Source organism: Atheta coriaria, unplaced genomic scaffold, assembly GCF_025399875.1.
Source record: "Atheta coriaria isolate IRGN ID8LTWV9N9 unplaced genomic scaffold, Caltech_Dcor_3.1 hic_scaffold_10_pilon, whole genome shotgun sequence".
Taxonomy (NCBI): Eukaryota; Metazoa; Arthropoda; class Insecta; order Coleoptera; family Staphylinidae; genus Dalotia; species Dalotia coriaria.
Window position 1 is genome coordinate 3,334,580 of NW_027045452.1, and position 115,008 is coordinate 3,449,587.

At 36.6% G+C, this 115,008-nt stretch overlaps 13 protein-coding genes, 4 long non-coding RNA genes, 1 other non-coding gene and 1 pseudogene across 23 annotated transcripts; 15 read left to right on the top strand and 4 right to left on the bottom strand.

Moving 5' to 3' along the window:
• Positions 1 to 15,686: 15,686 nt before the first annotated feature.
• Positions 15,687 to 17,844, bottom strand: Mpi (mannose phosphate isomerase). Of its 2 annotated transcripts, none has more exons than XM_065315010.1 (5): positions 17,532 to 17,844; positions 16,767 to 17,241; positions 16,358 to 16,705; positions 16,086 to 16,288; positions 15,687 to 16,028 (listed from the first exon to the last, which is right to left on the bottom strand). In XM_065315010.1, exons 1-5 carry the CDS (start codon positions 17,718 to 17,720, stop codon positions 15,831 to 15,833), a joined length of 1,413 nt encoding a protein of 470 aa, XP_065171082.1. In that variant the 5' UTR covers positions 17,721 to 17,844; the 3' UTR covers positions 15,687 to 15,830. The 2 variants fall into 2 exon arrangements, with proteins under 2 accessions (XP_065171082.1, XP_065171083.1); XM_065315011.1 differs by lacking the exon at positions 17,532 to 17,844 and adding an exon at positions 17,301 to 17,461.
• Positions 17,845 to 22,220: 4,376 nt separating this feature from the next.
• Positions 22,221 to 22,293, top strand: TRNAN-GUU (transfer RNA asparagine (anticodon GUU)). Its single transcript has one exon. It is a non-coding gene; the product is annotated as a tRNA-Asn (tRNA).
• A 4,125-nt stretch (positions 22,294 to 26,418) lies between these two features.
• LOC135801497 (protein phosphatase 1 regulatory subunit 3B-like) lies at positions 26,419 to 32,551 on the top strand. Its single transcript, XM_065315020.1, has 2 exons — positions 26,419 to 26,799; positions 30,666 to 32,551. Exon 2 carries the CDS (start codon positions 30,672 to 30,674, stop codon positions 31,608 to 31,610), a length of 939 nt encoding a protein of 312 aa, XP_065171092.1. The 5' UTR covers positions 26,419 to 26,799; positions 30,666 to 30,671; the 3' UTR covers positions 31,611 to 32,551.
• A 1,215-nt stretch (positions 32,552 to 33,766) lies between these two features.
• Positions 33,767 to 36,181, top strand: LOC135800775 (serine protease snake-like). The gene is made up of 6 exons (XM_065314095.1): positions 33,767 to 33,924; positions 33,984 to 34,185; positions 34,241 to 34,494; positions 34,557 to 34,892; positions 35,572 to 35,801; positions 35,866 to 36,181. The coding sequence occupies exons 1-6, from the start codon at positions 33,840 to 33,842 to the stop codon at positions 36,028 to 36,030; spliced, it is 1,272 nt and encodes a 423-aa protein (XP_065170167.1). The 5' UTR covers positions 33,767 to 33,839; the 3' UTR covers positions 36,031 to 36,181.
• Positions 36,182 to 36,621: 440 nt separating this feature from the next.
• On the top strand, positions 36,622 to 40,648 carry LOC135800776 (uncharacterized). Its single transcript, XM_065314096.1, has 13 exons — positions 36,622 to 37,044; positions 37,101 to 37,295; positions 37,460 to 37,554; positions 37,619 to 37,728; positions 37,794 to 38,214; positions 38,265 to 38,434; positions 38,485 to 38,632; positions 38,810 to 39,011; positions 39,078 to 39,269; positions 39,331 to 39,542; positions 39,621 to 39,727; positions 39,786 to 40,206; positions 40,265 to 40,648. The coding sequence occupies exons 1-13, from the start codon at positions 36,948 to 36,950 to the stop codon at positions 40,436 to 40,438; spliced, it is 2,544 nt and encodes an 847-aa protein (XP_065170168.1). The 5' UTR covers positions 36,622 to 36,947; the 3' UTR covers positions 40,439 to 40,648.
• Positions 40,649 to 40,865: 217 nt separating this feature from the next.
• LOC135801493 (serine protease snake-like) lies at positions 40,866 to 43,145 on the top strand. Of its 2 annotated transcripts, XM_065315013.1 has the most exons (7): positions 40,866 to 41,302; positions 41,438 to 41,642; positions 41,701 to 41,904; positions 41,960 to 42,141; positions 42,207 to 42,316; positions 42,375 to 42,795; positions 42,854 to 43,145. In XM_065315013.1, the coding sequence occupies exons 2-7, from the start codon at positions 41,558 to 41,560 to the stop codon at positions 43,028 to 43,030; spliced, it is 1,179 nt and encodes a 392-aa protein (XP_065171085.1). In that variant the 5' UTR covers positions 40,866 to 41,302; positions 41,438 to 41,557; the 3' UTR covers positions 43,031 to 43,145. The 2 variants fall into 2 exon arrangements, with proteins under 2 accessions (XP_065171085.1, XP_065171084.1); XM_065315012.1 differs by having other exon boundaries at positions 40,866 to 41,642.
• Positions 43,146 to 43,584: 439 nt separating this feature from the next.
• Positions 43,585 to 45,390, top strand: LOC135801494 (serine protease snake-like). Of its 2 annotated transcripts, none has more exons than XM_065315016.1 (7): positions 43,585 to 43,725; positions 43,794 to 43,911; positions 43,977 to 44,168; positions 44,233 to 44,402; positions 44,457 to 44,563; positions 44,621 to 45,041; positions 45,102 to 45,390. In XM_065315016.1, the coding sequence occupies exons 2-7, from the start codon at positions 43,842 to 43,844 to the stop codon at positions 45,261 to 45,263; spliced, it is 1,122 nt and encodes a 373-aa protein (XP_065171088.1). In that variant the 5' UTR covers positions 43,585 to 43,725; positions 43,794 to 43,841; the 3' UTR covers positions 45,264 to 45,390. The 2 variants fall into 2 exon arrangements, with proteins under 2 accessions (XP_065171088.1, XP_065171087.1); XM_065315015.1 differs by having other exon boundaries at positions 43,602 to 43,737.
• Positions 45,391 to 45,701: 311 nt separating this feature from the next.
• LOC135801495 (venom protease-like) lies at positions 45,702 to 47,402 on the top strand. The gene is made up of 6 exons (XM_065315017.1): positions 45,702 to 45,860; positions 45,995 to 46,054; positions 46,106 to 46,371; positions 46,427 to 46,533; positions 46,588 to 47,011; positions 47,071 to 47,402. Exons 1-6 carry the CDS (start codon positions 45,791 to 45,793, stop codon positions 47,239 to 47,241), a joined length of 1,098 nt encoding a protein of 365 aa, XP_065171089.1. The 5' UTR covers positions 45,702 to 45,790; the 3' UTR covers positions 47,242 to 47,402.
• Positions 47,403 to 47,942: 540 nt separating this feature from the next.
• Positions 47,943 to 48,981, top strand: LOC135801500 (serine protease snake-like). The gene is made up of 4 exons (XM_065315022.1): positions 47,943 to 47,997; positions 48,049 to 48,155; positions 48,209 to 48,632; positions 48,688 to 48,981. The coding sequence occupies exons 1-4, from the start codon at positions 47,995 to 47,997 to the stop codon at positions 48,862 to 48,864; spliced, it is 711 nt and encodes a 236-aa protein (XP_065171094.1). The 5' UTR covers positions 47,943 to 47,994; the 3' UTR covers positions 48,865 to 48,981.
• Positions 48,982 to 49,067: 86 nt separating this feature from the next.
• On the top strand, positions 49,068 to 51,620 carry LOC135801496 (serine protease snake-like). 2 transcript variants are annotated; one of them, XM_065315018.1, is made up of 7 exons: positions 49,068 to 49,215; positions 49,275 to 49,334; positions 50,266 to 50,313; positions 50,374 to 50,552; positions 50,608 to 50,714; positions 50,769 to 51,192; positions 51,252 to 51,620. In XM_065315018.1, the coding sequence occupies exons 1-7, from the start codon at positions 49,140 to 49,142 to the stop codon at positions 51,420 to 51,422; spliced, it is 1,065 nt and encodes a 354-aa protein (XP_065171090.1). In that variant the 5' UTR covers positions 49,068 to 49,139; the 3' UTR covers positions 51,423 to 51,620. The 2 variants fall into 2 exon arrangements, with proteins under 2 accessions (XP_065171090.1, XP_065171091.1); XM_065315019.1 differs by lacking the exons at positions 49,068 to 49,215; positions 49,275 to 49,334 and adding an exon at positions 50,021 to 50,197.
• A 200-nt stretch (positions 51,621 to 51,820) lies between these two features.
• On the top strand, positions 51,821 to 52,596 carry LOC135801501 (uncharacterized). Its single transcript, XR_010550374.1, has 4 exons — positions 51,821 to 52,201; positions 52,253 to 52,303; positions 52,404 to 52,516; positions 52,569 to 52,596. It is a non-coding gene; the product is annotated as an uncharacterized lncRNA (long non-coding RNA).
• Positions 52,597 to 54,893: 2,297 nt separating this feature from the next.
• LOC135800976 (uncharacterized) lies at positions 54,894 to 57,015 on the top strand. Its single transcript, XR_010550264.1, has 3 exons — positions 54,894 to 55,118; positions 55,256 to 55,283; positions 56,945 to 57,015. It is a non-coding gene; the product is annotated as an uncharacterized lncRNA (long non-coding RNA).
• A 4,693-nt stretch (positions 57,016 to 61,708) lies between these two features.
• On the top strand, positions 61,709 to 73,541 carry LOC135800777 (protein mono-ADP-ribosyltransferase PARP11-like). The gene is made up of 4 exons (XM_065314097.1): positions 61,709 to 61,718; positions 65,402 to 65,470; positions 72,547 to 72,650; positions 72,727 to 73,541. Exons 1-4 carry the CDS (start codon positions 61,709 to 61,711, stop codon positions 73,444 to 73,446), a joined length of 903 nt encoding a protein of 300 aa, XP_065170169.1. The 3' UTR covers positions 73,447 to 73,541.
• Positions 73,457 to 76,043, bottom strand: LOC135801489 (zinc finger protein interacting with ribonucleoprotein K-like; annotated as a pseudogene).
• Positions 76,044 to 76,251: 208 nt separating this feature from the next.
• On the bottom strand, positions 76,252 to 78,012 carry LOC135801498 (protein obstructor-E-like). The gene is made up of 4 exons (XM_065315021.1): positions 77,870 to 78,012; positions 77,104 to 77,239; positions 76,916 to 77,046; positions 76,252 to 76,860 (listed from the first exon to the last, which is right to left on the bottom strand). Exons 1-4 carry the CDS (start codon positions 77,910 to 77,912, stop codon positions 76,397 to 76,399), a joined length of 774 nt encoding a protein of 257 aa, XP_065171093.1. The 5' UTR covers positions 77,913 to 78,012; the 3' UTR covers positions 76,252 to 76,396.
• Positions 76,716 to 77,723, top strand: LOC135801502 (uncharacterized). The gene is made up of 2 exons (XR_010550375.1): positions 76,716 to 76,857; positions 76,925 to 77,723. It is a non-coding gene; the product is annotated as an uncharacterized lncRNA (long non-coding RNA).
• Positions 78,013 to 79,556: 1,544 nt separating the features above from the next.
• LOC135801490 (beta-1,4-glucuronyltransferase 1-like) lies at positions 79,557 to 86,806 on the bottom strand. The gene is made up of 3 exons (XM_065315009.1): positions 86,030 to 86,806; positions 81,986 to 82,561; positions 79,557 to 81,364 (listed from the first exon to the last, which is right to left on the bottom strand). Exons 1-3 carry the CDS (start codon positions 86,774 to 86,776, stop codon positions 81,167 to 81,169), a joined length of 1,521 nt encoding a protein of 506 aa, XP_065171081.1. The 5' UTR covers positions 86,777 to 86,806; the 3' UTR covers positions 79,557 to 81,166.
• LOC135801503 (uncharacterized) lies at positions 86,622 to 87,800 on the top strand. 2 transcript variants are annotated; one of them, XR_010550376.1, is made up of 3 exons: positions 86,622 to 86,743; positions 86,800 to 87,047; positions 87,488 to 87,800. It is a non-coding gene; the product is annotated as an uncharacterized lncRNA (long non-coding RNA). The 2 variants fall into 2 exon arrangements; XR_010550377.1 differs by having other exon boundaries at positions 87,509 to 87,800.
• A 10,935-nt stretch (positions 87,801 to 98,735) lies between these two features.
• LOC135800778 (homeobox protein Nkx-6.2-like) lies at positions 98,736 to 104,653 on the top strand. The gene is made up of 3 exons (XM_065314098.1): positions 98,736 to 99,606; positions 104,215 to 104,256; positions 104,454 to 104,653. Exons 1-3 carry the CDS (start codon positions 98,973 to 98,975, stop codon positions 104,651 to 104,653), a joined length of 876 nt encoding a protein of 291 aa, XP_065170170.1. The 5' UTR covers positions 98,736 to 98,972.
• Positions 104,654 to 115,008: the final 10,355 nt, after the last annotated feature.

Sequence of the window (115,008 nt, forward strand, 5' to 3'; positions counted from 1 at the left end):
ATATTAGGAAAGCTAAATTTTTTATAGATGTATAAATATAATTCAGAGAGCTATGAAACTGTGTTTTCTTAGTCGCCAGACAGTTTGGTTTGGTTCTATCATCCTGCCAGACACATTGAAAGTGTATAATAGTTGCAAAAGTTATATTGTTTAAAAATTAAAATTTAACACACTATTATACACTTTCAATGCGTCTGGCAGGATGATAGAACCGACCAAACTGTCTGGCGCGATAGAAAACACAGTTTCATAGCTCTCTGCATAATGTGTATCAAATTCAGCTTTCCTAATATAACGAAAGTAAAAAAAGTTAAAAAATATTATAGTTTAGGGGTGTCTGGCTAGGTCCAAGTTATTAAACTCTTTTGTATTGATGGGCCAGGAGGAATTGCCTCTTATTGACATTACAGGCTCAGAAGGTTATGCAGGTCATTGCTAGGCATTCTGACAGAATTGTCAAATTTATGGCAAGCTAAGATTTTATAGCCGGGACGCACGGCGGTGTAATATATATAATTATATTTGCTAAGATTGATCAAATTTTTAAAATTAATCCCAATTTGAAAAATAACATACTAAATACCACTCTGATACTTACACTACAAAATAAAGCCGACCCTACACTCTTGTCGTTGTTCGTCGGGTACGAGGATAAACAAGTTTTTTTATCTCTGTCGCATGTCCGCGCTGGGCTCGTGCTACGGACGTTGGAACATTTCAGTCTGCTCTTATATGCACGCGGCTGCGCGCCTTTCTTTCTGTCATTTCAATCAAATGAATTGCATTACATTTTATCAATTAATATCGTCAGTTAATGACAATAGACGTGTCCAGTGTTTTGATAAAGTTGAATTACGCGTGAAATAAAAACTCATGTGTTTGTGCATTAGTGGTCTGTGGCTATTGGATTTTTTCGATGCTGAGAATTGGGATAAAAAAATATGTTCCTATTGATAAGTCCGAGTAAGTATAATTAACGTTTGTCCATGACAAGATTTTACGGGAGAACTGTGGATCAAAATCGCACTTGCTTCCAAGTCCGTTGTCCGTCGGAATGGACTTGATAAGTGTCCAGCATAGTGCGTGTTGTAGAACAATTGCTATTTCTGTGTCAGTACTTTCCGTAATTATCCGATGTACTAGTAAGTTTGTAAACGCTTTCATACTATAATTATATTTTTATCTTAAATCGCTTGTAACGGCAGTACCGTAGTAACTCAAAATTGATGCGTGCCGTCGGATGCATTTTCAGTCTCACTGCAGATTGTGGGTTATTTCATGTCGATCGTAGGTTTAATTGCACGTATTTTTCGCAGCTCTTTTGATTTCCTAATTCTACAGTCGCGTTAACGGGTTTTAGCAATTTGACAATTAATTTTTAAAAGTAATATATGCGTAAACGACGATTTATATTTACTTTCACGTGTGTGGAGAAGATGCCATCGGCCGGCATATTTCTTCTAGCAATTAAGCAATAGCTTAATTCAAAATGTTGTTGTATTGCTATTACGACACCTTCTATTGCTTTTCAGTCAGAATTTGGAATTTTCTTATTAAATGCAATAATTTTCTGCTTGTATCACCGTATGTATTAGGTACTTTTCCTTTCTCTGAAGTGAAAAACTGACTAAATTAGTTGTGTCTGGGGGTGTTCCTTTTTGTAGGTGCAATTTTTTTCTAGACATATTTTTAATTTTTACCTAATGGAGATTTTTCCAATCCTTCATATAATTTGATTGTTTGAGCTTTTTGCCATTTCTCATGAAATATTTGTATTTTTTTCGGGTTTACGCGCGATTTAGGCGGCTCACTAACTTCAGCGCGGTGTTTAGAGATGCGGAATTAAATTCTCCATTGGGTGGTATTTAGCACCATACAAGGGCAGCGGTCGAAGTGACTCGTATTCAGGGCACCGTACGAGGGTAGCGGTAGAAGTGACTCGTATTCAGGGCACCGTACAAGGGCAGCGGTAGAAGTGACTCGTGTTCAGGGTACCGTACGAAGCTAGCGGTAAAAGTAACTCCCATTCAGGGCGCCGTATGAGGGTAGCGATAGAAGTGACTCGTATTCAGGGAACTGTCAAAAATCGTGGAAATAATTTATCAAGCACCTCCCCCCCTTGCCCATTTTTTTTATGAATTAAAATTTCATCTCATAAATTTCCAATTTAACTAGCTTATTTTAGAGAGAATTGGTCGTAGAAAAATTGAAAAATTGCATTTTTTGCCCTTTCAGTCGCGTTTTTAGACATTTTACACAATTAAATTAAATTATTTTATTTATTTAATTATATCATCTGATAGAGAATTTTTCAATCTTCCGTAATCAACAATTTTCTGGTTGCTATGTTTAAAAATTAAAATTTAACACACTATTATACACTTTCAATGCGTCTGGCAGGATGATAGAACCGACCAAACTGTCTGGCGCGATAGAAAACACAGTTTCATAGCTCTCTGCATAATGTGTATCAAATTCAGCTTTCCTAATATAACGAAAGTAAAAAAAGTTAAAAAATATTATAGTTTAGGGGTGTCTGGCTAGGGTTGGAACCATACCAGGTGACTGGCAATGAGCAGCGCATGTTAGCCAGTCTTGCTCTATAATAAAAACACACGCAAAATGGTCAAAAATGGTGTGTTTTATATTCGGTTTAACATAGTGTATTGATATGTTATTAATATTTTTTATTATATCAATAATAAATATTAGTCAATCTAATATTAGGAGAGTGCTCGTTGAATTATTCAAATTTAGACAAAGTGACCAACATGCTCAATATTGCCAATTTCATAAAATGACTACATTATATAGTTGGATTAAAATGGATTACAGTATCGTTCTGAATTCAGTATTATTTTATTAAACTTGAACATTAATAATACATTTAATTGTGAAAAGTAGTAGCATACCACAAAATTCCAATATAAAATTCAGTTAAGTTAATATCTATACTTAAAATTTAATGCACAGTGTATAGTTCCACCCATGATACCAAAATATAACACAAAAAGTGCTAAACACTTTGCGGCTGATGACAAACACTGAGGCAATATTTATTATGATACGCTAATAATGCAAAATATTTGTGATAATTTTAAATGATAATAATAATTATGTTTTTGATAAGTTTAACAAAGCTACACAATATTTCAAGCAAAAAAATACAAGTTGCAAGGAGCGTGCCAATCAGTAAAAACCAAAACGGCGCTTGAATGATTTCCAGAGTTAGTTTCTTTGGTAGAATTGGTTCCGGGCTGTTGTCTAGGAACATTAAAATATCATGCATTTTATACTGTTTCGTGTAAACTTCCCATTCCCACTTTATAGTTAATCCCGTTTCTTTGCATCTCAAGATAAAATTATTTAATTCGGGAATTAAAGAACCATACGCACTGTTTCGTGCCATGATATGAGTATAACCCCATCGATGTCTATCTTTTAACAGTTGATATTTCATTGTCTTATAGATGAATCCAGACGCATAGGATACTAAAATTAAACTCAGGAGATAAATTATATCGACACTTTACCATTTTGTACATACATCCTGTTCCAGTTACGCACACTTGGTGACTAGCTATTCGATGACGTTTATTGATTTGAATTAGAATAGATTCCTGGTGTATTCCTCTGTTTATATACGCTTCCCACAGCTAATCAAATAAAATCAGTAATTTTTGTGCATATAAATTTGATATACGTATTTACCGTTATTACATCACCACTTTTATCAAAAAAAGATGCAATACTTTCCATATAATCAACTTTAAGTATACCATGTTTTTCAATGTCGTCTTCTGTTTGAATTCCACGCTCATAGCTTGGCTTCACCATCTGAGTAATAACACCAGATGAAAATAACGATGAATATAAAACTATTAATATTAATATCAACATCAGAACAACGCGGCCACGAAGATGGCGAGGCATTTCAGAGGCTGTCAATGGTTGTAAGAAAAACAAACGCAAAACCGACCAAATTGGTGAGTTGTTATTTGATCGATTTAATGCCTTATCCCAGCTTAAGTATACCAATACAAAGAGCGCAGAAAAAAGTATTAATGTCCATAGAGGTATTGCAAAGACTTGTATCAATTGAAGCCAATTATTGGCCAATCTAGAAATTGGATAAGACTTAGAATTTATATATATAACATAAAAATCATGTGTACTTTGGTTTTGGAACAGCGTATACAACTGAAAAAAAGATAGTCGGATATGTTTGTGGAAAATAAACTTGACTTGAGGTTCTCTGAGCTAAATAAAACGCATTCTTTTCTGCCCCCGCTATAAACTCATCTTCTTTTGTATAAGTATAGTTTGACTGAACGGTTAGATAAGCTGCAAAGTAAGATACCACAAATGCGTCAACTGCATGCAAAGCATGTATTTTTCCCCTTTGCGCCAAATATTTAAACTCATAATCTTTGTGTACAAAAAGATTAATACTGGTATTAGGATAATGTTTCCACCTATCATCGAAGAATGCCTCAACACCAACGGTACCCGGTTCATTCGTAAATCTATGTCCTACAATGTTCCAGCGATTTAGTAGAACATGTTTCGTTTTATCAAGGTTCGCGTAACCATAAACGTTGAAGGAATCTGGGTATGGAAGTATGACAATTACGTGGATTCCCAAGTCATCATTTATAATAGAATACGTATCCATGTTGGTGTATTGCAGAATAACAACGATTGCTTTCATATCGGCATTTCTTTGTTGGACCATACAGGTTCTGTATGGATTAAAGTCTGAAAGGAAGAAACTGTACGGATTTACTAGTATGTACTGATGGCAACCATGTTTGCATTGGAAATCATTTAACACTACTGGAAACGATTGTGATAATGGCCAAACTTTGATGGCTTGGGGATGTAAATTGGGTATGTAATAAGCAATGCACAGATCATTCTGGAAATGAACAGAAGCTATTGTACTGATGAGTAAATTTAGAGACAATTCGATACTCTTAGGTAACATTCTCGCCAATGGTTCAGAACTGTTTGAAGATGTTTAGGAAAATTCTGTTTTAATATATTGTATTGGGAACTATGTAATGCAGTCATTTTACCGAATTGGTGACTAAGTATATTGGTCAATTTGTCCAAATGTGAAGAACTCAAGGAGCACGCTTCTGATATTAGATTGGCTAAAGCTAAAGCGAATAACAATCTTAAAGTGGAATGCCTGGCATCAGGTGAAAAACGTTCATCAAAATGCCAAGAACCTAACCTGACCCTATACCTGACCAATGGGTACTTCTCTTATATTCTGTGTAACATATTGTATTGATATGTATTTAATATATCCCTACTAATATTATAAATGCGAAAGTCCTGATGTTTGTTACACTTTCACGCAAAAACTACTTAACCGATCATCATGAAAATTTGTACACATATTCTTAGTGGTCCCCGAATGGTTATAGGCTACTTTTTATTTAATAAAAAAATTATTTTTTTAAATAAAATAAAGAAATTGTTTAGCCAATAATACCTCTGCATCTGGCTATTTGACTACTTTAACGCCATCTAGCATTCCAGCAATGAAGCTCAAACCTAAGTACTATAGTACCATCACACTGTATTATCACACTGTATTACCGACAGCTACGTCAACATCAAATCCAATTGACTACACTATGGAGACTGTACACTATACTTCCATAGACTGTACTTTCAGCCATTTTTACTTCCCGCCATTCTACTTCATTGTTACTTCTTCTGTGACTACAGACGCGTACGGAAGCAACTTCATTATTTTAGATATTCGCGAGCGAAGATGCGGGTTAAGGCTAGTTTTATTATATAAGTTAATCTAATATCAGGAGAGTGCTCTTTGAATTATTCAAATTTAGGCAAATGGACGTATATGTATAATATTATCGATTGTTAAAATGACTACATTTTATAGTAGGATTACAAAATATTGCATTATCGTTCTGATATATATATAATATAGAAATAGAAAATTTCTGAAGTAGAAAATTATTATATTAAGTATCAAGTGCGCTAAAGAGCACTTTATCCACGAGATTGTTTAATGTGTTTAACAAAAAAAATTATTTCAATTCTCAATATATTTTGCATATTATATGATATATAAAACACAATTGGATGTATAATATCATCCCTTGGTTTAATTCAAGTGATTGAAAATTAATCGTTTTATGGTACAACAATATTAAAAAATAAAACATTATTTATTTGATGCATTCAGTGTCATTTTATTAAACTAGAACATTAATAGTACATTTAATTGTGAAAAGTAGCATACCACAATATTCCAAAATAAAATTCAGTTAAGTTAATATCTATACTTAAAATTTAATGCACAGTGTATAGTTCCACCCATGATACCAAAATATAACACAAAAAGTGTCAAACACTTTGCGGCTGATGACAAACAGTGAGGCAATATTTATTATGATACGCTAATAATGCAAATTATTTGTGATAATTTTAAATGATAATAATAATTAAGCTTTTGATACGTTCAACAAAGCAACACAATATTTCAATCAAAAAAATACAAGTTGCAAGAAGCGTGCCAATGCATAAAAACCAAAATGGCGCTTGCAAGATCTCCATGGTTAGTTTCTTAGGTAGAATTGGTTCTGGCTTGTTGTCTAGGAACATTAAAATATCACGCATTTTAAACTGTTTCCTGTACATTATCCATTCCCATTTTATAGTGAATCCTGCCTCTCTGCATCTCAAGATAAAATCATTTAATTCGGGAATTAGAGAAGCATACGCACTGTTTCGTGCCATGATATGAGTATAACCCCATCGAGGTCTATCTTTCAATAGTTGATATTTCATGTTATAATAAAGTTCGTGAGACCCATATGATACTGAAATTAAACAGATAAATTATGTCAACAGTTAACTATTTTATACCTACATCCTGTTCCAGTTACGCACACTTGGTAGCTAGGTATTCGAATACCTTTATTGATTTGATACATGATAGAATCCCCGTCTACACCTCTTTCTACATAAGCTTGTAACTGCTACTCAAATGAAAACCGTAATTTTTATGCATATGAATTAAATATACGAATTTACCTGCAATACATTGCCAGGCTTGTCAAAAAAAGATGCAGTACCATCGAGAAAAGCAACTTTAAGTAAACCATGTTTTTCAATGTCGTCTTCTGTTTGAATTCCACGCTCATAGCTTGGCTTCACCATCTTAGTAATAACACCAGATGAAAATAACGATGAATATAAAACTATTAATATTAATATCAACATCAGAACAACGCGGCCACGAAGATGGCGAGGCATTTCAGAGGCTGTCAATGGTTGTAAGAAAAACAAACGCAAAACCGACCAAATTGGTGAGTTGTTATTTGATCGATTTAATGCCAATTCCCACCGTAAGTATACCAATACAAAGAGCGCAGAAAAAAGTATTAGTGTCCATAGAGGTATTGCAAACACTTGTATCAATTGAAGCCAATTATTGGCCAATCTAGAAATTGGATAAGACTTAGAATTTATATATATAACATAAAAATCATGTGTACTTTGGTTTTGGAACAGCGTATACAATCGAAAAAAAGGTGGCCGGATCTGTTTGTGGAAAAAACACTTGACTTGAGGTTCTGCGAGCTAAAAAAAATGCATTCTTTTCTGCCCCCGCTACAAACTCATTTTCTCTTGTTAGAGTGTATTTCAACCGAAGCTTTCTATAAATTGAAAACACGGACAAAAGATAACCTTCAACTGCATGCAAATTATGCCCTTTTCCTCTGTTCTCCAAATATTTAAAGTTATAATCCTCGTGTACATAAAGATTAATACTGGCATTAGGATACTGTTTCCACCTATCATCGAAGAATGCCTCAACACCAACGGTACCCGGTTCATTCGTAAATCTATTTTCTACCATGTTCCAGCGATTTAGTAGAACATGTTTCGTTTTATCAAGGTTCGCGTAACCATAAATGTGGTAGAAGTCTGGGAATTTTAATATGACAACTTCGTGGATTCCCAAATCATCATCGAAAATAGAATACGTTTCCATGTTGGTGTAATGCAGAATAACAACGATTGCTTTCATATCGGCATTTCTTTGTTGGACCATACAGGTTCTGAATGGATTAAAGTCGGAAAGGAAGAAACTGTACGTATTTACTACTATGTACTGACGGCAACCATGTTGGCACTGAAAATCATTTAACACAACTGGAAATGACTGTGATAAAGGCCAAACTTTGATGGCTAGGGGATGTAAATTCGGTATGTAATACGCAATGCACAGATCATTCTGGAAATGAATTGAAGCTATTGCATTGATGAGTAAGTTTAGAGACAATTCGACACTCTTAGGAAACATTCTCGCCAATGGTTCAGAACTGTTTGAAGTTGTTTAGCAAAACTCTGTTATAATATATCGTATTGGGAACTATGTAATGCAGTCATTTTACCGAATTGGTGACTTTAAATATATTGGTCAATTAGTCCAAATGTGAATAGCTCAAAGAGCACTCTTCTGATATTAGATTGGCTAAAGCAAAAACGAATAACAATCTTAAAGTGGAATGCCTGACAACAGGTGAAAAACATTCATCAAAATACTAAGCACCTAACCTACCCAAACGAAGCCAATATAACATGTAATATCTTCTGTTTCATCAACAAGGCAAACTTCTTCTATATTCTGTTTAGCATATTGTATTGAGATATAATTAATATTTTTTATTGTATAAGCCAATCTAATATCAAGAGAGTGTTCTTTGCATTATTCAAATTTAGACAAATTGACGTACATGCTTAATGTTATCAATTGGTTAAAATGACTACATTTCATAGTAGGATTACATTGAATTACATTATCGTTCTGATATGTAATATATCTATATATATATAAAAGAAAGTCGTGTTGGTTAACTCCTTTATAACTAAAGAACGGCTAATCCAATTTAGCTAAAAATTGGTGGAGAGGTAGCTTAGGGCCAAGAGAAGGTAATAGGATACTTTTTGAAGTGAAAACTCCTTTAGAGAACACTAAACGACACTAAAAGGAAACAAACATACTCGCTTATATGGTTTAGCCTACGGGAGAAAAAAAGCACACAAATATAATGTTTTCTATTATCTCCGTCTGCCCTTTGTGCAATTCATAGCTTCCCCCTAAGCATAGACGTGCGTGAAACGTTACATTTTTAAAGGAAACCGTAACCCAAATCAGTGTAAAAGGAAACAAACATATTCGCTTATATGGTTTAGCCTACGGGAAAAAAAGAGCACACAAATATAATGTTTTCTATTATCTCCGTTTCCTCTTTATGCGATTCGTAGCTTCCCCCTAAGCATAGACGTGTGTATGTGTGTACGTGTTGGTTGAAGGTGCCCGGTTGATGTGTTTGTTTGAATAAGACTTAGTAAGTGTAGGATACTTTTTTTTAATACTTTTTTGAAGTGAAAACTTCTTTGGAAGATACTAAACGAGTTTTCTCCGTCTCTTCTTTGTGCGATGCTTCGTAGCATCCCCACTCAACATGCAGCGACCAAAACGATCAAATCTTATCCGACAAAACCGTAATGCAACTAGGATTCGAAAGATTGCGAATGAAAGGACTGAAGAAAAACAAGAAATTGCACGTGAAAAGCGAGGCGGAACAAAGTTTGCCGGGTCAGCTAGTGTAATATAGAAATTGAAATTTTACGAAGTAGAAAATTATTATAAGTATCAAGTGCGCTAAACGACACTTTAACCACGAGATTGTTTAATGCGTTTTATGAATTATTTTTATTTAACTTTTCATGATATTTTGCATACTGTGTATATATAAAACCCGGTTGGGTGTATAATATCATCCATTGGTATACATTTTTGACACGTAAGTAAACAAAGAATTGCTCGACTCTAAAGTAGATATTGTTTGGAATTTAACTAATTGGCTTAATTCAAGTGATTGAAAATTAATCACTTTATGGTACAACAATGTTAAACAATAAAGCATTATTTATTTGATGCATTCAGTGTCATTTTATTAAACTAGTACATAGATAGTACATTTAATTGTGAAAAGTAGTGGAATACCACAATATTCCAATATAAAATACAATTGAGATAATACCTATACGTTAAATGTGAAATATTGATTGAGCTATGCAGATAAAGATAAAATATTTGAGGATATATATCAATGATTATTTTAAATGGTAACAAGAATTAAGCTTTGGATACGTATAACAAAGCTACACAATATTTCAAGCAAAAAAATACAAGTTGCAAGAAACGTGCCAATGCATAAAAACCAAAATGGCGCTTGTAAGATTTCCATGGTTAGTTTCTTTGGAAGGATTGCTTCCGGGCTGTTGTCTAGAAACATTAAAATTTCATGCATTTTATACTTTGCCATGTACATATCCCATTCCCACTTAATAGTTAATCCCGTTTCTCTGCATCTCAAGATAAAATCATTTAATTCGGGTATTAGAGAGCCATACGCACCGTTTCGTGCCATGATATGAGTATAACCCCATTGAGGTCTGTCTTTCAACAGTTGATATTTCATTTTATAATAAACTAAGGCGGACGCATATGATACTGAAAGTAAAATTAGTTGATAAATTATATCGACAGTTTACGACTTTTTTACATCCTGTTCCAGTTACATGCACTTGGCGACAAGGTCGAATACCTTTCTTGAGTTGATTTGCAACATAATTCATGTATTTTAGTAGTTCTCCATTCCGTGCCTTCAACTAATCAAATTAAAACAGTAATTTTTATGCATATAAATTAAATACACAATTTTACGTCATATAAAGTTCCAGCTTGATCATAAAGAGCTACATCACTTGAGCTAATATTAAGTTTAATTAAACCATGTTTTTCAATGTCGTCTTCTGTTTGAATTCCACGTTCATATCTTGGCTTCACCATCTGGGTAATAACACCAGATGAAAATAACGATGAATATAAAACTATTAATATTAATATCAACATCAGAACAACGCGACCACGAAGATGGCGAGGCATTTCAGTGTCTGTCAATGGTTGTAAGAAAAACAAACGTAAAACCGACCAAATTGGTGAGTTGTTATTTGATCGATTTAATGCCATTTCCCACCGTAAGTAGACAAATTCAAAGAATGCAGAAAAAAGTATTAGTATCCATAGAGGTATTTCGAACACTTGTATCAATTGTAGCCAATTATTGGCCAATCTAGAAATTGGATAAGACTTAGAATTTATATATATATAACATAGAAATCATGTGTACTTTGGTTTTGGAACAGCGTATACAACTGAAAAAAAGGTGGATGGATATGATTGTGGAAAATAAATTTGACTTGAGGACCTGTGGGCCAAATAAAACGCATTCTTTTCTAACCCCGCTTGGATCACATTTTCTTCGGAGAAAAAAATTTTAAACTGAATGTTTAGATAAATTGAAAAGTAATGCACAATAGATGCGTCAACTGATTCCAACTTATACACTCCTTTTCTTTTTGCTATATATCTAAAGGGATAATCCACGCTTACATCAAGATTAATTCTGGCATTTGGATAATGTTTCCACCTATCATCGAAGAATGCCTCGACACCGACGTAACGCGAATCGTTATAGAATTGAGATTCCAAGATGTTCCAGCGACTTAATTGAACATATTTCGTTCTTTCAAAGTTTGCATAACCATAAATGGGGAAGAAATGTGGGTATTTTATTATGACAACTACGTGGATTCCCAAGTCATCATTGAAAATAGTATACAGCTCCATGTTGGTGTAATGCAGAATAATAACGATTGCTTTCATATCGGCATTTCTTTGTTCGATCATACAATTGATGAATGGATTAAAGTCGTCAATCGTGAAGTCGAACGGATCTTCAAGTATGTACTGACGGCAACCATGTGTGCATTGTGTATCATTTAACACCACTGGAAACGATTGTGATAATGGCCAAACTCTGTCGACAATGGGAATTACATTCGGTCTGTAATACGCAATGCACAGATCATTCTGGAAATGAACAGAAGCTATTGTATTGATGAGTAAGTTTAGAGACAATTCGACACTCTTAGGTAACATTCTCGCCTATGGTTCAGAACTGTTTGAAGTTGTTTAACAAAATTCTGTTTTAATATATAGAATTGGGAACTATGTAATGCAGTCATTTTACCGAATTGGTGACTTTAAGTATATTGGTCAATTTGTCCAAATGTGAAGAAGTCAAGGAGCACTCTTCAGATATTAGATTGGCTAAAGCTAAAGCGAGTAACAATCTTAAAGTGCAAAGCCTGGCATCAGGTGAAAAACATTCATCAAAATACTAAGCACCTAACCTACCCAAACGCAGCCAATGTAACATGTAATATCTTCTGTTTCATCAACAATGCAAACTTCTTTTATATTCTGTTTAGCATATTGTATTGAGATATAATTAATATTTTTTATTGTATAAGCCAATCTTATATCCGGGGAGTGTTCTTTGAATTATTCAAATTTAGACAAATTGACGTACATGCTTAATGTTATCAATTGGTTAAAATGACTACATTTCATAGTAGGGTTACAATGAATTACATTATCGTTCTGATATGTAATATATATAATATAGAAATAGAAAATTTAAGAAGTAGAAAATTATTATAAGTATCAAGTGCGCTAAACGACACTTAAACCACGAGATTGTTTAATGCGTTTAATGAATTATTTTTATTTTTATTTTTTTGCGTATATATTTTGCATCTATATATATATAAAAATGAATTGCTGTTCGTTAGTCTCGTTAAAACTCGAGAACGGCGGAACGGATTTATCTAATCTTGGTCTTGAATTATTCGTGGAGGTCTAGGGAAGGTTTGAAAGGTGAGGAAAATTTGAATAATTGCCGGGAAAATCCTCAAAACAGCTCTTTTCTATAGAACAAAATTTAACATTGAGATTCAATCATAGTTATAGTTAAATAGTTGAATTCGAGATGGCGCGCTGAAGTGCATTATTGACAAAACTTTATATAATTAATTTCTTTAAATTAAAATTGCTAATCTTATTGATAGAATTGACTCTTACTACGAGTATGTCTAGAACAAGAGAGTAAAAACGAATTACATTTTTATTAAACACAGCCAGAACGAAGTCGCGGGCAACAGCTAGTACTATATATAAAACACGGTTGGATGTATAATATCATCCATTGTCCTATACATTTTTGACACGTAAGTAAACAAAGAATTGGTAGACTCTAAAGTAGATCATGTTTGGAAGTTAACTAATTGGCTTAATTCCAGTGATTGAAAATTAATCTCTTTGTGGTACAATGATATTAAATAATAATACATTATTTATTTGATGCATTCAGTGTCATTTTATTAAACTAGAACATTAAAAGTACATTTAATTGTGAAAAGTAGGGGCATACTACAATATTCCAATATAAAATTCAGTTAAGTTAATATCTATACTTAAAATTTAATGCACAAATATAACACAAAAAGTGCCAAACACTTTGCGGCTGATGACAAACAGTGAGGCAAATACGCTAATAATGCAAAATATTTGTGATCATTTTAAATGATAATAATAATTAAGCCTTTGATACGTTGAACAAAGCAACACAATATTTCAAGCAAAAAAATACAAGTTGCAAGAAACGTGCCAATGCATAAAAACCAAAATGGCGCTTGTAAGATCTCCATGGTTAGTTTCTTTGGAAGGATTGCTTCCGGGCTGTTGTCCAGAAACATTAAAATTTCATGCATTTTATACTTTGCCGTGTACAAATCCCATTCCCAAATGATAAATAATCCCGCCTCTCTGCATCTCAAGATAAAATTATTTAATTCTGGAATTAAAGAACCATACGCACTGTTTCGTGCCATGATATGAGTAAAACCCGATCCAGTTCTTTCTTTCAACAGTTTATATTTCATTTGATAAACTTGGTCATACGCATATGATACTGAAAGTAAAATTAGTAGATAAATTATATTGACAGTTTACGATTTTGTACATACATCCTGTTCCAGTTACATATACTTGGGGACAAGGTCGAAAACCTTTCCTGATTTTGTTCGCAAGATACTGCTTGTGTTTTTCATATTTTTTATAATTTTCTACTACCTAATCAAATAAAAACAGTAATTTTTGTGCGTATAAATTAGATACACGAATTTACCACAGATAAATTTCCAATTTTATCAAATATGGTTACATCATCTGTGCTATAATTAAGTTTAAGTAAACCATGTTTTTCAATGTCGTCTTCTGTTTGAATTCCACGTTCATATCTTGGCTTCACCATCTGAGTAATAACACCAGATGAAAATAACGATGAATATAAAACTATTAATATTAATATCAACACCAGAATAACACGGCCACGAAGATGGCGGGGCATTTCAGAGGCTGTCAATGGTTGTAAGAAAAACAAACGCAAAACCGACCAAATTGGTGAGTTGTTATTTGATCGATTCAATGCCTTTTCCCAGCTTAAGTATACCAATACAAAGAGCGCAGAAACAAGTATTAGTGTCCATAGAGGTATTGCAAAGACTTGTATCAATTGAAGCCAATTATTGGCCAATCTAAAATTTGGATAAGAATTAGAATTTAGATAATATATATATAATACAGAAATCAGACATACTTTGGTTTCGGAACAGCGTATACAATTGAAAAAAAGATAGTCGGGTATGTTTGTGGAAAATAAACTTGATTTGAGGACCTGTGGGCTATATAAAACGCATTCTTTTCTAACCCCGCTTCGACCACATTTTCTTTTGACAAAGAAAATTTAAACTGAATGTTTAGATAAATTGTAAAGTAATACAAAATATAAGCTTCAGCTGATTTCAATGAATACCCTACTTCCTTTATTTTCAAAAATTTAAAGGGATAATACTCGCTTATATCAAGATTAATACAGGCATTAGGTTCATGTTTCCACCTATCATCGAAGAATGCCTCGACACCAACGGTACCCGGTTCATTCGTAAATCTATTTTCTACCATCTTCCAGCGATTCAGTAGAACATGTTTCGTTTTATCAAGGTTCGCGAAACCATAAACGTTGAAGGAATCTGGGTATGGAAGTATGACAATTACGTGGATTCCCAAGTCACCATTTAAAGCAGAATACAGCTCCATGCTGGTCTTATACAGGAGAACAACGATTACTTTCATATCGGCATTTCTTTGCCGGACCATGCAGGTTCTGAATGGATTAAAGTTGGTCATCATGAACATGAACGGATTTTCTAGTATGTACTGACGGCAACCATGTTGGCATTGAAAATCATTTAACACTACTGGAAACGATTGTGATAATGGCCAAACTTTGATGTCATTGGTTTGAAAAAACGGCTTGTAATATGCAATGCACAGATCATTCTGGAAATGAACAGAAGCTATTGTACTGATGAGTAAATTTAGAGACAATTCGATACTCTTAGGTAACATTCTCGTCAATGGTTCAGAACTGTATGAAGCTGTTTAACAAAACTCTGTTTTAATATATCGAATTGAGAACTATGTAATGCAGTCATTTTACCGAATTGGTGACTTTAAGTATATTGGTCAATTTGTCCAAATGTGAAGAACTCAAGGAGCACTCTTCGGATATTAGATTGGCTAAAGCTAAAACGAATAACAATCTTAAAGTGGAATGCCTGACAACAGATGAAAAACATTCATCAAAATGCTAAGCACCTAACCTGACCCCACACCTGACTTTATTATTATTACCATTATTCATATAATTTAATAAGAAAATATTTATACTCAATAACAACACCATTAATAATTGTCCCATACAAATCTTACACCAAACTCTAAAAATCTAATGTGGTACACGTTAGATGTTCGCCAAGCCAATGTAGCATGTAATATCTTCTGTTACATCCATAATGCGAACTTCTTCATTGGCAGGAATGAATAAGACGGTGCCAGGCGAGCACACAATGGAATCATGTGTGTGTCCATATCCTTTAACGAAAAGCGCAATACTCGCTACTGTCCTTATGACTAAAGTAACCGTTTTTCCCTTAGGTATCTAAACAAATAAATTAAATTAAGCAAATAAGCTATTTATCAATTTCCATTAACTTACTTCTGTTACTGCTACCGCAAAATCATTCACAGGCGGCCTGAAAAGCTTGGTAAATTCATTCTCCTTGATTGGTTGAAACAATTTCGACTTTTGCGGTGCTCCATTGTAGTTCAAGATGGAACAGAGTGTCTCGACATCTTTGAACTTCGGAGTCAAACCAGCACGTATTACATTATCCGATGATGCCATACATTCAATACAATCTATAATTTAAGTATGGTGATATACTTATTAAGAAACAATAGAATAAAAATCAAAATTTCAGTTGGTACCTCCTTCAATATAAGCGTGAATCTCATTTGCGCCCAAAAATATCGCTTGCCCCGGCGACAAATTGATCACATTCAAAAATATTGGTCCAAAGCAACCTACATCATCCGGAAATTGTTGATAAAGCTTAATGATCAATGTGCACAAGTTGGCTTGGACGGCACTCAAATTTTGCGTCGATTTAAGTCTGTGCGCAAATGCAGTGAGTGCTTTGCGAATTTCAAGTTCAGAACTTATCATCAAATTCCTAAAGCACTGAGGAATAATGATGTTTGCAGTTTGTTGGTCCACCAATCCCAGGAATGTCAAGTAAGCATCTTTGCCAATAACATCTTGAATTTCAAATATTTCTAAAAGCAAATTCATACATTACTCTCATAAGTTATTAATTTTTATAAATTAATATGCTACCTTTTAAATTGTTCTGGATTTCCTCAAAAGGTCGAAATCCAATCATGGCTTGAAAATTAGTTAAAGCTATGGCAAGCTCTGGCTTATGATTTGGATCTTTATATAATTCTGGATGTGTTTTGTGCAGTTTTTTGGCACGATCTATATCAGGATGCACCTGTATGCTGAGTGCTTTGCGAACACTGAGGACTTTAAAAAGGAATGGCAATTTTAACCCAAATGTCATGATACTTTTATCACCCAGGTATTTTGGGTAGTTTACCAGCACAGTGCTTAACGCTGTACCAGATGATTTGATATAAGAAGGACAATTTGGGTGGGTGCCCATCCACAATTCAGCATATGGTTTGTTTTCATCAATTGAAACAGTTCCATCATTTTTAATCAATCTGGCAACTTCACTATTGCTGCCAATCTTACCCCATGCATAGTTCATAACACCTACTCGCAGTTCCATTATGGTTGGATACACGTCCTAAAATAAATCAGAATATTTTAATAATGCAAATGAACAATTAAACATCAATGTTTTACCATGATTTATACTGAAATGGTACTACTTTTGTGTGTTCAACTATTTTTAAAAAGTATACATTCACAAATTATATACTACAACCAGATTTGCACTTGAAAGTTGGAAACAGAGGTTACGTTCACTAATGGAAGGTCAATCAGGTCACATAAACGCACGAAATCAAATGAAAAACTACCTAATAATCTAAATAAAGTTCTTCAAATTTTGAATATTAAATTAGTAATACTTGCTTTAGGTGTAATTGGTTTGTACGATTTTCGTCCCGGTGATGAAGATGGTATTTTAATTGGTGGTTTGCGGCTGGAACTTGATGGGATAGACATGAGGAATCGAAATATTTCAACATTAATTTGACGAAAACGAGAACAGTAGATAAGAAAATGCTGAGGTTTTAACTGATGACGTCCAAGTAACACCATACTTTAATAGCCATTTGATCTAAGTTATTATTGAGTGCATTTGCTACAAAAATTTTGAATTTTGGTCACAGCTGCTTAAATTATGCCTAAATTCCAACTAATGTCATTTGATTTGACTTTGACTGATGAAAACCGTTGGCGCTTGAAAGCAGTGACATTGGCGTTGTTATAATTAAGATTTTTTAGTATTTTCTTGTCTCAACGCTGAATTTATGCAACAAAATATCAACGGACCTTAAATATTGTGCTGATGCATCGATAATTCAATATTGTAAGTTGCGTTTTCCTTCGTATTTTACTCATTTGTCATTTTCCAGATGTAACCTTAAGTTGCAAACAAAGTCTTCTAAAATTCTTCTGAAATCATGGAAAAAGGTAATTTTACAAAGAATATACATCATTATCATCGGATATCAAGAAGTAATTGACTCAATATTCATCTCTACTCCAACACAAATGAATGTTGTGTAAAACAAACACGAGGTCGAAGGTTTCCCACATTATGACAAAAAATCGTGTTAATGTAATGTCGTCCGATTGGTATGCATCGGCGCATCGATCACGCTTCGATCACGATCACCATCGCTTAATATCTTAATTAATGCGTGTTGCTCATTATGCTCGTAATCGGCGCGGCGCTTCGAGTCTGTTTTCTCCGCCAAACTGTGTCGCCATCAACACGCGCCGCTCACATTTATTTGGTCTTCAATTTCTTTTTTAGATTTATAACCTCATCGACCATGGTTCACAGATGTTAATTGTACACTATGGAATCTTACCAGCATTTTCACAGATAACGATTAACACAATTAACATTTTTTAAAATATCGCAATGCAGAAATACAACGGCTACAATGCCAACAATTTACAACAACATTAATAATACAAAACGTGAATGTTGTCTGAGGTTCTGGTCAATGAACGATCTCCATAAAGACGTATTGTTAACATGACAATTTATTCCTATGCATGTTACAAAGTTGTCATTAATCAAGATGCAATGCCATCAGTTACATGACACTGTGTTTAGTATGTTTATAATCGCATCAAATCAAATTTGTTTGTTTTGATTTGTTGTAATCGGTAAAAACTGCGGTGTAAAATTTGGAACGTGCTCGGGTCGGCCATTTTGTCGCGTGACATCCACTGGGTCAAGCAAAATTGCGATAGAGGTTGACCTGAAATGTATTTACACGAATTTGTTAAAGTATTCTACAAAAATCTCAAGTATTTCGATTCCAGGGGGTTATAAATTATTACTAACTCATTTGATGGTGCTAAATATAAATTAAATGTTTGAATGGTTGTAATAGTTGCACGCGGATGTCATTTAAAGTAAGTGCCAATAAATGAGGCCTAAAATAAATAGGGAACGAAAAAAATGATGGTTTGAAAACAACTTTTTCGTTTTCTATTTTTAGTTGGCGCCGATTAATGAATATATTAAGATCATGAGATTTTTGCAACGTTTGGAAACTGCTAAAAATGCTATTTGTTAATGTTTAGAAGACCCGTTTAACTTAAGCCGCTTAGAAACCTCGTCGGAATTTCTCCTACACGTAAGAAGCGCACAAATTAGTAGATATAGGCAAATATGCGTAAAACTTGTAAAAGCAAGAAAAAGCGGTAAGTCAAAAAACCGCCGTTCGTTGTCAATGTTTATGCGCCGGTTTTGTCCAAGAGCAAGCTCGTGGTGGTCGCGTGCACGCAAAAAAACGCTTAAGCATTCACCATTCGAATATTTAACAGACTTGGACTCAATTTTAACTTTTGAACCATCATTATTACCAAGTGCAAAATGTACGACACTTAAATCCGACCCTGTTTACTCTTCTACAAGTTGCGGTCGCCGGTGATCGTCGTAAAAGCAAGAAATTATATAAACAGAAACGGCCATTCGCGTACTTGCGGCGTGCATATGACATTTTATGTGCGTTTAAGCAGCCCGAAGGTAAAATATTAATTATGTCGGCTGGTTGCATCTTTTTTGCGTGCAGGCGGACAGAAATGTTTCGTCTCACCAACACGCGCGCGCTTTAATTTATACATGCCGCAACTTATGGAATGGTTTAATTATAAAAAATAAAAGAGATTGCGTCTGCGGTAACGTCAGAGCGATAAACATGTTAACGTGTTTTACATGCAATTATTGGTAATATTTAGCTGCATTAACATCAACAGTAATTAAAACAAATCGTAAATGAAGGAGAGCAGTACGTAAATGATATGTATACGTAAATATATAGTTTATTGAGAGAATAAACTATTATCGAACGTAGGGCACACCATTTTTAATATTAATTAATAATGAGATTAGATCAGGTAATTTGTTAAAATATTTTAATGTAAAATTAGCGAATTTTTTCACTTTCAGCTTTAAAACGCTTTTTTACGGTTTTGAGACATAAAAAGTGGTACTTTAAACACGGGATTGCAAAGCCGTGTTTAAAGTACTTTAGTCACGGGGTGGATAAAAACTCCAGTTTAGCCACTTAATACCTAATATACTGAGGTTAATTCAAGTAAATTATAAAAATATTCAAATTTAAAATAAACAAATTTGCTTTTAAGACATATTACTACTACAAATAAAATAAAATAATAAAAATTCATAAACAATGATTAATAGTTTAATTGGAAGAAGGCATGTACAGTAACTTTAAATTGTATTGGCTGGCAAATATCACAATTACCGAATATCAGCCGCGCGACAAGAAAGAAGAAAACAACATCTTATCGATTTAAAAGACGTATGACTCTGCCCAATTAATAGATCCCGACCAATAATTATTTATTGTGTCGGTGCATCCGCTCGTGCTGATTGCACCCAAGAGTGTTTCCCAATATTTTATTTTATTTTTCGTCAACACACCGATAACTATGATAACAATTCAACTTAATGAGCGCATCTTCAAAAACACCCGTAGTAAACAAATGCATGACATTGAGAATGTCAATAATGATAAGTGCAATATAATGATTCAGATTTTAATATGCATCTTTTTATATTATACACTTACAAAATACTTACTAAAGTATTTATAGTGTCCTAGCTTTATCCCGTGGCTTCGCTCGCGTTGAATCAATCAAATAAATATTAGAAATCAATGAAGTTGCTTCCGTACGCGTCTGTAGTCACAGAAGAAGTAACATTGAAGTAGAATGGCGGGAAGTTTAAAATGGCTGAAAGTATAGTCTATGGAAGTATAGTGTAGTCAATTGGATTTGATGTTGACGTAGCTGTCGGTAATACAGTGTGATAATACAGTGTGATGGTACTATAGTACTTAGGTTTGAGCTTAATTGCTGGAATGCTAGATGGCGTTAAAGTAGTCAAATAGCCAGATGCAGAGGTATTATTGGCTAAAATTTCAATTTCTTTTTATTCTTATTTTAAAAAATAATTTTTTTATTAAAAGTAGCTCATAACCACATTCAAATTCACTAAGAATATATGTGTACAAATTGTCATGATCGGTTAAGTAGTTTTTGCGTAAAAGTGTAACAAACATCAGGACATTTATAATATTAGTAGGGATTAGTTAGAGAAGTGCTTATTGTATCAGTACTAAATACTTAACTGTTCACATCGGTTTAGGAGTTAGTTTTGTACCCTAACAGCGAACTTCGCTCTTCTGATGAGAACGTCAAAACAATTAACGCTGCATGTATTTAAACGTTTAACCGAGTAGTAAACGCGTTGCAAATCGATTGCCATTAGCGTTCATTAATACGGTTTAATGTTCTGCAATAGGACGGAATTATAACTGTAATTATCGTCAATGTGCTAAAGCGAAGCTGGACGTCGATGATTTTTGCACATAACGCCGGTTCTCATGCGGTGAACGTTTAGATTACGTTCAAATCACTTCAAGAAGAAGTTAGAAGTATTTAAACACAGTCAATACAAACAAAATATGCAGAATTTATTATACCCTGTATAAACATTTTGGTTTTTGCTGTGTGAATGCAGCATAAATAATTATTGTGTCTTTGGAGCAAACAGTGGATTGTAAATCATTAAATGCACCGCTGGTGTTTGGAAATGTATGAATGCAAAACGCATTTATAATCAGAATGTTGACTGTGTTCAATATTGAATATAATAACTTTCAAATTCAATCCGTGAATGTGTATGAAGTTGTTCGCTTGTTCGCTTCACCATCACGCTGTATTAATTATTCCTGCTAAGCTTCCCACATGTCCGCGTTTATAGTATACACGCACGGGCATAAATTACAGCGGAAATTAAGATATGCCGTTCGTTCAAAAGCGATGAAAAACGATTCGTGTTTTCTACGCGGATTCGTTTTGCAATTTGCAAATGTCGCTTTCGGTGGTGATGATCGATGTGCATCGCTGTGAGTAATGCTAATGCGTGAAGGAAATTGTGAAAAATAAAAATTTGGAAATTAATTGACAACACATTTAAATTAAAAATAAAATACAGAAAATTATTATTGTTTTAATAATGATTATTTTTATTTAGTGGGATATGAGGCCTCCGTGGCGCAATCGGCAGCGCGTTCGGCTGTTAACCGAAAGGTCGGTGGTTCGATCCCACCCGGGGGCGTCTAATTTTTTTATATTTATAATAATATATAATCTAAAACATTTTATCAACGCGTGCTTGTCACACGATTTATATAATTTGTTCCCTCGCAACAGAAATCAAATTCTAGTCAAAATAGATTTATCTGTATAATACCATTTGCCACAACAACAACTTCTAATTCTATTATTTTCTAAGTTGAATACGTAATCCATGGTAGTAATTTATAAAATATATTTATTAATATAATTTGTGATTTTCTTGGATTTTACAGTTTTGTTGTTTTGTTGTTTTGTCTGATGATGCCCCCAGGGCGAAACATGTAAAACTCGCAAACAAAACTGTAAAATCCAAGAAAATCACAAATTATATTAATAAATATATTTTATAAAATAACTTCTAATTCCTTGTCATATGATTTGTAGCGTAAAATAAGTAAGTCACTTTTGATTTATTTATACACAGCTCTCGAAATGTATTAACCCATCGAGTGGGTTGTAGGTGTGAGTAATAATTCATGCGCTTGCACCTGAAGAATTGATTAAAATTTATTGCAGCGCGAAATATTTTTATCAGCAAAATATCATTAAAATACTTTGCATGGAAATAAGTTAACAGAGTTGCATTTAGTAAATTTTAGTAATTTTGTGTTGTACAGCAAGAACACTTAATATTGATGCGTAGGTTGTGCTTCTGGCTGTTGATGTTGCTCGGAAGAGGTCGAGAAGCGCGTGCGGCGTCGAGCGATGTTGGTGGTAAAGAGGCCGAGTCGCTCAGCATCCCTGCTGAGCACCCTCAGCGCGGTCTGGTCGGCGGTGTTCAGTCGGCTCTGAGACGCGGCCTCTTCCGCTGGGGGTTGTAGGTCGCGGATGTTGTGGGCGTTCCGGACTTCGCCGCGCGCCGGACAAGGGCGACTTCATCTCCGAAGCAGGTCCGTACGTAGAACCCTTCCAATTGGCTTCTTGCGTGGACGGAGGCTTGCCACGACGTTGTTTCTCTAACGAGGCCCAGTTCGTAAGTCCGGGACCTAGGGACCGAGAACTACGAAGGGCCGCTATACGTGGTCGTAAGCTATGGCGCGTGGATGGTGTGGGGAACGCGTCGCTTCACAAGGTCGCCAACTTGAAACGCACTGTCTCGTGCCCTGGTTGTCGATCCGTCGTCCCTCTTTTCTTCGTTCGACCTCTGGGTCGCATCGGCGTACAATTCTACCGGCACATTGTCGCAGGCAGCATCGGATGGCTCAGCGAACTGCAGGAAGCGCGGGGAGTAGCCGGTAATCCCATGCGGTGTTCGGTTATGGTTGTCCACCACTTGAGAAAGAAGCGTTGACCATCTTTGGCTTGGGTGATCAACTACTTCCAGGCGTAGGCCTCGCGCAATCAGGTCGTTCGCCTTCTCGCAGAGGCCATTGGCCTGCGGATGGTAGGGCGACGTGGTGACGTGACGCACTCCGTGAGCTTCCAGGAAACGCCGGAACGCGTTTGCCGTGAAGTTGGTGCCCCTGTCCGAGATCAGTCGTTCCGGGGGGCCTACGGCGGTGAACAGCTGGCTCAGTAACCCTATAACAGTCGCAGTGGTGTTTTTAGGTGTGGGAAATGCCCAAACGTACCTTGAGTGATGATCCACTACCACCTGGATATACTTCGCCTTGGTGCGTGCAGCTGCAGACCCCATGACGATGGTGTCGATCGCCCATATGACCCCTGGACCCGGCGGCGAAGCGATCGGCTGAAGGAGGCCGAGTGGTCGACGGTTAGCAGGCTTCACCAGCTGGCACGCCGTGCACCCACGAACGTACGCCTTGATGTGACCGGCGGCCTGTACCACCAATAGTGCCTAAGAGGCGTTGTGTCCTCAACACGCCAGGATGTCCGTGCTCGTCGTGGTAGTGTCGGAGAACCTCGACGCGGAGTGGTACGAATATTCGAATCAGGCCTCGATGGCGATGAATCAAAAGGCCATCCTGCGTTCGTTGGCAGCCTGGGGGTGGATCGTCCAGCAAGTTTTGCTCGCGTCGCAAGACGTCATCATCGATGAGGAGCGACACCGGCTCTCGTGAGAGAGCGTCAGCTACCTCATTAAGCCGTCCGGGTCGATGATGAATGGTGTAGTGGTACACCGACAAGCGGATCGACCAGCGGTACAGCTTGCTCGAGGGGTTCTTCATGTTGAAGAGCCACTGCAGCGCCGAATGGTCCGAGTAGATGTCCACATGCTTGCCGTGCACGTAGACATGGAAGTGCTCCATCGCACTTAGGACCGCCAGGCACTCGAGCTCGCTATTCGGGGACCACCAAGAATATGTGTACAAATTTTCATGATGATCGGTTAAGTAGTTTTTGCGTGAAAGTGTAACAAACATCTGGACTTTCGCATTTATAATATTAGTAGGGATTTCACAGGTGGCGTCATATTAAACCACGTTTGAAGTGTATGCAACCAATCTTGCATTAGCAAACCATGTTTTTATTATCACGTGATGCTCGCATAAATATTAAAACAAATTCGGTTTCATATGCTACATTAATTAATTGAATGTTTATGTTTCATTTATCTCGCAAAAGAAGCAACACAAAAGTGCCATCAGCTCAATTAAAGTTCATAATTTATACGCGTACATGCGACAAACAGCACGAACTAGTCCAATAAATAATTGATATACTAATGTTGAACCCAATGTTTTGAATTTCGGCAGTCTGCCCACTTGTTTATCACACACAATAATAGCATCTCCAGTTGAGTGAACAAAGTACAACCAAAAAATAATAAAAAACAATTTACAATTCAATATTTTTATTTTGATAAGCAATAACATTTCAATAACTTTCAATTATATTATAATGCATTCCAATTATTTCGAAAGTCAGCTTCAATCAGCTGAAAATATTTTGATACACATGAACTTGAATTATGCAGTAGGTAATTATGAAATATTTTTTGTAAAATAAAAGAACAAAATAACCAGCAATAAAAACGTTAAGAACGCTGTAAACAACGATAAGTCTCGAAAATTACGTTTTAAAATTAAGAGCGTTATTTATTGTCGTCTGCGCTCGGCGCGCATTTGTTTAAGTGGCTTAAATAAATTAATTCGTTACTCTTTACACTTGTTCTCCCGAGATAAGAACACAAACAATTTTTTGCGATGAGCACAATGCTACAAACCATTAAAAATCAAAGCTAAAATACTTCAAACACATCCTGAAACTTGTACACAATAATACATTAAGTATCAAGTGGTTAAACAGTAGTTTTCGTACTTTAGTCACGGCCGTGTTTAAAGTAGTATTTTTGTATCTAAAAACCGTGGAAAAACTCACGCTTTAAAAGTGCAAGTAGAAAAAATAATAAAGAATATTTTATTGTCATATTAAGTGCAGCTTATTTGATGAGACGAGAGATAAAAGTTTAAATAATAACCGTACAATTGACGCCTCCGTAATCACGATTATTTAACCCCGATTGGTGCATAAATATGAAATGATTGCGATGTAGATAAAGTAAATGATGTAAATATTCGTCTACTATTAGTAAGCTGAGTAAATAACACATCAATCCGAAATCGCTTGCATCATATTTACACGTGATTAAAACAAACATAATCAATTTGAAAACAAAGTTGTATTTATGTGCAGAAAATGAAAGTTAGCGAACTTTACCGAAAGTTACGTTTGTGATCTAATGCACAAGTCGAAAATACACGATTTTATGAATTTGTCACGGTGATAATGACGATGTTTACAACATTTTGTGATAAGAACCGTGCACGTAAGCACGTGCTCTACGCGAAAATAATGCGTTGTACATTCGAGTGCTTTTGGCGAGACGTGAGACAGACAATTGTGTCATATTAATACATATTTCACATATAACCCTGACAGGAATTAAAATTTTTACTTTTTTTTATTAAATAATCAAGAAAATACCTGAAAATACTCCAAAATTAATTTTTATTTATTAATACTGAAGAGATCATGTTATGATAACGTGAAGAAAATATTAGAAGTGATTTATTTTGATTGCAGATCAAAAGTATTCTTAAGTCACTTACGCAGCCCGTGCGAGACACATGCGTGGACGACTTACGATCGCGTTTTGCCCCCACCACTACCCGGTTCTGATCGGGGCGGATCACTTGAATGTTCCGGAGGTCCTCGGCGCGACACTCGCACGCAGGTCGTACTCCGAGTCGTGCGCGTCTGCGTGTTAGCGGACATTAAATGAGTTGAAGTCACATTCATTCGATGCGCGAGGTCGTATCAATCGGGCATGTGGACTCACGTGGATCTATCAATTCAATTAAACTTCAGTGCCACACAAACGAAGGACTCATCCATTGAGTAGTACCATGAGAGATTAAATCTGAGCGCAAATAAATATATAAAATAAAATTTAAAAATTTAAAAAAAATCAAGTTTAAAGAAAAGACTCGAATCTAGTCAGGAAAGGCTTCTAAAAATTAATTAAGTGAATAAATTAGTGTTTATTATTAATATTCAACTAAACAAACGTCAATCACAACTGGTAAGCATAATAAATATAAATTTTTTCTTCGTTTATCACAATTATATAGAATATAGAATATTATTATTTATTATTTACACAACGGAGTGCGTTTCTATTTATAACACTCTTCAACACTCTCTATTTGTATCGCTAATTGATGGCTGTCATTAAACCGTTGCAATACAATAATAGCACTGTTAATTGTCATTTGATAAATTTATCTTAAAGCGAATCTAACTGGTTCTTTCATTACGGTCACTTCAATGACACTGCAACTTTTCCTCATTTTGCACCTCTAATGATTATAATTAAAGCATATCTCGTGCATGTGTAAATGAGTTACGAGTTCCAATCGAATCCAAACGATTGTCGGTTGTATCGTACACGTTTTTCGCATTCAAGTCAACGCAGACGCTGGCAGAGAGAGAGTTGTCCGAATGTATTTAATGAACATATATGCACACAAGCCGGCGACTGGTGTGTGACAATGATCAGGCAACCGGCTCATGATATCTCGAAATAAACTGGTCGTTAAGCGCCGTTTATACCATGTAGATTTAATAAATCTGAACAATCTGTGTGTGTGTCTATGCGTATCAAATTAAATTGGTTTATAAATATTTATATAACTTTTAGTGGCGCTAGTCTTTTCGAGATTATTCAACAATGCGACTATTAGACGACACAGAAAGATATTAAACGTACATATTTACCCGATTAAAAACTATACTTGGATGAGTCGATGAGAAAAATTAAACTCATCGTGTTTGCATAAATATAGAGTAGCGATGATACGAGTAGTGTCACATATCGAATGACTAACTTTGCATAGAAATGGTTGAATTATTCAAAAATATTGATGAATAACAGTTTTATAAATTGCTACAAATTATCCAGAACATGCTATGACTAGACTAGATCAACATTAAATTTATAGAGCATCTTACATCAAATGTATTTTCAGCGCTTGTTTATTTTACTAACCGGAATTTTCGCGCAGGAATTCAAAATAGAACTGTTTCTACGAGAAAACACGCATGTGAATATTTATTTGCATATTCCATTTCTAAATTCTCATTGTTTCAACGGAATAAATTATTTATGTGATAAGAATATGAAATATGCGTCAAAATTGCACATAACTCATGATTTATTTATTGCTTTTGACAAAAGCATTAAAATACTGTTTTTGGAGAATCTATATATGTATATAAAAATGAATTGCTGTTCGTTAGTCTCGCTAAAACTCGAGAACGGCTGAACGGATTTATCTTATCTTGGTCTTGAATTATTCGTGGAGGTCTAGGGAAGGTTTAAAAGGTGAGAAAAATTCGAATAATTGCCGGGAAAATCCTCAAAACAGCTCTTTTCTAGAGAATAAAATTTGACATTGAGATTCAATCATAGTTATAGTTAAATAGTTGAATTCGAGATGGCGCGCTAAAGTGCATTATTGACAAAACTTTATATGCATAATTTCTTTAAATTAAAATTGCTAATCTTATTGATAGAATTGACTCTTACTACGAGTATGTCTAGAACAAGAGAGTAAAAACGATATATATATAGATAAATATATTTATCTTTGCCTTGGTTGATTCATTAAAACCCAAATTAGTAGCCGAGGTGATCGAATTTATATCCACACGCATGTCTCTGTACAGTCTGCGTACTTGCAAGACAAGATATCAATAAAAATCCCCGTCGCTGAAGAGAACGATCTTCTTTACGACACGCCGATATGCAAGCGGAGCTTGTTCACCAACGTGTACGTAACGAGCGACAAGCAACAAGCAACGATCCTAAACATGTGCGTGGGCTTATTGAAATGTACTGCATGCCAAACGGGCACACCACGACCATCACACATGATATACGCCAATTGCTCCATCGAACACGCCACGGTTTATATAGATAATGATAAAATTTAATATTTCCTTGTGTGGTGTCTCCTCGCGCCGCATTGCGTTGAGACAATGCGCAAGTCGACAACAATCTGTTTTACTCTACAATGTACATATTGGTTTTTAGTAAATCGTAAACAAGACGCGAAATGCACGCCGAGGTGTTGTGTTACCTCTGCGGTGTAATGAAGCAACATGTATGTGTACCGCATGTGTTGCTAGACGGCGAAATCTCGAGTTGATTCATGGTATTTATAACAAGTCGGAAGATAACGATTTCTAAACCCACGCAACCAGGCGTGTAGTGCAAGTAGGCAGAGCAGAGGAAAATGGGTAGAAACTCGCGGAATTTATTTTATTGATACAAAAACTGATAACGCGGACAGGAAACGAAAGGTTGGCATAGGAATAAACAAAATAGTGATATACTTTCAACCGCTAGATGGCAGTATGTTGACGAATCGTAAAAGTAAGCAAATTTATTTTTTACTAGCTGTTGCCCGCGACTTCGTTCCGGCAGTGTTTAATAAAAATGTAATTCGTTTTTACTCTCTTGTTCTAGACATACTCGTAGTAATAGTCAATTCTATCAATAAGATTAGCAATTTTAATTTAAAGAAATTATGCATATAAAGTTTTGTCAATAATGCACTTCAGCACGCCATCTCGAATTCAACTATTTAACTATAACTATGATTGAATCTCAATGTCAAATTTTATTCTATAGAAAAGAGCTGTTTTGAGGATTTTCCCGGCAATTATTCGAATTTTTCTCACCTTTTAAACCCTCCCTAGACCTCCACGAATAATTCAAGACCAAGATAAGATAAATCCGTTCAGCCGTTCTCGAGTTTTAGCGAGACTAACGAACAGCAATTCATTTATATATATATATATAGATTCATAAAAATTAATTATACGCGGATATAAATTGCAAATAATTAAAAGTAACCAATGTTACCGAAAGTAAACCAATAGGAAGTATGAATATATCGCAGATAACTCTTATTCATCTCCTTCAAAACTCCTCGCATGAGGTTTGTGTTACAAGGATACTTCTAGACGACTTGTTGGCCAACTCTATTACGTATCGTTCGATTGCTCGTTGGCCAAGAACTAAATTCGACGTCTTTACCAACGCACATTACATCCGACTGATCGCTGAGAGTTAATAGTTAATAGACTTATCGTTCTAGTTCTATTTCAAGACTAGAGGTCATGGTGGCGGTTTATTTATTATCAATTGAAATTTACGCAATTGCTGACTAAAAATAATTATGTTTAACCATATTAACCTACGAGAACCTATATAAATTGCAAAGGTGACTTTTAATAAAAATAAAAATAAAACGCATTACAACAAAAAGCAGTTGTTTGAATAAGTTATGAGTAGTCGTCTGCGGTATTGTTTATATACTCATATATTTTTAACTTTATTTTTGTTGAACTTGAAAGCAAGTGGATAAGCAAGATGTCGACATCTTGCAACCTTGAATGCACTGATAAAATAAAAATTATGTTAGTGCTTTTATTTTTTATAATTTTTTATTAATAAATTAATAAAATAAATTGTTTTCTAGTAGAAAAAAAGGTGTGAACGCAATTTTAGATTCTGATCTAAGTTAAAAGTTTAAAATGCAATTCTTATCATTAGTGATAATGTGTATCATCATGTAATAAAACCCAAGCCCCCCAAAACTGGCAAATAATATTATACTGAGGTAATATAGATAAAATCATTGATAGGATAATCTATGCCTATTATTATCAACATTCTACAAATCACAAATCATACAAACAAACATTTTGTAGTGGTCATGATTTTTAGACGACGTTTCAAGTTCAAAGGTACAAATGTTCATTAAACTCAGTTTGTATTTCTAGAAATATTTATTTCTGTTTAAGATACAAGCGCTGACATTAAGTAGTTTGACTCGGCGCCAATAATCTAAATTTAACCGTGTGTTTCTCTCTTTGCAGTTACTAATGTGCTCAATAGTGATGCCCGCGGATTACGAGATGTTGGTCTCGCATAGTCCGCCCATCTTCTCGCACAGTCCACCATCGCACGGCTTCCTGAATCGTTGCGACTCCTACCCGCGAATGACACGTTTCTACAAATCACCCAGCCGTGCTTCCCCGCCGAAAGCGGACACACCTACACGTCCGATATTAATCGTGCGTCCGGAATGTTCCTCTTCAGATGATAGCAATGATGATGACCCTGTTAGCCCCACGCGGCTTAAAAAGAAGGTGGTGTTTGCAGATGATCGCGGTATGTCACTCACACAAGTACGTGTGATGACAGAACCATCAAATGTCCCTCCAGTGTGGAGCTTCCGGTTTCTGAGTCAAGTCACCAAGGGAATTCAAGCTGAACCACTCGCGCATGAAGAACCCTGGGAGCTTACCTTCTCCCAACCTGCTTCGGATTATGTCGCGTTCAGGAAGCGCCTGGATGCTGATAAAGTCACCCTTGAGAATGTCATTGTCAAGGAATCAGAGGAACTTGTTGTGGGAACTGTAAAAGTCTGTAATATTGCGTTTGAGAAGGAAGTTTCTCTTCGTACTACAGATGACGATTGGAAAACACATAAAGATATCCAATGTACCTACATGCCTGGAATGGCTTCCTCGTCAGCTTACGCCCTCTATGATACCTTCTCGTTCAAATTTCCTTTACCCACAGATTCGCGACGCCTTGAATTCTGTGTGCTTTATACTTGCAACAATCAAGAATACTGGGATAATAATTTCGGTGGGAATTACAAAATCGTCAAGAACAAAGTCACCTCACGTCACCTCGCCAGCGAACCACAGATCATCCCTACAAGCAAAACACGTGACATCTTCAACACCAAAGTGGATTCATGGAGTGAGTTCGCCAGCTGGAATCATTTGGATGTGAGCAGTCCGTATTGGTAAACTCGCTGCTCATTGCGGAAACGATTGGACTTTTGATCTGTGATAAAACAAAAAATTTACACGCTGGCGGCGGTGTCATGAGATCCGAGATAATAAAAAAAAATTCGTGATAATTCTTCTGAAACGTGCCAATAATAAATACGCAAGCCGAGGCGAAATTTTATTCTATATCTATGTATGTCAGTTAGTATCTAGAGTTGGTGTACTTATAAGACTGATGTATGAATTTGCAAACAAAAAGATTGATTACGTAAATTTAGTTATTTATCAACATTCATAATACAAGTTATGTTTATCTGCTAGATGAATGTTTGTAGTTTTAAAGCAGAACACGACTAGGGTCGAGAGGACGTATGTGTTCCTGTTTATGATTTTAATGAATTAATTTAAGAGTGTTTTTAATGGTGATGTGCAAATATTACACTGGCGTGCTTCCAGTCATGTTATACAGTTCCTTTTATCAGCTAAATGTTTTTCTTTTTATAAATACGTACACGCATAGCATGCATGTGAGAAAGAAGCAATTGTAGAATATGCTATCGTGTTTTTAATGATACAAATCAGACGAGATTTGAATATTAAATCTTGCAATGAACCGACTGGAACAAGTTGAAGATGAAAGTACAGCGGAGGACTGCTATAAAATAATAAAAATACAGCTTATGTCTTTCTATCTGAAGAGATGAGATTGAGAAAGGCTTGTAAAACGAGATGTTTCGTTGTAGATGCATCTTGCTTCTCGTTGCAGGAGGCTATAAATGATGTACAATTTCAAAAGCTGTAAAATTTAAGTTGTAGATATGTGAAATGTGCCGATAGTCGAGGAAGAAACTAGCAGCTAAGTTTGATTCAAAGACAGCAAGATGACAACTTAATGTTGTCGGGTTTTATTGAATACGTTTCTTCTTGATTTTTTGTTAATAAAGTTTTTAATTATGAAATTTGATGTAATTAAAGCATCAGTTCATTTACGTGTGAACTAATTACATGTCTGTTACTAGGCAGGTACAAATTTTTATCTGGGGTATGCTAATCTTGGCTGGTAAGTACCAAAAACACAGTTCATTTGCATCCAAATGGAGTTTCAATTGTAAAAACAAGTTGAACACTTAATTCAAGTCTAAACTCAAAGATTAAATTCGATAATCAATTCATTTTTTATTGAGAGCTTTATAATTTATTCAGAAATCATTTTATTTCTAATGTTGAATCATCTAAAATATTTTTCTTAAAATTTTAAGCCGCATTCCTACAATTTTCATCTTTCGATGTTGAATATTTGCACATGTTTAGCCTATGCACTTGGCATGTTGCGATAATATTTAGGCATTGCTCACACACAGTCTTTGAACTTTAAACATAGTGCAAAATAATTCGCATGTTTTGCATACCGTTCTTACCTATACAAGTTGTGTACATCAAGTACCCTTACGGATCTTTCAGTTTTCTGGTGTCTACCGAATGATAAAGTGATAATGAGATGCAACATTGATGGATGATGTTATGCTTACATGCAGTCAATCATCTGCAGCTATAAATAGTACGTAATAAACGTGTAGTAGAACATCATGTTCTTATCATGCCACAAAAATATTTTAAAAGCTTAGCTTGAGAGTCACAGACCTCGAAGTTAATCATCGACTGCATACTTCTTGCCTTTTCTTGGCTCTAACTTGTCTGTTGGGTGGTTCTCGTGTCGAATTTGAATGATCACGTGAAAGTCACGTGGAGCAGGTCAAGTCACCGATAGGCCGTTGAAGACGGTTGCTTTTATGTTCTTTCACTTCATTCAAGAATGCTCCCGGCTAGGCACTCGCTGTGCTCACCGATAGGAAAATAGAGATTTGGTTGGTCCCTCTGGAGGTATAAAAAAAGATTTTAAGTCTAGGCGATCACGTGCTTAGAGCGTGATCAACCAGATTCAATCTCTCAAAGAATCTCATGCGGTTTAGTTCAATAGAAAAAAAATGAATTGAAAGCCCTTTAAAATATTCAAAATTAATAATTCCGAACTGCTTCCCAGTAAAAAAAGATATTATCTTATTGTTCTAATAGTTTTATGCGTATGCAAAGCACAATTGTACTATTGTGATTGAAATCGAGCAGTTTATTTCGTGACACGTTCAGGATTTGAATATTTATGAACCGAAGCTATAAATTTCAGCAAAGAATACTCGCGATTCACTTGTAGGTAAGACTTGAATAGTAAAATTTTAATTTTGTGCAAATATGACGTTTAATTCAGTATTAACAGCGTTGATTACTTTCCAAATATTTAAAACCGGCTTTAGTTCTTATGAATTCAGCAAACAAAGTAATAAAACTTTTTTTTTTAATTTTTCTTTAAAAAAAATTAATTTAAATATATTTCAGTTTGTTCCCAATATAAACAGCCCTGTAATAAAAGAATCAACCCATTAATTGTTGGTGGAACAAACGTTGATGCAAAAGAATTCCCTCACATGGCCCTCATTGGTTTTGGAGAAGAAAATGACATACAATACGAATGTGGAGGCGCATTAATCAGCAGCAATTTTGTACTCTCTGCTGCACACTGTGGTGACAGTCGTGAATTGTTCGCAGTTCTCATACAAATCGCCTGTTATGAATTATTATCTATTTTGTTTTAGTGGGCCAGCAACCAAAGTTAAATTCGGTCTAATCCATCGTGATGAGACGAGTGCTCACGTCCAAGTACGAAACATAATCGAGGTGTTCATTCATCCTGAGTATAAACGACCTATTAAGTACCATGACATCGCCTTGTTCAAATTGGATAAGAATGTAGCGTTCAGTGATTTTGTGAGGCCCGCATGTTTGAACACCGAGAAAAATCTCAATGGATTGGTGCCAAGTGCGATTGGTTTCGGCAAAACTAAATTTAGTAAGATTTGGAGTCATTTATGAGATTGATGTATGAATGGAGTAATAATATATTTATTTTAGCTGATGAGAAGGGGAATCCAGAACTAAAAAAAGTTAATCAACCGATTTTAGAAAATTCAGTTTGTCAACCGTTTTACTCTTCGATGCGTGTGAGTACACTGAATCAAGGTGGTTTGATTGATAAGCAAATATGCGCGGGCGTATTAAGTGGTGGTCAGGATACATGCCAAGGTGATTCCGGTGGGCCCTTACAGACTTATCTGAGAGAACCACTGTGTAATTACAATATTATTGGTATTACTTCGTTTGGGAAGTTTTGTGGATATGCTAAATCTCCTGCAATTTATACAAATGTTTATCATTATGTGCCGTGGATTGTTCAAACTGTTTGGAAAAGTTAATTAACTTTTATTGAATGTTATGTATTTGAGCAAAGTTTCAAGTAAAGAAATGATGTAAGAAATAAATTGATTTGGTTGGTGATGATATTCTTCAATTGATGCGCATGTGTATTGAAAGTTGCCTATGTTAAATCATCATAATTGAAATAAATAATAAGAGAAAAATGCAACAAAAATAAAAACAAAAACATAATGTAATTATCTCATTCGCAGAATTATCAACTTCCCATTTCCGATATTTGCGACAATAAAATTCAACCTTGAAAACCGGGACTTTTTATAAACGTCGGGAATTTGTCGTAAAATGATTATTTTTTATTAAAAATTGTTTGATAATTCCTGTTAATCCAAACCCACTACTTTACTATCCTCCAAAGTCTAGAACACTTCACCAAACAAATAATCATTGAATTAGTTAGTCATTAGCGTGATACGTTCGAAACACGACTTCAAATTGTTTTGTTTAACATTACGCTAAAAACAAAAGTATCATTGCTGTTTGACCACTTGTCGCATCAAAACATACACCGTGTGGATCGTCCGGAGGTAGAAGACATCAAAAGATCAGATCATTTACATTCGTGCAAGTGTAAACATGGTTTTACGAGTGTCATTGTACGTTGTCCTCGGTCTCGCTGTGGTCGGCTTCGAGGTTGTTCATTCGCAATCTGCAGGTAATTACTTGTACCGCTTAGTCGTCCACCTCTCCGCCATTGCTTCCGGTTGGGGAAAAACAGAAGACGCTGATGGTAGCGATGATTTACTCAAAGTCACATTGGAGTTCTTTAGCCAAAACGAATGTTTTAAATATTTTCCTGCAAACAGGCGTAAATACAGCGAGGGTATCATAGAAAAATCACAGATTTGTGCTGGATCACGATCTGAATTGAAAGATACATGTCAGGTAACTTTAATTACCATAATAATTAAAATAAACCACAGTTTAATTTTTTCCTAAATAAATTTAGGGAGACTCTGGAGGTCCTCTTCAAATATTCAGCGATGTACCATGCAGTTATTCATTGGTAGGAATCACATCATTCGGCAAGTTTTGCGGTATTGTGAAGGTACCAGCAGTTTACACAAGAGTTTATAATTATCTAGAGTGGATTGAAAAAAATGTTTGGCCGTAAATTTAAATATCAACCAAACAAAATGGAATTTTAATTTTAGTTAATGGTATTTTAATTACCGACAGGTTTAGCGATTATTATTATATGTGACACGTAAAACTAATGTAATTTTTTATACTGTACAATACAATAGACATAAATTATTTAAGCATGTGATGTTTAATTATTAAAAGTAGTACTGACCTACGATATCAAAACAATTTACAACCAGGATGTTTTGATTTTGTGTGTTTTGAATGTAACAGTAGTTGCTTCAGGATACAGGTAACATGCAACTAAAGTTGTTGACCTTGAATAAATTTAAATAAATTTGGTCAAATATTGTGATAATTAAAGGAAAATAATATAAAATTATTTATTGGATGTCAACAACTTTGGTTGAACGTCACAAAGGTGCTTTAAAGTAAAATTTTGTTTTATTTTTAGTAATTTTGTAATTATTATACTTAAGACCTAGTCTACCATAAAATTTACTTTTATTGTTTGGTTCGCGATGCATCATATTTTTACATTTTATTAATTTCCGAACAAAAAGCACGGCGAGCAAAGGAAGTTGATGACTACTCACTCGTTGCTTGGCTAAAGGTGAGCAATGCGAGCAAAGCGGTACACAAAGAAGCAAAAAATTAGTTTATGGCAGTAGGCATGGCTCGTCTATATGCGCAAACTTGCCGGGCGCAAAATAATCATCGATATAACCTGGTGTGAGCCGGCGTTTCGAATTCATTCGTAAAGTTGCCGCTTCTACGTAATATTTGTTTACAAGTGATTCATTTTGTATGTGTATGTGATTCCCAAAAAGTTAGTAATTTTATTCGGAAATTTAAATTCAAATAAATTGACTCAAAGATTAAACTTTCTCCTCATATAAAAACGGTTTAGTGAATTAAATTGACAGTGTAGTTAACAGTTAAATAATGGCAAAGGATTGGTTATTTAGAGTGTGTTTAGTGTTTGTGTTATTTTTGTGCCTTGATTTAGTGATAACACAATTTCCAAATGGAGAAGGAGATGGTATTTATTAAATATTAAATATATATTAAAATTTATTATAAATTTTGTTCTTTTAGTACCAAAATGTAAATTACCCAGTGGAGAATCAGGAGTCTGTACACCTTTAAGACGATGCCCAAGTGGTCTCCAACGTTACCGAGCAGACAAACGCAAAAGTTTGTGTTGGGTGCGCGGATACATTGCTTATATCTGCTGTGATCCAAACGAAGAAAACTCTGAAAAACCCCGTGTGGGAGACAAGAGCAAATCAAGTAATTCGCAATCAAAATAAATTTTCCATTTAGTCACATCCTTTCTAATTCAAATCAGAAATCTAGTACTAATACAAAACCTTGACTTGGGTTTTTATCTTTTTTTCTTGTTTACGACTAAACCTATAGCAGTAGATTTAATTAATAGTTTATTTTGTATCTAGAATGTGAAGAATGGTACCCACGCAGAAGCTACTGGTTTGGCAGCGGCGCCCTCATAGGCGGCTTTCAAAGTCTCGCAAAGGAATTTCCGCACATGGTACGTAACATCCAATAATCACGCTGTTTACAGGTGATAATTAAAAGTCTCTTACGGTAAACAGGCAGCGCTTGGTTATGCGGACGGCGATGAGACCCGCTGGGCTTGCGGCGGAAGTTTAATTAGCGAGAAGTTTGTGCTAACCGCAGCGCATTGCATCAAGAATAAAGAATTGTGAGTAAAATTTTAATAGAAAATCGATATAAGATATAACATCATGTACATTTGTGGTTTTCTAGAGGTGAAATTACAAAAGTACGTCTTGGCGATTTGAATCTCAAATCGACCACTGACGATGCTCAACCGAAGGACCTTGCAGTGCTTCGTACAATACGACATCCCCAGTATAAGTCTCCATCGCAGTATCACGACGTGGCACTGGTTGAACTCAGTGAGGCACTGCAATTTAATGATTTCATTAAACCTGCTTGTTTGCAAGTGAACAGAGAAGAATCGTACTATGAATTGATTGCTACAGGGTGGGGCAATTTGGAATATACAGGTCCACCTGCAGAACACCTTCAAAAAGTGTTTCTTGATCCGTATGATAATGAACTATGTAATGAATTTTATCAGGATACAAATAAACGTCGGTTGGCTAGAGGTATAGATGATGATAGTCAACTCTGCGCTGGTGGTATTGACAGGGACACATGCCAGGTACCTTCAATTTATTTAAAAAGTGAATAAATAAATTTTTGGAATTTTAGGGTGATTCTGGTGGTCCTTTACAAGTAAAAAACGAACATCTCATTGGAGGCTATACTATAGTAGGCATAACTTCTTTTGGAAAGGCTTGTGGATTATCGGATAGTCCTGGTGTGTACACCAGGGTCTCAAATTATATAAAATGGATCGAATCGATCGTATGGCCCAATTGATTCTTAAACAAAACAATGTTTACTTATTATAAAGATACAAATAAATAAGGTGTGCAATTTTATTTAATTTTTTACAAGAATTTAATGAGTTTTCCAGTGTGAATTCAACGTACACGCAAGAAAAAAATAAGTCAACAAGTTGTCGTGCTTGGTCATCAAGGTCGTCCTTAATTTTACTACGTTTTATTTGTTTACTAGTATGTATTTTATTTGCAACGTTTTATTAACATATCGAGTATACGTATTAAAATTTATTTTTAAAATTTAACTTGTGAATTCTTGAATATCTGGATTGCAATGTAAGAGATTAAAACAACTAGCATGGCCTGGCGTAAAACCCAGGTCGTGATGATCCCATAATACTCTGGTTTTAGTCATCACACCACCACCGGTTTAGTCAGCCAGAGGTTTCCTGTATTCTGCGACGACGAGTCAGTTACTGCATTGCATTCAAGTGTAACGGGCACGCATTTTGTAGTTTTGCTCACAGAATGGGTTTTTTGAAACTTTGTTTTATACATGTTTGCATTTTAATTTTTGTTTTGGTGTGTTGTCAAGCTCAACCTCAACTAAATGGTAAGTTATGATTTTTTTATAATTTCAGTGTAATTGGATTAATAATTGATTGAATTGTTTATTTAGATTCCTGCGTTATGACTGATGGTAATCTAGGAATATGTTTGCACTTCAAAAACTGTCCAAGTGCTATTGAATTGGTTAAATCCAGGAAAGGAACACCTAATCAATGTGGGTTTGAAGGAAAACATCCAATTGTCTGTTGTGAATCAAAGGTGTTATTAAAAACAAGAGTTGTAGGAGAAATAAGCAGACAAAGTATTAAATATTAATTTATTACAATTTATACTTAGTTTTAATATATCGTTTTTTATTATAGAATGTGAAGAAGCATATCAATTCTTACCTGCTACCACAAAACCACCACCTACCACTGAACCACCACTGCCTGATAATTTAACCCTTGCAGAAATAATTGAATGGGAGAAACGAAGGGAAGAAGAGGCAGCAAAAGCTGGTAAACCTTTACCAGGCGTACATAAATCCGCTGTAGGTGGTGTCGATGCAAAACCACAAGAATTTTTTCACATGGTAAATTTATTAATTACTACTTAATTAAAATTCGTTAAAATTAAATAATTAAAATTTTATTGAATATTCACATCTTAGGCGGCACTTGGTTACGGTGAACGTGATCAAATCATATGGGGATGTGGTGGTAGTCTTATAAGTGAAAAATTTGTTTTAACTGCGGCTCATTGCATCCATACCTCTATGTAAGACACAAAAATCAAAAAGGAATCAATTAATCATTGTAATTCACTATAATTTTAGTGGATCAGTACAATATGTCCGTCTAGGTGATTTAAATCTAAAACTTACCAATGAAGATGCAAAACCTCAGGATTTTGACATCGTAAAACTTATTCTTCATCCGAATTATAAGGCACCTTCGGTATATAATGACATTGCAATTGTTGAACTTTCTGGAGTAGCTGTGTTTGATAATTATGTGCGACCTGGATGTCTTTACACTGAGTCTGAAGTTCCTGAGAAGGATTTAAGCGCTACTGGTTGGGGTTTGACAAGTTTTAATGGTGAGCAGGCTGATCACCTTCAAGAAGTTCAACTGCGTCTATTCACGTTTGAATCGTGCCAGAAATCTTATGCTTCAATGTCTAAAAGAAGATTGGCGAATGGAATTGATGATAAATCACAAGTTTGTGTCGGAGAGACTTTTAGAGATACTTGTCGGGTATTTAACTACTTATACTTTAATATTACTAATATTTATTTAATATTATTTATTTTAGGGTGATTCTGGAGGTCCGCTTCATATTAAAAATCAGCTGTATCCCCGAGGGTATCAAGTAATAGGAATAACTTCATTTGGTAAAGCTTGTGGAGTTGGTATTGGAGCATCTGTGTATACACGAGTTTCACATTATATTGAATGGATAGAATCCATTGTTTGGCCAGAAACTTAATTACAAAACTCTGTTATTTCTTAGGTTTTTCCATTTTGGGATTTAATTAATTGCGCATTATTAACTGTCACTGATAATGTTAATCTGGCGATACATATTCGTAGAATTAAAATGCGCAACAGCACATGATTAATTGAATTGAATTCCAAAATAGAAATATATGAATATGATGTAAGTGTTTACGTAAATAAAATTTGTATTTTATTTGCATGTCTGAGACTGAATCTAACCATGAATCAATATCTATTAACTGATATAATTAATTACTTATGTTAACAACTCATCTGGGAAATCACTATGAGTGGCTTTTTACATGCTGTGCTATTAATGACAACTAAGGAAATACTTTACATTGTTTTTTAGATTCCTGTGATTGCAAATTTGCAATATCAAGTAGAAGATTCAACAATTAAAAGAAGAGTTTTAGAATTTTTTTTAAATATCACATAGTCCTGATGATTACTCATTTACAGTTAAAATGAATTGAATCATTTGTCTGGTTCAATTTAATTACTGCGGTTTTAATATAAACAATAATTTAGTTTTTTCTCTGCAAAAACATTTATTATTCTCGAGTTCAAATAAAAGAACCACACACAAAATAATTTACAAGTTCTCATGCTTGGACATCAAGGTCGGTCATAATAAGAGTACTTACTACAGCGTTCTTTTTTCCTCAACGTTTTAATAACATGCCTACTGTGTATAGGCATTACAATTTATTATTAATCAACTTGCTAAATTAATAAATTCTTTATTACCACAACAAATCAAACAGTTGCTATACCAATTATATACAACCAGCGGCGTAGCGTGCCTTGTCGGGGCCCCGTATAAATTTTTTTTGGAGGCCCTTATATGGAGGTAAAGGTTTTTCTTTACACACTTTGGGGGCCCCCGTGGCCCGGGGGCCCCGTATAATTGATACGGCAAATACGGCGGTAGCTACGCCCCTGTATACAACGTAAAATCAGGTCGTAATGATGTTCAAATTCGCAGGTCATCACACCACCACCGGTTTTGTTAGCTAGATGGTCATGGTATTTAGTAAATACGAATCAGTTATAAAATAACACGCAAGAGTAACGTGTTCAAGTTTTTGATCTTCTTAGAGATAAAATGGAAAATTTAAAATTCTACACTGTAATTATTTTCACTTTCCAAATTGTTTTGGTAAATTGTTGTGTATCTACTCAAATAAACGGTATGCAAAAACCTTATAAGACATTATTTTTTTGCTAAAAAATATTTGTTTTGTTTAGATGCCTGTGAGTTGAATAATGGATCTCCAGGAAAATGCGTGCGCATTGAAAATTGCCCACATGCTATCGAACTAATTCGATCCAGAAAAGCATCACCTAAACAATGTGGATTTGAAGGAAGACATCCGGTTATTTGTTGTGACTCAAAGGTATTACTTGAACCATTGATTAATCGGAGGAATGTCGGAGATATAAGCAAACAAAGTTAGTAATTAATACATTAAAATGTTTGTTTTACTAAAAAGGTCAATTATTTTAGAATGCGCTGAAGCATATGAATCATTACTGGTTACCACAAGGAAACCAATTATTGAAGAACCACCATTGCCCAAAAATCTATCTTTTGCCGAGCTTATTGCATTAGCAGAACAAGAAAATATTAATGCACATACATCCGCCGTTGGAGGTTACAATGCAATTCCTCGTGAATTTTTACACATGGTAACACATCTCTATTAATAATTAAATATAATAAATAAATAAAAAAATAATAAAAAATTTTACAGGCCGCACTTGGTTACGGTGAACGTGATCAAATCACATGGGGTTGTGGTGGTAGTCTTATCAGCAAAAAGTTTGTATTGACAGCTGGTCATTGCATTCATACCAACGCTCTGTAAGTTAAAAAAAAACAAATAAATTACATATTAAAATAAAATTTATTATAATTTTAGTGGAACCGTGAAATTTGTGCGCCTTGGTGATTTGAATTTAAAATCAAACACCGACGATGCAAACATACAGGATTTTGACATCATTAAACTTTTCGTTCATCCAAACTACAGAGCACCATCGGTTTATCATGACATAGCTCTTATTGAACTCTCAAAAGAAGCAGTAATAGATAATTTCGTACGCCCAGGTTGTATTTCCGCTGATAATAATATTCCGGGAGAAGATTTAAGCGCAACTGGCTGGGGTGTGACTAGTTTTAATGGCGAACAGGCTGATCACCTTCAAGAAGTTAAACTGCGTCTATTCACATTTGAATCATGTCAGAAAGCGTATGCATCAATGTCCAAAAGAAGATTAGCAAATGGCATTGATGATAAATCACAAGTTTGTGCCGGAGAAGATCATATAGACACTTGTCTAGTAATTAACTACTTATACTTTAATATTACAAACATTTATTTATTATTATGTATTTTAGGGTGATTCTGGAGGTCCGCTTCAAATTAAAAACCCGCAATATCCCAGAGGGTATCGCGTGATAGGAATAACTTCATTCGGTAAAGCTTGTGGAATTGGTGTTGAAGCATCTGTGTATACACGCGTTTCACATTATATTGAATGGATAGAATCTATTGTTTGGCCGGAATGGGCTTAAGTATATTATAAATACTGTATATTTACTTTTACTTTCAGGTCATTTATATAAGTGACTAGCTGTTGCCCGCGACTTCGTTCCCGCAGTGTTTAATAAAAATGTAATTCGTTTTTAATCTCTTGTTCTAGACATACTCATAGTAAGAGTCAATTCTATCAATAAGATTAGCAATTTTAATTTAAAGAAATTAATTATATAAAGTTTTGTGAATAATGCACTTCAGCGCGCCATCTCGAATTCAACTATTTAACTATAACTATGATTGAATCTCAATGTCAAATTTTATTCTATAGAAAAGAGCTGTTTTGAGGATTTTCCCGGCAATTATTCGAATTTTTCTCACCTTTTAAACCTTCCCTAGACCTCCACGAATAATTCAAGACCAAGATAAGATAAATCCGTTCAGCCGTTCTCGAGTTTTAGCGAGACTAACAAACAGCAATTCATTTATATATATATATATATTGATTATCACATTAAATACTCATTCACTTTATTATCACTTTAACATGTTTGATTAATGATGAATATAATTAATTATTGCTCTGACCGATGTTGATATCAGTATGCTAATAATAGTACTTACTCGTACATCATGTCGTGAACCACAGCAGATGTTTGAGTTTGTACAATAGTTCAACGCTAGGTTTTTAGGAAAAACCTGTTTTTGTCCGACAAAGGTCCAGCTCGAATAGGTGGGGAAGCAGGTACTGTACAAGTTGATCTAAAGTTTAAACGTAAAATTTTGCAAATTTTAATTTAGTCGTCTGAGAGATGTTGTAACGGGTAACTAAACAAGTGTTCACTCATAATGTTATTCACAAACTGTTTATTAGTGATTTTATCACTGTTTTCTCACCGTCTAGTACAATGCCTTGAAAGTAAGTAGATATTTTAATTGTTTTATTGCATTGTGTGAAATGTTTAAAATAATTTTTGTTAATAGATACGTGTACATTAGATAATGGTAATACCGGACAGTGTGTACGGATTGAGAATTGTCCCAGCGCAATCGCACAAGTGCGTAATAAAAAAAACATGCCGAAAAGGTGTCGTTTTGATGGAAAACATCCAATTGTGTGCTGTGAAATAAAAGAAGACTTACAAAAATTGCCTCCTGGTACAATTAGTAAACAAAGTATGGAATAATGTTTTTATAATTAATGTTTTTAAAATTAATTTAATATTAACCATATTTTTAGAATGTGAGGAGTATTATCCAGCTATCCAGCAACCAGTTCTCATTCCTCTTAAACCAATTCCTTTACCTTTACCTGCCGTCACTGAAGCACCAAGTGAATTTTCTTCAGCACCACCAGCACCGGAAGTTGTAGGTGGAATCGATGCTCCACCACTAACATTTACACATATGGTATGTTGGTATAAAATAAATCAATAACAAACCTGTGAATTTAAAAAATTTTAGGCTGCGCTTGGTTATGGAGATTATCCAGATATTTCCTGGGCATGTGGAGGAAGTCTTATCAGTGAAAAATATGTTTTAACAGCTGCACACTGCACTAAAACATTAACGTAATTTTTTCTTTAAAGAAACTTAATATAAATCAATTAATTTTTTGTTTATTTTAGTGGTGACGTGAAATATGTCCGTTTAGGTGATTTAAATATTAATAGTACAACCAATAACGCTGAAACACAACGTTTCAACGTCTCTAAAATCATTAACCATCCGGATTACAAAGCACCTTCCGTTTATAATGATATTGCACTGCTTGAGCTTTCCAGGCGAGCACGTTTCAATCTCTATGTATTTCCAATATGTCTTTACACTAATCCAGAAATACCGAAGAAAGACTGGATAGCAACCGGATGGGGAAATTTGAGATTCCTTGGTGAACGAGCTCATCACCTTCAACAAGTGACCATCCACGAATCCTCCAATGAAACTTGTAAAGATGCTTACGCTTCAACAACAAAAAGAAGACTGAAGAATGGTATTGATTTCAAAACACAACTGTGTGCAGGGGCATTAAATAAGGATACTTGTCAAGTACATGATAATTATAGAAATGTATTTTACTGATTGTTATTATAATTGTGATGTTTTTAGGGGGATTCTGGTGGACCACTGCAAATTAATAATGCTGCTGGGGGTTTTAGCTTAATTGGAATTACATCGTTTGGAAAAGCTTGTGGAATTGGTAATACCCCAGCTGTATATACCAGGGTTTCACATTATGTTGGTTGGATTGAATCAATTGTTTGGGCATAAAACTGCTTGGGAATTTTTTATTGTTGCTCGTACTATTACATAATTTTATAGCTCAAATGCCACTGAGACGTACAATGAATGCAAAAATAAGCAAAATAAAAATGCAATAAACATATAAATATAAAAATATATTTGTCATAATTCAAACAAATTATCCCCAGATCTTAAATACTTGAATTCAGGATTAATTAAAAATTGATTTATTGCATGTTATAAGGCAATCTGTGAATAATTTACCAATACTTTTATTCAGAGGTGTCTTGAAACATAAAAATTCATATAATATAAAAATTGGAGGTGTAATTAATATAATCAAATAATTAATACACCTAATGCACGGTGGAATTTAAAATTTTAATTAAGGTGCAACAAAAACAGGTTTATGAACGCAAATACATCGATATAAATGAATATAATTGTCATTGAAACTGTTTTCTAATTCCGTGCCAACTATAAAGCAGTAAACTCAGGGAATTATTTGACTTAAATTGAATTTAATTCTGTTTAGAAATAAACGCGCTGTAAAAATGTCTCAGACCTTCTCAACCATAATTGTTTTGTTAATAATGATAGTTATTAGTTTAGTTTTTGTTAAAGGTAAGTGAGTAATTGCAATTGAATAGTGAAATAGTCCAATTGATTTGTGTTTATATTCTACTTTGATTTAATTCGTATATTTTCTGTGATAATATACTTTTTTGCTTACCTTCTGCTTATTATTTCATTGACAGAAACAAATGCCCAGTCAAATGCGAAACGTAAACGTAAAGTTGGAGAAATCAGCAAACAAAGTTAGTAAAAACAAAAAATTATGATAAAAGGATAATTTATTTATCATTTAGTGTGCAATGACGAACCAAGGTACATCAAATTCAGTGTGACTGAAGCTAGAAAAAACGGTAAAAGTGGAATTGAACGGGTTCGAAGACAACTAGATGCTTTTGAAGACGATGACGATTTTGAAATTGATGCCGATTTTGAAGCCGATGATGATTCTGAAGCCAGTGACAATTCTGAAACCAGCGACGATTCTGAAGAAAAATTTTACCCATCGGGTAGAGGCGGTATTGGTGGAGAGGATGCCAAATCTAGTCAATATCCTCATATGGTTCTTAAATTATTTACTCTCCAATCAGAAATAAACTAAATATTTTACTTTTTAGGCAGCATTGGGTTACGGTGAATGGGAGAATGTGAAATGGGGATGTGGTGGTACTTTAATCAGCGATACATTTGTTATGACTGCTGCGCATTGCATAGATACATTATTGTAAGTAAATATAATTAAAATTTTTTGATTTGTGTTAATAATGATGTTAATCAGAGGTCGATTGAAGTATATCCGCTTGGATGATATTAATCTAGCAAGCGACGATGATAACTCCTACCCTCAAGATTTCAACGCATCGCGGATTATTATCCATCCGGATTACAATCCCCCATCGGCATACAATGACATTGCCTTAGTAGAATTAGATCACCCGGTTGATCGACTAGGAAACAGCCTTACACCTGCTTGTCTGCAAATTGACCGAAACATTGCAGATCCAAAATGGTCCGCACTTGGTTGGGGTGAGACAAGTCACCATGGTCCAGCTGCTGATCATTTACAGGTGATGGAATTACGTGAAGCTGATTACACCGTGTGCAAGAACGCGTATTTGAATGCAGGGAAAAGAAGATTGGAATACGGTGTTGATAACGATTCTCAGATGTGTGCTGGAAAGGGAGACGTTGATACATGTTTGGTATATTTGTTGATAAAGTATTTTATGCTAAAAATAAATTGATATACGTTGATTTTTAGGGGGATTCTGGTGGTCCTCTTCAAATATCAAACGAAAAGTACTGGACGGGTTATACTGTAATTGGGATTACTTCATTTGGGAAAAAATGCGGGCTGACGAATAAACCAAGCGTTTACACACGGGTTTCACATTATATTGAGTGGATTGAATCAGTTGTTTGGCCTGAGTGAGATTTTAAATCGAAAATTAAATCAAAATCTATGTCCAAATAAAAATTAAAGAAAATTATAAATTAATTTAAAATTTGACAGATATCAATGTGCTCCAAGTATATTTGTTTCTAAAATTATAATCAGTGGATTAATAAAGTTGTTTTTATTCTGTGTTTTTATTTAGTGCTTATATAGTGTAGTATAAGTAATTAGACGTCATTAAACTTCATTAAATTGCATAGATCTCTACGACCTTCAAACATTCTTTCCCAGATACATCAGCACTGCTTTGTTTTGATCTAATGAATTAATCGGAAATACAATAACTCGGGTAGGATAGAAAACAAGTTTGTAAACGCAATAAACCAGAGTAATTACATATTTTTAAAATAATAATTGCCCCCATTGCCGGTTAGTTATAATTCATCATTGTAACAGTACAGTTATAGAAATGTATCAACATTTTACATTTATATTACTATTATTTCTGGTGATAGAAATAAAAAATGTGGCACCTAAACGTGAAGTTGGAGAAATCAGCACTCAAAGTATGTAGAAACACAAATAATGCAATAATAACAATTAATAACAATTATACATGTCATTTTAAATTTTGTTTAAGTGTGCAATGCTGAACAATACACTCGTAAAGTAGCTCTTAGTCCAAGATCTGGAGGAGGAGGTGGAGGAGGCGGCGGAGGAGGAGGCGGAGGTGGAGGTGGAGGTGGGGGAGGCGGTGGCTATAATGCACCTCCAAGCGAATATCCTTACATGGTAAGAAAATTTAATAAAACCTCTTTATTTACTCCCGTATTAATATTTTAGGCTGCTTTGGGTTATGGTGAACCGAATGATATAAAATGGGGTTGTGGAGGATCTTTAATCAGCGATAACTATATTTTGACAGCTGCGCATTGTATAGAAACACAACTGTATTCAATTAAAACCAATCGTCTGGCTTAGTATTTTAATAAAACTGTTTCAGTGGTAAATTGAAGTATATCCGCGTGGGCTTCGTAAATTTAGCACGTAATGCAGTGGGACCTTGGCCTTCAGACTTCACAGCAGCAAACGCAATTCTTCATCCAGATTTTAAACCTCCGTCTGTTTACAATGATATAGCTTTGGTTGAATTAGATAGGCCAGTGAGAACAAGCGGAAGCTATGTTAACAGAGCATGCCTTCAAACAGAACGTAATATAACTGAACCAAACTGGTCTGCACTTGGATGGGGTGAGACCAGTCATCATGGCCCAATTGCTGAACATTTGCAAGTGATGGAACTGCGTGAAGCTAATCACACCATATGTAAAAAATCGTATTTGAATGCTGGTGAAAGGAAACTAGATCATGGCGTTGATGATGATTCTCAGTTGTGTGCTGGGAAAGAAAATGTTGATACATGTTTGGTATTAATATAAATTAAAATGTATTTGAAATGATAATAATATTAATGATTTACAGGGTGATTCAGGTGGTCCTCTTCAAACAAAGCATACTAAACACGAGAAGGCTTATACAATTATTGGCATAACTTCATTTGGAAAACCGTGTTTATTAACGAATAAACCAGGAGTTTATACGCGGGTTTCACATTATGTTGAGTGGATTGAAAATATTGTTTGGCCTGAAAAGGAGTGAAACAAAAATTTAAAAAACTACAAACTTGCAAAATTGGGTTTTCATATTGCGGTTCTGTAAAAGTGTAAAAGTGATCAGAATAAAATTAATACCTAAATTACAAGATGAACAGTAAAACTATGTATCATGTTGCTTAAAGTTGACCTTGAATAATTAATTAATTAAATAACAGATTATAATTATATCCATTGTAAGATCAAACAACTGGTTTATTTCTTAGTAATTATAATCTAGGAACATGTTTCAGTTGCAGCTAGAACTTAAATCCGTAAACAATGTATCAAAACCGTGTATTATTATTGTTTCTAATAGTAACAATCACAATTGTTTTTGCTTTAAGTGATACTAATGGTAGAAACATGATATTTACACATAAATTAATTTTATTTTTATTAAGAATTTAATTATAGATTCTTGTAATCATGCAAATTGCAATCAGAAACGAAAAGTTGGAGAAATCAGTCATCAAAGTGAGTAGATCATTTCTAAAATCTTATATAATACTAGCTTTAACCCGCGGCTTCGCTCGCGAATATCTAAAATAATGAAGTTGCTTCCGTACGCGTCTGTAGTCACAGAAGAAGTAACAATGAAGTAGAATGGCGGGAAGTTTAAAATGGCTGAAAGTATAGTCTATGGAAGTATAGTGTACAGTCTCCATAGTGTAGTCAATTGGATTTGATGTTGACGTAGCTGTCGGTAATACAGTGTGATAATACAGTGTGATGGTACTATAGTACTTAGGTTTGAGCTTCATTGCTGGAATGCTAGATGGCGTTAAAGTAGTCAAATAGCCAGAGGTATTATTGGCTAAACAATTTCTTTATTTTATTTAAAAAATAATTTTTTTATTAAATAAAAAGTAGCCTATAACCATTCGGGGACCACTAACAATATGTGTACAAATTTACATGATGATCGGTTAAGTAGTTTTTGCGTGAAAGTGTACCAAACATCAGGACTTTCGCATTTATAATATTAGTAGGGATTAAGATGTTTTTCAATATAAAGAGTTATTTAGAAAATTACGAGTAGATTAATCGAATAAATAGTAGATCCAATATTTTATGGAATTTAACATGCTTATTCGTTAAGGTGTAATAAAAACAAGTTTATGAAGGCGAATTAATTAATGCTATTGATTCTGATGATCGTTTAAAGTGTTGTATAGTTCAGTATAAACTATAAAACACTACCATAGATTTTTTTAACTTCAATTGAATTTAATGTTGCTTAGAAGTATATACGTCGTAGAAAATGTTTAACATAAGTTTTAAAATGTTTTTTTCCTTTTTAATATCAGCATTAGTGATTAGTTTAAGTATTTCTGAAGGTGAGCTAATTAATAGCAATTAACTATAATATTTTAAGTAATTATTTACACTACAACTAAAATTTCAGGTGAATATGTGGAACGAAAACGTAAAATTGGAGACATTAGCAAAGAAAGTTAGAAGAAAAAACAAAGCAATTACAATTTGTCAGTTAAATATTTTATAATTATTTTAGTGTGTAATAAGGAACCAAGATTTATTAAATTTGACGTTTTTGAAGCCAGAAAAGTAAAACCTGGATTCGAAGAGATGCAAAGAAAACTAAGAGAAAAAAGACAACAAAATGGAGAAAATATAGGAGGCAGAGGTGGTATTGGGGGAGAAAACACCGAATGGAATAAATATACTCATATGGTTCTTAAATTATTTACTCTAGAATCAGAAACAAACTAAATATTTTAATTTTCAGGCTGCTTTGGGTTACGGTGAATGGAAGAATGTAAAATGGGGATGTGGTGGTACTTTAATCAGCGATACATTTGTTATGACTGCTGCGCATTGTATTGACACAATATTGTAAGTAAACATAATTAAAAATGTATGCTTTGTGTTAATAGTGATGTTAATTAGAGGTCGACTAAAGTATATCCGCTTAGACGATATAAATCCAGCAATGAACGATAATTACTCCTACCCTCAAGATTTCAACGCATTGCAGATTTTTGTCCATCCGGGTTACAATCCTCCATCGGCATATCATGACATTGCCTTAGTAGAATTAGATCACCCGGTTGATCGACTAGGAAACAATATTATACCTGCTTGCCTGCAAGTTGAACAAAACATTGCAGATCCGAAATGGTCCGCACTTGGATGGGGTGAAACTAGTTACAATGGTCCAACTGCTGATCATTTACAGCTGATGCAGTTACAAGAAGCTGATTTCACCGTGTGCAAGAACGCGTATTTGAATGCTGGAGAAAGAAGATTGGAACATGGTGTTGATAACGATTCTCAGATGTGTGCTGGAAAGGGAGATGTGGATACATGTTCGGTATACTTGTTAATAAAGTATTTTATAGAAAAAAATAAATACAATACATTGAATTTTAGGGAGATTCAGGTGGTCCTCTTCAAATACCTAATAAAATGAACGATACAGGGTTCACAGTGATTGGGATTACTTCATTCGGGAAAAAATGTGGACTCACAACTAAACCAAGCGTTTACACACGAGTTTCATATTATATTGAGTGGATTGAATCAATTGTTTGGCCGCAGTGAAATTTTATATACTCCATCCCTATTAATATTATAAATGCGAAAGTCCTGATGTTTGTTACACTTTCACGCAAAAACTACTTAACCAATCATCATGACAATTTGTACACATATTCTTAGTGGTCTCCGAATGGTTATAGGCCACTTTTTATTTAATAAAAAAATTATTATTTAAATATAATAAAGAAATTGTTTAGCCAATATTACCTCTGCATCTGGCTATTTGACTACTTTAACGCCATCTAGCATTCCAGCAATGAAGCGCAAACCTAAGTACTATAGTACCATCACACTGTATTATCACACTGTATTGCAAACTGGCTACGTCAACATCAAATCCAATTGACTGCACTATGGAACTGTACACTATGCTTCCATAGACTATACTGTCAGCCATTTTAGACTTCCCGCCATTCTACTTCATTGTTACTTCTTCTGTGACTACAGACGCGTACGGAAGCAATTTCATTATTTTAGATATTCGCGAGCGAAGCTGCGGGTTAAAGCTAGTTTTAATATAAACCAAGAACCACAATACCTAACAAATTAAAACTTATATCTTCTTATAATAACGCGTCAAAGTGTAGAAGTGGTGGAACAAATAAACTGGTTTGGAAATTAACTATTTTCAATGTCATTCAGTCGCAGATTCACATTGAAACAATGAAGTCATGTAATTAAACATCAGTAGTGTTTAATAAGTAGATATCTTTCATAAATAATGTATAAAATACTTGCAAATATATTACTTTTGACAGTTTATTGTATAAGTAAAGTTGGTAGTATGTAATTTTTAACTCTTTAATAATGATTTATTAAAATAGTTATTACAGATAATTCCAATCAGACAAATGATCATCTACAACAAGATCCTGCAGACAATTGTAATAAACTTTTATTTTTATCTTTTGACTATTGTGAATAATTATTTTGATGAAGAAGGCTGAATTTAATTTCTTATACACTGCTACATATATTTTTTAGCTTTGGAGATCTCTTTTCCTGTAAATCTAATAAAAACGAAAGATGAAGATAATATTGTTACTGGTTGGGGAGTAGGTGGAAATGATGTAGATCCACTAGAATATCCGCACATGGTTTGCAAATGTAAGCTTTACAAATAACTTGTTTCTGAATATTTTATTTTAGGCTGCATTGGGTTATGGTGATTGGAAAAGGCGTAATGGAAATGGATAATCAGCTAATATTAAAATTAAAATGTTCAGATATTCCTCATCAGGAAGTGATGGGCTGAATTTATATATTGGTAGGTACGTCATTTAGAAGAAGCCATGTGGGCTGACGAATAAACCAGGAGTTTACACACTTGTTTCACATTATATTAAGTGGATTGATTCAATTGTTTGGCCTCAGTAAAGGAATTATGAATTTATTGAATTTACTGATTTACTAGTATTGGTTACTTAAATAACTGGCGAGCCGCGGCTACAGCGCAGTTTGCAATACTGATACTAAATACACTGCAAGAGAAAAACTGTAGACATTAATTTATAAAATTATATAGCCCATGTAATTAAAATCGGTAGTAGTTTTGTTTATTTCATTTGCTGCCCGTAGTACGTACCGCAGTAAAGAAATATCTAAATTCTTGCCATTTTACCCAGAAGCAAAAGATAATCCAGCAATCGCAAAACGCACAAAAGATAGGGAGAGTAGGGGTAGCTAGAGTCAGCGGGTAATGGAGTCACCCATATCCACGAAACAATAATAGTTACGGAAATTACCGCGTAAGCAGCGTTCCTGCACCTCCGTTCTGGCCCCAGGTACTTACCCCAAAAAATCCCATGCAAATCGGTGCGTATCGTGAGATACGCCAATATTTTTATTTTTGAAGCTCCGCTTTGATAATTTTACGTCCACGCAAATTAGAAGATAAGTGTTGGCGAATATCTTGCAATATTCGAATGAAACTTTTATATAGTCTTAGTTAAACATTCAAAATCGTGATGTACAGTTCAGATTACGTAATGTTTTGAAGAAATATTTTTTGTTTTCACAATGGTGCAATTGTAGGCAATGCAGTCATGCGACTCCCAATGGACATTTTGTCTTTAGTCCACTCTAAATGGCCTATAAAAAGCAATGTGAACTTGTTACTTTCAATGGCCTTCATGCAGAAACGATACTGCAGGAAAGTAACAAAACTTTTATGAAATTCCTATGTGGCACTGATGACTTATACCAGAACTGATGGATGCGAAGATTTAGGCTTGATGTCTAATGTGCAACGATTAAAAACAATTAAATGTGGTTCATGGTACTTCATTTGGGCTATGGGCTCATGTGAAATGCACTGGGTAAGGACTTTGCGGAATATTATGTTTGCATTATCTGCTAGATTTCGTTTGATTCCGATTGTCCCCAGGGTGACCACCATTACCCGCATGTCGGTGTAATGGGAGTCAAATCTGTTTTTAAACTTTAATAATATCAAAATTGATTGTCAAAGTGACTGAAAGTTATTTCAAAATAATAGGTATTTAAGTAAACAATGCTTATAAGCGATTGCAATAAGTATTTTGTTTATAATTTAGAATTATATTTGAGTTCTCCTTAAGTGGCCCCATTACCCTCTTTTACCTACCTATTCTATTCATTTTTTTTTACTGAAATACCTCTAATTTATATTTTAAAACTACTATCATACAATTATTTATCGTAACTTACTTATAGTACTGATACGTTGTCGCTGAAAGAACGTTTTTTATTACCTAAGTATTGCTATTTTTCCTCGCTGGAGAGCTCCGATATAATAGAAGCGTGCCCGATCGCTGCAGGAAATTCAAAGTGCTACAGAGGAAACCGCGGCCGGCCAATTTACCGCCGAAAACACTACGTCCGCAATTTTTAAAAATCCGTTGCGTAGTTTCAAGATTTAAGCATACAAAGGGACAGACAGAGAAGCGACTTTCCTTCTCCCAAACAAAAAACATCAACCGATCAACTTCAACCCACACGCACCGCGTCTGTGCTTAAGAGCTACAGCTTATCGCACAAAGAGTAGTGGCGATAATATCATATTAGAAACCTCAAAAATAACAGTACTTCTCCACTATTTAATGGATGTTATTATACATACAAACCTTCCTCTTGAATTACTCTATCTATTAAAAAAAACCGCATCAAAATCCGTTGCGTAGTTTCAAAGATTTAAGCTCACAAAGGGACCGGAAAAAAAAGCGACTTTACTTTATACTATGTAGTGATGCGTATTAAATATTTTGGATGCTTTACTATTTTAAAACTAAACATGCGTGATAACTGGCGCGCCGAAACACTATGAATTTTTTGAGGTACCAGAAAGTGTCCTCAGATGGCGCCACAATGTAGGTTTAACTAAAAATATTTCAGCTGGTGGATTTTGTTTTGTTGCGTTGGTGCGATAACGACGAGCACACATTCCACATTTTCGGCTTGTGTTATTCTTTGATATAAGTTCGGTTAATCGCGTTATATTTCCTGATAATTAGTGTTAATAAACGTGTTTCATCTTTTATCAGCTATTTCTCGCGTGTGTAATCTTCGTAATTCTAAATTTTCCGTGTTAGTTTATTCACGTGTTGTGTGTTCGTTGCCGTCGGGCGTCGGCCGGCAATGTTTTGTGAACGCCATTAAGTAATGAACTTGTGAAAAACATTTATATCAACAGCAGATGATTATGGACTAATGTGCTACATGGTAAATATTGTCATTCCTATCATTATTATGTGAATTAAAGAAATTTTATTGTAAAAACTGGATTCCGACGGAATGCATATTTCTTTCAACATGGCATGAAATGCTGTAACTTATGTTTTGTTTCTCATTTATTTCAGAATCTACCAAATTGACATTCAAATACTGGTAAATAAAATAAATTAATTTCTTTTAGTATTTGTTTGCCGTGTACCTAGCATTCAGTTTAGTTCTACGTTTTATTGCTTTTTTTGCAATGTTACTAAATAACAAAGTTCTGTCAGAAGGAAAATTAAGAATAGTAATTTGAAGTTTTATTTTGACATGAATCAACAACATATTCCTCAACTTCTTATCTAATTATAAAATTTATACATCATTTAAATATTTGTAAAATCGTATAATCTTTCAGCATATTATTATTGAATTACATAAATCGAATGTAATTTTTTCATTAATTTTAATACTTAATCTAAATTGTGGAACTACTACTTGTATCATTTATAGATGGCACTAGCATGGACTAAAAATCGTAAAATAGAATTGTATTGTTTATTTCTATATTTATCAGCAAACGTGGGCATTCTACACGAGAATTGTGTTTGTTTACACTTTTTTTACTGCTGTGCGAATAGCAACGCCCGAAATTGTCGTGTGTTGTCGTTGCCATCTTCTCACGTCTCGCTATGCTCGTGTTTTAGTATAGTTTAAATCGCTGGTCTCGTGCCAATTGAAATTTGTGCATAATATCGCGTGTCTTTCTTGCGCCGGCTTTACGCGTTCGGGCAGCAGGTAGTCTTATCATAAATTGCCGCGGCCTTGTTTGCATGGCTGAGACCCAGCATACATTATTTTATTACTTTGTTTTATATAGAATAGAAGTAGAAGAAGATTAATAATTTTAAGTTAAGGAATTTCCCAAATTCCCGCTTTTAGTTTATAAGATATTTTCTATCACAAAAAAAATTATCGCTATCTTTGATTAGTCGATAAATTCCTGAATAATATTTTGTGTTTAATTTTATATTAATTTAATTTTACGTGAATTACTTTTTTAATTTTACAAGTGTCTTCTGAAACTGAGTTTTTTCTAGATAAGAAAAGTATAATTTATAATCACGTAATAATTGAAATCGCGCGTGGTGTTGGATTATAAGTAACCGCCACGAACATTTACATTCTTTGCGAGACCAGACGGTTAAACTTAAGTTTATTGACTTGAATATAAAATCAAGAACGTTGGTTTCTCTTTGTTTATTTAGTTTTATATTGCAATTAATCGCAAACACTTCGTATTTTTGTGAGGTAGGTAGAAAGTATCTTCAGATGGCGAGACAGTGCAGATTAAACTAAAAATATTACAGCGAGTGAATTTTGTTTTGTTACATCGGTGCGATAACGACGAGCACACATTCCACACTTTCGGCTTGTGTTATTCTTTGATATAAGTTCGGTAAATCGCGTTATATTTCCTGATAATTAGTGTTAATAAACGTGTTTCATCTTTTATCAGCTATTCCTAGCGTGTGTAATCTTCGTAATTCTAAATTTTGCGTTTTTAGTGTGTTCACGTGTTTGTGAGTTTGTTGCCGTCGGGCGGCGGCCGGTGATGTTCTTTGAATGCCAATAATTAAATGACTTGTGAAAAACTTTTATATCATCAGCAGATGATTATGGACTAATGTGCTACATGGTAAATATTGTCATTCCTATCATTACTATGTGAATAAAAGAAATTTTAATGTAAAAACTGGTTCCGATGGAACTCAGATTCACTTCAACATAGCACAAAATGCTGTTACTAATATTTTGTTTCTCATTTATTTCAGTATCTATCAACATATCTTCGATTTACGGTTCTGCATAACTGGTAAGTAAAATAATTTTATTATTTATAAAAAGAGTTCCTAGATTTCAGATTAATTAGTACCAAATGACAAAATTCTGTCAGAAAATTACGAATGGAAATTTGAAGGATCAATAAGACATTGTTCTCAACTTCTTATCTTAGTAAGATTTGTATATCACTTAAATACTTGATGTAAAATCGGGAAATCTTTCCGCATAACAATTTAGAATTACGTAAATTGAATTTTATGTTGTCATTAATTTTAATAAGTGATTTAAATTGAGGGACTACTACTTATATCATTTATTGATGGCATTAGCATGAAGTTAAAATCGTAAAATAGATTTGTATTGTTTATTTCTATATTTATCAGCAAACGACACGACACGAGAATTGTGTGTTTTCGTTGCCATCCTCTCACGTCTCGCCCTACTGGTGTTCGAGTGTAGTAGATTAAGAATCTTCAATTCTGTCTATAACTTTTAGTTTTCGTAATATTCGCGAACAAAAGTACAAGGTAAAATATGAAAAAGCTCCACTTTTACCATTTTTAATAACATTCGGAAATGGAAATTTCGAAAGTCTCATAAAAAATAAATTATAACGTAAGAATTACTCAACTAAAATGCCGTTTAGCGAGTTTGAAACTTCATATACTATTTTTTTAGCTTAGTATACAAAATTGCAATACTATATGTAAATGGAAACCGCTTTGTTTTTAATCTTTAATTTTAACCTTAATTAGCGTGCGCAAGAAAAGAGCAGCCTTCAGCTCTGCGTCAAGAAAAATGACAAAATTGTGCACTTTTGTGTGATTGTATGTATTGAAGTATTATAATTCAATGAAATAATTCATTTTTGTTGATTATTGCTTTCTGTGGAAGCTTGGGAAAACGTATTTCCAGCAGACATTTTGCGATTAATACAGATTGCAAAACACCACTTTAATAGGTAATGTAAATACGCGCAATATTTCATTAATTAACAATCTTAATTCCGGGACTTCTAGGTGTAACATTCACAGATGGCAGAAGCATAAACGTTCGTATTCGGCACGAGAATTTTGTTTTGTTTTTGTGTTTGTTTTAAACACAATTTACTTTCTTATCGCTTCCGCCGCGTGGAATGCAACGCATAAGATTCTCGAGTGTCGTCGTTGCAAACCTCTTACACCGCATGCAGCATATTCACGTTTAGTTTAGATCGTGGGTATCGGGCCTACTGCAATTCGCGCACAAGGTCGCGCGCCATGGGCGCATCGGTTTTGCGCATCTCTTGCTTTCTTATCGTGAACTGTCGCGTCGGTGTTAGCTCGGCTACGGCGTGCACTATCCGTGGATTGCGCTCAGTGTCGTGCCGGTCCGCGGGTAATTCAGACGTGTTTCTCGCGACTTCGTTTGTTCGGACTTGTGCTTTTTAAATTTGCATTATATTCGATCGCCAATAGACGATTTAGTTTTAACTTGTGACTATAGTATTGTTATTGACTATTTGCATCTTTATTGTCCGTAAATGCCGGTTAAGTGAATATTGCAACTCACAAGACGTCGAGTTGCTATGTGCATCAGCCCCTGTGAGAGTGTTGGAACGCATATAATCCTGGTATGGTATCAATACTTGCTTGTTCTAAAACATTCGTGCTCGTAGCTCGTACGCCTTTTTAATCATTCCGCGCGGACGGCATCACATAGGTATCCTTGACCGGCGTGACGAGTGATGCGGAATTAAATTCTCCTTTGGGTTGTGTTTGTTTATTGCAGGCATTCGACCTGCAACCTGCGAAAATGTGTAGGTAATTTTTCAATCCTTTTTCGTGAAATGTTTGTGTTTTTTTGGGTTAGCTCGCGATCTAAGCGGCGTAGTAATTTCAGGGGGACTTCTGGAGATGCGGAATTAAATTCTTCGTCAGGTGGTATTTACATCTTGCAGGATTTCTACATGCAACCCGCGAAAATTTGCATATAAGTGTAATTTTTCATCGCTTTTTCGTGAAATGTTTGTGTTTTTGTGGGTTAGCTCGCGATCTAAGCCGCGTAGTAACTTCAGCGGGGCTTCCAGATATGCAGAATTAAATTCTCCGTCGGGTGGTATTTACATCTTGCAGGATTTCTACATGCAACCCGCGAAAATTTGCTTATAAGTGTAATTTTTCATCTCTTTTTCGTGAAATGTTTGTGTATTTTTGGGTTAGCTCGCGATCTAAGCGGCGTAGTAGCTTCAGCGGGGCCTCTAGAGATGCAGAATTAAATTTTCCGTCGGGTGGTATTTAAATCTTGCAGGAATTCTACTTGCAACCCGCGAAAATTTGCATATAAGTGTAATTGTTGAACCCTTTTTCGTGAAATGCTTGTGTTTCTTTGGGTTTGCACGGGAGCTAGGCAGCGTAGTAACTTCACCGGGGCGTGTAGAGATGCGGAATTAAATTTTCCGTCGTGTGATATTTAATTGTTGCAGGAATTTGACCTGCAACCCGCGAAAATTTGCATATAAGTGTAATTTTTCAACCAATTTTAGTGAAATGTTTGGGTTTTTTCGGGATTGCACGCGAGCTAAACGGCGTAGTAATTTCAGCGTGGCGTCTAGAGATGCGTAATTAATTTCTCCGTCGTGTGGTATTTAATTGTTGCAGAAATTTCACCTGCAACCCGCGAAAATTTGCATATAAGTGTAATTTTTCAACCAATTTTAGTGAAATGTTTGGGTTTTTTCGGGTTTGCACGCGAGCTAAGCGGTGTAGTAACTTCAGCAGGGTTTCTAGAGATGCGGAATTAAATTTTTCGTAGGGTGGTATTTAAATCTTACAGAAATTCTACCAGCAACCCGCGAAAATCTGTAGATAAGTGTAATTTTTCATCCCTTTTTCGTGAAATGTTTGTGTTTTTGGGTTAGCTCGCGATCTAAGCGGCGTAGTATCTTTAGCGGGCCTTCTAGAGATGCGGAATTAAATTTTCCGTCAGGCGGTATTTAAATCTTGCAGGAATTCTACCTGCAACCTGGGAAAATTTACTTATACGTGTAATTTTTTTATCCCTTTTTCGTGAAATGTTTTGGTTTTTTTGGGTTTGCGCGCGATCTAAGCGGCATAGTAACTTCAGCAGGGTTTCTAGAGATGCGCAATTAAAGGAATTCTACCTGCAACCCGCGAAAATTTGCATATAAGTGTAATTATTCATCCCTTTTTCGTGAAATGTTTTTTTTTTCGGGTTTGCACGCGATCTGGGCGGCGTAGTAATTTCATCGTGGCGTCTAGAGATGTGGAATTAAATTGTTCGTCGGGTGGTATTTAATTGTTGCAGGTATTCGACTTGCAACCGACAAGAATTTGCATATAAGAGTAATTTTTTAAACTATAATATGTGATATTTTTGCCTGTTTGTGCGTTTGTCGGTTAAAATATTGCGTATAATACAAGACACTATCCGACGGGTAGACTTAAGAAGTGCGACGCAGCACAGTTCGTAATCTAACACACGTGTTTTTTTTTGTTTCAGTGCTTCTTTTGATTACCCTGTGTTTCGGTAAGTTGTAAAATATTATTACATCATTATCACATTGATGTCTTTAGTCGCATGTAACGAGAGTACCGTAATACTCGTAAGTCAAAATTGTCGCGTGCCGTCGACTGCGTTTTCGATCTTGCCTGTGAATGTGGTTTTCACTGTTATTATCAGCTCTTATTGTTCTTTTGCATTCAAAATACTGTAATCGCGATAACGCGTTTAAAAACAATTTCAATATCTTAACGCAAATCGTGTATCATGCCGTTGGTTAGCACTTTTCTATGGTTGAGCCGTATCAGGAGACCGCGTCGCAAAGAAAATCTAAATATGCAATAAAATTCATTATGGTGTTTTATTCTTATAAAACAATTGTATATATATCATCATCATACCTTCTCTACTTTTACTTTTCTTAAATATTTTCTCCCGCTTTGGTATTGTATTAGTAGTTGCTAGTTGTATTTCTGTTGTGTTGCCTTCTTTTCACTTTTCTTTGATATTCGTTGGGAAACTTGTAAAATTTTGCATTTGTTAATTTTGTTGATTATTTCTTCCGATTTTTTTTTAAATGCATAGTCTCATTTTCCTATTTGTAACATCCTGTATATGGGCTTTTCTTGATCAACAAAAATTTATAAAAATTAATCTTTTTGTATGTTTTGATCGTGGAATTTTATATTAAATGCTTAAATTTTCTTTATGTATCACCCTGTATATTTATTTCCCCCTGATTTCCAGTCAGTACTTGACTATAATTGTTTTTTCCAGATGTTTTCTCCTTGATCGTAGTATTTTAATTTTAAAACTAGTAATTTTCCTTTTATGTCACCCTGTATACTCGTTTTTCTTCATTCCCAATCTGTCACTGACCAAGTTTGTTGTCCGGGTGTTTTCTATTTTGAACTTTATATTTTCTTTCTGTATCTCCCAGTATATCACTTTTCCTTAAATCCTGGTTAATGTGGGGAAAATTTATTGTTATAATCTATTGCTCTTTTTTGAATCATTGGTTTTCTTTTTTTAACATTATCCTTTATTTACAGAACAGTATTCTTACATGTATCATAAAATCAATCCAAATGTATATGTATAATTTAACAGAAGAAATTTTGTACCTGATGTTACATACTTCTTTGTTGTTCGGCTTATGAAGTACCAAAGCGCATAAAGCATTACTTTTGCACTGGCAACAATACCCCACAGAGCAAACGCGTGATTTATCTTCACAAATTAACAATTGAATAATGTTGACCAGTAAATCCAATTGGAACGGAAGAGATCCGACGGCCGGTTGCCAATGCCATACACATGGGGAGGTCTCTTAATTCTGGAGTCGATTCGCGATAAATCACTTAGTCAGTAGTCGATGGCATACGATTCTAATGCTTGTACCGTATTAAAGCAACAGAATTGCTAACAATCGCGATGAAGATCGACGGAGAAAAATAACACGTGCACTCCCCACAACTGCGTATCACCGACTGACTTAACGTACGGACGCCGGACGCACTTGAAGCCGGCAACCGGCACGGTACTTTTCGAATGGCAGCGCAGAGTATGCTGCGCAAATTATTCCTTCAAAACACAAAAATGCTATTTTTGTTACTAATTAATAAACTAATCACCAAAGTTTTTTATGAAAATGTTAAAGAAATTTAATACTTACAATCGCATATAAGAATGATTCTCCTAAGACGTCGGGTTCAGGTTCAAAACACCAAAAACACAAAAATTCGTTCTTCGGAACACAAAAATGCAATTTTTAAAGGTAATTAATAAACTAAACACCTAAGTTATTTATGAAAATGATAAAGAAATTTAATACTTATAATCTGATACAAGAATGGTTCTCCTACGATGTCGGGTTCAGGTTCAAAACACCTAAAACAAGCAAAAATTAGTCATTCGAAACACAAAAATGCAATTTTTGATGCTGATTAATAAACTAATCACCAAAGTTATTTATGAAAATGTTAAGGAAATTTAATACTTACAATCTGATACAAGTAAAAGTTTGAGAGCGATTTTAAAGCACTTTCAGGGTATTTTCGGGGGCGGCAATGTCACATTTTATAAAATCACGCTCAGTGCCGGACAAAAACAAATTCCTAGCGCAACGAGTACTACGGCGCTCACACACAACTTTGAATATAACTCGCGTTATGGAATTTGATGGCAATAAATTTCAATACAGGGTGATACAGAAATAAATTCCGCATCAGGATAAATAATTTCGAATTTACTGTGACACCGCGTTCGTGTGTTATAACAAAAATTACAATTCCTTGCGCAACGAGTACTACGGCGCGCACACACACACCTTTGAATATAACTCGCGTTACGGAATTTTATGGCAATACATTTCAATACAGGGGGATACAGAATTAAATTTCGTATCAGGGAAAATGATTTCGAACTTATTGTGACACCGCGTTCACGTGTTATAACAAAAAACTGCAGTTCCTAGCGCAACGAGTATTACGGCGCACACACACACAACTTTCAATATAACTTGCGTTACGGAATTTTTTGGCAACAAACTCCAATACAGGGTGGTACAGAAATAAATTCCGCATCAGGATAAATAATTTCGAATTTACTGTGACACCGCGTTCGAGTGTTATAACAAAAAAACTACAATTCATAGCGCAATGAGTACTACGGCGCACACACACACCTTTGAATTGGATCTGATCGCAGCGCCTTAATCTACGGACTAATCTCTATCAGATAGGATAGTTAAAACGGAGAGATGAAATTTTAAGTCATAAGAAAAAATTGCCAATATAATTCAAAAATTAATATCTCTTAAACTAAAAAGAGGCCGCTACCAACAGGTATTGATTATGAAAGATTAGGAAGAATTCTCTATCAGATAAAAATATAAAAATAATTATATTTCCCACCTACAGTAAAAGGTCCGAAAAAACACTGACTAAAAAGTGCACAAAAGTGACATTTGCAATTTTGCCCATTTTATTCAATCACTTGAATATCCTCGTAAACTAAAAGATAAGCCGGAGAATCTGGTCGCAGCGTGTAATCTACGGACCAATCTCTATCAGATAGGATAGTTAAAAGGGAAATCTGAAGTTGAAATTTTAAGTCTTAAGAAAAAATTGCCAAGGGGTGCTTGACACTTTTTTTCGACGATTTTCAAAAATTCATATCTTTTTAAACTAAAAGAGATAGCTGCTTAACAGGTAGCCAAGGTATAAATTGGAAAATTCTCTATCCAGATAAAAAATATAAAAATAATTATATTTCCTACAGTAAAAGATCGAAAAACACTGACTAAAAAGTGCTAAAAGTGACATTTTGCAATTTTTGCCCATTTTATTCAATCGCGAATATCTCGTAAACTAAAAGATAAATAAAAGATCTAATCGCAGCGTCTTAATCTACGGACCAATCTCTATCAGATAGGATAGTTAAAAGGGAAATCTGAGAGATGAAATTTTAAGTCTTAAGAAAAAATTGCCAAGGGGTGCTGATACTTTTCGACGATTTTCAAAATTCATATCTTTTTTAAACCAAAAGATAGCTGCCAACGAATTGTGATTATAGAGAAAGATTGGAAAATTCTCTATCAGATAAAAATATAAAATATAATTATATTTCCTACATTGAGTCGAAAAAACGCGACTAAAAGTGCTAAAAGTGACATTTTGCAATTTTTGCCCATTTTTATTCAATCGCGAATATCTCGTAAACTAAAAGAGATAAATAAGATCTGATCGCAGCGTCTTAATCTACGGACCAATCTCTATCAGATAGGATAGTTAAAAGGGAAATCTGAGAGAAGAAATTTTAAGTCTTAGAAAAATTGCCATGGGGGTGCTTGATACTTTTTTCGACGGTACTAAAAATTCATATCTTTTAAACCAAAAGAGATAGCTGCCAACGAATTATTGATTATAGAAAGATTGGAAAATTCTCATATCAGATAAAAATATAAAATAATTATATTTCCTACAGTAAAAGGTCAACGCGTAAAAGTGGTAAAAAGTGACATTTTGCAATTTTGCCCATTTTGGTGAAATATGAATATCTCGTAAACTAAAGAGATAAATAAGATCTGATCGGCGTGCTTAATCCTACGGACAATCTCTATCAGATAGGATAGTTAAAACTAAAATCTGAGAGATGAGAATTTTTAAATTATGAAAAAAAAAATTGCCAAGGGGGTGCTTGATACTTTTTTCATTGATTTTCAAAAATTCATATCTTTTTAAACCAAAAAGAGATAGCTGCCAACGGTAAGCCAGTTATGAAAGATTGGAAAATTCTCTATCAATTAAAAATATAAAATAAATTATATTTCCTACAGTAAAAAGATTGAAAAAGAAAACGCGACTAAAAGTGCTAAAAGTGACATTTTGCAATTTTGCCCATTTTATTCAATCGCGAACATCTCGTATATTAAAAGAGATAAATAAGATCTGATCGCAGCGTCTTAAATCTACGGACCAATCTCTATCAGATAGGATAGTTAAAGGAAATCTGAGAGATGGAAATTTTAAAGTGTAAGAAAAATTGCCAAGAGGGGTGCTTGATACTTTTTTCGACGGTGCAAAAAATTCATATCTTTTTAAACTAAAAGAGATAGCTGCCAACAATTATTGATTATAAGAAAGATTGGAAAATTCTCTATCAGATAAAATATAAAAATAATTATATTTTCTAGAGTAAAAGGTCGAAAAACGCGACTAAAAAGTTCTAAAAAGTGACATTTTAATTTTTGCCCATTTTATTCAATCGCGAATATCGTAAACTAAAAGAATAAATGAATCACAATCGCAGCGTCTTAATCTACGGACCAATCTCTATCAGATAGGATAGTTAAAAGAAATCTGAGAGATGAAATTTACAAAGTCGAAAAATTGCCAGGGGGTGCTTGATACTTTTCGACGATTTTCAAAAAATTCATATAACAGCAAAAGAGATAGCTGCCAACGAATTACATGATTATGAAAGATTGGAAAATTCTCTATCAGATAAAAAATGTAAATAATTATATATTTTCTAGAGTAAAAGGTCGAAAAACGGCTAAAAGTTCTAAAAGTGACATTTTACAATTTTGCCCATTTATTCAATGTGATATACGTAAACTAAAAGAGATAAATAAGATCTGATCGCAGCGTCTTAATCTACGGACTAATCTCTATCAGATAGAGATAGTTAAAAGGGAAGTACAAGAGATAGAAATTTTTAAGTCTTGAAAAAATTGCCAGGGGGGTGCTTGATTTTCGACGATTTTCAAAATTCATATCTTTTTTAGAAGCCAAAAAGATAGCTGCCAGCAGGTGTGAATTATGAAAGGTGGAAAAGAATTCTCTATCAGATAAAAATATAAAATAATTATATTTTCTAGAGTAAAAGGTCGAAAAACGCGACTAAAAAGTTCTAAAAGTGACATTTGCAATTTTGCCCATTTTATTCAATACTTGAAATATCGTAAACTAAAAAGATAAATAAGATCTGATCGCAGCGTCTTAATCTACGGACCAATCTATCAGATAGGATAGTTAAAAGGGAAATCTGAGATGAAATTTTAAGTCTTAAGAAAAAAATTGCCAGGGTACTTGATACTTTTCGACGATTTTCAAAAATTCATATCTTTTTAAACCAAAAGAGATAACACTTAACGAATTATTGATTATGAGAAAGATTGGAAAATTCTCTATCAGATAAAAATATAAAATAATTATATTTCCCACCACAGTAAAAGGTCGAAAAAACGCGACTAAAAAGTGCTAAAAGTGACATTTTGCAATTTTTGCCCATTTTATTCAATCGCGAATATCTCGTAAACTAAAAGAGAGATAAATAGATCGATCGTAGCGTCTTAATCTACGGACCAATCTCTATCAGATAGGATAGTTAAAAGGAAATCTGAGATGAAATTTTAAGTCTTAAGAAAAAATTGCTCAAAAATTCATATCTTTTAAACTAAAAGAGATAGCTGCCAACAAATTATTGATTATGAAAGATTGGAAAATTCCCTATCATATAAAAATATAAAATAATTATATTTCCTACAGTAAAAGGTCGAAAAACGCGACTAAAAGTGCTTAACACACGTTGACGCCGGCGCGGTTTTTGAGTGTCCGCCGCATCGGGCGGCGTTTGAGCAGTGTCCACTCTGTTTAATTAATTCAGCTGTGCGCCCTGGTTGTTATGTCTTGCTAAAGCAAAAAGCGATTGTTTTTGCAAGTGCGTCGCCATTTATTTATTTTCTTTGTAATGAATGCCTTTATCTTTAGAGTTTACCGAAACTATGTGCAAACTGAGATGGCAAGTGACGACCACGACTTAGCCGCGAGTTAGCCACGACTTTTGATATTTCACGAACACTGAGTTTTGGTTCTGCCACAAGTTTCAGCCAATTTTTGGCCGAAATCGAAATTGAAGCCGAGACTGAAATTTCGGTCGGTCACTATTTATTATAATATTTAATCTGAGTGACACATTTGGTGACAAAGATGCAAGACACTGATTGTATAGGTGAGACGAGAAGAAGATATAACTTAACCAGGGTGAAGCCAAAAATGACTGAAGTCTCGCCGCCTGTGAGCCGTGACCCACCGGTGGGTCACGCCGGCGTCAACGTGTTAAAAGTGACATTTTGCAATTTTTGCCCATTTTATTCAATCGCGAATATCTCGTAAACTAAAAGATAAATAGGATCTGATCGCAGTAGATCAGAGAGATGAAATTTTAAGTTTAAGAAAAAATAATTAAATTAAATATAATTTAATGCTAACGCTTTAGTAGAAGGCGGTGGACCGCGCCGAAAAAAAAACACATAAATGCAAAGTAATGATGGACGCAGAACATAAAACGAAATATATAATTGAATTATAAACTGACCAATGCAGAACTCATCAGACTCCAAAGCATGGCAAATGCTGTAAATAAAAAAATAGAAAACATAAGTAATATTATATTCACACAGCGGAGAAAAACAAACAATCTGGGCTGTTGAGTTAAAAGTTACTTACAGCAGCACGATGGATCATCCAAATGATAAATAAATCAACATGGCCGCTTACGCGCAAATAACTAATTCTACTGAACTTACTAAAGTCAAGTTAATGTGAAATAGTCGATTGATGATCGAATATAATACGAATTGGAAAGTAGAAGTCTGGATAAACGATACGAGTCGCACAAAATACGCCTGAATCAACTAGAGACCGGCACGAAACTGGCTACAATTCACCGATAGTGCATGCCGAAACTGCGCAAACAACGACGGGACAGTATATGATAAGAAAGCAAGATGTGCACAAGACCGGCGCGTCGATGGTACGCGACCTTGTGCGCGAATTGCAATAGATGCGCAAACCCGCGGTGCGTCGACGGCATGCGACCTCATGCGCGAATTGCATTTGGCACTTAACCTGGGATCAAAACTAAAAACAAATTTTGGCAACATGCGGCGTCCAGGTGCTTTAGCAACGACCTGCAGCAATGCGATAAAGAAGAGTGTATATTATGTTCAAACCAACACAATTCTTTATTTTACACTTTTTAGTCCATGCTATTGCCATCTATAAATGATACAGTAGTTTCGAAATTTAGATTAGTAAAGGTAATAGAAAACTTAAAATTCAATTTGCATAATTCTGTTTTCTTATGCTGACAAATTGCCAGATTTGACATTAAATATTTAAGTGAAATTTAATTTGAACATCCATCGTTTTTTTCACATTAGTCCGCAATCATTTGCAGATAATAAAAATGTATTAGAATTAATATAAAATTGTTAGTTATATTCACAGTGCCGGTTTTAACACTACCAGCGCCCTGGGCGGGAATTTCTACAGCGCCTTTAACTGCACGAATTCAAACCCATACAGAAAAAACCGACCAACTGCAGTCGCCACCGCCCCTTAAGTCCGGCGCCCCTGGGCGTCGCCAGCCGCGCGCCATGGCCTAACGCCGGTACTGTATATTCATGAAAGAATTAAAGAATATTTGCTTAAATTTACGATGCTAATATAATAAACAGCAACGGTGTGTTTTGATTCCACGAAAGAAAGATTCGATACGTGCAGGTTACCAAACTTATCTCTTGCGCGAAATCGCGTGATCGCACACGGACACGGTGTGCACGCACTACCACCAACAAGCAATATTGAATGCAAAACTAAATTATTTCGAACTAATTGTAACACCGCGTTCGCAAGTTATAACAAAAAAACTACAATTCCTGGCGCAACGAGTACTACGGCGCAAAACACAATTTTCAATATAGTTCGCGTTACGGAATTTTCTTGCAATAAATTTCTATACAGGGGGATATAGAATTAAATTCCGCATCGATGAAAATTATTTCGAGCTGATTGTAACATCGCGTTCGCGAGTTATAACAAAAACACTACAATTCCTAGATAATTAATATCTCTTAAACTAAAAGAGATAGCAACCAACAAATTGCTGATTATGAAAGATTAGAAATGTCTCTAACATAAATTAAAATGAAATATATAATTGAATTAAAAACTTACGAATTGTGCGCATCAGTCACCAAGGCACATCAAGTGCTGAAATTAAAAGAAAAGAAGTTGAAACATATCATAAGATTTAACAATAATATATTCATACATAATAAAAAATACGATGTGTGTTGTTGAATTAAACGTTACTTACACAAGGATAATGATAAATAAATCTACATTGGGGCCATGCTATATCCGATTCATTTCAAGACCGACACCGAACCTTTTAACTTACATAAGTATGCATATGAAACGCAATCAAATATCTTGCACTTTTGTACCATAATCCAAATTAAATTGTCGATTGATGATCGTATACAATGCAAATTTAGTAAGCAAAAATTCGAACAAACTATACGAATCGCGCAAAACACGTCTAAACCTACCAGCGACCGGTACGAAACTGGCTGCAAACCATTGATAGTGCATGCCGTAGCCGAGCAAACAACGACGCGACAATTAACAAGAAAGTAAGAGATGCGCAAATCTGATGCGTCGATGGCAAGCGACCTTGTGCGCGAATGATTGCAACGACAACACACGGGAATCTCATGCAATGCATTCCACGCGGCGAAAGCGATAAGAAAGTAAATTGTGTTCAAAACAAACACAAGTCTCGTGCCGAATGCCCACGTTTGCCGATAAATATAGAAATAAACAATACAATTCTATTTTATGATTTTTAGTTCATGCCAGTGACATCTCTATATGATACAGGTAGTAATCCAGTAATTTAGATTATTAAAATTAATGAAAGATTTTACAAAAAATCAGAGAAAAACACGAAAAATCTATCCTCTTTGTACTTTTGGCGACAATTTTTGAACTTAATATATTTTATTATCTTGTTCTATAAAAAAATTTATAGAACAATTTATATAAAAATCAATAAAAAAGGTTTTATAATCTACGAAGGTAGCGGTAGAAGTGACTTGTGTTCAGAGCACCGTAGGGGGTGAGGGTAGAAGTGACTCGCATTCAGGATACCGTACAAAGGTAGCGATAGAAGTGACTCCCGCTTAGGGCACCATACGAAGAAGAAGGTAGCGATAGAAGTGACTCCTATTCTCTCTTAGCTAAGCTAGTTTAATTGCAAATGCGAAACGTAATTATTCGCATAGGACAAATGGGAACTAAAAGCGCTAGCGACCAGCCAATTCACAAAGATTATGAAAGTTCATGAAGCAGAAAGATATTGCAAATACCAGCATGCAGCGCGAAGGCTCACACACACGTACAGGAGTGCCACTAACAGACACGTACAGAAGCATGAACTGAGAAATCACCTGACAATATTATTCAATTTTGTGCATCCTGGCGCAATCTATGCTCTATTCGAAGAGTTTTAGATAAAATGCGTGTTGTGCGAGGTCTCATGCGGTCACTAGTTTTATATCTACAATAATTTTTGATTTTAGGAATAATTTGAATAAATACCAAGCCAATTTACTTTCCGCGCTTAATATTCGTCATTATATTGCACCGTATTTGATTAAATATTATTCTAAATAAATATATACAGCTTGTAGGTGAATAAATTTGACTGCGACCGAAAATTAATTCGAAGTTAATAAATATTAATTGATAATGTGATAATCAGGAATGATAAACAGTATTTGAGAATGCAACCTATTTAATTTCAACGTAACGCACAAATATTATAAATCCGTCGGCAACTATTCCTTAGTCACGTACTGGCGAATGTATCTACTATTCAATACGAATCCAGCGGAAATAATACATTAAAATGTTGATTACCTGTGATAATACTCCGATTAGTGAAATTATTCAAGCGGTTCTATCGTCTGCGGATGACGAATATAATTTGCATAAATTGATGAACACAAAACACCCACGAAACATTAAATCTTTGCGGATATCCAAACGCGACCGCAGAGAATAGGGCAATTAGCACTGAACACCGAATATAGCTTTTAGCATGAGTCACGGAATTAAAATCTCAAGGAAATGCAGCGAATCAAGAGAATGAACCCGCGCAGCTCGTCGACCGGCGATAGACTGGAATAAGTGTAATGTAAGCACTGCGAGCGGTGTAGAATGGCAACAACAGAATCCGTCTGACGACACTATACTGAATGTACCGATAAATCAACCGGTTCAATATTGTAATAGGGCGTGACACAATTAAGTACGTACGGGTGGTGTGGATTCACTATGCTGAAACATGCGAGCACCAGCTCAATCACTGTTTTGTTGCAATCCGCAAACGGCACCGTGAAAAAAAACATAATGAAAATGCAATGATATTCTTAGTTCTTATTTGAATATTCTATTCTTGAATAAACTTACATTAGAATTTTAAACTGCAACAGTTTATGTATAATTCTTAGAAAGAACTCGTAACGTAAAACGATGATTCGATTTTTGTATGTAAACAACTTTATCTCTTGCGCGAAATCGCCTGATCTCACACCAACATGATGTGCACATACTACCAAAACCAAATCATCTTTAATGCAAAATAAATTTGCACATCCTAGTGCCACATCTGCCCGAATTGATGACCTATATTTAGATATGCTACTCATACTCAATAAATTAAAAATAATAAACGCAGGTAAATATGAATGCGATCATTATATTCAACCAAAACGAAAAAAAAAGATAATTGTCGCGTAAAATTAAATGATAAATTAATGAAAAATTAAAATTCGATTTGCGTAATTATGATTTCTTGTATGCGGATACATGATGTGAATTTTAAATCAAATATTTAAGTGATATCTGCTTAAGTGATCTGCTGATGATAAATGTTTTTGCTGATGATTTTTATAATAAACTATTACACGTAATGTAAAATTGTAAGTTATATTCATGATTTGTGAATTTAAGAATACTAGCTTAAATTTACGATGCCAATATAAACTACAACGATGTGATATCTGCAGGTATATACACGGTGTGCACTCACTACCACCAACAAGCAGTATTTAATGCAAAACCGTACATCGTAGCGCCATCTAACCTTTGAAAATATTTATCAACTTCAAAGCACATTTATGAAATATGCAACAAAAATATGCAAAAAAGTCAATACATATCTGGAAATGAGGTAAATAAGAGCAGTACGTGGATAAAACGGGGGAAAAACAAATTCCTAGCGCAACACCACTGATGTTGACGTTTAAATGAAGCCATGAAGCAATAAATTTGACTCACCGGGGTCAAATGATGATTCCACATCTTCAAAACCGGCGAATATAAAGTCCAAAGTGTGCGTGCACAATGTTCGTTTCGCGAAATCTTGACAATAACATCTATTTTGAACTATTAAACGGACTAATTCCTAGCGTGCAGGCGAGCGAATTCGTGAGTGCGAAAATGGCATTGACGCCAAGCACAGTCTTGCCAACTTAAATATTGAATATTCTCACAACGTGAGAGTGGGAGTATGGCTGATACTGAGCCATTCAAAAACATATCTTACAGAAATTGCCAGGATTAGGATTTAAAATATTGCAGTTTCATTCAAATAATTAATATAACTACCCATAACTTAAATAATTAAATATAGCCCATAGTTATCACAACAATGTTATTATTTTATAAATTAGTATTTTACTTTCACGGCGATCCAGTATATTACGCAAAAATACCCGGCACCTCTAAGCTCCTACGAGAAACTTGTGTAAAGTACACACTGGAAACCTCTATAAAAGTAAACCTTGATACGCAATAAACGTATTAATGAATAACCAGTCGGTTAGCTAGGCAGTGTTCAACTAAATTGGTAGCAAATATATCAAAGTGTTATCCAGAATAGGGCCAGGATGGCTTCTTCCCGACGTACAAAACGCAAAACGACGCGCAAAGATAACAAGACTCTTGTCGAATGTGAATATAAACCACAACTTATCACAAGCTTAATTAAAAGTGCCCCTGAGGTTCAGACATGGCTTACCAAAGACGAAATCCGCATTGTCGCATTGAAGACGAGGACGAAAGAGTATCAGGTACACAGTGCACGATTCCGTAAAACTTTGGATCCTGACATCTCTTATGATGTATTAAGCATCGAGCGCATTGAAAATCCTTGCCTAATGGCAGGATTTGTTCTGAAACGCATGGAGCTTAAATCCATGCAACCGAAACATCCAGTTTATACCAGGACGATGTTCCACGCAACGAAACGTTCTGCTACCAACCAAATCATACTACATAATTTCGATTGGAGGATGTCTGGACAGAAACGAGGTGATAAATGGGGACATGGCATTTCCTTTTCACCGCATTCGGACTTTGCAGCCAAATTCACGCGCAGTTACAATGGTGTTTGTTGCATGTTACTCTGCTACATGTTACAACGCCGCGCCATGATTGGAAGCAGAGGACTTGAGGTGCCTGATGATGAATACGACACGACGAAGAGTAAGGACAACAAAGTCTACGTCAAGTTCGATGATTACACTGTCTATCCAGCATACAGGATTACCTATAGGATGTATACTGACTGAATATACACTGTTTTAAATCGAGTCAACAGTCAGTTTATGTAAACGATAGTTTTAAGTTTAAGACAAACATTATGGAATACAGAATGTTACGTAAATGTGTAAAAAATCAATTATATACCTTCCTTCATTATAGTTATCACTTGTGCTATAATGCAGCAGTCTCATCTTCCTCCTTAACGTGCGTTTTCATGTGTTGCGCAAGTCCATCTTTGCGATTAAACGTCGCCAAGCAAATCGGACATTGCTCCTTGTTCACCTCGTGAATTCGACTATGTCGCAATAATTTATCCTTGCGACTGAAGCGTTTATCACATCTTGTGCACTCAAACTGTTTAATACCTGTGTGGGTAGCACTATGGCGGTCCAATTCTCGCTTTCGCAAGAATGCTTTGCCGCAAATGTTGCAGCCAAATGGGCGTTCGCCATTGTGTAAACCCATGTGCAGATTCAACCCGTCTGTACTACGAAATGTTTTGTTACACAACGAGCATGGATATCGCAGTACCTCCCCGTTGGATTCATTGTTTAAATAATACTCGTTTCTATCGTCATTATTTTTCTCCGGACTGGAAATATTCGAATTGTTACCTAGGTCAGACTCTGTACTGTTATTGAGATTATCCGGTTCGTTTTCGGTTGAAAACGGGTCAATATTAATCACCATATTCTCAGTGCTAGGCCAATCATCCTTCTCATCCTTAGTGGCATCCGTTTCAGGTTCATCATCCGCCGGTGCTGGCTCAATATGATTGTCGTTGCTATCCTGCGCAATGGCAAAATACTCATTCATGAGACTCTCTCGCATCGCCTGTAACTCCAAAGCAGTGTCTGCTGTTCTCCTGCGGCAAATGGCGCTTCTGATGCCGTTGCAGTTTGTCTTTTCGCATGAAACTCATATCACACTTATCACACTTGAATGGTTTCACGCCGGCATGTTGCACTGCATGTCTAGTAAGCTCCAGCTTTGACATGAAAGTGCGCGGGCAGCTGTGACATACAAACGGTTTCTGACAGCACGGTAGGATTCAGATAATGCTTGGAGAGAGGTTGGTATTCACGAGAAACTCTTACCGAAGCGCAAATCAGGGCATGTATACGGTTTGATGCCTGTATGCACAATTGTATGTTTTCGTAGATCCGAACGGCGTGCAAAACTGCGATCGCACTCAGGGCACGCGTATGGTTTATCATTCTGATGGGCTGTTTTCAAATGCGACGAGTACGCGTTACGATCTGCATAGCTCTGTTCACACACAGCGCAGCGATAAGGAGTTTCGGCATCGTGATCTTCATCCTCATGCCGTGTACATTCAGTCTTGTCGGTGAAGGCTCTATCACAGTAATTGCACATATGCACATTCTTGTATTCAAAAGTGTCGATTGTGTCCAATGTCTCAACGTCGCTCAGAGGTTGTTCAGCGGATGGTAATACAGTAGAAGGCGTGTTATGAACATCAGAATCACAGTCAGATTCGTAGTCCATTGCATTTGGTCCAACTACCATTACAACATTACTTTCTTTAGTTGGTTGTAGAGTGGTTTGTATCTCCTTAGACAACCCATTGATTTGTCGTAGCGTAGCATCGGAAACAAAGCATTGCTGGCGGAATTCCAAACAAAATTCGATTTTGTATAAGCACCGGTGGCAAATTGAGTTTGGCAAACCATCGCCGCACGAAATCTAAAAATGTATAAATTTGAATTTGTTGAATTTGTGTATTGTGGGTTGCCTATACTGATATTATATTAATGATCGGTGAAGGAAAGGATGCCGGTGATTCTAGGGTTAAAATCAGTTGAAATCGAATCAACAAAATAGAATACCCCACAAATTTTTCTGCGGTTATTCAAATGAATGCGCTCACCTCTAATGCAGTACAGTCCATGATTTTCTTGTGTATGCTGCTGTCCTTTCCCTGAATGTGATTGAATATGCCAAGCATAAAACCGTCGCGCTGCATACACAGGCGACAAATTGTTGTGTAACTTTGCCATTCTTCAATGCCGTTCAGACCGTTCATCCTCAGCGAGCTCAGCTCCGGGAGTCGCAATCGGACGTCGTTCACAGCGACCAACGGGCACAATATGTGAATCAATGTATGCCCGCACACAGCTGCTTCTCGAACGTCACTTGCAAATCACGGATTGCCAAAGGCAACGCGCCGCAAATGTTTGCACACACTGGTGCTGCGAATTTGTTATTACTGCGTGCGTGATTCAAATTACGTTAATTATTCGAGGTGCGAGCGATGCGTTGGCCACACACGAATGAAACGGTGTGCGAAAAGGGGCACCGCCTTTGCGACAAACGGTACGCACGCAGACAGGCACTGCTCGGCGGCGCGAGGCTTCGACGGGCTTGCACACCGGTCGTCGGGGGTCGACGACGTCAGGCTTGCGCGTGGCCCCCTTTTTGTGGCGCATGAGAACTTGCCTCGCGTTGATACCAATACGTTTTGCCATTTCACTGCGTGCACTCATATTACGCGCAACGAAGGCGAAGTAAATATAACATGAGACCGAAATGCAACGATGAACTTCAATAAAACCACGTGCAGTTAAGGCCATCTTAGTTTCTGACGCCGCCAAATTTACAATAATATCAATGAAAAAATTTAGTGGTTAGAACCAACAACAAATGTTGCATTGAAAACAAAAGCCGTAACTGAGTGAATCAACGGAAATAGTCACTTACCATTTTGTTACACTGATACACTATTCTTCCTGCACTACACATACTCCAAAAATTCAATACAATTTTAACTAAATTTCGATCTGTTTCGATCGATTGCAAATACAAACGTGTTTGATTTAACGGACAAATGTTTATTTAATATTCAATGTGACTCGCCGAGGTACAGGCAGCGCCCTCTACCGTAATTTATATTTCCAACATGCAACTAAAGCATAATTTTATATTTACAATGATTTACATGCAATTTTAAACTCTTTAGCCTCTAAACTGCTGTTGATTTTGTTGTTGCCTGCTATCAAAATTAGGATTGTAATTCTGAGCGCACCCGGTGACGTTCTCCGCTCCATCACAAGTATTCGTCAGCTCGTTGAACGCTTGCCCCTCACCGCAAACATATGCGCGTGGTTTACCCTCAATACAAACGAAGTACCGCTGGCAGTCGGCGGGCGAACGGAAAAAGCGGTACTCTTCGCCGAAACCAAAGAAGCCCTTAGCAGGTGGTGGGCATGAGAACCCTAAATATGCTTCCGCGTCACAATCGGGTACCTGATCGGGCCAATCGCAGCGGTAGCTTGCGGCGTTGAACGCCAAACCTTCAGGACAATCGAATGTGAAACCACGCCCGGCAGCGCAGTTCATGAATTGCCCGCAGTGCGTGGCGTCGCCCAAACGGAAGTAGCCATATTGATGCGGGCATTCTTCGGTTGGCTGAGCAGGTTCTATAGAGTATATTCAATATAATATCTGTTAATGTAAGAATTAATATTAATTTACGTGTTGCAGTACGTCCGGCACAATCAACATCGATGGGATATTGACATGGATATCCACGTACTTCTGGATTGAAGAGCAGACCATCTGGACATAGTTTTTCTTCACCGACACCATCTTTACATTCAATATAACTACAAAAACATGAAATTAAACACAAAAACAACAAATTTATCAAAACTATAAATTACCCATCACAAGTCGATGTTGGAAAAGTTCCATTACGTTCCGGACAACTCACACCACCACCGCCAAGGGGCGCTGCAGGCGCATTATTGTAATTTGTATTATAGTTCTGTTGATTACCGCCGAATCTTTGACAGTGCGCTGCAACCAAACAAGCAAATTATAAACTATAAACGTGACGTAAAAGCAAATTATGTAAATTAGCGCAACATCCTTCATTTGTCTTTTTTGTGTGTGACCTTTACTAAACCATTATTATACACATTGTACAAAATGTTTATTTAGATGTAATTGGATGATTAAATCATCAAAATACTAGTTTATACAATTTGTAAAATGGATGTTAATATTGTTATAAATGTCAAACTTTCACATACTGTGAATCTTGTGCATCTTCATCTACCAGTCTTTGTGTTGTACAACATGGATCGATTTGAAATGTTACTCCTTGACATTTTTAAACCTGTATAGCTTCAACTAGTTTTAAGCATAGAAATACATTTATAAAACCTTCTCCATTAAAATTTTAAGTAATTTTAAACTAAAATTAATCGCCAATTGTAATTTTTACTTTGTTTGATAAATTAAATTTGATATTGCACAATATAATTCAGTTTACGATCGATTTTGTAATGGAATTACACAATTCAAAAGCATTTACATGCTGTTTTCTTAATTTGATCGTGCCATTAGTGTGTTTTGGGTTGCAAAACAATTTTTATGATGTTTTGTTCTATTGTTCGATGAATATGTCGATGTGGTTGTACTTACAAATGGTAATTAGAGTGATGATTAAAACGAGGAGTCCTTTCATGATGCCGCTTTGATTCTTCTTTTATTTTGCTCTTCCACTGGCGAGAATTGAACGCTTTAACGCCTTCGAGTTGATTGGTGTCTTAATTGTTACAAGGCGCGTGGAGCGCGAACACGAATGAACACCAGCGATGCGCATCACGGCGTCATATAGGTACGCGATTGAGAATCCATGAATCGAATCTGTGGATTAATTCCAAGGACGATTGGTTAATGAAAAACCATTCGGAGTTGGTAAAGAATCTTCCAAAGTTCTGACTAATGCGTGTCATTTCTGAACTTTGTCACGTTTTCATGTTTGGAATAGAATAACATGCGATAGAATCTTCAAGATGGCGAATATTAATGATTTTTGGTGTATGTGTGACGTCATTAAAGTGTATATGAAATTGGTTCTTATGCAATTTGTCGCATTGTGTATTAGTATTTACCATTCGACTTGCTAAACTTTGTGTTGCAGTGTTTGAATTTCACTTTCGAAAGGCGTGCCACAAGATGAGTCAAAAAGATGGTAAAACCGACGGAACAAGAAAACTAAAAACTAAAATGTTGAATTCATTAACATTTGTATTCAAGATTGATTTAATCAATAACTATTTTTTGTATGAAACTTTTTTTAACGCGATGAAAATAAGCAAAACTCAAAAAATGACTAAAACACTGCAACATGACATAAAAACTACTTCCGGTCACGCATTTGTTCCATTTTTCAGTGATTTAACATCCGGTATTCGATACCAAACAACAAAAACATCCTCTTTTCATCCTCTTCTTTGTGTGAATAAAAATAGATTTATTTATCCTACGTTTCCTTCAGTCGTTCAATCCACTCCTGTCCGTCTCGTCTCGTCGTCGTGTCCTTTAAGGAAAACGACCACGCCACAAGTATGCGCCTTCGATGTCCCACGTCGTTCGGCTTCTGTCTGTTTGTTTATTTGTTGCTGGAAAGCGATCGCTATGTTTGCCCTCTCATAAAATATGAAAGCGTGTGGGCGGCGAGAATCCAGCACAGATAGAGTCACCCTATCCATGGCGGCCATTTTTCATTCCCCATTTCTCTGCAGCTGTTGTATGTATGCGTAGTTCCACCTGAATGCAGATGACAATGCAAACAAATCAACAGACAAACAATAACTACATAAACACTGTTAGCCGGTTGAATTAACAGATATAATCAATAATTTGGAAGGCAAGTGAACAACAAAACCATTTCGGGCGTATAATGGTACTCACCTTGATAAAGTATAATTTTCGTATAGATTAGAATCCAAACAAAAACAAAATTAGAGAAAAAAGAACAAGCGCGGAATGACATCAACAAAGAACATAAAATCGATTGTTAACCTAGAAAATTATACCGCTTATTTGTGTACCACTCCACAAAAACCAAATTAATTTATGTTTTCATAGTATTTGTAGGTTAAAATTGTGAAAATATGCTCAAAACACTTTCCTTAATTAATATGAAATTATTTCCAGTGTGTTCCATCAAACATATTAATTAACTCTTTGAAAATTTCTACGTTTTCATGTTTTGTAGTCTATTAATTAATAAATGTCACGTTTGCTGTTAATCAGAGGAAAAGCGATCATTTATAGAAGATAATTTAATGTTTTTATGCTTTGCCGGTAGTAATAGAGTCAATTGACGTTTTCAAACGTATTTATTTCGCATCTCACGCAAAGTAAATAATCAAACAGTCAAAGTAATGCATCTATTTTTGGCAATTGGCATACAATATGACGTAGCTCTATCCTCAATTCATATAAAAACGCTGCGCGCACTTGTTCTCTTCGCATACAAGATAAAATATCGTATTTTCAAGTTTAATACATTTTAGGAGTATGTATAACAGTACAAAAATTAATATACTCTCATATTTGCTTGTCTCTCATAGCTTCTTACAATTTGTTTCCGCTTTAATAATAATTTACGTTTATTTCTGTGATTTCATTTAATGATAAATATATTACTTCCGGTTTAGATGTCAAGTGTGATTCTCGCATGATTAAGTTAGGCCAGGGATTCCCAAACTTATCGCAACTTACAATAATGCTCGATAGGTGGCGTATGCTTTGGGAAACCCTGAGTTAGGCAATGAATATTTAAGATACGAATTTCGTTTAAATTTCATTTTGACGAGTTTTACTCGTGTCTTGCTCTTCGTTTGCACTTGCAACGATAACATTCTAAATCACCATGTGAATAAGGCACATCAACGATTAAATCAACTTCTAGTAAGTCAAACATAGGTGCATGATTAATGCATTTAAAGTGATGATATGAATGAGATTGTTTTGAAAGTACATTTTGAACAAAATATTAAAACAAAATAATGACCAGGACACAATATTTCACCCAGCTTTCAGTTCCCAGTCATTTCCTAAACTCGGCCATTGGCGATTGAATAATTTATGCGGATAATTACGTCCTATGTCGTTGTAATTTAAAATGTAGCACATAATTAAAGTTTTCTTGCTTCTTCAATTATGAATGCTTTCACAGGTGATACCTTCTGGCAGCCATTTAAGATTCCATGAAAAGTGAATAACTCGTTTGTTGCAACCAACATGGACAAATGCACAATGAAACAAAGCACAATCGGCCGTTAAATTAACCTCATTTAAACGCGTACATTTGGTTGCTGCCATTTAAGGGATTTCCTACGATATCTCTATCGATTGTGTTGTGTTTCATGCGCTTTGTAACGTACAGCGTGCATGTTTCACACGCGTGTAATGTCGTACACAAATGAACAAACGCTAATCGTGTTATACACATAGTAAAATAATGATTAAATAAAGTAGTGATGTGATCAAAAACGTGACTTGACACAAGCGTGTCCATAAATTTACATGATCGAGTATAATCTAGTTATGTACAAAACATATTTCAATAAATATCTATAACACAACAATGTCGATTACAAATAAAAGTGTCTTTGAGCAAAAGGATAAGTAGTCGAAAACTTGTTGCACTAAAATCAAATCTAAAAGTAACTCTTTAAGACGTAGTAGTGAATAGCAAATTAGGATAAACCATAAGACTAAACTAGAGTTGTTGTTTTATCTTTATACAAACGCGTTTCAAAATGGCGCATAGCACAGAGTAGAACCTTTACTTTAGTACGCATTGTCTTAGAGCTTCTGTTTTACTAGTATATGCAAATATTTACATGTTTTTTATTCGTGCACCGCGATTGTTTTTCTCTTCGAAGTACGTTCTACATACGTATCGGTTTTACTACGTTTGCATTAAACAGCACAGCCTTTTTTCACACCGTAGATGACCTTCAGCTCGGGGAAGATGATCTTCTTGATGAGCTGATTTGTCTTGGCGGCGAGCGCCGCTCGTTTCGGGTCCTTTTTCAAGATCTTTATGCCTGGTTTGTGCACCAGGAATGCGTTGTCGATGATGAGGAATTCGTAGTCTAACACGCACAGTGCATAGCCCTGTAAAGAACACACATTTAAAACTTAATTTAATTGAACTAATTCACTGGTTCGAAAACAAACGCCTGAATTCTGCTGATAACGAATTGAGTTGCAAACTTCTGTTCTGCCAACAACTAAACCCCGAAGCAATTCACGAAGTATTAAAATTCATGCAAATTGGGTTGCCTAACTCACAAGTTTCAACACAATGCACGCGCTATTAGCGATATCTTGTGTTTCAGATTGAAACTGAACATAATTGTTAGATTTACGTGCACATTGATGAATAGTTTCGATTTCAATTAATCGTGCGGCAATATTTTGCCAACGCGACTTGTTTGTTCCGGCTTCGATTTATGTCTTCAACGAACAGCGTTTAATTGTAAAGATAGAGAAAGATGCGCCCGAGAATGTAAAGGAAAAGCGAGTTAATTGTCTTGTTCGTCGTTCCGTCGAGACCCGGTGATATTTTACTGACATTTACCGGCTTGGTTTTTCATTTGCCCGGCGCCGCCACCACGAAGTAAACCGCTTCATAAAGTAACGCAAGGACGCAAATAAAAATAAATCTTCGACATCGTCGCCCCGCATCAACATCAATATACAGCCTGTCTCATATAGAATAATTCCTGGTTATACCTGAGTCATTTTATCACTCTTGCCCTCCCAGCTCAGGCGTTCGTCGTAGAGCGGTTCTGCATGCGTGCCGATAAAGATGGGCTCCCAGTGCACGAATTTCCCCATGCGCTTGCCGACGTGAAACACGTGCAGCCCTTGCGTTTCATTGGCCGCCATCCATTCCTTACCCATTGGTATACTATGACAACCCGAGCAGAGTTTTTTATGGAAGGGCACCGCCGTGCCGCTGGCGACCATCTCCTTCAGCGTTGTTTTCGTCTCCGGCACCTGCTGATTGGCAGCAATCTCGAAGAGATTCAACGGAAACACTTTCGGTTTGTTACTGCGCAGTGGCGGCGCGTTGCTCGCGATCATCGTTAGGAACTGTTCGATGATGTTCGGTGTGGGGTATAACTCGATGTCCGACGCGAGGATGTAGTGTGTGGTGGCCATCTCGCGGGCGACATTCCTACCAACATTGACAGGATACAACAGCTTCTTTTGTGTTTTATACATTTGTTCCGATGATGCGTTCATGTACGGTGGTGTCAGCGAACAGTTGTATGGCTCGCTGAAGACTTTATTGTGTCTGGGCACCTGGGAAAATGAAATAAAAATTAGTACAACCTGTCAACTAATAAAACTAAAATTAACCGTGTTATATTATTTGTATTTACCAAACAAAGCAGAAACTAACCTCTAATGGATGTTAGGCAACCTAATAAGCAAGTGTTGAGGTTAGTTTGCTTTCTTGTCGTTGGTAACGATCATAAAAAAATTAAATGAGACCACAAAAGTCGATTTAATACGCTATCAGGAAACATGTTCATGTTCTGTGACCAAAACAAGTTTTAAACTGTCGTAAATTTAATTATCCTAAACGGATTATAAAGAAATGCGTCTTTTTATAGACATACGTGTGTTATACTTAAACTAAAACAAGCAAAACGAAATTGAGAAAGTTTTGCTAAAATACTAATCAAACGCTATTTAACAAATCAGTTATAAGTAAATTGACACATGAGTAATTGAATGAACCAATTTCATCCAATTGATCGTCATTCAAATTAGAGAAAATGAATTACAAGTTCAGAATATCGATTTCTAAACGAGTTTTAATTTTCTTCATATTTAAATTATTCACAGCTTTGTGACTGTGAATAATTTCGCTTATAGAAGAAAGCTGTGTAATTAATACCGAAAAATAAAAACAAAAGCGCACGTGCAAATAATTTCTATTTTAAACACGAAGCTTTTGGTTCTCTTCGGCTGGAAGAGCGTTATGAGCACGCGTCATCCTCTCATATTTCAAACGCCGGCGCAGCGTAACAGGTTAATGAAAGTTATAAATAGTCATCGCAGGCTCATTAATCGGATCACGCCGCATATGTATGAACGCGCAAAGCGCCGCGCCCGCAGAAATGATTATCGTTTTTCGAAATCGCGCGCGTCCAGCGCTCACGCATCGTGCTACCGGTTCAAGTGATTAGCACGCATTACTCTGATTAACATCTGTACACGAGTCGCTTTTTTGTACGTCATGTCAAACATTCCACACACGAAATACGAAATTTTCACGTTAATAGTGCTGTGGGGTTTATTCGTTTATTACGTATTGATTTTTCTACTAGTGCGTAACTTACAACACTTTTTTGGTTTATTTTAGTTGTGACAGGTTGTAATAACAGAAATAACCTCAAAATTCACTTAAGTAGACATCAATCTGGCAACGTCGCACATTTTAAATACTGAATGTCAAATAGGTTAGGCAACACATTATACAAACATAAATGGCATGCGTAAATGATGTTATTTAACTAAAACGCGATGCGTGTGGGTGAAATTAAGTTATAATTGTAAAATCAAATCGCGCTATGCGCTGAATATCGATATCGACAGGCGTTAATTAAAGCGCGCTCTGTGCATTTCGCAGTTTTTATTGAAGCCACGCATGACTGCACCGTCCGCGCACCGGGAGAAAATTGTAACATTGATTAAAGCGGATTAAAAACCCAACGCTCCATTAATTTCCTATCTTTCGTGTGGAACTTTGTTAATTAAAGCAATATCAACATCAACTTTCAATTCATCCAAGAAATATTTGCGATTTTTTTTTCGGTACATAGACACATGGATAATCATTGCTTACAGATATTTAACATGCAAGCAATAAACGCATGCCACCATAAAATGATCAAAATTAGCACTCGTTAAACCGGCGAATGTCGTGTCGTTCGTTTGAAGTCCTTCAACTTAAAGATAATCGCATTTATCACTTTCGGCGAGTCGCCCCAAGTTTAACGAGGACGCGCAACTTAATGTGCTCAGACGCGTACGGAAGCAACTTCATTACTTTAGATATTCGCGAGCGAAGCTAGAATTACTATAATTACGAATTATTAATAAATGAATTAAATTTGACAATACGACATGTGTATATTTGGTTGCCTAACTTCAATTCAAGAAATTTGACAGTTGACCTATGACAATTACTTTTCTGGTCGAATAATCATGGTTATTTGTGCATCTTAAATATTATTATATTAAAATTCAATATGAATTGGTATAATAACGAAATTATTCCATGAAATGAATTTGCGTACGTAGTTGATAACATTGCGAGACACGTTTTTATTCAATAGCGGATTCCATTGAATATTCCAACTGAATAACACGTTCGATGTCTGCCCGGTGCATTGGCAATACTTCGTTTCGCTAAACAAATTCCAGCGTTAAATCCCACCGGAATTGAATAGGAATAATTGGCGCCCGCGCGCGCGTGCTCCTGCTGCGCATATACTATTTCAATACAACTAACGCAAATTGTAACATAACAACTCCTTACTTAAACCACCCTTCTTCTTTTTTATTGCATTTAATTCGCGTGGTTGGTAAGTGTTTCGCGCCCATGTTGTCGCGTATCGATTTCGATAACAAAAGCGGATACGCCGCGCCGTGTGTGAAGCAAGAGCAGCGTGGTCGTGTCGCTATGCAGTGATATTATTAAATCAATAGGCCTCTAATGTGCAGTAATGCCCGACGTAACTGGCAACGACAAAAGCGCGAAACGTGTGCCTACGCGCGCACGCCGACCAAGCGCAAATTAATTTCACACGCCGCCGAATACACGCGTGCATAGTAGAAATATAAATATTCATCACGTATCGCACACGCATGGAAATTTGGTTGCCTATATAACAGCATTAGCGCATTAGTCATCACAACCACAATTAACTTCGTGTTATTAGTCATTATTTTCCTTTCCAAATACAAAACCGGAAATGTAGCAAACGGAAACAACGCGCCAGTCAAAAATATCATACAATATCATCTCGCAAATGTCTTGGAGAAGAAAATGAAACTCAATAAACGTGTAGTTTGGATCGTTTTAAATTGCGCTCTGTGTTTTTAATGGCGTCACGGCTCGTCTTTGACATGCCATTAAATCAGAGATGTTTTTCGGTACGCACAATATCGAACACTGCGTCACTGGCATGTCGCCATGGCAACCGCAAAAGAATTTTTCATTATAATCTATTCTTGACGCGCCGGATTATCTCGAGTACCAGCCACAAATCGCTTAAGAAACCAGGAAAGGTGTCGTCAACTCAGAAAAACATCATTATGATTTACACACTCATTTGCGATTCAATGTTGCGGTAGACCAAGATATAGTTCCGGCGTTTTCAGGTCTGCACAACCTTGAAACTTGGAAATTTCACAAAGTGCAACAGAAGACTTAACTTTCTGAAGTATAAATTATTCAAAAACGCATAAATTACAGACGATTCCCTCGCAGTAGTCAGATTTGTAAAGACTAGACAATGATAAAATACTATTTGCTATGTTGTGATGTGTGGTGGTAGGTGAATCATAAGCATTCAAAGGAAACAGGATATAAATTATCATAAAGTACATAAATCAGGAATTCTTAGAAATCCGATCGTCTCTGCAGATAGTCACAACGCAGCTTCTTGTAAGTTATAATCAAACATGGCCGCATGCCAAATAAAAAACTATTTTGATCATTTTTGGGTTGTGATTTCGTGGAATAATATCGCTCACCTCTTTTGGCACATGTCTGGTGCTGAAGTAGACGTGGAACGTGACGAACTCCTTCACCAGCGGCGACGTGCAGTCGCGCAAATGCGCGATTGACTCCATCGTCGGTTTGAAATCGGCACCGGGCGCATGCAGTGCAATACTCAACGGACCACGCCATCGCTCCATCAACGGCACCAAGTTGTCCATGAATGTGTAATCCGCATGCGTCGTGTATGTCACGCTTTCGTGACAGCCGAATGTTCGCGAAGGGCGCACGTAATTATACAGCACCCAATAGTCTCCGCGCTGTTGTGTTTTTGCGACCACTGGTCGATCGACACACTTCGTGTATTCCCGCACCAGATCGTATATACTTCTCTTTTCTTCTGGACTCTCTTGTTCTTGTTCTAAATCCGCAACTTTTGACTCGGGTGACTCAGCATCTTTTTCCATCAGTTTATTCTCGTTAATATCGCCACCCTCCTCTTCAACTTTACGCGCACGTTGCCTCACAATTTGAATAACCGACGATTGTGACTGTGAAACTTCCTCAGCTGTCGGTGGTAGTTTTAATTCGGCAGGTTCGACAATCTCCACGATGGTTTGTGGTTCCAGCGCGGCTAAATTCCGTCCGGATTGTTGAAGTTCACGAATGAACGTTGATGTCGGCCGACTTGAGATCAACATGATGAGCAGATACATGGAGAGCGCCGCGATGACGAACTTCAGCACCAGGTTGCGCCTGCTTGTCATTAATGTGATACTCATTTTATTTTATTTTTATTTTTTAGATTCTGGAGTGTAATTATTATTTCCACCACGGCGTGGTGGGTAAATTGAAGTTTTCGGGGAATTTTCTACGGCCCGGCGGTCGGACTTGATGGAGATAACAAGCGCGCCGGCAGTACCGCCACATCACACCGCGGAGATGTGCTCAACAGGGCGGCGAACGACGGCTGGCATTCCATCCCACGGAGGCGGTTGTATACGTCGTAGAAGCAAGCGACTTCATCTTTTTACCTGGAACAAACAAGATGAGGTAAAAATTTAATATCAATTGATATCAACCAGTATTTTATCGGTAGAGCGGAATGCAGGTGCTTTAAACAGCATAGACGTGTAGTGTAATTAAGGATGCAGGAATCTCGTGCTTCAAATGCGGGATTGTCTGGCGCGTGTGCAAACTTGTCGAGAAGCCTTCGACTTCTTCGGCGCGCCGTTTGCGTACGCACCATTTTCAGATTTGTCGCTGTCGCTGACGCGACATTCGTCAACGGTATACACAATATAAATTAACTATACTAAGTGTATACATAAACAATTTACATATAAATCATAATTTTAGTTATGATTAAATTTAAACTTAAACCGTAAACATGTTTATTGCAGTTTCATATGAATATGAATATAAATATGAATAACGTGAATGTGGATGTAGACTCACAGCTGGTTTCTCAATCTCGACTCTTTGCTTTACAGCCAGTCTGCTGTGTGTTGCAGACGACCTCCGATCGAACTGTGCAAGCATTGCGCTCTCGACGCGGCATTGGCTTCTGTCGGCTGTCGCCTTCCGCCTGAGCGAACTCACTCCCCGGTCTTGTCTTATCACAACTGCCTGACGACCTTCAACACATTGCATCAACAGCGTTCGCATCCCATTCGTTTATTGATGAAATCATTCATCTTATGTTTACAGCTAATTTACATTCTTCGATTTATTGTTTAACAACACATCCGACGCATTACCTGTTAAGGATTAGTCATTTAGCTATTATTAAATAATTACTAATAATATCCTTTTTCTATTTTTAATTAATTAAAATTAATGATCGAGTCTTTGAGCAAGTTACAGATTAAATGAATCGTCAACCTGAATACCAACGCGAGCATTTTCGGGGCACGCGGACAAACCTTGACCGGATCTTTTTGACCATTGGATAGCAACACCTTAGTAAGTAGGTATAAGTAGTACCAGTTTGAGTAGCACCGTTGCTTCTGCACAGCGCCGCCGAAAACCGTTCGGCTCATTCACGTTTATCTTCATTCAACTTTTTTGGCTGGCGCGCATATTTTTCACTTAGCGAATCACTTTTTTTCTTCTACCTTGATATCTGGGCCAAACGAAAAGTTTCTGACTTGATTAAGATTCATTTAAATTTTGTTATTCGCAAAATATCGAGTGTAAAATAATAATATTGATTATAATCCCATTTTTTTATTGATTTGGGTCAGAAATCTCAACAGTTGTGAGCCGATCAAAGGACGCGCGTGGCGCCCGTGTGAAAATTAATTAATGCGCCATTATGCGCGCACCAAGTGAATAATTCCATTACACATTCGTTGCTGAAGAGCATTCAGTGAGAACAATGAGCATTCAATTGTGAATATGGTCGAAGGTTGAATTTGCACCGATGCAAATAAATTCAACGCAATATTAAGACAGGCGCAGGCGCAAACTCCACCCCGTGACTAAAACCCGTGACTAAAGTATTTTAATCACTGCTTTGGCCGCCCGTGTATAAAATATCACTTTTTGTGTCTTAAAACAGTGGAAAATCGCGTTTTAAAGATAAAAATATAAAAAATTGTTGATTTGAGTTGAGGATGCAACCAACTTTACAATTATTTAAAAGTGGAACAGAAGAAAAGAACAAAAATCCAACAAATTTATAATTCATTAATGCAAATGATATTTCCGTTTGACTTCGCCGCGCCGCTCGATTTGTGATTCATGAGTGCCGATTGTCGATTGTGGATTGTGAATTGTCTTTTCCAAGTGCTGCTTCCACACGCCTCTCACCTCAACCGCCGACTTTATTAAACTTATTTCCATACCCAACTACAACTTGAGTCAATAAACCACAAACGAGCGCAATTATATTCGCGATTAATTCTGTTTGCACTTGCAAACATTATCTTTTATCATCTCTCGAGCACAGCTCCCACCAAATGCTGATTTGCAGATAGCTTAATAGGATGATTGAATCATCTCATCAAGTATGAACAATCAACGCGTAGAACCGACGTCGGCCCTCGACGTTGTCACGACTTAACCGGAGCTCAACCTCCGACTTATCATGGACACGGGCAATTAGTAATTACATCATTCAAATTGACATCAATATACAATACGTTTGCGCAGATTAGCGTCACGCTTATCACGATGGCGGTTAAACCGGCGTATTGATCGTGTAATCTTCACGGCGTATTTTTAGATGGAGAATAATTCACGGCTTTCTGCACATCCTGTCGCGCGCGATCAATCAAATCATGCATTGGAGTTTATTGGATTCGTGATGTAGTCATCTATATTGAAATTACTCGTATCTTGTGTAACAAATATCAAACACATTGTATATGATGAAATTTTGTTTGTCTACAATTACCGTAACACAAATGAACTTGAATTTCATTTGCATTTGACGTCGCTGATGGTCTAAGTGTGGTCTTAACCGCAATGTTTACGCCTAGCATTGAGCACTGAAACAACCAATTAATTATTATAGCCCATTTTGAGTTAATATTCCGACGAATATGACTAATCGCATAAAATTATTCGTTATTGTTTTATGGATGCGAGCATAAACAATTTTCAATTACGAATTCATTCATCGATCCGCCGATAATTAATTCCATGCAATTTATTTTATAATATTGATGTTTTTATTTGACGTTTATGTTATTGCGGTTAGCTACAATCGGCACTTAGTTGAATTCATTTTAAATTTTCATTCGTGAAGTAGTCATCTGTTCAATGTCACGATGTCATTGGAATTTTTAATGGTCTTTTTCTGCGATGATCGCTGATTGCAAATTTTATTTACCTTCTTTTTTATAAAAATGATGATCACATTAAGTGAGGTGATGATAGTTGTTAACATAATGTTGTGATATTAGTAAATTGCAAATTGATGACGACACAATTTCACAAGAAAACACGCGTTTATATTTTTGAGGTTATGTTGTATCTATTGACAGTTTTTGACAGTTGACAATATCGAGCATAAAATAGCATAGATGTCGCGAGAATCGTGTAAAAATTGAAGTTCATAATAAAATGTACGATTTGCGCCTTGCAATGCCCGACAATAATTCACTGCAAAGCCTATGAAAGCAATGAAATTGCGAGCAGGCCGACGCGACGCATAGAAAGCAATGAATGATGAATGAACGCGTCGACGAGCAGCGGTGACGGCGCGGCGAAACGCATTCGTCTTCTTATACTCATTGCGCCATTTCGCTTCGCGGGTTTCGCTTTCGTGCGCTTCACTCTCGCGCACTTGAGAGAACATGAATTCATTATGAATTCATTTCTATGACGATGCGACGATCTATCCGCTAACGTGCGCCACATTTCCAACACGACCAGTAGTCGCTACCTAATCATTATTTTCAAAGAAATCTTATTACCGAAAGAAATATCAGCAAATGTGAGAGAAACTGAAACTAAATTTTTGAGGTTATAATAGCATCAATTGACAGATATTTGACAATATTCATTTGTTGAATGTCATTTGACCCTATAATAATTCAAAAAGTGAAAAATATGCCAACAATTGAAAGGATGTCAAAATCAGACGAAGTATAAAATTGAATATAATTCAGTTTCTAGCCTTTCTTCTGCCTACTAATGTCTAATATATAAATGTGCGCCGTCATACACACACAGGATGAACATCCGAAGAATCCGAGGAAGTCGCATTGTCAGCGTACACTCACTTTCTTTTCAAATTAGAGTTTGAAATGTGAATGTAATACGCATACCTACTCGTTCTTCAAAGGCGTCCTAATATTTGTTCAATTTTAACGATCGCGAACATTAAGTAATAAGACATGTAGAACACTTCTAGAAAGCGGAATAAGTAATTATTTTATTGGTAGTTAATACAAACAATCCCCGCGGCAATTAATCTATTAATCTATATATATAAAAATGAATTGCTGTTCGTTAGTCTCGCTAAAACTCGAGAACGGCTGAACGGATTTATCTTATCTTGGTCTTGAATTATTCGTGGAGGTCTAGGGAAGGTTTAACGAATAAATGCTTGCTCAATGCTCGCAGCCGAATGTGCGCATTTACATGCGCACACACCAAATGACAATGGAAAACCTCCGCCACGCATCCGCTCGCCCCTTCGTGCGGTTCGATGCATGAAAACACTCCATGCACGAGTGGCAGAATTAAGTGAACATGCGAATATGAAGAGAACGCCACGACACAACGAGCGTGAGAGGGTGTCTCTATTTGTATCAGTCGCATAATGAAATGTTTAATTAACTTACAAGCAGCTAGCGAGGCGATATCAACCATTAGGCATTTATGTTCTTTCTCGCTTGCATTATTCAATTTATCGCAAGCAGTCCCTAAACGATTTTACAATTCGCGTGTATGAAAGAGTCATTAATAGTGCGCGCCGATATTAAAATAAATGACGCAATTGGAGGATGAATAATACTCTGCTTGAGTCGTTACGGAAAGAAATATTGATCTGGCTGCAAGGCGGCTATCAATTTTGCTTCGTAATACGAAGTAAACGACTTTTCTTTTGTCCGCCAACAAGGTTTTTAGTATGAGAAAGAAGGCATGCAAAACATGGCATCGCGCTGTTTGCCGAGTGTCGCCTAGGGTGCAAAAATCAAATTACATAAATGAAACACATTGTGAAGTTGAAATTTATAGCGGCGAACCGTGCGGACCAAATCAATTGCTCGCTGCGTTTCCGCCACGGCCGCCAATCGCGTACCATTGGCGTGCATCTGGCCGTTTCTAATATCGAAATGAACCTTCAAATTTATCACCATTTATACTTGTTGGGGCGTAAGACTTTTGCCGAAAGTGCGCTAACAGTAAAAAATTAACGCACGAGCCGGGTTCACACTGAGCGCAAATTAAAAACTTCGCGAAAGGGAGCGCAAAAATCAACCACTTTTATTTTGTGTTCGCGTTGTAAAATATTTCGCGCTCGCCTGCCGCACGCCATTTTGCTTTGTTTCGTCGAGTACAATGCAATCGTAATTATTTATGACCACTTTGTAGTTTCAGTTGTATTCTATAGACATTTGGCAAAATGACAATATTGCTTCGGTTACACGCCAATAAGCCACACTTTGCGAAAAATCTCACAAGACGCACAATACTAAGCGCGAGTGCTATTAAATTTAAGTTGTTGCAATAAAAATTAATCACAACCCGGCTGACGTTAACACCTGCGAACAATAAGAATTCGAAATTTGCTTGCTTTTATATGATCTCACATTTGGTGGTTCAATTAACGACAAAATGGAACCATTCATATTAATTTAAACCTTATTACTATGCGTCGTTGATTTGATGAATGTCCCATTAACTTGATTCATATGACAGACAATGTGATAGACTTTCATCATGGTCATAGCCCTGTCTACCGTATGAACAATTTTGAAATTTACAAGTAACGAGAGATCAGGAATAGGAATTTGCTGCTGATGTAGGTGTTAATATTTGCATAAGCTGATGTTGCTATTACCGTTAGTGTTGATCTTGCGTGGATGCCACTTGTGCGGTCGGACTTGGTCGCAGGTGGAGATATCGGCAGTGATTTTGGAATATCTAAGTTGGACTGTAGTTTCATTTCCATACACGAACATATGGTTCGGATGCAGATGTGTGTAAGGTGTCCAGCGCGCCCCCTGCGGACCAGTCGACCCCTCAGTTGGCCCTTCATGTCGTTTGCACATATCTTCTTCGAAATCTATCTCGTGAGGATAAAAATTGAATTCCGAATGCGACTGACCAATGGCAGCGTATCGAGAGGCGGATTACGATTCCGAAAATTGAATTCAAAAACTCGGATAGAATCTATAATGCCTCGACCTTCCATCGCACAACAGATATGTTTTGTGAGACGTCAGCGCGTGGACGTGAGGATTCCAATGATATCCTATTCGTATTCCTTCTGATGCGATATTGGTATTGTATATATCTTGTTTTAGCGTTTGCTGAACTGCCAACAACCTAAGAATTGTAGCCAATTGCTTTTTAGATTTTCCACCATCATATATTAGGAGATATCACGTTGTCATCGCAAAATTGCATACACCAGAGATAAAAAGAAGAAAATTTCAAATGTTGATGTGTTAAAATCTTAATAATTCATTTTTCGTTTTGAACGTTGTAAATCTGAGTCGTGTTTTTTCAGGAATCTGCCACTTTCCGGTCGCTGCGACTAAGCTAATTGGATTTTATTTGAAATAAAGCCAACACACACTCGCAACTTTGCGCTCTTTGCTCTCAAAATGAAAATTGCTATCAGATGAAGAAACGTAATGTGCACCAGAGAGAATTAGGAGTTGTGTGTTTGCGCCTGTGATTTGCGACACATCCACAACCAGGGTTTGCGGTCGGGCGTCGTAAGTGGCCGTTTGTTTTGGTTAGGATGCTGGTGGCGGGCTTGCGAGCCTTTTAACAAGTCAGCCCTAGTTACTGTCTCCGTTTGAAATTAACTTAGTGTTTCTTCGGCTGGCGCTGCGATGTTTTGCCATCCGATTAGCCGTATTTCTTTTCCTACCGCTGTCCAAACCGGACATGTGTGCAATTGACCTCTGCGCCCATACCACATATAACACTCTTGCGCTTGTGACTTTCCCAGCGGAGATAACTTATCGACATGCATTAGTTGGGCGCCTTGGGCGTTTAGCATGCTCGGAGCGAGTTAAATCGCACACGCAATACAAGGAGGCGAACAAGATAAGGTTGAATGCGGACGCGTGTTCGCCACGTGCCGAATTACAGCAAATCGCTGCGTAATGATTTGTCAGTGATGTCAACACGCACATATTGTGCGTACGCATCCCGCCGCCAATCCATCTACTTGTGTCGACATATCCGTCGAATTACCATTTACCACGTGCTCCAGCACCCCCTCGGCCATCGCCCGCAAACTTAATAATCCGCATGCTTAAATGTTATACATAAACGTATACAATGCTAGACGGCGGCGGCAGTCGTCGGCAGGATGCAGGATATGTTTGCGTTCGCATTCGGAGCCGGCGCGCACGTTTGCATATTGTTTACATTACATTATTTCTACCCCCTTATTATATGCGGTTTATCCATAGAAATATTGCTCACATTTTAATGACATTGGCGTTCTCGGCACATCCATGGCCGTAAATCGGCGGGTAGGAGGCAAATCTAACCCGTTATGCTATGCTTATGCGTGTACCTACAATTGTGTATCTTCTAGTTTAATACAATTTCTAAATCCGGCAATAAGATGTCAGCTTAAGTGCCTTTATTCATCTTAATATTTATATTTTTTTATGGAACGGCATATTTTATAGGCAGAAAGTGTTTCAAATGGTTTCAATTATAGAGTATTTAGGTACAAATGGTTCATAAATAATTATTATTGTTAATGTATGTTAATGTGATTTAAACTTTCCAAATTCAATTTTTATTGCACCCCAGACCCCAAACAAGTCGTTTAATTCTTAATACTAGATTGCATATGTTTGCAATGTTGCGCATCCGCGTATAAACTTATGAGATTGTGCATAATGTCTTCGCGTTCTCGTCATACACGACTAATCCACCGCACACGAAGTCAAATACAAAATCGCTTACCGTTTACTGCAAAGTCTTAAGTACGCCTGCAGCTGGAAAATGTGTCTCTAATATAACCATTACAGTCAGCATGTTTCGAATGGCAAATCTTTCGAGGCGTGCGTTCATCGCATTCCTGCGCGATTGACGGTGCCGTCGCGGCCCTTTTCTACACTTCCGCTATGCCGATAGTCTATAGCAGCGATTCGATTGTGCCATTGAATTTTTCTTGGCGTATATGTGCAGTATAAAACAAATAAAGGAAAAAACACGCCGCACACCTTTTATATCTACGGGGGCATAAATGGCTTTGTGTACATGTGGTTTGACTATAAAATTTTATTTGATTTAATAGCTCGCCGAAGTCGATTCGGGTAAAAAATGGCAGGCGCGGTGTGCGACCGAATGCGATATATTGACACATATAAAAGACACTGAGCTATTCACCTCCCTTGTTCCTACCGATTACGTTATTTGAGGTTGGAGATTGAAAAATATCTAAGTCCTATAAATATATAAACTAAGTACTGATTGGATAATTATATTGTTTTATAGTTGCTATGTTTATTAACGGTGGTTATTTACTTATATAAAATGTCAAACATTAAAGTGAAGTGTGAAAATTAATCATGAGTCAGGTCCGTATTTCCTACTGCCTAAAAATTAATTTGATTTAATTTTATATTTCTTTACCCAAAATAACATTAGTAAAAATAGTAGGATTTTATAGTAGCGTGCAAAAATAAAATAGATACCTACCTACTAATTCAGTAAATCCAGTCCAGTAAACAGTAACTAGTGACAAACATGTTTAAGCGTTTATCGAATTGTGTGCATCGAATAAAACCAGTATGAACATCAAACCACATAAGAAACGAAAATGAAAATTTATAATGTTGTAAAACGTTTATAACGAATAAAATACCTTCATCATTCAGGACAATAAATTCTTTGCTGTTGCGATTACAATTCGTTTACAGATGAATCGTGGTTATAAAATTCCAACGACAGCATTTTTAGCATCTCAACTTAAATCGGAATTGTTTCTATTTTGAATGTTTTTGAACACTTGGTATAAATTCCATACAGACGTGCAGAGCAAGTTATTGTTCATATCAAGACGCTCAATTGGTTCTATAAAGACATTTTACGAATGTGCATTTGTATGATGTATGTCTAGGAATTCAAGATGCCGCACTAAAAACAAGCACATACAATCTTCGAAATGGCAAATTGGGCTGCCGAAAGGGCAGGTAAAATCAAAGGTCGCGGCTGCTGGGGCAATAAAAGGAAAGATTTTATATCCCAAAATTGCCGAAATACACATGCAATATGTTTTGTTTCTTTTGGTGCAACGTTTGAGGCAAAACAATTATTATTTCAAAATATCCTGCCTGTTTGCACTAAATGTTAATCAGAACCTATAAGGCATTGGATACTTCACATTATAAAAGGGTGAAACCAACAATAGGCCACGGTAATAACCGAATAAAAAGGGTGTTTTGATAATAAATTATTTTACGCAAAACATAGCGATCTAAGGGCGTTACATATCAACTCAAAACTTATATTCTGTTGAAAAAAAATCCAATTTTATTTTAATAGTCTTTCGCTTAATCCCAAGGTGATTGTAACTCTTAATACAGCACGAAATTAAATGATTTTATTAATGATGTATGTATGTTTTTATTAAATGATTCCACGATTAGAATTTCATTATATAAATAGCAGCATATAGATGATATTAGGAGATGGTGTGCACTCGATGCCCTGGATGCATCTAATGTAGTTAGAGTACGTGCACGTTCCGAGGGGGATTTATTAAATTGGGGAGATTATTAAATCACAACGCCGATTGCGATTGCTTTCCATCCACGACAGTTGAACTACGCGCGCGCGCGAAGCACGCAGGACATACATTTAAATAATATCAACCCCTCGTTGGCAGACTGACGCCGAAACACATTTTTAAACGAAGTCGTGAAAATTCGAACAAAACGCGCTCTACGCTTCCAGATACTACTAATAATACGGACATTTAGATTTGATTTTGCTCGATTTTCAACTTGAGCTCGACGTTTTTATTATCGGCTCCCGTTTCGTTCGCACTCCTGATTCAATTAGTATGAACATTAATCAATTGATATACTTTATGGCTACATTTCATAATGAAATTATTTTCGAGAGGGGTCTCCACTTCCTTTCTTAGCAGTTTGGCGTTTTTCGATTTCGCTGCGTCCGTCATTCGTCGATATGACTTGGAGTAATCACAAACTTCACACCTTAATGAAACACGCGAGATTTTTGCGTTTCGTAGCATGGAAATAGATTTTTTTATATCCTTTCGCGCCAACGGTGCTTTAATGCACCCTCTCGACATATAATCTCATAATTTCCCAATCAAATTTATCCAAATGCAATAATACCAACAAATTTAATCATCGAACATAACTGAATTCCCAAACAGTTTGCTTTTGTACGTTAATAGCAAACGACGTTAACAACTTTGTCCGTTCGATTTTGAAGAAACTTCACATACAGTGCCGACAATGGTTTTGACTTCCGTTGCAGTCATACATATGATTGCATACGAGTATGAAAAGAGGTGACGCTGCGTTCCGGTCTGGCAAGAGTAGCTAATGTACCTTTTCAAATAAACACACCGAGATTCATAGAGAAAATCTAAATTCGACTTTAATTATGATTAATGATATGCAGAGTAGCTCTATCTTGCGAGACGAAGCGACGAACACCCTTCCATGCTTTGCCGACGTCGACTATCAGCTGTGGCTGATGTCGGCCGGTCCTTGCCGTTTAGAATGGGTTTTGCGTCCGCCGAAAACCCCGCGCGTCTCGTGACGAAGATTGAACAAACAAATGCGAGCAAAAAATCGTGATTATAAGCCAACGATGATAATGGAGGTGATGCAAAAGATGGAGGAATGGTCGGACGCATCCAACAAACACGCTTCAAATCGAAAACGTAGAACAAGCGTGCAGATAAGCCGACGACGTGCGACACTTTGTAGGTTAGGAACGCAAATGGAAGACAATGGGATTTGCCGAAGGTGATAAGGCGATAACAAACGTAATATGAATCGGACAAGTCGGAATTGTTGGGATATCTTTAAATTTGATGCAGATTTAAAATGAGGTTCTTGATGACTCTTAAGGTTGATCTAATTAAGTGATAAAATCCATTACAAGTGTTCAGAATAAAACAAGAACTTAATTATCTATATAAGAATTAATTACGTCGTTAAAACGTTAATATTCCTAGGAGATTGACTTAAATGCTGGTGGGAGAAGTCATACTTATCAAACTGGCAGGCGTTCAAAAGATGCAGTGTTTCGAATTTAGATTACGTGTCATCAGTGCTGCCCGAAGCTGCTTATCTGTTTAATATAAACGCTTCTCCATTGCAAGAGAATAAGTTATGTAATAAAATATTGCAATGATGTTCGTGGTAGTCATGTGTGTGCGAGAGTGTGGTGCGCCAGTATGGAGCGTCAAAACGGTGAGCTTTGCAGCGCCGCACATCGATGAAGCAGAGGAAACGAGCAACCAGCGGTAAGGCACGGACGGCGACCCTATTTCCACCGCTAAAATGTTTGGGGTAGTAAAATATCTCCTTACAGATTGACTTCGTGTGCAGTGTGCACACACTCCGAAAATACAGCATCCCGTGTACCATAGTGTCGGGAAGTTCTCACTGGTAGAGGGGGAAACTCGATGCGCGCGAGGCGGGAAAACACCAATGGCGGGCGTTGCTGCGCAATGGGCGGCCTACCAATCGCGCGTGGAATTTTCTGCCGGCGATCCTCCTTTGAACCAATGAAAAAAGCATTAATCTCTTTTAAAAATAGAGCAACGTGTAACTACGCAACCGAAAAGGACACGCATACCTTGCGCTCACGCGCGAGGTTGCGCCACTCAATGCCCTGCGGCAATAAGGACCGGAATAATAAGTTTTAACATATTAAACATGTACTTGAGTTTATATACGCCGAGTGGCGCGCGGAGGGCGCCGGGGGTTTCCGTCGACGTCCCCCACTATGTTGTGTGCGGCGTAATACGCCCCGTTTCGTCAACACTTAACCATCCAACGAACTTCTTTATTCTATCAACAGCCAAACCAAAGCCGCTCGCCACCCGATCACTAGCGACTCAGGTAGTTCCGAGTGTGATACGCACCGTGCGTGATATTTTCATGCCATATCATCGTAATTCGGTAGAATCGTGATCATCTCCAGACTGTAATGTGTTGTGTATCGTCACGTGGTTGTGTGTGATCTTCTTCGTCGGGTAAAAGACGCAAACGACTGTGACGCGGCTCCGTTCGCGTCCAATCCATCACCACCACGGCGTCGCCAGCAGACATGACTCAACACAGCGACGCTTCCAGCGACCACTCTGAGGTGTCCGTGACGCCGCCGCCACCAGTATCCAAAATGCTTGAGTTTGCCAGCCAGCAGAACCTTAGTCTCTTCAACCTGGAGCACCGTAACATGTTGGCGGCCCCGTTGGCCGCGCTTCATTCAATGACAGAAATGAAGCACCAACCACAAGATATCATGCCCGAACACCTGCACACCCAAGAGAAGGCTGATGGAGATGTCCTGCTGGACCGCACCAGTTTACATGTAGAACGGGCACGGCTGGCGTCCCGAAGCCCGTTGGGCGCGACGTCTAACAGTAATAGCTCACAAGGCGCAAACCCACACGGCATTGATCACATACTATCCCGGCCGTCGCAAGTGACCACGGGACCGTTGCACTTTGCACACAGTATAGGTTTCTCGCAGAACCAACTGGGAATGGGAGCGCATAACACACAGGGGCCATCGAACGCCGGCTTGCGGGGGTTCAACTTTGCGGCGGCGGCACTCCTGCATCACCACGCGGCTAACTCGGTGAACAAGCCGTCGGTGGAGATCGGACGCTCAGCGAATTCTTTGTACTGGCCTGGATTTCAGGGACTCTGTTCCAATCCTCTCGCATTTCGTAACGCAAGTGAGTACCTATCTACACACGTATCAATTCTGCGTCTTGTCCTTAGCTAAGTATTATAGTCAATTGACGGAGGTTTACCACCGAGCTTTGTTTACACTCATTTGTCCGTACAAACATACCCGATGGTTTACGTCAACCGCAAGGCGCAGGTTATGAAATTCCTATGTTTTGTACACAGTCACCTATAGACTGCACATATCTCACTCGTGTAGGTGTGTGCACAGGGCACGCACGTGGAGATTGCTTATGTGTGCTTAAACCGTTGAGATAATAGAAGATTTGAGATCGTCGCACGTGGTTAGGCACGAAACGAACCGGCCAACATTATTCTCCTGGGGTTCTCTCCCGGCCAGATTTCACTCAAGCGTGATACAATTACTACAACAAACAACAGTCTCCCGACGATCGTTTTCCGTTCATTTCGCCATGGGCAATCAGTCTGTTTTTAAAACAAGACATCACTGTATTATTTTTGATCGGGGACATCCAAATATTTAGAAATCATTTACAATTTGCCAAAGAGAATTCGAAAATTTTTGGTGGAATGACAATATTGCTTCGATTGTGCACAATAATGAGAAAGTCTCTTGTGGGCAAATGCGTGGTCATTTTACCTAGGGCTGTGCATTAGGTATATCTGGCATAATGGAGTTTCCGGGCGGTGAAAAACGAAGCAATAAAATCCTTAGAGTTAGAGTTAGGAGGTAGTCAGCAACAATGGAAGCTAAAGTCATTGATAAATCGACATAAATTGCAATTCAATTCAATTCTTTCCTGATGTCATGAATTTTCCATGTTCTTCTTGAATCAGTGTGGAAACGCTACATCAAGTCAAATTACAACACAGCATAGAATATACAATATTTAACACACATCCCAACGACCACAATTTGCTCTCTCCTCCGCGCGTTCGGCGATCGCAATTTGCCATTTAACATCAACAGTCAACATGCAACATCTACAACAATACATCAACAACACCGTTCTCCGTTTACAGTTGAATTATTCGCAACATCCGCACAATCAACAACACTGCACAGCCGCCCACGAATATAGTAATATATGATGTAATAATGCAACCAACATATGCGCACCCGAAACGATAACAATATTATTATTGATATCCTCAATTCGGGCTAGCCGTGTCTAATTGTTTTTAATGAAGAATCACATATGTCGCTGTATACCTACAGTTATTATTATGCGAGTATTCAAATAACATTGACGCGATAACGTTTTTAATTACCCATGATACAAAAAAGTCTCAGGAAATTAATAAGTATGATTTTATGGAAGCAATTTCCAACCTGTTTATATGTTTATTTCCAATAGGTTGCCGTTAGTATTTTTATAAATGCAATTAGTGCTTCATACGGGAGTTGGCCAGTTTTAATGTCTTAGTGTGGGCCTCCGTCCTGCCGCTGTTGCACCAGTATCCGCAAATTAGGAAACGTATATAATGGCCGTTGACGTATGTGTTATTTGTTTGTGCGCCATCTGGCAACGGCGTTATTAACTTGGCAAATCAAACAAACCCCGACATTAATTACGCGCCTTGGGCCGCTTCAGACGATTGGCACTCATGAATTCAAGAATTTACAAGCATGTGGTATGGTTTCATTAATCCGCAACATGCGACAAAAGAAGTCGAGCGGCGCTTAATTAATTTTGAGCATCAATGTGTTTTCTTTCGATTTTGGGCGGTTATTTGTCAAGCTAATCTCGAACAAATGTCGATACTGTGAGCAACACAATAATCATATATTGAGTTAATAACAATATCGCACATGGAGACATGCGATTATATGTACATACATAATCTACATAATCTATCGATTGATTTAATTAAAGTGGAATGCAGGTATTGTTTGGATTATAATAACACATTTGGGCAAATATTGATTTATCAACACACAAACACCAATACATATGTTGTCTGTCGTTTATACTGTTGGTGGTTGCATAAAAAATATTACCTAACTATAGAAAGGGCATAAGATACGCGAGGAAATGACTACGCGGCATTGCCCATAATAACATCCAACTTTACTAATTGAAGACTACACTAGTGAATTACTTGTTCATCGCAGCAACATTAAATGTGTTGTCAGGCAACTGCTAGAGCTTTTACGGCTTTCCGCACAGCCGTCCCATTCAGCAGCCCGGTTTTCCATTTAGGGGAAGCGTTTGTGAGAGCAATCCAGCTTGTTTAACCAAAGTCGCGGCTCAAGATGTGCGAGAAGGAGATGGCGGGAAGTCTCCAAATTATACCATTCTACTATTCCTAATAACTATTCATCATCTGAGAAACCGACATAACATTATATTTGTATAAGCAATTTGTAGGATTCACTAATATTTCGACCATGCAGCAGACACTGACGCCAGCGGGGATGAATTATTAATTAATTGTAGCGACGCGTTTAAGATAAATGTTTAAACGTTGCCTAACTTGAAATTAACATCGTAACCATTTAGGGAACAACAATGTACAATCAGTTTTGATTTAAATTGAAAAGTGCAAAACAAGTTGCATCAAAATTGAAAAACCAAACAAATAAAAATAAAATTGGAGGAAAAGATTTATTTATGTTCTTGGCTTCCATAGCGCGTTTACTTTATAAATATCTAAACGAAACGTCGTAATGTTATGATTCTTTAAGTTGGGGACTGTCGATGCGAAAAAGATAAATGCCCCCGATCGAGTTTCTGATAGATTAAGGAAACCAACAGCGCAGACGCTGAAGGCACCGAAGCTAAAACTAAATAACAAGAATTGATTTTCTCATTCGAATTGAATTGCTAGTCGGCAGATAAAACCAAAAAAAAAAAACAATGAAGCCTAATGAGGTTGAGTTGGTGTTGAAATTTACAATCCGCATGATATGGAGATCAGCGCAAAAATGTAAAACACGTGTAAAGTGCATTGGGCCTCATACCTTATACCATATAAGACCCATAAAAGATGAGACATAAAAACTAAGCAGCTGATGCGCGATGAGTGGAAAAACGGGCGGACGGCGAAAAAGGGAAAAAGAAAGCGGCTTGAAAGTGGAGGGTGAATAGAGTTGTTATCATCAATTTATCTTCTATATCAACGGGAATTGTTGTGCAGTTGTGCTTAGCGCTTGTGTACGTCGTGTCTTGTCGTGTAGTATCGCGTGTAGAACAAGCAAACCGACATCCTTGCTGATATTTCTGCGGTCGTATCGCCGGATATGGTGGCGGAGGCGCGCCGCGGTAGCCTAGCAACGCGCGCAGAAAGAGGGCGCGATGCGGAAGCGCAGCCGGGCCGGGCGCCGGGTGTCGGATGGCCTCCCTTCCCGCACAAGCTGTTTAAAACAAGACACCCTGTTAGAATAATTATATCTTTAGATAACAGGGGATCATGAGATTATCCACATTGTTTCAGTGGCGACTCGCGCGCCGTCTGCCAGCCGCGCGATCATTGCGCGTGCTGTGCGGATTCCGGTCGCGAATTTACATGCGGTAATTACAAATACGTAAATTGGATACGACTTAAGGTCCAATTAATAATAACAAAAACGTTCAGGCAAGCAGATAATACTATTATTCATTTTGTGTAATGCTCCTATTTCCGCTTATCTCAATGGATTGCACATACTTTAAAGGACCGTACCGTGCTCACAAGAAGGCAGCCAACCATCCTACAGCCAATTTCGAAGCGCTTGCGCCAAACTGTGGGCCATTATTGCCACTAACAGTTCACATTTTCGGTGTTTGTATATAGGTAGGTAGATGCAGTATGTATATAGATTATCTCGCTGACGTATTCCCAATTGGTGGATTATACACATCCATGTGATACCGGCACAAACCGGGAATAAAACCGTCAATTTTTTATTGCTCGGATTATTGAAAATCCTTTGCTGACACCAAATGTTTTATCATTTTTGGGGCATTAAAACATGCACCCGTGTCATTCACTTGTTCAGACATAAAATGTCTCAAAATCGGCAATAAGATGAAGCCCAAAACTCGGCATGCATCAATTTGCTTTTCCAGCAAAATCGCGCTTCGATTTTCAATATCGACACGACACGAACACTCCTTAGATTCGGGTACGTGTTACAATCAACTACCGTAGAATATGATGGCACGAACAACATCTGCAACGGTTTGAATTGAAGAGATAGGTGAAGCATGTTGATGTCCCTATAGAAGTCGATACATTTATATCGTAAAAGATTCAGACCAGATGTCTATATAATAATCTATATATGCTGACAACGCAGGGTATTGCTCGCGATGGCCCACAAGGGAGATATAAGCCCTCCGAACAAATTCAATAACACCTCCGCAGCCCAAAGCCTGCCGAACGAAAAGCTCGCACTGAATTCACTCGATTGGTAAACTGCTCCGAATTATTACGTCGTTTCGTTCGCTTTTTTATTTATTCATATATCCGCTCGACTGTCCGGCGCTATTGCTGCTCAAACCAATATATAACTTGACTGCAAACATGAACTAAAAGTATGTTCACTGAATGACTGAAATATAGGTACTACGTAAAAATCTAAAATTATTTGCTGCTAAATCATTAGTCATGCAATTAGAAGAGATCTATTAATTTTGTTTTGCTCACAGGAATGACGCAACGTTCCATTCTGCACGAATTCGATTTTGGCAGTAAGTTATAATCTCCCCCCAATCACACCAAACAAACCAACCAACAAGCTATGCAAAATTAATAACTATAATCAGATGACAATAGAACCAACAGAATACGTTGTTGATTGCGTGCGATTGACACCTGCTTGGCAGTAGCGGCTATGGTGGCAAGAGAGCCAATAAAATATCTAATGTTGGTGTGTTTTTTGTTGCAGTGAATCAGAGCGGCATTGGCCATTCCGACAAGGATGCGAAAAAGAAGCACACGCGGCCGACGTTTTCCGGACAGCAGATTTTTGCGCTGGAGAAAACTTTCGAACAAACCAAATATCTCGCCGGACCTGAACGTGCCAAGCTGGCATATGCTCTCGGCATGACAGAATCACAAGTCAAGGTTTGTATATCACACAAATAATTTATTAAAAACGGAATTGAAAGACTTATTAAACCTCTTCACTAGAAGATATTTTGTCTCAGAGCTTATATTCCAATCGCTTGGAGTTGAGATTCAATAAAAATGCAAATGCAAAAAGTAGCAAAGGGTATTTACCTACACTTGTCGTCATCCGAAAATTTCCAAACTTGGCCAGCGATATAGGTATAACCCTAATGGCGATAGTTATAATAATGAAATAACAACAACAGTAACACAAGAACAAGAAACGAGAGGCAAACACTTAATATTATGGCGGGTAGTAAATTTTAGCACAATGGACTCATAGACAGCAGCCCAGCAGCCTCGGTGTGGGCGCTTTCTGCTCGTAGCATAGCTCACGCTCACTTAGCGATTTCATTAATTCTAAACATATCGTTCTACACGCGTCGCCACCGAATTACTCACAAGGGATTTACCGCCGCTCTATTTTAACCCCAGTATGTACTTTAAGTTAATCGGATTAATTTCGAAACGAACCAATATATTGCGGCGAGCGTGTATCCTACGTGCGTCTAATCGTACTTAACGCTGAAAGGATTTGACAGATTGTTACATTTATACCTTATTATAATATTGTGATATTCAACAGACGCCAATACGTTTTACCTTCTTGTTGACGTGGCCTATTATATTATTTTAAGTCGTTTTGTAATTGATATCAATCTGACAAACCGGCTCAGGTCTAGTTTTGCCTTATTTTTTTAATTTACGTACTACATAATTAAGTATTCAATATTTTTAGTGGTCAAATTTATAGATATGTTTCAATGTCTCCACGCGCAGCACATAATTTAAAGCGGTGCTAGAAAGTGTTTCTTATATCTCCTCTTGGCGGCTACCTCCCAATTGGGGGCGACAGTGTATCTGCTGTTCCGCATATGAAAGCGAACAAGATCGGCTTTACGGATACACGAAAGATACAGCTCTGACGTTGGGGTGTATACTACTCTTCGTTTGGTATGATGTATGGCATCGAGAAGGGTGTGCGGCTGTGCGCGTATAATCTCCTGACAAATTGAATTAGGGGGCAGGCAGGATGGTCGCCGCGCCGTAGGGGCGCCACTTGTTTATAACAAACATGCACCTAAACATTCGTCACCCTCCGCAAAGCAGTCGATTTCATCGAACGCGATAAACCCACATTTACGGCGTCACTTCAATCGTGGATTTGCATCCCTTCGGCAGCACACATGATGCGAGACGCGTTCGTATAATCTATGAGCATTATTACGTAATAAGATTATGCGCGTTATTTTTTGTGATTTAATAATCGGACACCACATGTGGCTGGATGACTTCCCGCCCTGCCGCCGCTGCTGCGCGCCCGCTGGAAGGCATTAATTAAGTAGTCCATCTTTAGGGTTGAAACGACCAGAGGAGAAAAAAAAAACACACTAAGCGTTTGCTTGCGCTGCCATCTCCGGATGCGACCGTTTTAATTTAATTAAACGTGTAAGAGAGATAAAATTAATTTTTAATTTTTGTCGCTAATAGCGGGCGTTCCTGAGGGCTGCTAAAATGGAAGACGCGCGGCGTCGTTGACTTTTACTGTCGCCTTGTTTGCTATTTGGAAGCGCGGGCGCGGCATGGAGATGAAATCTTAAAAGAATATCGCGTTTTTACGAGGACCGTGATATCCTCCCGTCGGAAGCGCAGCGTAAAAGTTGTCCAGATTATTTTTACTTTGGTCTTCAGGGTGCTTTTAGTTAACGAAGGCAAATTGCGGCCGAGCTTTAAATGCTCAAGAGCCCTCGTCTTAATATTTATTTACGTGAATCAAAAAGTGCCGGTTGGTCCTCCTTGTCTTGCAAACGGGCTGAAGGAAGATTGGACATTATGTGGAACTACGCTGGCTTGTTTCTCCAAGGGAAGGATTTAAGTTACAAAAATGCGGAATGTTTTATGATAATAAAAGTGCGCTCAGATTAAATAAAAATGCTAAATAAAACGCTCTCTTGAAAATTAATAAGTTCGCGGAATCTCGTCTCTCCGACGCAAACGGCTTTTCACCCTTTTGGTATATTTATATTTTGCAGGGGTTTTCATTTTTTGGGGGAATATGAAGTTGCTTTTTTTACTGCAATTATGCAAAAATTGAATACCAAAATATTTATCACAACTGTAAGATATATTTGTAGTTTTATGTGTTTACCTACATGCTCATACACGTGAAATAAAAAAAAGGAAGCCATAGATTGGGTTATTTGCAATGGCATAGATACTTCTGATAAATGTTCAAAATATACGTGCGTGCATGGTAGATATCCATGTACGCTTCAAGTGCGATCATCGTTTGCACGCGCAGTTGGTGGAGGCGCGGGCGAAACGTCAGGCCCCGCTGAGGCCATAGCCATTGCTGTCTATCGGCCAGCCAATCCATCATATTTCGAACGTATATGGAATTTTATTTTGCGGTGTATCGATGCTGGATGCATTGGTCTGCCTGGCGCGGCGCGGCTCTTTCACGAAATGACGGTTTGATTTATCGCTGACGGCCCTAATCTACGTGATGTTTTTATTATTTGCGAGCGCGAAATGTCCTGTTTTATAATTTCAGATAAAATCGGTATGAGTTACACACGCAAGCCCCCCTAATCCCCATTCCCACTTTTGTGCCTGCCTTTCCCCCTTTTTCCACCACCCTCGTGGTCTCTCTACCCGAACATCCCGCGACCACCCATATTCTGGCACTTGCGCTTACTCTGCTTTCGGCTAGCTCTATCGCTATGGAAATGTTGGGCCATTAGTATGTCGTTAACCGTAAACGTAAGGCGACCGAATCGATTAACGCTAAGTGACTGCGTAATTAGCTGTACATGGTGCGATGCATTGTGGTCCCGGATGTTCGCCCAGCGCTCGCTTGCAAATTAGGGGCTATTTGTAATTTGTTTTATATATTTCAACGTGTGTGTGTGTGTGTGTGTCCGCTGCCTTCTGCTTTGCCAACTTGCCGCATTTCTATTCGCACGCACTCCCGCATCGTTTTCCAAATGTGTCCCCTCACAGCGTACGCGCTGAATACGCAGTTGTAACGCACATCCAGAGAATTTTGAAAAGCCTAATTGCTTTGTCCACTTTCACAGTTTCTTAATTAGAGGCTCGAAATACAATATCAACAATACTTTTATATTATACCATTATATCTTCTATATATAAAAATGAATTGCTGTTCGTTAGTCTCGCTAAAACTCGAGAACGGCTGAACGGATTTATCTTATCTTGGTCTTGAATTATTCGTGGAGGTCTAGGGAAGGTTTAAAAGGTGAGAAAAATTCGAATAATTGCCGGGAAATTCCTCAAAACAGCACTTTTCTATAGAATAAAATTTGACATTGAATTCAATCAGCATTTATAGTTAAATAGTTGAATTCGAGATGGCGCGCTGAAGATGCATTATTGACAAAACTTTATATGCATGTAATTTCCTTTAAATTAAAATTGCTAATCTTATTGATAAATTGACTCTTACTACGAGTATGTCTAGAACAAAGAGAGTAAAGAAACGAATTTACATTTTTAATGAAACACTGCCAGGAACTTAGAAGTGGCGGCAGCAACTATAAATTTTGAAATATTGTAATACACGTTCTCATTATTTGGGTGGCAACATTTTCCGACGAAGACAAAATGATGTGCGAAAACAAATGCGGCGAAGGTACGTCCATCAGGAAATGAATACGCCGCAGTCTCCGGCTATAGCCAGCTTTTGCTTCGTAGCCCTCAGACCCCCAATTATTGCACAATAATTTCATACTCTAGAAATAATTATTTTACTACAAATTAAAATCTAATCAAATATTATTTATCGAATGCCCGTCCAAATATCAATTTTCTGTCTTGTCTGAGTATCGAAATTCCAGAAGCTAATCCCCCAGATTATAGCATTCATCCGCTCCATTTCTATTTTAATCCATGTTTGAATTTGAAAGCTATTGTTGGACTAGGTGCACCTTGTAACAGAAAGTACAGCCGGTACAACAAAGCTTTTGTGAAATAAAATGGAGCGGGAACACCAGGGACTATGAACTTTCTAGAGATTTCACCTAGTAGCTGGCACGAGCCCACCAACGACGTGAAAACTTTTTCAAATTAATTTTCCTCCCCGTTAAAATAAACATAGAAAAGTTTCTCTGCATTTCTGTCTAAATTAAGTTAATTGTGAAAAATATTCGATATCATTTTAGTTTCTACTAAATTATAATATTTCTAGTTTTATTATTATGATTTTGTTTTATTCGGAATATATTTTGTTTGTGAGCTATGGGAAAACTCAAATTGCCTGAGTAATCTGCATAATAGATGAGTTATGAATAGACATTTTTATCACGCGTTGGAAACACTCATTTCCCCGTCAATTTTTTGACAAATCAAGAAATTATATTCCACGTGGAAGTTTCTATGTGCGCATTGTGGCCACTGCAGTCATTACAATATATTCTACGCATAATGGTTTTGAAATGTTCCAACGAATTAGCATTAATTCAACAAGTCTGCATTGTAATAATGTTCTATTGCACGGTTTAGAAGAAAAATGTTTATTGAGTCATTGATTACTATTAGCAATGTAAAAATAGTATATTAAGCAAAACAGAAGTTTCCAGTGACTAAAGCTCATGATTAAAGTACTTTAGTCACGGCTTTGGCCTTCCGCGTTAAAAGTATCACTTTTTATGTCTTAAAACCGTAGAAAAACTTGCAATTTCAAGGTAGAAGTAGAAACTAAATAAAAAATAAATTTGGCAAATGTAAAATTTGAAATTTTTCTAATATTTCCACAAAAATCGCACAAAAATCATCATAAAAATACAATAAATATTGCTTGTTTTTTTCTTTATCACCATTTAGTGATTCCTTCTCTAAATACTGGTTTGTTCAGGGCCGGAATGCGCACAATATGTAATTGGTATTCAATCCAGTGCGCGAACAAAAAACCACCTCGTGCCGAATTTCGTCCGTGTACGTGTCGTCATTCCGCCCGAATAATAGACGTGCGGAATGCCTCAAATTATCACAGCTATTATCGTTATTACGAACCTTTATTACATAATAGTTTCATACTCTAAAAATAATTATTTTAATACAAATTAAAATTTAATCAAATATTATCGAATGCCTGTCCAAATATCAATTTTCTGTCTTGTCTGAGTAATCGAAATTCCAGAAGCTAATCCCCCAGATTATAGCATTCATCCGCTCCATTTCTATTTTAATCCATGTTTGAATTTGAAAGCTATTGTTGGACTAGGTGCACCTTGTAACTGAAAGTACAGCCGGTACAACAAAGCTTTTGTGAAATGAAATGGAGCGGGAACACCAGGGACTATGAACTTTCTAGAGATTCCACCTAGTAGCTGGCACGAGCCCACCAACGATGTGAAAACTTTTTCAAATTAATTTTCCTCCCCGTTAAAATAAACATAGAAAAGTTTCTCTGCATTTCAGTCTAAATTCAGTTAATTGTGAAAAATATTCGATATCAAGTTGTTTTCTACTAAATTATAATATTTCTATTTATATTATTATGATTTTGTTTTATTCCGAACACATTTTGTTTGTAAGCTATCGGAAAACTCAAATTGCCTGAATAATCTGCATAATAGATGAGTTATGAACAGACATTTTTATCAAGCGTTGGAAACACTCATTTTGCCCTCAATTTTTTGACAAATCAAGAAATTATATTCCACGTGGAAGTTTCTATGTGCGCATTGTGGCCACTGCAGTCATTACAATATATTGTACGCATAATGGTTTTGAAATGTTCCAACGAATTAGCATTAATTCAACAAGTCTGCATTGTAATAATGTTCTATTGCACGGTATAGAAGAAAAATGTTTATGTGAGTCATTGATTACTATTAGGAACGTAAAATAGTATATTCAGCAAAACAGAAGTTTCCAGTGACTAAAGCTCATGATTAAAGTACTTTAGTCACGACTTTGGCCGTCCGTGTTTAAAGTATCACTTTTATGTCTCAAAACCGTAGAAAAACTTGCAATTTCAAGGTAGAAGTAAAAATAAATAAAAATAAATTTGGCAAATGTAAAATTGAAAATTTTCAAATATTTCCACAAAATCGCAAAACATAAACAAAATTCATCATAAAAACACAATAAATATTGCTTGTTTTCTTTATCGCCATTTAGTGATTCCTTCTCTAAATGCTGGTTTGTTCAGGGCCGGAATGCGCACAATATGTAATTGGTATTCAATCCAGTGCGCGAACAAAAAACCACCTCGTGCCGAATTTCGTCCGTGTACGTGTCGTCATTCCGCCCGAATAATAGACGTGCGGAATGCCTCAAATTATCACAGCTATTATCGTTATTACGAACCTTCGCGAGTCGGCAATTTTGATTTGATAATTAGCATTGCTTCGACTACCGTCGCCCGAAGGAAGACACACACAAAATAAAAAATAAATCCGTGAACTCAGCGCTTCGGTAAGGAAATATGACAATAAATAGTTAAAATAAAGAAATAAAACAGCGCGAAGAAGCGAGGAATCAGAAGCGTTCGGCCTTGCTAAATATGTTGTTATGTAATTAAACGTGTTATTTCTTGATTTCGTGACTGGACCTCACAATTAATTAGAAAAATTATTTTTCGGGAATGGGAATTGAAGATGTGTTTCACTGCGCATGCGCATCATGCGTAAAGTGTGAATAATGATAATATTCAGTGATAGTACTGTAAGTAAACATAAACAAACATAGATGTTAACTCGTTGCATGTGATTGTACATAATATCTAATATTTACTGTGATATTCACATTCACCTTGGACAAAACAACGGTTTATTGAACAATGTCTTCTTTTTTGATGTTCCGCCGAGTAGATTTATACCTTCTAATAAATTTCAAACACCCAAGGTGCGGTTTTAGGTGATTTCCTGTTTGCGAATACACACACGATGTTAATTGAAGCACTAATCCCAATAAAACTCTCTTAAACGTGCGAAATTGAGACGCAATTGCACACAATTGTGCGCTTTACACAACTTCGCACCAATTAACAAAACCGCGCCGATTAATTATTCTTCGCTCTCGTTGCGTTCAATTGCATAACCCACAGTGCGCACACGCGCAGTCAGCGGATAAGTAAGCCAAGCTTTCGCTCGCTTTGCAGCTTCGAGCAGAAGACGAAAACCTGCTGCTTATTTCCCCACGAGTTATTATTAGAGCTAATGCGTATTGTGTATGTGATTTTAATACGTATTACAGTTATGTTTTCGGTCAGTTTTTTTCTCGCTCAACTGCAGGCGCATGCGCGGCGCGCGTCTAACAAAAGTGATTAAAATTCCATAAATTGATTATTTCAGCGTGTTAAATTATGTAAGACTGTTATTAGCTGGTGTCTTGAATGTCGACGCACTCCCTGACCAATTGCACAATTGTGTAATTACGACTATGCGTTTGTAATTAACACTAATTTGCTAGCATGGAAAAACTGGCAATATAACGCGTGAGTCCTGGTTTAATTACAGTCTTTCTTCAAATATTAATTATTGCTAATAGACAAAATCATAAAATGTAAATCCGCATCAAATTTTATGATGGATTTAGTCTGGCGACATGCAACGAACCGTAACTATAGATGATGTAGTTAATGCAACTCACGATAATTCCGACGACGATGACACTTTACATTGCGACAATTACACGCCCGAGCGCCGAACACTCGTTTTACGCATTACGCGGTCTTTAAACACCGCCAAACCGCAAATATTTAGCATTCTAACAGCATGTGGAACGCCCGTCGGCGATTAGAATTAATTCGCGCTTGTTTGCCATTGTGTTATAAATATCAGCGCATTGTAACATATTGTTACACACTATATACGCGAGGTATGGTGTTGTGAATTTCCCACCGATCACAGACATGTGGGAATATTCGAAAACGGTTCATGTCGGTTGCAAAAATATAAATAAAAAGAATGAACGCAAACAAAGTTGGACAAAGCGAGACACTGGAAGCATATTAAAGCATCACAACAACCGGTTTGTAATCATAATTAATATGAGGATGAGGATATTGTTGATGAACAGTGTATTGTGAATTTATTCGCCAGATCATCAACAAATAGATGAATCATTAAATTCGGATGAAATTATTAAATTTTATATGAAAAAATTAATTTTCTTTGAATTTTGTGAAAAATAAACTATTTTCGCAGGCGTTAGGTTTACCTCGTGGCTAAAACCCGTGACTAAAGTACTACTAAAGTGGTTAAAGTATCACTTTTCATGTCTAAAAACCTTGAAAAACAAATTTTAAAAATAAAAGTCGAAAAAAATAACTGAAATGAATTAATTATCTTCTTCTAATTAATCAAATTGACATATTCTTGATATTGTCAACATACAAGACGAATTTAAATGACAATCAAAATGCAAATCGCAAATTCAAACTGCACTGCATCGTCGTGTGCAAATTATGCTGAGCTAATTAATATTTATATTAAATTCCTCATTCATGCAATTATTCAACGAGTATATAAATACAAAAATATTTGTGGTTGTTTTCTTGCACGCAAAACGCAATAAAACTATATTTAATTATAATTTCTAATGGTAAATAACCATGAACCACGATTAAAAATAAATCGTTGGGTAAATAGGCAAATATGCAGTGAATTTCGAGATGAAAAATCAAATAATTCGTTAGCTGCTACGCGAGCAAAGTCAATCGAATCGGCATAATTGGCAATTAGCGTAAATTTTTCCCGTTTTCCGCTTCCTTTGTACTTTCACCTTGAATTTTTTTTCTTTGAAAATTAAATGAACAAAATTGGATGATTTAGGTATAGATAATGAATAGATAAGAGAATACGTGTTTGATTAATGAAAAAATAAAAACTTTTGTGTAAATATGAGCAAAAACTTAGCAACTTTAGTAATTTCCAAGATTAAATTTCCATGAAACTCGCTGAATTCAAATTAATTACCACAACTAAACAAATAAATACCTCCTGGGTGTTCCCCGGCCATATACATTTCCTGCACACGAACTTTATCTCGTTGTGTGAATTGAAATGGTTTTGATGTTCATATTATGCGACCCAAAGTGAGTTACGCGACGAGAAAAGTCGAGCGCATAAAATCAAGTTTCGATTTCCGGACCAGTTAGATTAGGAAGGAAGAGGAAGTGCTACGAGTGCGTTATTTAAGCGAGAGGAACGAGTTTTATCATTTTGATTTGCATGCTGTGAAGTGACACAATTTTTTTCCTCTCAAATTTTTATTAATTACACTTACTTTTTAATTTTGTAGATAAACACGCTCATCCCATAGGTGGTTAATGGTTATATTGACGCTTGTTTTTTGGGTGAAAAACAAAGCGCCCTTGTATGAAAACACCCGGAGTCGAGATGTCGAAAGTGTTCGGCTCGCGTTCGCTGCCAGCTCTCCCAGCTCAGCCTCTCGCTGCATCCACAAACTACTTGCTGACTCTTTCGCCGCAGGCGCACACACAACACACACTCGCGCAAACACGGAAAAACCGTCTACGTCTCACAGCTTTTCTTCTCGCAGAGAGACAACACACGAAATAGTCTATTTTAATAGTCCTACGCCAAGGGCGGCCAAAATTTCAAGCGAAATTTTCACCGAAAGAAACTAGTTTATGCTGTACGGCAGCGGGAATGCGTCGCGACGCGATTGTAATGTTCAACGCGTGTGGTATGGAGTGATGTTTTCACGCACCGGTTTATTCACGAGACATCGAGAAATCGAATCTCTGTTTAGTGTGTGTCTTCTGGTGTGTGATGATTGGCGGTAGTGGCCGCGTGAGAGACCAGCCCGCAACGAAGACACCGACCGGACTGACTCGTCGTCCGACTCGCTCGCCGCCTAAACTAACTGGCGCGGCTTTCGGCTGACTCTCGCTCTCGGTCTCCGCAGATCCTCTCGCAGCGCCACCGTCATGCAGCTCACGCAACTTGCTTTCGCACATAACACTGTTCTTCGGACATTTCAAAACCGGAAACTACATCACACAAACTTCATACACGGCAAGAGTAAAGTTTATATAAAGTAAAATTAGATTAAACTTATCGGTCGATAAAAGATATAAATGTTTGTTTTAGACTTATCTAACTAGGACTGCGTACCTCAAGTTGATATTAATCAATAATCACGACGTGCTCACCTGATGAAGAAACATGTTGAGCAGCATACGTTTCAAGTCGATTTGGAGTAATTAGTTGAAGAAAAAGAATAATTTTTGCTAATTAACTTTGCAGAAACGTGCAGAGTCATGCAATTTTTGTGTTGGTCGCAAGGAAAACTTCAAGTTGGACACGCAATTCAGCGATTTGGAGAGTTTTCGAAAC

Bases quoted from the DNA above. Each gene is read 5' to 3' on its own strand.
- LOC135800775 (XM_065314095.1), top strand. From the start codon at position 33,840: ATGACGTTTAATTCAGTATTAACAGCGTTGATTACTTTCCAAATATTT. The intron at 34,186-34,240 runs GTTCGCAGTTCT...ATTTTGTTTTAG, and splicing joins TGTGGTGACAGTCGTGAATT to TGGGCCAGCAACCAAAGTTA. The intron at 34,893-35,571 runs GTTAATTAACTT...CGCAATCTGCAG, and splicing joins TGTTCAAACTGTTTGGAAAA to GTAATTACTTGTACCGCTTA.
- LOC135801493 (XM_065315012.1), top strand. From the start codon at position 41,558: ATGGAAAATTTAAAATTCTACACTGTAATTATTTTCACTTTCCAAATT. The intron at 41,643-41,700 runs GTATGCAAAAAC...TGTTTTGTTTAG, and splicing joins TGTATCTACTCAAATAAACG to ATGCCTGTGAGTTGAATAAT. The intron at 42,142-42,206 runs GTAACACATCTC...AAAATTTTACAG, and splicing joins CTCGTGAATTTTTACACATG to GCCGCACTTGGTTACGGTGA.
- LOC135800776 (XM_065314096.1), top strand. From the start codon at position 36,948: ATGGCAAAGGATTGGTTATTTAGAGTGTGTTTAGTGTTTGTGTTATTT. The intron at 38,633-38,809 runs GTATGTATTTTA...CTCTGGTTTTAG, and splicing joins TACGTTTTATTTGTTTACTA to TCATCACACCACCACCGGTT. The intron at 40,207-40,264 runs GTATTTAACTAC...TATTTATTTTAG, and splicing joins CTTTTAGAGATACTTGTCGG to GGTGATTCTGGAGGTCCGCT.
- LOC135801500 (XM_065315022.1), top strand. The intron at 48,156-48,208 runs GTATTCAATTAA...AAACTGTTTCAG, and splicing joins CATTGTATAGAAACACAACT to TGGTAAATTGAAGTATATCC. The intron at 48,633-48,687 runs GTATTAATATAA...AATGATTTACAG, and splicing joins AAAATGTTGATACATGTTTG to GGTGATTCAGGTGGTCCTCT.
- LOC135801498 (XM_065315021.1), bottom strand. From the start codon at position 77,912: ATGAAAGGACTCCTCGTTTTAATCATCACTCTAATTACCATTT. The intron at 77,047-77,103 runs GTAATTTATAGT...ATGTTTTTGTAG, and splicing joins CCAACATCGACTTGTGATGG to TTATATTGAATGTAAAGATG. The intron at 76,861-76,915 runs GTAAATTAATAT...TATACTCTATAG, and splicing joins TGCCGGACGTACTGCAACAC to AACCTGCTCAGCCAACCGAA.
- LOC135801496 (XM_065315018.1), top strand. From the start codon at position 49,140: ATGTATCAAAACCGTGTATTATTATTGTTTCTAATAGTAACAATCACA. The intron at 50,314-50,373 runs GTTAGAAGAAAA...TAATTATTTTAG, and splicing joins TGGAGACATTAGCAAAGAAA to TGTGTAATAAGGAACCAAGA. The intron at 51,193-51,251 runs GTATACTTGTTA...ATTGAATTTTAG, and splicing joins GAGATGTGGATACATGTTCG to GGAGATTCAGGTGGTCCTCT.
- LOC135801490 (XM_065315009.1), bottom strand. From the start codon at position 86,776: ATGAGTATCACATTAATGACAAGCAGGCGCAACCTGGTGCTGAAGTTC. The intron at 82,562-86,029 runs GTGAGCGATATT...TCATTTTCCCAG, and splicing joins CCAGACATGTGCCAAAAGAG to GTGCCCAGACACAATAAAGT. The intron at 81,365-81,985 runs GTATAACCAGGA...TGTTCTTTACAG, and splicing joins AGAGTGATAAAATGACTCAG to GGCTATGCACTGTGCGTGTT.
- LOC135800778 (XM_065314098.1), top strand. From the start codon at position 98,973: ATGACTCAACACAGCGACGCTTCCAGCGACCACTCTGAGGTGTCCGTG. The intron at 99,607-104,214 runs GTGAGTACCTAT...TTTTGCTCACAG, and splicing joins TCTCGCATTTCGTAACGCAA to GAATGACGCAACGTTCCATT. The intron at 104,257-104,453 runs GTAAGTTATAAT...TTTTTGTTGCAG, and splicing joins GCACGAATTCGATTTTGGCA to TGAATCAGAGCGGCATTGGC.
- LOC135801497 (XM_065315020.1), top strand. From the start codon at position 30,672: ATGTGCTCAATAGTGATGCCCGCGGATTACGAGATGTTGGTCTCGCAT.
- LOC135801495 (XM_065315017.1), top strand. From the start codon at position 45,791: ATGTCTCAGACCTTCTCAACCATAATTGTTTTGTTAATAATGATAGTT. The intron at 46,055-46,105 runs GTTAGTAAAAAC...TTTATCATTTAG, and splicing joins TGGAGAAATCAGCAAACAAA to TGTGCAATGACGAACCAAGG. The intron at 46,372-46,426 runs GTTCTTAAATTA...TTTACTTTTTAG, and splicing joins CTAGTCAATATCCTCATATG to GCAGCATTGGGTTACGGTGA.
- LOC135800777 (XM_065314097.1), top strand. The intron at 65,471-72,546 runs GTAAATAATTAT...TTTATAAATTAG, and splicing joins TTCTCTATCAGATAAAAAAT to TATTTTACTTTCACGGCGAT. The intron at 72,651-72,726 runs GTAAACCTTGAT...CTAAATTGGTAG, and splicing joins CACTGGAAACCTCTATAAAA to CAAATATATCAAAGTGTTAT.
- Mpi (XM_065315010.1), bottom strand. From the start codon at position 17,720: ATGGTGTTACTTGGACGTCATCAGTTAAAACCTCAGCATTTTCTTATC. The intron at 17,242-17,531 runs GCAAGTATTACT...GATTTATTTTAG, and splicing joins ACAAACCAATTACACCTAAA to GACGTGTATCCAACCATAAT. The intron at 16,029-16,085 runs GTAAGTTAATGG...TTATTTGTTTAG, and splicing joins TTGCGGTAGCAGTAACAGAA to ATACCTAAGGGAAAAACGGT.
- LOC135801494 (XM_065315016.1), top strand. From the start codon at position 43,842: ATGTTATTCACAAACTGTTTATTAGTGATTTTATCACTGTTTTCTCAC. The intron at 43,912-43,976 runs GTAAGTAGATAT...TTTTGTTAATAG, and splicing joins TCTAGTACAATGCCTTGAAA to ATACGTGTACATTAGATAAT. The intron at 44,169-44,232 runs GTATGGAATAAT...CCATATTTTTAG, and splicing joins TGGTACAATTAGTAAACAAA to AATGTGAGGAGTATTATCCA.